The 121896-nt window shown below is 37.4% G+C and overlaps 2 protein-coding genes across 2 annotated transcripts; one reads left to right on the forward strand and one right to left on the reverse strand.

Annotated features, from left to right (window-relative positions):
• Window positions 1-55768: 55768 nt before the first annotated feature.
• LOC140160828 (COMM domain-containing protein 8-like) lies at window positions 55769-81660 on the reverse strand. Its single transcript, XM_072184139.1, has 5 exons — window positions 81532-81660; window positions 72223-72378; window positions 70629-70784; window positions 68712-68867; window positions 55769-56290 (listed from the first exon to the last, which is right to left on the reverse strand). The coding sequence occupies exons 1-5, from the start codon at window positions 81634-81636 to the stop codon at window positions 56267-56269; spliced, it is 597 nt and encodes a 198-aa protein (XP_072040240.1). The 5' UTR covers window positions 81637-81660; the 3' UTR covers window positions 55769-56266.
• Window positions 81661-96497: 14837 nt separating this feature from the next.
• LOC140160829 (lysosomal Pro-X carboxypeptidase-like) lies at window positions 96498-121383 on the forward strand. Its single transcript, XM_072184140.1, has 10 exons — window positions 96498-96629; window positions 104454-104616; window positions 105650-105790; window positions 107561-107662; window positions 109019-109200; window positions 111765-111922; window positions 113857-114029; window positions 115725-115889; window positions 116263-116450; window positions 118959-121383. The coding sequence occupies exons 2-10, from the start codon at window positions 104473-104475 to the stop codon at window positions 119197-119199; spliced, it is 1494 nt and encodes a 497-aa protein (XP_072040241.1). The 5' UTR covers window positions 96498-96629; window positions 104454-104472; the 3' UTR covers window positions 119200-121383.
• The last annotated feature ends 513 nt before the right edge of the window (window positions 121384-121896 follow it).

A 121896-nucleotide genomic window follows, 5' to 3' on the forward strand; every position in this document is an offset into this window, starting at 1 on the left:
AAAAGCATAAATGATAGCTTAACCATGATAGTCTCAAACGTGTTTCATAAGTTTGGCCTTGATTCTAAACTTTGCTCTGTGAAACAAATCTCAATTGAATGAATTTCTTTACACTAAAAAAAACATTTACATATGTTTGTGTGATTGTGTACCTGGTTGTACCAGTGCGATGTTATTTCACATCTATATGGCTTTACTTTAAACCTTTTTAGATGAACTTGGCCTGGTTATTTTAACTACTTTGTCATCCCCAATTTCTATATGGGCCGTGTATAAACCACGCTATATGTTTAGTTTTACATGTTACTATCTAAGTAAACCATTTAGGATTATAGGAAAATATTGACAGCTGCGTTAGTTCCGAAGTAAACATAATATACATATCACAAAAGTGTAATTCTGAATACTTGTCGGAAAGGATATAACCTAGCGGTATTTCCACACATACAAACTGGACACTAAGTATGGAATATTTCTCCATGAAATGCTAAGACTAGTCTGGAAGGGTCTGCATAAAGCACCCGGGCTAAATATGAACTGGGGTGTGACGGGAGATGGTGTAAAATAACTGTTTGATAGAAAATGTGATTTACATGAGTTGACATTATGGTGCACAATTTGTTGTGCATTTGCCTATAATGGCGGATGAAAAGGAGGCTGAATTTGAGCTTTGTAGGAGACTCATTGTTGGACTTTATGCAACATTGTTCTGTTCTTTCTTTCTGTTAGTATCAAATTTATGGCTTACTTATTTTAAAGTTTTAATGTCACCACTGGGGTCAGATGTTATAAACTTACGATACAAAAACAACTGCCCGGATTCCTGGTTGTCCAATGAACTCACGGTGTTAATTTGGGTACAGTACGTTTATAACACTTAGCCCCGTCCAAACACTCTGAGTACGTAGAACTTTTAAGAGCCATTTTTTTTTTAAAAGCTCCTCCAACTTCAAAACTGGTACATTAAAAGTGCATTTTATTTCTGATCAATGTCAATTTTTTGGAGCTAATTCACTACATTATGAGCACCGTAATGTAAACTCATGGAAAGCACATGTTCTATCAAAAATTATTTGACACCATCTACCGACACACCAACTTGGTTTATGCAGATCCCCTTAGTCTTAGCACTTTGTGAAGAAATATTCCATACTTAATGTCAAAGCAACACAAAAGGACACGGTTGTTTGATGTGATCATTTATTAATGTTTCTAACAAAACATTACATAATTTTCAATGTTAGACCTTTACAATACCAACATGTATCTTACAAATATACATTAATTATTAACGATTTTCTTTTCTTTATCAAATTTTTCATCTTTTTCTGCCCTTTTATGGTAATGTTTATTCCATAAACTGTATATTTATGTGCAAAATTATTCATTTCATTTCATTATAAAAAGTAGTTTCTATAAGATCAATGCATTAATATTATAAAGTACATTGCAGATTTTTCATTGTCGAAGTGACGTAATATTCGGATTAACTACCATAGCAATATGGTAAAACAAATTTTGAATGTATCGCGCTGCACTACAAGCAGGTTTTACTCGTCACCTGTGTATGCCTGCAATCATAGATTGAATGAAATACCGCTCATTTATACTAATCTTACAGGTGCGAGTGATCAGCTTGATATGATTCAATGCAGAGGTACCGCGTGAACGTACTAGTGAAGTGCGATGTATTCAAACATTGTTTTACCCTATTGCTATGGTAGTTAATCCGATTATTACATCACTTCGACGGCGAATATCCCACTTCTGTTTGAAATCGCAAGAAAACCTACCCATCTTAATCTCAGTCAGTACTGCCGATGCCTTATAAGCGGTGAAAGCGCAAAGGCGTGGCAACTCAGAATTCGACCTCCCAGTCTGCGCCAAATGTCCTCGGGTTTAAAAAAAAGTGGAGGAACGCCTCATTGATGTAACATCCAAACCCTATTGATGTACGTCGCTTCTTCAACAATTGCAAGCAATATCCAAAACTGGGATTTAAAGTTAAGTAGTCATGTAGTTTTGTGAAGTTGTGGCAAAAGAGCTACGTTATACGCTGAACTAGCAGAATTTGGCGCTTTAACCGCGGTGTTGGCAATAGTGTACCTTATTGTATAGCTTTTATTCTCAATCGATCAAGATCCCCGTTGCAAAAAATAATAATAACAAGCTAATCATTCAATATGTTTGTGTTACGCATAAAGGACAGAAAAACTAATAAAGATTGAATGCTGCTTCACCGGGATATGACAGATGAAATGATAATATCCCATAACATCATCTGCATTCAAGATTAAACTGCAGCTTAGTCTGAACTTGAATCATATTATTTGGAAAATGCATCGTCTTCTGGGCATATCTGTCTGGAAACTGTCGCCGTGATTGCAAGATTTGCACCTCTAAGATCATTTGTTAAAAGTGACTTATTCTCAGGAATGTTTTAAGCAAAACAATATGAAAGAAAGAAACAGTTTACCAACACAAAGTGTTACAAATACACAATACAACAAATAAACACAAACCACGACCAGCACACAACCTAACTTGAAAAAGGGCAAGGGAATGTGCCGCCATGTGAATCGAGCCCACGACCTTCCAATCTCAGTTCTTTCTTTTTTTCTTTCTTGTTAATTATTCGGTTTCCTCTTGTAGCGAGCAACTGTTCCACATTGTGTTTAGTTGTTCTTGAGCAGGATGCATAGCCCAATAATTACCTACTTTACAAATATATGTGATGCGATCAGGCAAAATCAGTCGGAACTCGGAAATATTGATTTTGAGATAATAGCCAAAGGATATATTTCCTTTTCTTTTCTTTTGTTTTGAAAACTCTTTATTTGCTCATATTTTTGGAACTGGTTGATCAATGTCATTGGTGTTTTCTGCAAAATGCAGCTTTGTAAATGCCTCGTGCTATCCTATAAGAAACTAAAATTTTAATATTTGCGAGTTCCGACTAATTTTGCTTGATCGCATTACATATAATTATATTCTTATTTGCCCACCAATAAAAAATAATATGATATTGTTTAATTGGGTCAATTTAACAATCCTATTATTTTGGCCTAAAATTAATCTGTGCTAAAATGATACATTGAACGACCGGTGTATTTTTATAATCATGAAATCCTATACACCTAAGGAGGTATAGTATACGCTGAAGATGTCCAAGATTATTGATTAGCCCTATTGCCTTTTCACTTCAGCAATTTGAAACATATTGTGCGTACATAGACTGTTGATTGCAAAATCAATCATTCTATATAACTGATATCAACAACATAGCTATTTCATACTGTATAAAATGATTGTTTGCACCTTGAAAGGAATCGCAGTGTGATGGTAAATAATCAAGTCATACTCATATGAATAAATTAGTGTTATTTCACGAGCAAATCCGGATAATAATAAATGTGTTTTATCGGAGTCGTTGAGCAACTTAATGATATGAAAATATGTAACGCATGAAATGATACTTGTTATTGTTATTGTAAGTTGTTGCCATATAATATGAAACACCTTCATTGCTATTAAACTGTAGCTCAAACTTGATACATTACTAATTTCAAAATATAATTACAAGTTCGTCAATAACATAACTCTGAATCACATACACAATACAGTGGCGTATCGTGGCCACGCCTCCTCGGGGTGGGGGGGTATAGAAAATGAAAATATTGCCGCCCTTTGCAGCAATAGCCCGAAAAGGTCACCCCACTTTTAAAGCCAGAATGGCTCACGAAAAACAAAACAGGGTGAGGTTGAGCAAAATAATTGTTTCAGCAATTTGCTTTATTAAAGAATTAGAGGTGTTACACCCCCCCACCCTAATTAGCAGTGTTGGAGGACTCGGGACTCGGACTCGGACTCGAGTCCGGACTCGAGTCCTTTTTTCAAGGACTCGGACTCGGACTTGAACTTGGACTCGGAAGCTAAGGACTTGGACTCGGACTCGGACTCGGACCCCAAGGACTCGGGGACTCGGCTTCGAGTCCACCTCGAGTCCGGCAAAATAGGGTCTTTTTAGGTCTTTTATTTTCGTTCATTGTAAACTTCTTCTTATGCTTGATCAATGATCACATCATGTGATTAATATAAGTAATTTTGCATGCAAATAAATTCAGTTTGTAAATAAAAGTACAACCAAAAAGCAAGACTGCTTTCAGTTAGCCTATATCTTTAATTGGTTAAATGGATTTAAATCATAATCGTTTGTTTTGACATGACTGCTTTGTTAGTCTAAAATGTACATGAATAATATATCCTGGGACACTCAAGTTAAATTTTGGTAGGGGTGTGCGGTGCCGAACTTAGGGAACTAAGAACTGATTTGGAGGCAAATTAGGGGCTGGGAATAGGGGCTTGATGAATTGAAATTGCAACATTTTTGTGGAGGTCTGTGAACTGAAATTGGGCCAAATTTTTGGTAAACCGAGAGGGGGAAAAATTTTGGCACATATGGGACACCTTTAAAATAAAACGCTCTAAAAGGCTTAGAAAATAATACTTACATTTATATGCAAATTTTCCTGCTCGCTGCGCTCACAACATAGACCTATATCTAAATCATTTAAGGTTTGTAAATTGGGATCCCCAAAAATGGCATGTGCAAAGGGGGGTGCAAAGATTTTTAGCAGGCCGAGGGGGGAAGCCATTTTTAGCAGGCTGAGAGGGGATAAGCATTTTGTGCAATTTCACCCTTCCTTGGGCTCCGCATAATTATTGCAAAGCCCCCAAAACAATACTAGACATGCTAGGTGGGACTAGCAAATTATGTATTTACAAGAAAATATTATAGAGCTAAAATTCTGGTTAAGTATAGGCCTACGTTGATAAAGTATTGGTGAAAACCCCGGGGCTTGAATTTGATACATAAGGACTCGGACTCGGACTCGGACTCGGACTCGAACATTGAGGACTCGGACTCGGACTCGGACATCAAAAATTGGCCAGGACTCGGACTCGGACTTGGACACCAAGGACTCGGACTCGGACTCGGACTCGGATGACGAGGACTCGACTACAACACTGCTAATTAATGCAGAACTTGGGTCATAAAGCAAACTTAAGTGAAAGAAGGCAGCTTTGAAACAATTAAGAATAGATACTTCTTGCAAACAGATGAACACTAACTTGCTATCAATTGCGTCTGCTCGCAAGAATTGTTTCTAGTAATGAGACAGTTTCACGCTCCGTAACTATTACACAGAATTTCAGAACTTGCTCTTTTGTATTTCCCTATTTTAAATGCAAAAGACAACATGCGGACAAAATATCGGACTCGGACAATGTAATGTGACACTGGACTGGAGGCACCAGACTTTATGATAGCAATGGAGAACAGACAACTGAGAGGTCAATATTTGGCGCCCTAGTGGGCCACATCTTGCTAACTGCTCCTACTGTTTGTGATGATTTTACCTGTTTGTAGACCTTGTATCTGTCTATAATTTTAACTGTGAGCTGATTTTACAGTGCTGCTAACACTGGATGTACTGTGAACTATGTATTTGTCTTCACTTTGGACAATTTTAAGGTAAAATTTCTTGGATTTGTTGTATTCTAAAACTGTATATACTGCTAGTGTGTGTGTGGACAGCTACTCTACCTGCTCAGTCAACCTAACCTAATCTCCTGTACCAACTATATAGGTGAACCAAGAACTTGTGGAGCAAAATCAATGAATTATTGATTATGTTATCATCTTTGCAATGGGAATTATAGTAACTGATTTCAAGTATCTCTGGTTGCTTGTTTTGTTTACATGTTTGCAAGCTGATCAGAGGTTTACAACAGAGACACAACTTCAGTATAGCTATAGACCTAATGTGACTGGAAAAACTTTTAATCACAAAAGTTCCTAACTTCCCGTGTTCAACTGTATCCAAACACCACAGCTTCATTCCAACTTGATCTGCTTATCTGTGGCGACATAGAACTGAACCCTGGTCCTTCATCATCATCTGATGAAAACAGTAAATATAGCAGATCTGAATTATTTCACATAGGCTCAAAATTTTCCAAATTGCCTGTGTCCTCTACCGTCTGGGCTACAATCAAAGGACTTGGTATTCAGGGTAAGCAGTCTACTCATCGGGGGTTCCGTGGTGGTATTAGACAAGATCAAAGTTTTTCAAATAGAACTATTAACCATCGGCGGAATGCCATTCCTGAATTGGGGACCACAGATCCAGAACAGCTTGCAAGCCCTGAAGTATCAAATGATGGAAGGCACTCGCCAAATTATGATGCAGATGAAGACAAGTTTGACTGTTTTAAATCAAGGGGTCTACATTTTATTCATATAAATACTCAATCACTGCTACCTAAACTTTCTGAATTGAAAATTATTGTAAACAAAACTAGAGCTTCAATAATTGCAATATCCGAAACATGGATTGATGATTCTGTTACAGACTCTGAAATTGAAATAGAAGGCTTTATTGTTCTTCGTAATGACAGAAATAGACATGGAGGGGGAGTGTGTTTGTACATTAAAGATAGCATTGCCTTTAATGCAAGATTAGATCTTTGCAATGATCAGATCGAATCGATTTGGGCTGAATTATTGTTCCCCAAAACAAAACCAATTGTTGTAGGGGCTTGCTACCGCCCTCAAACTAACTCTCACTTCTTTGACATATTTGAAGACACTTTGTCTAGAATTCAATCTGATTTGGAACTCATTATACTTGGTGATTTTAATGTCGATTATGCCTTAAAACAAGACTATCTTTTGTCAAAAATGAAACATGTGTTGCAAATGTTTGATTGTAAACAAGTTATTGATTCCCCAACTAGAGTGTGTAAAACAAGATCTTCTATTCTGGACCATGTCATCTGCAATAACCTTGACAACATCACCCAATCAGGTACAGTCGGTGTAGGCATTAGCGATCATCAGTTTCTTATTTATTGCACTAGAAAGACAAAGAAGGTGAAGTTCAATAAACACAACGTGGTCAACGTGCGTTCTCTTAAGAATTACAGCAAAGATGATCTGCTGGTTGCACTGACTGATACTGACTGGTCACATGTTTATTGCAGTGATGTGGATTCTGCTTGGAATGTATTTAAAATGAACTTGTTGAGTGTCATTGACAAAATAGCTCCTGTCAAAGAGGTTCGAATAAAAATAAAACCGAACCATGGATGAATAATGACATCTTGGATAACATCCGTACAAGAGATAAGCTTTTGCACAATTTTAAACATGATAACAATCCTGAGGTTTACACAAAGTTCTGTAAAATCAGAAATCAAATTCAACGGGATATCAAAAAGGCAAAAGCTTCATATTTTTCTAACAAAATTGAAGAAAACAAAAACAATCCTAAAGGTCTTTGGAAACAATTTAAATCTCTTGGCTACAGCTCCAAAGGTAAAGATCATTCTCAAATTGTTTTAACTGTGAATGGTGAGAAGTGTTTTAATTCTAAAAAAGTAGCCAATTGTTTTAATGATTTTTACACTACTGTTGCTGGCAACCTAGTGAAAGATCTCCCACCATCGAAAGGTCTTTTTCGACTGAGTCTGAAGTTTTAAAAATTTTATAAAGAAAAGGATGTGAAACCAAACAGTTTTAGACTCTCATCCATCACTTCTGATTTTGTTTTTAAAGAACTCTGTTCATTAAACACATCTAAAAGTACTGGGCTCGATGGTATCCCAGCAAGATTTCTTAGGGATGGAGCCTTGGTCATCAAAGATCATTTAACGCACATTATCAATTTATCTATCAGTTCAAGTTCAGTTCCAACCGAATTTAAAATGGCTCGTGTTAAACCACTTTTAAGAAAAATGTAAGAACAGAAGTTGGTAACTATCGTCCTGTGAGCATTCTTAGTGTTACTTCCAAGATCCTTGAGAGGGCCGTCTATGTCCAGCTTGAGAACTACTTAACAAAGAATAACATCCTTTACAGCTTCCAGTCTGGATTTAGGGGGCTTTTCTCAACGGACACATGTTTGACTCACCTTACTGACTATATTCATAGTCAGACCGCTTCTGGCAATTTTACTGGTATGGTTTTGATTGATCTGCAAAAGGCTTTCGACACTGTTGACCATGTCATTCTTTTGAAAAAATTAGAGGCCTTGGGAGTGTCCTCGGTTGAGTGGTTTAAATCTTATTTAACTGGTAGGAGGCAAATCGTCAATGTCAACCAGGTTGATTCTGCCCCACTTGATATTTCCTGTGGAGTTCCGCAAGGCAGTATCCTTGGTCCACTCCTCTTTCTCTGCTATGTGAATGACATGCCCACCAGTGTCGACTGCAAATCACTTTTATACGCTGATGACAGTGTCTTGCTTGTTTCTGATAAAGATCCCCAAAAGATTGCTGATAAACTGAGTCTCGAATTAGACTCTTGCAGGCAATGGATGATAGATAATAAGCTCTCCCTTCATCTTGGTAAAACTGAGGCCATCTTATTTGGTACCAAAAGGAAGCTAAATTCAGTTGATAGTTTTACTGTTGCTTGCAATGGGGAGCTAATTAATACCTCTCTGTCTGTGAAATATTTAGGGGTCACCCTCGATAACACTCTTTCCGGTGAATCAATTGCTTCTAATATTATCAAAAAAGCAAACGGGAGACTCAAATTCTTGTACAGACATGCAGACTTTTTATGCATGAAAACACGCAAGACACTGTGTTCAGCTTTAATTCTTTGTCATTTCGATTATGCATGTTCTTCATGGTATACAGGGTTATCTAAAAACTACAAAAACAAATTACAAATTATGCAAAACAAGATCGTTCGTTTTATTTTGGATGTGGGGCCACGTACTCATATTGGGCAGAAAGAATTGGATTTGGTGGGTATGCTATCAAGTCAAGACAGAGTAGTTCAATTAAAACTTAGTCATGTTTTTAAAATTTTCCATAACTGTTGTCCTGAATATATGAAAATGCATTTTACTAGAGTATCATCTCTTCATAATTACAGTACCAGGGTAGTCCATTCAACTTTAAGGTTCCTCACTCCAAGGGCCAAAATAGCCTCACTTTCTTTAATAGTGCAATTCATCATTGGAACTCACTGCCAAATGAAATCAAGAACATCAATGATTTTAAATTGTACAAACAATCTGTCAAACAGTTTTTAGCTGATCAAAGGCCCATTTGATTTTGAGGGTTTGAGCTGGTCTCACATTTCTGCTTTTTGCGTCCTTTGTGCACGTTGTCTCTGTTCTTGTTTTTGTATGGCAGGTTGTTCCTATCTTTCTCTTGCTTGTAAAGGACCCCAATGGAAATAAGCTTTTCCCAAGGCTTTTTGGGCTATCCTTGGTACTTGTGTTGATTTGTAATTTCGTTTTACAATTTTGATGTGCAATATATTTTATTTTGTTATAATAATACTGTATATGTAGTGTAATTTGTATATATGTTATTCTTATAGTACCAAATAAAATCAATCAATCAATCAGGGCCATTTCAGTTCGAGGATACCACTCGAAGTATGCACTAAAGTAAGCAAGATGGTTTCCTCCGGCAGTGGCAGTATGCTCTATATTATATATTAAGTCATTATTTCATTCCAAAACTGTTAATATTGCCCTTTTTGTATTAATCCAATATACGTGTATACCCTACATTATTTAAATGTACGGTGAAGCCAACTTTGTTGCATTTGGGAGCTATTGTCATTCTTCTTCTTCCTATATACGTGCAGGATGATATCTCAATATTGAGTATTGTCGCACGGACTTCACGTGCACAGTTTTACCTATGCACAGACCTATGCGGGACCAACGGCTTTACGTGACTTCCGAACCACGAGACGTGGCACATACACTACCTTTATCTGCACGTGCTAAGCATTGTATGGGGTGAGAAGAAATTCTACAATTTTATTCTGGAAAGTAACTGAACACAATTGTAGGATTTCCGACCTTATTTTTAGGAGATAAAGAAAATTCTCACCTAAAGGCAAGCCCAAGGATCGGACCCTCGCCGATCTCCCGGTAAATTATCCATGACGAGTTTCACTACAGTAATTCTATTAATGCCATGTTGCTATATAAAATTAACATGTTGTGGTTAAAAAAATGAAAGGGAATTAATGATGTCACCACTAAAAGCTGTCTACTTTGAAAGCTTTGTCAGCGAGCTATGTAATAACTGGGTAGTACCGACTTCCTTCCACTAGTCCCAATGGGGCATGGTACTTCCAAATTTATGACAGGAAGAATCCTTCTAGATTGATTATTCTGTACTCTCTGTAAGTCGATGGTACACAGAAGTGTTAGTTTACCTAGGTTAATTTATTGCTGCACGAGGTTTGAATGTGAATTGGTTACTTATACTTGTTATAGACGAATCCAACGAGCCAAGTCATGGTCAGGATTTGGTCGGTCATGACGGGTCTCCGCATGCACCAAACTAGTGTGACTGCCCAATTGGATGGATTAAAGCCGCTTAAAATTCGATGTTAGATTATTTTGTGTTGTACATTGTCATTATTCTTTTGTCTCCGTGTAACACAGGTGATAGAATGCAGTTTAAAATACCCTCCAAGGCCGCATCATTTCACATTTTAGGTGAGATGGAGCCGACGGGGACCCCACTTTGGCAGCCATTGACGTGTAGGAATGCGTGAAATAAAAAAAATTGCAACGAGTGTCAACTTGTAATGTAATAATTATTCTCTTCGAATGGAGTTCAACTTGTTTTTTGCAATAGATATGCCCTTTAATGAAAACCAAAGAAATGGATACACCAGAATAGTTTTAATAAAAGTCAAGAGATTTAGCAGTCAAATCTCTTTCGGATTAATTGGAAGAAAAGAGAAAAACAAAGATTTCTTGTTATTTACAATGACACTCATATTTTTCTCCCTCTTTGTCTTCTCTATCACTCCACCTCCCCCTCAATGGATATGAGAGTAATCTATGCTCGTATCCATATTGCTTCACTCATTATACCTAATGGAAAGCTTGCTGCTGTCCGAATAAACTTTTTAGCGGTACATAAAGCTGTGACTCCACATTATCTCATACAAATGTAACATTTTTTAAATTCCACTTCAGGTTACCATAAACATTATAGACACTATCTTCCAAAATTAAGTCAATCCGATATGGGGTTTAATCTACTTTATGTGTCGCCCCTATTCATGCATACCATTTAATGGGTTATATCTGCATATCAAAGTTTGATCAAATCCAGTAGATAAAAGTCATCCGCTATATCGAATAAGAAGTGAAAATTCAGTGTGACGAGAACACGGTGTTGCTAAATAAAATAAGTTCGTTTCCTAAACAAGGTAACAAAACGCATGCATATTAATATAACCAAACGTTGCTGAATAGAAGGCCGTTCTAGACGTACGGGATAGGGCAAGGATTTAGCGCAAAATCATAAAACTTACGGACTGAGGTATACCAATGTAAGAATTGAAGTACATACGAATTTAAAATTCAATCATAAAATGTGGAATGTTGACTTATCCGATGTTCATTTGAGGCTATAATTAAGAATCAAAGGATGCTGTCTTCATGGGAGATTCAACCAGGCAATGCTTGCTATACCAAAAATATTCTTTAGTATAATCATGATGGAAGCTCTAGGCGGATTTGGAGGCAATGTAGGAGGAAAATGCCACAAACCTATGATCTGCTAGAAGGGCGACCTGAAAAGTTTGAACTCCTTGTGAGATTACTTGAAAGTAACTTCACAAGGAGATTGGAAGATAGTGTCAAATAAAATTGGAATGCATGGAGATCAGCGCACAGAGGAGCAAAGCCATAAATATGGGGTCTTTTGAGGCAGTATATATACATGTTGGGGGTAAGAGCTAATGAGCGCTGAGCAGTTTAAGATCAACATTATACAACTTTTAAATACTTACTTGCGTTTGCTAGAAACACGTATAGTATCTTTTTAATTGATGGCAGCTATATAGAATAATTGATGGCAGCTATATAGAATAATTGATGGCAGCTATATAGAATGATAATATAGATTGCCCCTGAAAGGGAATCAAAGCATGGTATGAAACACAGATGTCATGTGCACTGAGTAATTTAATTGGATTATTTATCTTTGTTTACAATTAAAATCAATTTCATGAGTCATTTTAGTGATTCCCCTCTTATGCATCAAGTTGAGTAAAGTGAATCATTTCTAATTTTGGATAGTTGGGAATTCCCCTTTCTAAAATGTTCAGTGTATTACACCATCAGGGGAATCTCCTACATTGTAAAGTGAACATGGCATCATTTTGGGGAAAACCCACAGGAAGTGATGTAATGTGAAAGGTTAGTGTTTTTAATTATTTTTGTGGATTTCCCAGATTACATCACATGTTTTGAAGATGTGAATGAAGTAATTGGCTATTAATACCGGGTGTCCCAATACAGAACCCTCATTGTGCCCTCTTTTTCTCCTATTTCTGAAAAATGATCAACTTTGGTATGTAAAGAAACCTTAAATCGTTAGCTTTTATAAACCAAAACAAATATTTCAATCTGCTCACAATTTTTGAAGTTATGCCCTCTTTATAAAATATACCCGTTTTTCACACTGTCCACGGATGAGGTTTGGCTACATCAAAGATCAAAATGAAATACGCGGTTAATGACATGGATAGATAATAGCATTAGGCTTTGGAACGTATTAACTATGAGCGAGGATGACCAGCTAGCCTCCAACTTCTTCGCACCCGTATTACTGCTGCATTCACAAGTATACGATGCAATGTGGACCATGGCTGAAATCTGTATTCGTCAAGGAGGCAACCAGGTAGAGGGCAAAGCAGCACAGTAAAGTCACTTCAGACAGTGTTAGAAGAACCAAGGACATACCAAATAGCCCTCGCTACCTGTTATCCCAAAAAGAGAAAATGAGATGTTGTAAATAAAAAGAAAACAAGAAACAACAAAGTATTAAGTAAGAAACATAATAAAACAAAAAAGCATAAATGACCAAGAAAAAATAAGTTTAATTGCAAGTATAGGAAGAGAAGTCCCATCCCACATCCATTTTGCCGATAAGTTAATGACACTTAACACAATCCATAGCCCATAGGCCCACCGGTAAAGCCAATTTCCTAAATAAAGTTCATTATTTTATAAAGTTATCATTGAGAAATGCTTGATAGTCATGCATGGTTCGTGTCCTACTTTTCAATCTTTGAAGTAGCCAAGCCTCCTCCGTGGACAGAATGAAAAGCGGGTACATTTCTTTAAAAGAGCACATCTTCAAAAGTTTTGAGCTGATTGAAATATTCCTTTCGGTTTATTAAAGCTAACGAATAAAGGTTTCTTGATATACCCAAATATATTTGATTAACTTGTCAGAAATAGTAGAAAAAAAGGCGCAACGAGGGTTCTGTTTTTATTGACAGTTCTATATTTATGGTATCTGTATAAAATATAAAAAACCTACTTTTTCCAGCAACAATAATTATTTTCCTGAAGTAATCAAAAATATTTGGATACATTTCTACAGTCCATGTCTTTTAGGCTTACACTGTAGTGCTGCAGCTACCATTGGTTAGCTGAAGAACCAAAGTGCTTGCTCATGATGTATTTTATCCAAAAGAAACCCCGCCCAAAACTTAATCTTCATTCTGCTGATTCTGCATAACTAAGAATGCCATTAATATCATTCTTCCTGGCTCCCTCGTCTCACGAAACACTGTGAAGATTGGAGTCACCTGCAAGTATCTAATGTTTTTGATTGTTGTATATAAAACTGTCTGCATTAAGGCAAGTGGAATAGCAAGAGCCACATATGTTCAGTGTTTGTCATTTAACAAAAACACGACGACGTACTTCTTAATATTAATACGTTGATCTAAACAAAAATGAGTCAAGGGAATCAATAGTTGCATTTATATTTCCAGAGGTTCTTGAGTTAAGGCTACAAAATATGTCAAAACGATTGTTAGGGGTATTTTCGCCCTCTCGACAAAAATCATGCACCTGGCGAAGAAATGACACCCTTATATCAAGCCTTGCTATCTCCTTTAGAGAATCCATATGCCATTCCTCTTGTATGTCAGCTTTATTTGTCTCGATGCAAACACCGCTAGGTCATTGTCCCCTCCGACCAGCTTTACCTTAATGCAGGCAATAAGTAACATAAGGAAGCTTTATATACAACAATCAAAAACAGTAGATACTTGCAGGTCACTCCAATCTTCACAGTGTTTCTTGGAGACGAGCGAGTCAGGAAGACTGATGTTAATGTCATTCTTATTTGTGTTGTAACAGGTCAAAACATAAGGAACCTTAATATAACAATCAAAAACATTAGATGTTTGCAGGTGACTCCAATCTTCACAGTGTTTCTTGGAGACGAGCGAGTCAGGAAGACTGATGTTAATGTCATTCTTATTTGTGTTGTAACAGGTCAAAACATAAGGAACCTTAATATAACAATCAAAAACATTAGATGTTTGCAGGTGACTCCAATCTTTACGGTGTTTCTATCAGACAAGGGAGTCACGAAGGCTAACGTTAATGTCATTCTTATTTGTGTTGTAACAGGTCATTAACGAAATGAAATCAAATGAAAACAATAAAATAGGAGTATACAAACAAGGAAAGAGGCTTATGCATCATACACTGGAACTTAAACACATTTAAAGATTGCAAACTAGCGCACGCGATCCAAATTATTAATGCTTATAATCATTATTCTTAATAATACGGGACAAAGAAGAATTACGCATCGCACACTAGCACAATTAAAGATGAATTACAAATGAAAATATGACATGCCTAGGCAGATATACCAGAGTAAAAACTGCCTGTGCGGGGACTAGACTATGACTCCAGACGTCCATCAGTGCCCGCATCAGTGTTGTATATGAAAAAGATCATTTTGAAAATTAGTGAAGTTGGTCTCTTTTTTCACTTTTTTACTGCATCCAATTAACCTATAATTATTTTGATCAACATCATTGTTTAAAGTCTCCTCCTTCATCTGGTAACTAAATATATTACAGAACTCAAAATAATTAAAGTATCAGTGATATTCCCTGTATATCCTAAACAAAAGAAAAGGTGTCTTGCTCTTTTCATTTGAGCATTATACCTGGTGTAGATATGTTTGCTTCGCCACTTTGGTATTGTTTGTTGATATTTTGATATTATTGTATTATTAATTATTATGCCATTTTTGTTATCAATTATGTTTAAAAAAATGTGCAATATGTTTCGCATAATATTTTGTCTACACCTCGTATAAGTTATTTTTCTTGCTTGCTCTCGTGATGTGTCTTGCTCTTTTCATTTGAGCATTATACCTGGTGTAGATATGTTTGCTTCGCCACTTTGGTATTGTTTGTTGATATTTTGATATTATTGTATTATTAATAATTGTGCAATTTTGGTTATTAATTATGTTTAAAAAAGTGTGCAATATGTTTCGCATAATATTTTGCCTACACCTCGTATATATTTTCTTGGTTGTTCTCGTGATTGCTCTTTTCATTTGAGAATTATACCTGGTGTAAATATGTTTGCTTCGCCACTTTGGTATTATTTCCGTTAAAAGTATTTTTTTTGGAATTTTTCATATTCAATTTGATATTGTGTTTTGCCATTTTTGATATTGCATTGAATCATGTGTTTAATTGCTTCGCTGTATACTTCATTTTCAATTTTTGTTTTCTACTCACGTGTTATCAAAATCAAAAATGACACTAAGCGAGGATGTCAAAATTTTGGCAAACCTAAATGAGAATTTTAATCAAATAAAAACACCCTAAGCGAGGCATTGGTTTGAAATTTCCCCTCAACAAGGAGATACATTAAGAACACCTTAGCGAGGAATTGGCTTTAAATTTGCCCCTATACATATTGCGTGTGCCGGTATGAGTGTCATTCAGTGATGATGATCGGATATGCAAGGCACTGTTGAAGTCGAAGTCGGCTCCGATCTTTCTTTTAATGTGTAAAATCGCTCGGAAACCACTCTTTTGTGCTGAATAACTTGACAAACAGTTTGACTTGTTTTGCTTTTCAAAACCACCCTAAATCCGCGTTTTCTTTCGTGCGGATGATATAGGCCTAATCCCGGCACACACTTCCCCTCCTCTGCAAAAGCCACCAACGCCACTGCCTACACGGTTTCCATACATTGCTGCGAAAGTTGTACAAACGATTAATATTATGTAGCTGGAGCCTGCTTTTATTAATTAATTTCCACATGTTTTTGCGGGATTAAGAGTATGTTGATGTCTTATTCTATTTGAGTTCCAATGTAGTGTGCACTCCAATATCTTTACAATACTTTAACTACCTTACTACCTGTCTTGCTGAATTCCCATACGAGTAGAATGACTGAATCAATATAGACGCGGGTATAGAATGCTTCCGTGAACCCTACTGTTCCCGATTTTCTGTTCACAAAATGTATCGGGTGAACTTAATTTTAGTCAGTGCCTTTCAAACAGGCATAATGTATTAGATGATTCAATTATTTTATTGACATAGACTGGCAAATTAGTGCAGCCTTTGTATTGTGTTAATCAAGTATTATGGCATATTTTAAGTAGAATGAAATTAAAATGTAATGCTGAACAAAAGGTTAATCAAATTAGGGCCGTCACTGGGGAAATAAAGAAGAGTGAATAATCTATCAATACACTGGATCACAGAGTAATAACAAGGAGATCAGGTTATGTCACTGCGCTGGAAAGAAATTAAGTCATTTGGACGTTTCCTGAACATTTTATTAATTATTGCTAGACATGCGTGTCTTGCAGATGTTTGAAAATTGAAAGTATGTCACCTGTGACTAGTCTCTACATTTCTTATAGATGAAGTACACTGCTTACAAAAGTATCGGCATATTTGAAAAAGTCGCCATAATTTAAAAACGGAAAGTGTTTTGAGAACATTACTAATCTCGCTGAATACCGCATTTCATACTGAGAATTTTGACACCACATTTTGATGCTCTGGATCTTGTGGAAAAAAACAAGCTTTTCAATGGCAAAGGGTCGGATTTCAAAAGTATTCTGCATACATTACTTGATGAGTATCTATTGGGGTACATGCTTTATTCCATTCAAATTTAAACCATTATGTTAGTCGCATGATTGATTACCTCATAATTCTTAATCCAGTCGCATTTTCTAATTTGTTTACTTTATTTTGAACAGTGAAATCTGAAAGGGCGCTATAAAAGACACTTCAAGGCACATTATAAAGGATTCTATTACCTCCACGACCCATTATTCAAAATCGCGCACTGTGCTTTGTTGAAACGCATCACGTGAAAGACCATTAATTAACAATAAAGTGGCCAGGGCAACGAACTTTATGTTCTTCTCGCATCACAGCGCACAGCAAAGCGCGATGCAGTATATTAGCGCCGTTACGCATTCTACGCAAAGCATTAAGCTTGGTTACGCGTTCAATGTTTCTGCAATACTCGCCATCACTTGTAAACCCTTTGGCTACGCGTAGGCGCTCCACCTTGCGGTAAACAACTTGATATATTGGGGCAAAAAAAGTGATATTTTCTCTTTAAATCGCACTGTTTTGTGGTAATAGAATAGAAATAAAGGGTGCAGCATTATCCTTTACACGCAGATAACGTGTCCTCGGCAGTAAAAACGTTTAAATAATGGTTTCGGCTGCGCCTCACCCATTATTTATGTTTTTACTGCCTCGGACACATTATTGGGGTGTAAAGGATAATGCATTACCCTTTATTTCTTTTAAGAATAGAACACCATTTTGTAATCAAATTCGTATTTGTTCAAGTACGTCTTTCTCATGCGCGATGTGCAGCGTTGCGGCGACGAAGTACCAACAAATAATCAGGATAGTCGTGCTCCCCCATCGCCACTTTCCAAAACTGATATCTGGAAACTATGATAATAAACTCGTTCGATGCATGTTGTTTTCAAAGAATTGCTCCTTTAAACGTGAAAATAAAGCATGTTTAGAAGCACAAAAAGCACAAATGAACGCACAGAATTGAGTTATTTTGATGGTCTTATAGAATCCATTGGGTACAGTTTGCTGTTATGTCATGCCATGTCATGTGGGAAAAGTTGATCCTCGTCTTCCGCATAATTTGCATTTAAAGTGTAGAGAAGAAAAAGGAAATCAGGTCTATTCTGTGAAAAGCGTGTTGACAGTGATGTGTAAAAAGTATCTTCTTCGTTGTCACTGTGTTTTTATCAGCAAGTATGAATCTAAACACTTTTGAATTGTCCCTCACTCCAGCATTAGCGTGAATTGACTTCACTGCACCGTACGGTTGCCATGGTTTCGTGTTTGCAATGATAGAAAGAGTGTAAATAGTTTTCTGTTTAATTTCAGAGCTCGATTTTAAATTGTAATAATTTGGTTATATGTGATGCGATCAAGCAAAATCAGTCGGAACTCGGAAATATTACATTTTCAGTTTCTTATAGGATAATAAAAACCATTTGCAAAGCTGCATTGTGCAGAAAACCCCATTAAAATTGAACAACCAGAACCAAAGATATGAGCAATTAAAGAGTTTCCAAAACAACAGGAAACAAAAGGAAATGTTGCCTTTGTTTGGCTATATCTCAAAATCAATATTTCCGAGTTCCGACTGATTTTGCTTGATCGCATCACATATTACGATGTTATTGGAGAGTTGCATAATTGTATTGTATTGTTCTTCTTTTAAGGGAACGTCAACATTTTTTAGCTTGTATAGCGTGTCATATTCCATTTGATATATTCATGTTTTTAAGAACAAATGTTTTACTATGTGAGAGAAAACAATATGTATCACATTCATCAATTTCAATTGGCTCTTTGTGTTTCATTGCTACTATATTGTCTAATGCTAGTTTCATACTTTCCTGCCGCTTGACGCTTTGAAGATGATTTTGCTTCACTGCTAAGTCGCACCAGAAACGCTAGCGGTGACCAGCGGCAAGCCGATATATCAATCACTCCACCGCTTTGCCGCGGCGGCAGTACCGCTGGGAGTTGAATTCAAATCAACTCGAGCGGTGCCGCTCTGACGTATAATACGATTTTGGAGGGTTGCTGGGCGGCAAGAGTGGCTTTCAGACTCATGCCGCTCAGCGGTGTACTGCTCCGCTTGCAGAAAAGTACAAGCGGCATGATGAAGCGTCACGCCGCTCAGCGGCAAGCGGCAGAAAGTATGAAACCAGCATGAAGTACACATTTTGTAAAGCGTTACAAGCCGGAGGTACACAATCTATTTGGAATGGCTTTATTTCTGGACAAAAATAGATGTGAAATCTCAAGCTTCATGAAAAACAATCGATCAATCACTATGTCAGGTCATGACAAAATAGGACAATCCTGCTCTCCTACTAAGTTTAATGAAGAGTCAAGAATCCATGCAAACAAACAAGTGCCTTATGATAGTGCTGCTAGTGCGGGATATGTTGATTTAAAGCATTGAATTTAAAACGCCATAAAGCCGTGATTTTAAAACGAGACGTTTTAATATGATTATACAAGGCTTATAGAACTGTGTGCTTAATATGGATATGGGGGTTTGTGGTAGAGTGTAATATGTATGTAAAAAGATCAAGCATGTGTAAAACGAAGTTTAAACCTTTTGCAAGACGTGTGTCTGACGTTGCGCGGGTAGCTGTGCAGAATAACAAATCAATCGATTACAAGGTGATACAAGCAACATAAGAGAGAGTTTGCGATTTTCAAACGTAGGTATCAAACGCCCATGATCTATTCAAAATCCCGTCATATGAGAGTGGTTTTGAATACATGAACGGGTGTATGATCACGGCGTTTGGAAATCACAAGTTCTCTAATACATTCCTTGTCCGTCATTTATGAACAAAGTTGCCCATAATGTTAAGGTCATGCAAGAGTCAAAATCCAAAATTACTCTCAATAAAAAAAATCAAAACCCAACCCCCGTCATGAGGATCCATAAATATTCTTGTCAAACTCAAGTGTCACAGTTTATTACTTATTTCTATGTCCAATTTATTTATCAAACTTTCATGAGCAATGCATCAAATGGAATGCATGAATAGCGCTGACAAATACATTATTGAAACCCTAAGTTAGATTGGCTTTTTATTGAGGATATTTCTTTAAACGTCACTGTCGCTAAGATTGTATCATATTTAGGGAGTGTGTGATACAAGTGGGTCATGGATATTTTTAATTAAAAAAATTGTTGATAGCATGCTACCTCAAATTACTACAGATGAATTTGTAGCATGCTGACCATTTCGGTTTGTCAGAAAAATATCTTGAAATTTTGGACCAAAACACCTCACCTCATTGGTCACAAATCGTTTCATTATCAAAAAAGGGATTTAGAGACCAATTTTGGTGATCAAACAATGTATATTATACAACCTAAATTTATAGATTCACGAATTTCAACTACTTGAAATGGTCTCCCAAAGCGTCTGGGTGGTTAATTGCACCTAAAATGTAACGTTTCATCCGAGTCTTAAGTAAAGGTACGCGTATACTGTATTTACTATTTAAAAGGGCATTTCGTGATCCACAGCCTCATCCCCCCACTTTTCTCAAAAGAAGTTGAGATTTTTATATCACTGGAAACCTCTGGCTACATAATGTTTATATACAAAATATTTCTTGCAGATTAATTCGTTTAGCAAAGATATCGTGAAATTTGAATTTCGTTCTGATGCACCAGAACGAAATTACAACGCATTGTCTATGGAGCAGTGTAATACACATAATCATGTATAACTCGCGAACGCAAAATCGGAATCAACCGAAATTTTGGGAATAGGTTTTTTTTTTTGTTTTCTAATGAAAAATGACATAAATAGAGGATGCTAGGATCACGAAATACTCCTTTAATAAGTAGTTAACGCACATTATTGGAAAGTACATCCTTCCATTGCCTCCCCTCAAGTGAACATAGCATAATGGTGTGCAATATAAAAGGAAGGCTCTCTCTTCAATCCCATACGACTTAAATTAAGCCTTAAAATTCTGAGTGCTCGTACTAAGGTAACCAGGAGATTTGGTGACTTGTTTTGCCCTTTATGCTAACTGTTATAGAGAGCGTAAAACTGAATAGACTCATCACGCGTCAAGTGGAATAAAGACCATCAACGTACAAGTATAAAGACTGTCTTCATCCTTTTACTAGTCTCCCCCATGAGGATGACTGATGGTACAGCCGCTTCATCACAAGTATTGTACATCGATGACAAGGTGTAAGTACGAGTTCATGGAGTAAAGCGCTCGTACTTTCTAAAGACCTGTAATTTCTTCAAAATAATATATTTGCTCGATAGCGCTATCCCTTCTAGCATCAGCTTTCGTTTTCAATTATTTTGGCATCAATTTAGGTTGTTTTACAGAACACACGTGGGACTATCCGGAAAAAAAAAAGCTCTATAGCACGGCACTCATATGTTTAAAAGTTTGAAAGACTTCCTTTCTCTCCTTTTTTGTCTATTTTGAAATTCCTCTTAAATCCACGTGTAATTGGGAAACACGATCACCTATTATTTCTCATTATATAATACGTTTTGAACATGTTATAAAGAAGAAAACAAAATAAAGCAAGTTGAGAACGAAAGTTTTAGTATGAAAGAAAGAAATGTGATATCATATTCCATCTATATCTTACCATCCTGATATATCACCAAATAAGCTCGTACACTCCTTTAACATTTTGTCTCTGCAATGCTATGTATTCAAGAAAAACAATGATCCAAAAACCCAAGGAAGATGCAAATTCAAAAGTCGCAGTTTGCTCCATTGCATGCCCTATTGATTTGTACACAAAACGTTTGCCAACAAGAGAACTAGTGCCATGCCTTCCATTGATTAGCACATTAAAAAAAGGCGCCGTGCTTTCCATTGAGTGCAACTTGATTTTGTTCCTTCGTTCGATTTTAGATCACCGTTTCTCTCAACCAATTTCAACAACTGAGGTCTTAAATCAGAGCTAAAGGGAACAGGTACTGGTTGCTTGTTTTAATTTTGACATATTTATCTTTGTTTAGGATGTACAGCGGTGAACATAATATAATTCTTTTGCGGTCCGTATAAGCTTACTACCTATTATTCTAAGCTCATAGCTTGCTTTCAATATTTGAAATGTAAGCCAACAATGGTGAAATTGTAATAATGTATTTTGTCGAGGTTTATAGCGAGGGCTTAGAGCCAGAACCAGCTATGTCCAAAATGGAATTTTGAGAAAAACTAGTTTGAAAGTTTGATCACAGCTAAAAAATCAGAAATTCTAGCATACACCATAATCGTCCAGATATTTGTTACCAGTACTGTTCCAAAGTTGATGCTGGGGTCTCATACTTATTGATCCCCTGGGTGGGTCACAAAATGACCGAAATTGGACATAGCCAGTTCTGGCATAAAATTATAGTAAGACTACTAATGACATAACATAACATAACATAACATAACATAACATAACATAACATAACATAACATAACATAACATAACATAACATAACATAACATAACATAACATAACATAACATTATTATTATCACCTATCACAGGCCATTGTAGTACAAACAATGTAACATATCACGCTGGACATAGCCACTTTTGGCACAAAATATAAAAACCGCTAATGGACATAAACATTGACATTGCTATGGCGCCCTCATTTCTTCACTATTGGACTTAGTCACTCATACCAAAGAAAGAGTATCCATAAACATACCTATGGACTTAACTCGTTTTGGCCAAAAGTGGACGTAGGTGGTTCTGGCTCTGGCTATAATTACATTACAATTTTTAATTAAATTGCAGTGTTGGCTTTCCTTTCCGTGGATCAGAAACAGTTAACTTGTTTTCTATTGGTTCACTTCCTAAATACAAATTAGACGTAAAGAAAAACACAAACTTTTGCGTTGTTGACATTCTGCTCCGAACGAATATTTAAGAATACCGAGACCATCAACTTTTAACATTTAGTATCAATACCTTACCTAATCAACACAATATCAAGAAGATATCGATAGACGTTTACTTCTTATTTTCTATAATTATTCTAAACCATTTATGTCGAGATAAATCTGTAAGAAAAGAGTACACAGGACGTCCACACAAGTGATTATGATACCTTATATTTGGGTTGCTGCAAATATGCATCTATCTATCAATCTACAGGTTAAAAGTTATCATCAATCGGTGGATTCTTAAATATTCGTTCGGAGCAGAATGTCAACAACGCAACTGTTTGAAGGCATGTAAAACTATAGTGAATTTTTAGGTAAATGTGAACACTAATGGCGCTATTTCTCTTAAATCGTGTTTGCATCATTTGACTGAATTATAAGAGGGATGAACTACCTGCTGTGTCCTAGCGGGTTATCAGTCAATGTAAGGCATTAAATATTAAATTACGAAGATCGCAGAGGATACACGCCTGAGAAAATATATGATAAATAAAGAAGTGAAGCTCAGGGAAACTGGCACAATAATAAAGGAGAGAACAAATCAGAACCGTATGAATTCGAGAGATATATTCGAGAGAATAAAATCATTACATGCTAAATTCGCCAGCAGATTATTTGACCGAATTAAATTAAAAATCTATAATAAATTACTGAGTTTTTCGAGTTGGTAAGGCTAAAAACTTCTACGTTTTACATTATTTCGGAAAACTGATTTTTGCGTTGCGTAGAGTAAAGTTGTCCGCACCCCAATAAAACGTCCAATTTTGTTTTTGTTTCCGTTAAGGGTGTCAAATTATGTTAATTAGTTTCAAAGGCACTAGCAAGGCACTTGCATGCTAAATTTCATACACTAATGCACAAATCAATTGTAGTCCCGGCCCCCGGGGCCACTAATGCACTAATCAATTGTAGTCCCGGCCCATCAATTGTAGTCCGGGCCCCGGGGGGCACTAATGCACAAATCAATTGTAGTCCCGGGGATAGCGGGGACCTATCCGGGGATGTAATTTTGGAAACTGTTCTAATGTTCTAAGTTTCCATGTTCTAAGTCCCCGCGAGTGTTTCACCCGGATACGACCCGGCACAGTTGTGAGTACTTTTCTATTATGTCTCGGGTACACTCCCGGGGTAGATTCCGGCCTGTTTGAGAGGCATTACATCCCCATACACTCCCCATTACATCCTGGCCAAGTCACCGCTCGGACCCCGCTATTGCCAGGCCCCTTACGTCCCGGGTACACTCCCGGGGTAGATCCCGGCCTGTTTGAGAGGTATTACATCCCCGTACAGAAATTGAGCTGTTACATCCCCGGCCAAGTCCCCGCTCGGACCCCGCTATTGCCAGGCCCCTGGGGGCCGAGACTACAATTGATTTGTGCATAATGTTGACATAGCCTGAAATAGGCCTTCTCTCGTGCCATTGGTGTGAGGATATCATGCCTGTAGTCTGAATTAACCATATTAACTTGGCCCTATTATTATTATACCTCAGGCATTCAATATCATTTTTGCAGATCCAGACTCAGGGTTGCCATAATCATCATTTTTGCGGATCCAGACTCAGGGTTGCCAAAATTTTCAGTCAGAATCAAAGGTAAAATCACCCAATTTTTTCAGATCCAGACTCACGGGCAGACTCAGGTTTGAAAAATCACCCAATTTTTATTTTCATAAACTATTGGCTTCTGGCAATATACAAATTGTGGAAAACATTTCAAAATTCACCTCATTGGGCTACCAAATTCAGTGGTTTCAAATGTACACATTGTGGATAACATTTTAAAAGTCACCTAATTGGGCTACCAAATTGTGGCTTTGGCAACCCTGTCAAGACTATGAACATTTCATTTACACCTATTTTGACACATCTTGGAGACTCACCATAATCAATAATGACTGTCAACAAGGGTCAATGTCCTTTTTGGATGTTGGAGTCTCACCAAATGGTCAATGTCCTTCTTGGATGTCAAGACTCATGTGTCATCTCATAATACCTAAACCAAACAACACCTTGAACATGTACATGTAACCTAATTGTTCTGCCATATATACACACATTTAACATGTACATGTATGTGACCCAATGACTTTGTATCTCCCATTTGCATAATGCATGTAATGATATTGGTCTCAGCTGGATGATATTGACTTATTCTTGAGGGGCTCTTGAGGATTTTTCTGTATGTTCAACTTTTCATGAGTTTGAATGCAAAGTTTTGAGCTTTTTTCTCAACTTTTCATGAGTAATTTCATCTTCTCATGATAAGTGTCATCTACACCTATGAAGACTTTGATTGCACCTTTTCGAGCTATTTCTCAGCAAAGATGCTTGGGCAGCGTCTCTAAAGATGGTATGATGGCATGATAATAGGCCTAGGCCTGTCTGCTTTATAGAAATTCTATGTGATCAAGATAAATTGTACATGCATTGTAACTCTGCAACTTTATGTAGGCCTATATCATTGATAGTTGTGTCAGAAATGTAAATAAAGGCTGTGTTCATAATTTACTTTAAAAACAATCCCCTCGCTATTGTGATTTCTAAAGGATAATCTCACTTACGAAACTAATCACAATCAAAAACATTTACACACCCAACATATCACTACAATTCACCAACCGCCGAAAGGCTGTGACCGCCAAAGATTGTGACCGCGAAGCACGGGTGACCGCTAGTATATCTAGCTTCCTCAATTTGCGCACACATTATACAGTTTATAGAACAAAAAGGTGCAACAAAAAATATAGTGTATACGGCAGTGAATATTAGAGTGATAGCTGGCATTGTCCGAGTCTAAGTCAAACCTTTTAGCTTTTCAAAGTAAGATAGTTCGCTAATGAAGGATTTTTCCCAACTTTCTAACGCACATCACCGTGAGCGATATATCATAGTTTTGTCAGAATTTGCGTTTTCATTTCACTATTTTAACTGCCGGCTGACCATTTTTCAAAATCAACGAGTGAAATCTAAGGCTAATACTAGCATTGTGGATCGATATCCCTGGGTTTAATAGGAATACCGGCATGGCTACAGTGTTGCTAGAACTTCAATATAGCAAAGAAATTCCCCTACTGATCATGTTTAACCAGAACACTCAATTGGGGATTTGGGCTACCAAATCGCTGGTCGGGCAATTTGCTTTCAATGGAAAATTGACCTGGATAAACAACAAAGGAAATATCGACTATTTCTGTTGGTTGCTCTCGAGATAAAAGTACTTAGTTAGACATTTTCGGAGTATGAAGGGAAAAAGGGTAAAATAAAAACGGAAATTCTAACAAAACTATAATATATAGACCCACACGATGTGCTTTACAGAGGTGGGAAATATCTTTCTTTAGCAAACTATATTAGTTTGAGACGCTAAAAATGAATTCCGTAAAAAGCTCGCGTGCGAACTGAAGGCCTATAAAAATCAAAAATATCACACTAAAAGACACAATTTGATGCTTAATTTTAAAACCAGGATAAAAAAAAAATGTATATCCAAGCACCAAGTTTTTAACTGACATTACAGAAAAAAAAAAAATATTGCTTTATATTTGACCGAGAAAATTAATTTCATAGCAAAAAGGTGTATCTCTGAATTGTGCTGATTTTAACATGTATCGATCGACTTTCAGCGCGACTAAGCATTTCTAAAGAATCGGTTGTCCAGGCTGCTAACTGAAAGCGTCTTGCTTTGTCATGCTGACATAGTATGGGTGCTTGATACTGGTGCTTGATCCTCTATTTTGGTTAGCTGGCCTGTGCCGGTTTCATTTTCTGAGAAGCAGATTGTTTATTTAGCATCAAATGCTAGAAGCATAGTTTTAGTTTTATTAGTAGCTCACCAGCGGGAGGGGGTGTTTCTTTCACTGCCGGCCGGCCCCCCACCTCGAGGCAGTCTTGATTATAAGAGGGCCGAAACTCCCCAAGACAGGTGGCAATCAACTGATGATCCCGCTGGTGAAAGCACAAGACAAATTCCCATCTGTGGTCTTTGTGTATATTTAACTTGTGAATCGAGCGTCTTTTCGCGACCGAATGATTTTATGGTATAAATGCGCGCGAAGCGCCCGAAAAATTTTGAAACTAAATTGATTAAATATGCCGGAAAAGTGGAATAATTGCGCGCTAAGCTCGCATAAAGTTGCAGTTTTGGGGCTAAAATGGGCAAATATGAGGTTAATTTGATCAGAAACCCATATTCAGGCGTCAACATTGGGGGGATAATTGTATGGACCATCCCCGGCTGGGCGGGCGCTCTAATCCCCCAATATCAAAAACCCACTCACACTGATCAATACCTTCATTTCACCTTTTGTTTATCATATGTCTGCCAGAACAGTGTTGTCAATACGCTGGTTTACAGAGCATTGACTCTGTGTGATAAAGAACATCGCAAATATGAACTCAAATTGAGAAAGCGTTGTTGTAAAGTGATCATCTGCCTATTTATTTAATAATCACACAAAGAGGTACGGGGCAACTCACGTTGTTGTTACTTCTTCATTTTTCTCTATTGACAAGGGGCGGTCTTCAGTGAACGGTTCACAGTGTCGACAACCTGTATTATAGATATTTTCCCTGCAATGAATCACGTCTTAATACTCCGTTGGTGAGCGACGGGCGATTGGTATTTCACCGAACGCAAGAAAAGGAGTCCTATCTGATTGGCTAGAAATCGATCGCTAGATCAATCAGTGATGAAGTATAAACTAAACTAAATGTAGAGATGTATTCAATTCTATTTAAATCAATATTCTATTATTGACGCAGATAAAGAAAGTTGCATAGTGTCTCGTTATGCTGCATTGTATTATAGACTTGTGATTTAATATTTTATACAGCTCGTGGATCTCAGCTGAATGGGCTATGCTTGTTCCTTACATATGATTATAATTCTCAAACAGTTGAATATATCACATTTTTAACGTACGATTTAAAAACAAAATGGTGGAAATGCAGTAATATATATATGTGTATTGAAAACAAAACCTGGGTTTTACCTGACAACAAATCGAATTTTCTTGTAATGGCAACATCATATGGGGTACTGAGCGTACGCAGATAGCAAAAACGTGTAGAATGGAAACTCTGCGGTATCTCATATCGTTTAAATGATATGCTTAGCCTGAGTCGCTCGGCCTGTCTCGAACAAAATGGTCATGCGTAGCTGTTGAAAAACGAGTGGATTTGCCGTACTATCACGGCAATTTTTGACACGAAGATATAGGGATGATGACGCTGTGCGGTTCGTTTCAGAGCCACCGAACAATTTTATCAGCAGATAGCCAAGATATGTTTGTTCTATGTTGACAAGGGTCAGCCTTCAGTGAACAGGTATTTTTTCCAGAACCACCATTTATTTGCTTTTCTCTGTTGACAAGGGTGGTCTTCAGTGAATAGCTTATTCCAGAGCCACCAAAGATTTTTACATTAGCAGGTACCTGAGGTCTGCTTGTTCCATATTGACGAGAGAGAGAGAGTCTTCAGTGAACGGCTCTTTTCAGAGCCATCAGAAGGCAAGTGGCGGCCTACATGTCAAATTCTTTGTCCTCAAGTAAGGGCTATTTTTGATGAAAGCCTGACAGTTCCAAACTTGTACTTAACGGCAAACCCGCTAAAAAACTTACTAAAATTTTCAGCGCAAAACCAGCACAGGTGAAATATAATCTTGAGAAAAGGGAAGGAAAGAATTGTGCTATAATGATTACGCTTGTGTGCCTGTTTCCTTTAGCTCCTCTTTTTGCCGATAAAAATATTGGATATTCGATCAAAATCCAAGTTATTTAGGATAGGATAATTCAATTTTAATGCTATATGGCTTGGTGACTGGGGAAATTCAATCTGTTCACAAATCGCTTTATTATTTTTAACAAGCTTGCGCATTGTTATACTCCTATTACCCACCGAAATGAACTTAAATTGAATTTTAAAAATTCAATCACAATGTCTGATGCCCGGTGTCTTATTCTGAGCAATCTAGATCAAATCACTCAATGTACATGATTCTTTTGGGTGATGTTCTTCTCGTTACTTGCGGTTTTAAAATGTCGAATTTCTGTATCATGCATTCCTTAATATCAGTTGAACTTGGGATCTCAATCAAAAGCATCAATTGTTGTTTACCTCCGAAACACGTTACAGATCATAAACCTAGTCAGATAAACAGCAAAGATGATTTGTTTAACGGTGTAGTTACAACCCCATTACAATAAAATGCTTCAAAAAGCATATAGCACCATAAAATGTTGCAGTTAAACGACAGGAGATTTAGCAGTCAAGGATTAATTGGAGGCAAGGAGAAGGAATAAAGATACCCCTCTCTGTATTCTGTATCGCTCCTCTCTCTCACGGTATGAAATAAATCCATGCTTGTATCCAGATTGTCTTATTCATGATACCTATAATGGGAATTTTGATACTAGCAGTATTAACGAAGTTGGATCCCCATTCAAGTACATGTAGCTAATTTATCTACTTAAGGGAACTGGAATGAGCGTTTTGAGCGTTTCGACAACATTTTTGTGGGACATGAGAGCACATCAGACCTATCGAATTGCATTCTGAATACGAAGAATGTCTTTCTGATATCAAATAATTTTCATTTTATGAAATTCACGATATAATACAAATTTTATGACAATTTATTAAAATTTGATTTTTTTCACATTTTGGAGATACAGGGTGTCCCAGAATGATTTGTACCGTGTTTGCAAAAATAACTAAAAATAGATGACGGGCAGTGTATCTATTTTTGATACCTGCATTATAATGTTGGACATGTCTCCTACTTATTCTGTTAATTTCAGCACGCTACCTTTATTTGTTTTGGCGTGGCATGCAATAATGTAAAATCGAAGAAAAACGACTCGCATACCTTTGAAAAATGGCACAATACGATTAAATGAAGAACGTGGGTTGTTTGGCACAGCATTTCGATGACAACTACTGTTGGGGTTGCGCCTTAAAGCTTGCCGGACAGCTGCAAGGTTCGCTCTAGTTCTTACAGTCTTACGAGCACCTGAAGCTTCACTCTGCCGATTCCTGACAGTTCCATGCTCGTCAAACTTCTTTATGTTATACACTATCGTCTAATGAATCTTCTTTGCGTCTCAACATAGCTGCCGGTTTGCAGCAAGTTTTTGAAAGAAATCCACGCTGCTGTACAGCAAATTGAGGAGCCGTCTTTTCTGTACCACAACCAGTTCGATCTCTGCAAGCATTTCAAATGACATGGACCTCACACCACAATAACTATATTTAAAACAACCGCCAAAGAGAGAATGGGATTAGGCCACAAATCCTTAATTCCATATAATGATTGCTTCGTAACGTCATAAATAATAGATAGATATCGGCTATTTAGTGGAAATATGAACAGGGCACAACTAAAATACCTGCATAACTTTTTCCAAATAACTTTGTGCTGAACGGTTAGTAATGTTACAGATTTTCAAAATAGGTTGCGTTGTCAAAACTTAGAATTCACCATTTTTACGCAATCTTCTATAACTTCTACTAGAAACGTCCAATTTTTAAAATCTAAAAAATCTGAGAAAGCTAAATATATGTAGAACTTTAAATGCAAAACAATATGACCATTCAACATGACCTTCATACCTAAAAAATTCCATCTTTCCCGGTATAGATCATTCTGGGACACCCTGTATAACAGTCCTCGAAGTAAATTTTATAAATTTAATGATATAGTCTTAAAGTGTATATGTAGCTGGGAGGAAAAGCCGACGATCAATTGAACATTTTGACCTTTCATATTGAAGATATGTATTTTTTTCCCCCAAAAGACCTACACTTTAAATATAAATCATCAGATTCATAAAGTTTACTTCGAGTACTGTTAAATACCAAAAATATCAATTTTTAATGATTTGCCATAAAATGTGTATTACATTGCGAAAATCAAAATTATTTGATATCAGAAGGCCATTCTTCGTATTCAGAATGCAATTCGATATGTATGATGTGCTCTAATGTCCCACGATAAATACTGTCCAAACGTTCATACCCCTTCCCTTAAGTAGAGAAATTACAGATTCGTGTAAAATGTCTTCTTTTGTCTTTCATACACGATTTTCAGCATATATCCACTAGCAGACAATGTTAGCATATGATATATAGGGGCCTAGTAACAAAATCTGAATTTTATTTATTTTTACGATTCTCCCGATAAGTAAATCCCTGAATGGGCCTTTAAGGTATGTTTAATGGGCCGGAACCCGGTTTGGATTCCAGAGGGAGTGTGCCTGTAACAGACACATCCAACAGAAAAGGACCAGCTCATATCGCGCGCCAAATAAGTTTCATTCAGAAATTTCATTTTTTTCTCAGCCTTGAAAAAAAATAGGCAGAGCTGGGAATCGAACCCGGGAACTCACTGTTGGAAAACTCAGTGCGTTATCACTGAGCCAACTGACAATTAGCTATGAGAAGTTTGATAGTAATCCTTGATATTGCTAAGTAGAATAAATCAATACGGATAGGCCTGTTTATCTTGATGTACTGTTTATCTAAATCTTGCTTCCCCTCTCCAGATACATGTACTTCAAGTTCGCCCATACCCTACGGCTTAATGTTAATATAGCATATATTTAATATATCCCAATCCAACTTGGGGTTTCAATAATGTATTTGTCAGCGCTATCCACGCATTCAATTTGATGCGTTCTATCTGTTGCTCATGGAACTTTGATAAATCAGACAGAGAAAAAGTCATCAGGTATGACGTATACTATCGAACGCGGGATCGAACGTGGCACTTGAGTTTGAAGAGACTATTTCTGAATCTTCGTGTCAGGGGGATGTAATTTTTCATTATAAGTGACGGACAAGGATTGTATTATGTTGCTTGTATCATCTTGTAGTCGACTGATTTATTATTATGCACAGCGACCCGCGCAACGTCAGACACAAGGACATTTAATGATCCTGTAAAAGGGTAAAACTTCATTATTATTATTATTATTATTACTATTCCAATAACAAAAGTGCGTTTCATAATCTGTGCAAATATGGTAGCGCGTAATCCAATTACGGCGGCCAACGAGCGCGAAATTTGTTCGACGCACAACACGGTGCACGCGGAGCTAGGTTACTTATATTTACGCTAGAACGATTACGCATTTTTGCGGTCAATTATGAGATATTAATGAACTCCATTTGCGTTCGTGTTTTTACAACTAATAACCTACGATTGGATCGCACGCATCGCGTATATTCATGAGGTTATGAATAAATCACCATGTCATGCACTAGCATCACTATTATATATAATGCATGTGTATGTTTGCCTGGATTCTTGACTCTTAATAAACTTAGTAGGAGAGTAAGATTTGTCTCATTCTCTCAGCTGACATAATGATTGATCGATTGTTTTGCAGGAAGCTCCAGCTTTCACATCTATTTTTGTCAAGTACCAAGAATTAAAGCCATTCCAAGTAAAGTGTACACCTCCGGCTTTTAACGCTCTACGACATGGTCCGTTTTCATAATAAGGCTTCATAATGTGTATTTTAAACAATAGAGTAACACTGAAAAATATAGATCCAATTGAAATTGATGAATGTGACACATAACGTTTTCTCTCACCTATAAAAACATTTGTTCTCAAAAAGATAAAAACATCAAATAAAATATGACACGCTGTGCAACTATGAAAACGTTGACGTTGTTCCCTTAAAAGCCAAGTTCTTCTGCAAGCCAAGATTTAATGAACGGTAAAGTAATAACATCGTGATATAATCAAATTTGAATTTCGAATGCCATGTCATTTTGAAACATTTTATTACAATTTAAACCAAGCTCTGAAATTAAACAGATAATTATTTACACTCTTTCTATCATTACGAACACGAAACCATGACAACCGTACGGTGCAGTGAAGTCAATTCACGCTAATGCTGGAGTGATTAGGGAGAATTCAAAAGTGTATAGATTCGCACGTGCTGATAAAAACACCGTGACAAATACAGTACTTTTTACACATCAATGTCAACACGCTTTTCACAAAATAGAACTGATTTCCTTCCTCTTACACTTTAAATCCAAATTATGTGAAAGAAGAGTATCAACTTTTCCCATGTGACATTGTACTTGGTAATAGCAAACTGTACCCAGTGGATTCTATAAGATCAAGAAATAAAGATATCGAAAATAACTAAACCACTTCCTGTGCATTCATTTGTACTTTTCAACATGCTTTATTTTCACTTTAACAGAGTAATTCTTTAAAAACAATATACATCAAATGTTTGAAAAGAAAGAAAGGTGCTTTTAAGCAAATAACAAATCTCTGACTAGGTTTTATATATAAGGAGTTATGTAAAACTAGCATGTAAGTACTTTACAGCGCCGGATAGCTGATGTGAGTTGGGGCTGTTTGGTCTGGGATCGTATACAGCTATTATGTTGTGACCATATTTTGCGTTGACAGCGCATGTCAAAGGCATCCAGTCTAGCCTCGTCCCTCTCTTTGAGTGTCCAGCACTCAGCAGCATAAAGGAGTGTAGAGAGTACACAAGCATTGTAGAACTTCAGCTTGGTCTCTAGATTGATGTTACGATCTTTCCACACCTTGTCCAGCCCTCTGAAGGCTCTTGTGGCTCTACCAATTCTGTTGTTCAGTTCAGGCACCAGGGTACTTGAAATGGCGAACTACTTTAATGAGACCTTCATTGCCTAGAGGGACAGTTTTGTCACATTGGATCGGCAGATGGACATGATCTCTGTCTTCTTATAGCTCATCTGGAGTCCTAGTTTACCGGCAGTAACACGGATAGATCCGGTTGTCTCTGCCATCTTGACATCAGTCTCTTCAAAGAGAGCTATATCATCAGCATAATACAGATCAGCTAACTCTTCTTCTGGATATCTTGAACTCCTCCTTGGCAGAAGTGGCAATCCTCTGTTGTTTTCATCAACAGCCCTCTTCATGATGAAGTCAATGGCTAAGCCAAAGAGTAATGGAGACCAGATATCACCCTGTCTGACTCCAGTGATGATCTTGAACTAGGTAAAAAGGGTCCCTTCTGCTTTCACTGCACATGTTGTGTCCAGGTATGACCATTAATGGACTCAATGGCTATTTTTGTGAGCCGTGTAAAAATTCAATAACATGAAAATTACAGTTTCGCCACACTCTTTAAAGTAATTGACAGATCGCCTTGCAGAATTGTTTGCCAATCATGTGAAGCACCATGTGGATTGGCCTCTAAGATCTCCTGATCTTACACTTCTGTGGAGCTATCTGAAATCAAAGATTTCTACAAGTCCTCCTGCAGACCTTGATAGACTCCAGAGACACATAATTGCACAAGTTGTCTCATAAGACGTGGTGTGAATGCCATGTTGAGGAGTGCTGAAATCTGCATACAGAGGTATGATGACCATGTCCTGGTGGCCATGTGGAAGACTAAGACTGTCAATTACTGTAAAGAAAAGCTAAGAAAGTGGTTAAACATGTTATTTTTACGTTGCTTTGATTTTAATTGACTTTGCGCAACTGCATTTTTACTCGATTCCCAAAAATAGCCACCGAGTCCTTATTAATGGTCACAAGCCAGTGATTTTACAGCTGTTGGAGGGCAATATATTGAATCAGCTATCAACTATAACATTTTGACAAAATACTTAAAGCCATAATGTGTGATTTGCTTCACAGCGACGCCCTCAATTTTACTCAGATTTTTACTTTTTGCATAATTATAATGCCCAGTGGTGTACTAAAATACCACGTAAAAGACTAAGCCTGAAGTGCTTTAATAACAGTAAAATTTAACTTTTTATATTAAAACCGGGTCGACCCGGTTTTATTCAGAGTTCATCGATCGAATGCTTGCTAACATCTCCCGTGGAAGTCAGCTTATGTGTACACACGTCGAGCGCGATGCTCCGTGCAGTATTACATGTTACGATCGGCGATCATAGTACACGCATTGTAGGCGCTGGAATGAAATCACAATTTTCTTCGATATAACTCAATTGTTTGGCTCAGAATTAAAAGGGGATAATGTGGTCAGTGAAAGCAAACATTTAAATAGGAATCTATTCTTAATGCAAATTACACATTATTGCTTACACATAATCTAGTTGCTTTTTTCAAACTGTATACTTTATTCTGATACACACTGTATTCCTATACAGTGCGGATGAAAATAAAGTAAATACGGTAGTTTAAAAAATGCCACTGGACTAAAAAGTATGAAGTAATCAATCATGCGACTAACTTATAATGGTTTAAATTTTGCATAAAAATAATGTGCACAGTAGAGCAGTATCCTTTGTAGAAGGACTTAGAACTGCAAGTTTTGAAATCCGACCTTTTACCATTGAAATACTTGTAACTTTTGTATTCAACAAGATCGCAGAGCAACAAATGAGGTGTCAAAATTCGCAGTATGTAATGCTTTATTCAACGCATTCATTAATTTGGTCAAACTCTTTTCGTTTTTAAATCATGTCGAATTTTTTAAGTGTACCGATACTTTTTGAGCAGTGAACTTCATCACAGTGACTTCATCTATCAGAAAAGGCTAGTCCCTGGTGACATACTTTCAATTTTTAAACATCTCAAGACACGCATGTCGAGCATTATTTAATCAAATGTTCAGGAAACGTCCAAGTGACTTAATTTCTTTCCAGCGCAGTGACATAACCTGATCTCCTTGTTATTACTCTGTGATCCAGTGTATTGATATACTATTCACTCTCCTTTATTGGTTCTACAGTGACATCCTTAAATTGATTAACATTTTCTTCAACATTATATTATAATTCCATACTACTTTAAATATGCCATAAAGGTTCGTGATTAACACAAAAGCTGCACTAATTTTCCAGCTGTGTCAATAAACTAATTAAATCATCATCTCTTTTACAGACAGTGACTAGAATTGAGTTCACCCGATACGTTTTGTAAACAGAACATGAGAACAGTAGGGTTCATGTAAGCACTCTTTATTGATTCAGTCATTCTACTCTTATAAAAAATAATAAGCCTATATCAGATATAGCAAGGCATATTGGAGTGCACACAATAGAATAATTCTTTAAAAACAATATACATCAAACGAGTTCATTCTCCATGTTTGAAAAAAAAGAAAGGTGCTTTTAAGCAAATAACAAATCTCTGACTATGTTTTATATATAAGGAGTTATGTAAAACTAGCATGTAAGTACTTTCAGCGCCGGATAGCTGATGTGAGTTGGGGCTGTTTGGTCTTGGATCGTATACAGCTATTATGTTGTGACCATATTTTGCGTTGACAGCGCATGTCAAAGGCATCCAGTCTAGCCTCGTCCCTCTCTTTGAGTGTCCAGCACTTAGCAGCATAAAGGAGTGTGGAGAGTACACAAGCATTGTAGAACTTCAGCTTGGTCTCTAGATTGATGTTACGACCTTGTCCAGCCCTCTGAAGGCTCTTGTGGCTCTACCAATTCTGTTGTTCAGTTCAGGCACCAGGTTACTTGAAATGGCGAACTACTTTAATGAGACCTTCATTGCCTAGAGGGACAGTTTTGTCACATTGGATCGGCAGATGGACATGATCTCTGTCTTCTTATAGCTCATCTGGAGTCCTAGTTTACCGGCAGTAACACGGTTAGATTCGGTTGTCTCTGCCATCTTGACATCAGTCTCTTCAAAGAGAGTTATATCACCAGCATAATACAGATCAGCTAACTCTTCTTCTGGATATCTTGAACTCCTCCTTGGCAGAAGTGGCAATCCTCTGTTGTTTTCATCGACAGCCCTCTTCATGATGAAGTCAATGGCTAAGCCAAAGAGTAATGGAGACCAGATATCACCCTGTTTGACTCCAGTGATGATCTTGAACTAGGTAGAAAGGGTCCCTTCTGCTTTCACTGCACAGGTTGTGTCCAGGTATGACCATTAATGGACTCAATGGCTATTTTGTGAGCCGTGTAAAATTCAATAACATGAAAATTACAGTTTCGCCACACTCTTTAATGTAATTGACAGATCGCCTTGCAGAATTGTTTGCCAATCATGTGAAGCACCATGTGGATTGGCCTCTAAGATCTCCTGATCTTACACTTCTGGATTTCCTCCTGTGGAGCTATCTGAAATCAAAGATTTCTACAAGTCCTCCTGCAGACCTTGATAGACTCCAGAGACACATAATTGCACAAGTTGTCTCATAAGACGTGGTGTGAATGCCATGTTGAGGAGTGCTGAAATCTGCATACAGAGGTATGATGACCATGTCAATTACTGTAAAGAAAAGCTAAGAAAGTGGTTAAACATGTTATTTTTACGTTGCTTTGATTTTAATTGACTTTGCGCAACTGCATTTTTACTCGATTCCCAAAAATAGCCACCGAGTCCTTATTAATGGTCACAAGTCAGTGATTTTACAGCTGTTGGAGGGCAAGATATTGAATCAGCTATCAACTATAACATTTTGACAAAATACTTAAAGCCATAATGTGTGATTTCTTCACAGCGACGCCCTCAATTTTACTCAGATTTTTACTTTTTGCATAATTATAATGCCCAGTGGGGTACTAAAATACCACGTAAAAGACTAAGCCTGAAGTGCTTTAATAACAGTAAAATTTATCTTTTTATATTAAAACCGGGTCGACCCGGTTTTATTCAGAGTTCATCGATCGAATGCTTGCTAACATCTCCCGTGGATGTCAGCTTATGTGTACACACGTCGAGCGCGATGCTCCGTGCAGTATGACATGTTACGATCGGCGATCATAGTACACGCATTGTAGGCGCTGGAATGAAATCACAATTTTCTTCGATATACCTCAATTGTTTGGCTCAAAATTAAAAGGGGATAATGTGGTCAGTGAAAGTAAACATTTAAATAGGAATATATTCTTAATGCAAATCACACATTATTGCTTTAATACCGTTTAATCTAGTTGCATTTTTCAAACTGTATACTTTATTCTGATACACACTGTATTCCTATACAGTGCGGATGAAAATAAAGTAAATACGGTAGTTTGAAAAAATGCCACTGGACTAAAAAGTATGAAGTAATCAATCATGCGACTAACATAATGGTTTAAATTTTGCATAAAAATAATGTGCACAGTAGAGCAGTATCCTTTGTAGAAGGACTTAGAACTGCAAGTTTTGAAATCCGACCTTTTACCATTGAAACAAGATCGCAGAGCAACAAATGAGGTGTCAAAATTCGCAGTATGAAATGCTTTATTCAACGCATTCATTAATTTGGTCAAACTCTTTTCGTTTTTAAATCATGTCGAATTTTTTTAATGTACCGATACTTTTTGAGCAGTGAACTTCATCACAGTGACTTCATCTATCAGAAAAGGCTAGTCCCTGGTGACATACTTTCAATTTTTAAACATCTCAAGACACGCATGTCGAGCATTATTTAATCAAATGTTCAGGAAACGTCCAAGTGACTTAATTTCTTTCCACCGCAGTGACATAACCTGATCTCCTTGTTATTACTCTGTGATCCAGTACAGGGTGTCCCAGAAAAAATTACCGAGTGAATATAATTGAACGTAAGTCGAGAAATAGACATCAGAATTTAAAAAAAGCCTATTTTATTGTGCATCACATACGAAAATTTTATTTGATCCGGTTGACTGGTTGCGAAGAAATTAACGATTACATAAAGCGCGCATCAATGCAGTTCATTCCAAGTTTTTTCATACTCGCTCACCGCTTCCTTAAGTTTGTGTATATAGATAAACTATTCACTCTCCTTTATTGGTTCTACAGTGACATCCTTAATTTAGTTAACATTTTCTTCTACATTATATCTTAATTTCATACTACTTTAAATATGCCATAAGGGTACTTGATTAAGACAAAAGCTGCACTAATTTTCCAGCTGTGTCAATAAAATAATTAAATCATGATCTCTTTTACAGACAGTGACTAGAATTGAGTTCACCCGATACGTTTTGTAAACAGAACATTGAGAACAGTAGGGTTCATGAAAGCACTCTTTATTGATTCAGTCATTCTACTCTTATAAAAAAAAATAATAATAGGCCTATAATATAGCAAGGCATATTGGAGTGCACACAATAGAATTAAGACATCAAAACATGCTCAATCCTGCAAAATAAAATATGGACACAAATTAATAAAAGGAAGCTTCAGCTATTTTAATTGTTTGTGCAACTTTCACATACTGTCGGAGATATAATTACACGTTTTCTACCGTATAGGTAGTGTCATCCTATTAATGAAAGACAGAGATAAAACAAAAGACAAGTTCGCGTTTGCCATGAGGGCAAAGTCGCGCTGCGATTGGTTGCCGACCTGCCTGAGGGTGAGTGCGGGGGTTGGGTTAAAGGCATTTGCAAATTTACTGCTAAACATTCATTCATTCATTCATTCATATTTATTCAGTACTCACATAAAAAATATTACAGCACATATGATAAAAAAACAAACATTATAAATACATACAAGATGTGGTCAATTGCATGAAAAAACAGATATAGCAACAAAATTTATGGATTATGGAGTAAACACCAGACGGTGTTGAGGCTTATTTCCATTGGGGTCCTTAAAGAAAAAAGAAAAGGGGAAACAAGCAGATCAGGCAACAGAACCAAATAAATAAATAAATAACTCCCAAACCCAAAATATTGCACATGAAATAAACAAAATAACACCCAAATCCCATATATTGCACATAACGACCTGAGCTAATTGTGGGCTCATCCTTTGCACACATATTAGCCAGAAACATGGCTTCAACAAAGTCTTTTTATATGTTTTTAGATTTGTGTGCACAACTTAGAGACTTATAAGATGATTTGATGTACCCTGCATGAGGTATCAGTTGCCAGAAATCGTGTGCCTGTTCTCATTTGCTGATCTTTTGCCGATGAAAATATATATCAAGACAAAAATGATCTTAGCGGCTAGGAGAATTCAATTTAAATGCACTAGATATTAGGGCTCGGTAAATTCAATTTAAATGCACAATGTGTTTACAAAGTTCTTTCATTTACCTTTTTATTAATCATTGGATATTTTTCCACCGATAGCTTTTTTTTTTGCCCAAGCATACCCAATATTATACTTTTATTTACTATAAAATGAATTTAGATTGAATTTAATGAATTTAAACACAATGTCCCGTGGTCTTATCCTGCGCAAACAAGAACGAATCATTGCTTAAATATAAATTATTATCAAAAGCGGATGTTCTTCTCATTGCAGATTTAAAATGAAAATTAACGGTGTAGGTACGCCACCTATACAATACAATGTTCCAACAAGCATATAACGAAAAACAAGAGAAATTGATACACCAAAAACGTTTTAATGAAATGAAGGTAAATAAACTCACACTCTTTCAGATTAACTGAAGACAAAGAGAAGAGTGCAACTCACATTTCTCTCCCGGTGTCATTGTAATTATGTCTCGCTACCCATTCTCCCCTTAAGGGATATGAGAGGAATCTTATCTTGTATCCAGAATGCCCAACCCGGTAGTTAGAAAACCCGCTATTCAGAAAATCCATTATTCAGAAGGCCCGCTAGTCATAATTTTCTAACCATAACCATAACCATAACCATAACCATAACCCTACTCAGAAAATACCCGCTACTCAGAAAATATTTTCTGCGTAGCGGGCCTTCTGATTAACGGGTTTTCTGATTAGTTGGTCTTCTGGTTAGCGGGTCATTTTAAATGAAAACAAGCCCGCTATTCATAATTGTGCGGGTTTTTTGAATAGTGAGCCTTCTGAGTAACAGGTCTTCTGAGTGACGGTTGCCCCCTCACTCTGTAGACCTAATCGATAAACGCTTGCTCCTGCCCGCATCTACATTCACTAGTACAGACTAAAGATGTGCCATCAAATATGTCACACACAAACGTTTTAATCCTTGAATTTCACTTAAAGGCCCATATAAAAATAACAGTATAAACTGACTAGTAGATGCCAATTGTAGTCCTACTAATTCATAGCATATCTGATGGCCTTGGGGAAAGTTAGCCCATATTTGCAAGACTATCCATGCCTTCAAGGTAAAATAAACCTACTCATGTTTCGGTCTTGATCTTACCCAGGGAAAGATGACATTCCAATATTCCGCTTTAAGGTTCACATAGAGACGTTTAATGATAATTTATTTGAAATTATTGTATTGATTATCCCAGAGGATGATTTAAGGAAGCCCCATCATGCACTGTAAAAGTGTTATCACTAGAGTTTCAACTGCCACTTTACTTTTCAAATCCCATTGAACTCTGTGCAAAAGACGTTGTTTTAGAATTGCCCGTGTGTCGTTATTTCTTGGTCGATTTCAGATCTAAAGTGATGTATGCATGAAGGAAAATTCACACCTGCTGTAGATAACATAAAATGTGAAATCGACCAACCTTTAGAAGGTGTTTTTACTGTAAATATATCTGTCCAAATTCAAATTTAACCATGCACGTGTGTATGCAGTGGGCGGGCAGTGGTGTCATGTTCACTCACACAGCTGTGCTAACCGCAAGACTTGCTGGGAAGTGCTTAAATCATCCTCTGTGATTATCCCAATCCAAACGTAACCATACAACACACAGCAGCCTGGATGCCTCCTTTTCAGTTGGGCAGGGACAGGTAACATAAAGGATACCTCAATCCAAACCTGTGGACGTTAGTGTTCTTGTTAATTGTCGCTCTTTTTATGTTTTCAAATTTCTCATTGTTTTTATGAAGTGTTAGGCTGGTACTTGTATGTGTTATAAACATTTTTATTCTAGTCTGCTAAGTTTTAGGGAGGTCCAACTATATAGTTTCTGAATTCAATTTGAGCGGAGAATAGTTCGGCATTAGTTTTTCAATATTTGACGAGACTACGGTTTATCAAATATAGTAAAATGGATACCGTAGGTAAATAAGGTAACACGTGAATTTTATGTAGCCAAACGTGACTTGATTAAAATCGTTCTGAATTATATAGTACTACTTCATTTCGAGCTCAGTTAGTGACAACCCAATCTCCTTTACGAACCGGTGTGAGGATACATCCTTCGTTCGTTCTTATTTCCCGAGTGACAGCCTTAATTGTGTTAACATTTCCTTCCAAGTACTTTATTAACACAAAAGCAGCACTAATTTGTCAGTGTATTACAATAAAATAATTGATTCATCTAATACATTATGTCTCTTTGAAAGGCAGTGACTAGAAATGAATTCACATGAAACGCTTTCTAAACAGAAAATCTAGGGCAGTGTCTTATGCAAGCATTATGTATTGACTTATCATTATACACTTGTAGAAATAATCTATTATATAGTAAGACAAAATTAAGGCGGTAAAAAGTGTCGTAAATTGATTGGACACTCAAACGAAGACTAAGATATCAAAATACTTCAACGCGATTATTTATATTTGAAAACGATTATTTGCCCTTTTTCAAAAATATCTTGAGATGATAACATATTGTAGATTTTTCATATCTGAAAGGTAGCCAATTGGCTACCTTTTGTTTTACATCTGAAAGGTAGCCATTGGCTACCTTTTTGATGTTTAAAAGTAACCAACTGACTGTCCAATTTGCCATTTTTCGGACATCAAAATACATTGAAATCCCATATTGTCAAAACATGTTTATAAAGTTTTCTATAAACTGATAATATTATCAAGACATTTTTGAATAAGGATAAATAATCGTTTTCAAATATATAATCACACACAGTTTAATCCAGCAAAATAACATGAGTAAGCGCAATTAAGAGCAAGCATTTAATAAGCGGTGGCGCCGTATTTAGCGTTAGCTTTGGATATTTAATTATTTTCTTTATTTTTCACCCTGGCTTCATGTGTAAATACCTTTTAAACGTTAAATGTGAACCCTTTCATAACTAGTTTTCATTATATTGTTACAGGTATAGACCATTTTGTATGTATTTTAGTGTTCTTCCTCTCTACAAAAAGCACAAATAAACTGATGATTGAAACAGAGAAAAGGGTGACATTTACAAACCAATCAAGAATGACCTGTTACCATAAGTTGAAAGTGTCCTACAAGACGGGAATGAATTCTGCAAGAGTCCAAGAGAGATTGAACACAAGGTAAAAGTCGATCGATACATGTTGAAATTTTGCTATGCAACAAATATAAAGCAATATTTTTTTCTCTTCGATGTCAGTTAAAAATCCTGGTGTTAAAACTAGGAATGAAATTATGTCTTTTAGTGTAAGATTTTTGATTTTTAAAGGCCTTAACTTCGGCCACGAGCTTTTTTTCGGAATTTATTTCTTAGCGTTTTTAAAACTAATATAGTTGGCTAAAGAAATATATTTCCTACCGAGTCTGTAATGTACATCGTGTGGGTCTATATATTATACAATGTAGTTTTGTCAGAATATCTGTTTTGATTTCACCATTTTTCACAAGTGACTGCCAAAATGTCCAACCAGTACTTCATTTCTAATATAACCAGCAGAAATAATCGATATTCCTATTGTGGCTCGCAAAATCATCCATTCATGGGTACATTCGTGAGTTGAGTGGTAGTCGGAATCAGTGTTTACTCTCTCTGGAAATTGGGTGCGCCAAATGAAACATTTTCTTCCCAAATTGGCCCAATTTTGGCCTAGTAATTCCCCAAATTCACTAATTGTAATACAGCATTACAAATTTTTGTGAGACAAAAATAATTTTCACTGGGCCAAAATTGAGACATACGGCCTCTGAGTAAACACTGGTCGGAATTGAAAAAAAATGGTGCAATCAAAACAGAAATTCTGACACTAATCTATATAGGTGATGTGCGTTAGAAAGTTGGGGAAAATCCTTCATTATCGAACTAGGCCTATATTACTTTGAAAAGCTAAAAGCGGGCCAACTTGAAGCCTATCAAAATCAAAAATCTTACCTAAATGACTGAATTTCACGCCTAAGTTTAACACCAGGATTTGAAAAAAAAAATCAGTATCAAGCATTGTAGTGTTTTTCTGACATTTACTGAAAAAATGAAAATTATTGCTTTTCATTTGGCCGAGAAAATTAAATTAAATATTGCAATGGTGTAACTCAAAATTTTGCTCATTTCAACACCAAGTTCGATCGTTTGTATTGCCTCATTAAATGACATATTGAGCCTTGTACAAAAATAGATTTTGGTTGACCGTTGTGAGTGTCAGTGCCTTAGACTAGCAAGATACACAGGGTTGCCACACCCGTGATTTGGTAGCCCAATTGTGCTACTTTTAAAGATTTTTCCCGACTATTGACAACATTTGGTGAATTTTCAATTCTTTGACTCATGGTTTGGGCTGAATTTTTGGCAACCCTGAGAATACACCTCTGTTTGGAGACAAAGAAAAATGCATATACTGTCCGACTTCTGAATACCAACAAGACATGCAACAGCATTCTGCGTGACTTGAAGCTTGCTATCGTCACTCTCAGGCAAACCATACAGTAAAGTGTTGCAGCTATCAAGGCGAGAGAAGATGAATGCTTTGAGTGAAATCATCCACAATGATAAAGCACCTTTATTTCTTATAATAAACAAGAAAGCCACAAAAAGCTCTTTCCGTTACATTAAATATTTTCTGCAACATCTACGTAATAACTAACAATACAGACTTTGAACCACTTATCATCAAAATACAAGTAGTATCAATCTACTGACTACTGACTCATATTCTATAACAACATCAAATGTACACAACTACTGCACTTAGTTTAACTCAGCATAGATAATCTAGCACAATAGCAGCAAAATATATCAAATATTACCCTAGCCTACATTTAAATGTAGGGTATATCGTGTCATTAGCACAGGGGAAAATAGAGTTATCTGCAGATGACACATTTTCGAAATCAAATAGAGACTGTACCATGTACACATGGTACAGTAGTATAATACTCTTACTGAAAGAGGATACATCTTGTTCTCTTTAGACAGTCACCATAGGCCATTTAATAAAAGGCACTAAATTTAATGCCCACGTGATGCCCATGGGCGCCGCCATACCAAGACCACCAAGTGATCAGTAGATGTGCTACAATGCTAAGATGCAGACATCATCTGGTCACATGGATATTAAAATAAGTGCCTTTATTTAAATACTCTAAGACGACTGTTAGACAACGATGTTTACCAAAATATAGGTTAATTGGATAGAAGAAAAGAAGAAAAAAGACAACCTTCACATAGTTTCAGATGAGCATATGCAGCACTAATGGAGCATGGAGATGGAGTGCTTATATAATTGTTTTCATTGGTCACATGGATATTAAAATAAGTGCCTTTATTTAAATACTCTAAGACGACTGTTAGACAACGACGTTTACCAAAATATAGGTTAATTGGATAGAAGAAAAGAAGAAAAAAGACAACCTTCACATAGTTTCAGATGAGCATATGCAGCACTAATGGAGCATGGAGATGGAGTGCTTATATAATTGTTTTCATGTTGCATTCCATTAACATCAGCCTCCCTGGATTCCTCGTCTGCAAGAAACACCATAACGATTGGAGTCACCTGTACACATAAATGTTGTTAATGTTGTACAGTTACCGGTGTCAAGATCATCATCCAGGCGGTGATGGATACGATATCGTCATTTTTGACATCGCCGTTGAATTAACACGTAATCGTGAAATCTTCACAAACAATTCTAAATTTGTAATGTGGTGTCAAAGCAAAATTATTTTACTCTAAAACCGTTGGGGTACGACAATGTACCCCACTGCAAGTATGTTATTTTTCAATTTATAAATGCTGACCGTGTATTTTGAATGGGGCTATCAGCCTTGTATTTTCGCCAGCCTCGAACGTCGCATGTCCTATGCCGCCTGTCATCATCTGTCTTTGTTTAGGATAAATAGGGGGGGGGTGAGCATTACTGGCAACTTAATTATTTGGCTTACTGTTTATCTAATCTGGGTCAAAAAGGTTAAAGACCACTGATGATTGATCACAGTCATTTTCTGTATGGGATCCACGTATTGACACACTTTATTCCCGGACTTTATTTGGAAATTAAAAATATATCAGGTCTGAGCCAACGTTTAATGATAGAGCAGGTGTTTTCAAGAATATGGCAGTAACAATGAAGTATAATCTTGTACCATATTGATAGATCATACCTATAACTAGTTGAACTTATCCAATAAAATATCAGTTACTAGTATAGAAACAAAAATCATATCCGGATCAATTATTACATACATCAACAAGTGTGACCTAAATGTGTACCATCCCACAGCGATTCCCTTCAAGATGCAATATATAATTCTACAGAGCTGTCGATAGTTAAAATGATACTTAATCATTCCTTATAAATACAAGCAAAGAAAATCCAGATTTATAAAACAGCAACTGCATTTTTTATGGATTTTATTTCATTATTTAACTCGTTTTCACAATTTAAAAGGAAAGAAAATCTTTTTTTTTCGGGTATGGTGTCTTAAGATTAAAATTAAAAAACTTATGTTTTTGAAAAGAGTTGTGTGTCTGTGTGCCCCCCCCCCCTCCACCACTGGGAAGGGGGCAGGGAACATAAAGGGTACCTCCAGCCAAACCAACGTTCGATCTTTTTATCTCTTCAGTTTTGGTTTCTATTTTTCTTTGGCTAATTGGTATATTTTAGGCAGAACAAACTTTATAGTTTCTGAATTCCGTGTGACCATAGAATCGTTTGGAATTAGTTTTGAAAAATTCGACGACAATAGGTCCTGTGTAGTAAGATAAAATGGGCATGATTTCTAAATATAGGTAACACATCATTAATTCTCTCTTATTTCCCAAGTGACATCCCTAATTTGATTAACTTTTTCTTCAAGATTGCATTTTAATTTCATTAGAGTCAAGCGGTAGCATGACCAGCAAGTTTTAAAAAAAACGACTGATAAAGAAGAATAAACAGATGCACCGCGGACTATATTTACACGAAACAAAACGCTATTGTTCTGTGATATTTTTCGCTGGGTACAAAATATATCTAAAACCATGCTAAATCTTATTTACTGTCCAAAGTGTAATATTTTAATAACTCATTAATTCAAAAAGTTACACCAATCTTACAGTCAATCCGATTGTTTGATAATAAACAAACATTCTTGTATTATTTCACGCGGTATTTCATAGCCAAAATTAGTGTAAAATCATAGCTAATCATACTGATATCCAGAATCTTTCGTCACTGCTACAGCCATACATGGCTGTCACTGTCGCACTACTTTTTGAGATTCACTTTCAAAATATACCCTAGCATTTTCCTGGATACCCTACATACAAATTCTGGATCCCATTCGCCAAAAAATCAAGTTTTTTACAATTCTTTTATTCTTTCCGGACCACAGCATACATTCATATTAATAAATACTCCACTTTCACACTTCGTTATATCGGGACGTCCCCGTGGCGAAGTGGTTAAGGCCATGGACTTCTAATCCACTTATTAAGTTTTGCCCAAGTTCGAAACTTATCACCACCTTTTTTAAATGTTTTATTAACCAATTTATTGTCATAAATCAAGAATAACACCATTTCGAACATCCATTGCTATTGTGATATTATTTTTTTTTCATCAAACAAACATGTTTGATTTTTTATTCACATTTAGGCCTAGGCCTAGGGCCTACTTTCACCATCCAGATGCTTTCACCATGCCTGACTATCATGATATCTTCGTCATTTAAAACACATTTATCAGTGGCTCTGTTCACAGCTCAGACTGAAATTATATTTGGAATAAATATTATAAATTGTCACAAATTAAAATCACAAACAGCGAAAGATCGCCAACAACTGCCGCTGAATATTGTTATCCAACTAGATTTCCCCACAGGGCTATAAAGAACCACAAACCGCGAAATTTGGATATATACTAGATTGCCCTGCAGGGCTATAAAGAATCACACACCACGAAATATGGATATCCAACAAGCTTAAACAATAAATTAGCTCCCGATAGAGGGCAGGGCTTGATAAGGGAAATTAAAATCACAAACCGCGAAAGATCGCCGACAACCGCCGATTAATAGGGATATCCAACTAGATTGCCCCGCAGGGCTACAAAGAACCACAAACCGCGCAATTTGGATATCCAACCAGATTTCCCACAGGCCTATCGATTATAAAGAACCACAAACCGCGAAATATGGATATCCAACAAATTAAGACCACAAACCGCGAAAGATCAACAACAACTGCCGCTCAATATTGATATCCAACTAGATTGCCCGCAGGCTATAAAGAACCACAAACCGCGGAATTTCGATATGCAACTAGATTTCCCCACAGGGCTTCAAAGAACCACAAGCCACGAAATATGGATATCCAACAAGCCAGATTATAAAGAACCACAAACCGCGAAATATGGATATCCAACAAATTAAGACCACAAACCGCGAAAGATCAACAACAACTGCAGCTCAATATTGATATCCAACTAGATTGCCCCGCAGGGCTATAAAGAACCACAAACAGCGAAATTTGGATATGCAACTAGATTGCCCCACATGGCTACAAAGAACCAGAAACCACGAAATATGGATATCCAACAAGCTTAAACTATAAATTAGCTCCCGATAGAGGGCAGGGCTTGATGAAAACCACAAACCACGAAAGATCGCCGACAACCGCCGCTTAATAGGAATATCGAACTAGGTTGCCCCGCAGGGCTACAAAGAACCACAAACATTAAAACACGATTATATTGCCTACTCGGGGCATTTAGACGCTTCCGTAGTATAGGCTTAAATATAATGCGCATTTACCAGTTCCGACTTGAAGTAGGCCTAAATCGGACTTACTCTCTGTGTCTCTCTGGCATTGTCAACATTGGGTGTGTGTTGTTCATATTTACATTTTCTTTACATATTTATGTTGCCTTGAATAATTAAAATATATTAAAATGTATATTGATCATTTTGTACGCCTCTTAACATTACAGTCACGTGTGACAAGCAAGTTTTAAAAATAAACGACAGATAAAGTTTGGTTTAATTATTTATTGTCATGAATCCAGAATTGCAACTTCAAACATCTATTTTTCGTTTTATTTGTTTTATGGAGCACATCCTAACCTGATGACTTTCCAAGCTTGGAGCTGCTTGGCTACATTCATAAAAAGAAAAGAAATCTACCAAAAAACGTTGACAACGTAAAGAAATCAGCAAGTTTAAAAAACCCACCTCGGCTCACTTTTTGAAACTTGGTCCCATTTTAAACACCAACAGCAACTCAGTGTTTTTATTTTATTTCAACAGAACACAGCGTTTCCAACAAGATTACAAGCCTACGTGTTATTTGTTTAATTCAATCATTAGGGCCTAATCATGATTATTATAAAACAAAACACAATAGGATATTGGCTTACCGTGCAAGAACAAGATAATAACCTTTCAGGTCGTTCCAGAAAGCTTACAAATTAATATCGCATCTGCACATTAAAGATACATAACACTTTGGAAATGTTTTAAATTTATATAAATATGATAAAGTTTAAATCAGTACCTTTTACAAATGGGACCAAGTTTCAAAAAGTGAGCCGAGGTGGGTTTTTTAAACTTGCTGATTTCTTTACGTTGTCAACGTTTTTTGGTAGATTCTACTTTAATGCGATGAAAATACTTGATTAACACAAAAGTAGCACTAATTTGTCAGTCTATGCCAATAAAATAATGATCCATCTGATATATTATGCATCTTTGACTAATCTTTGACAGGCACTAACTACAAATGAGTTCACATGAAACGCTTTGTAAACAGAAAATCTAGGACAGTATGGTTTATGCAAGCATTATGTACTTAACCCAGTCATTCTACGCTTGTCGGAAATAATCTATTATACAGCAAGACAAAATTAAGGCAGTAAAAAGTGTTGTAAAGTGATTGGAGTGCATAAACTTAGAACAACATCGACAATCAAACAGAGACTGATATATCAACCTAGTTCACTTTGATTCTTACTTTCGTTCATCTTTTTCTATAAAACTGTATATTTGTGTCAAAATTGAGGGCGATATTATCAACTTGTAAATTTGCTGATGTTTCAGCCTCTTGTCACACTTTCACGATATCCGACGGGTACCTTTTAAAGCGCTACGAAACGTGCCTCTTCACACCTTTCGAAATGCTTACTACCGTTGCCTTTGTGTTGCGCTCCGTTGTCGAGTTACTTAGGCTACTATTTCCTCTTAAGCTCTCTTACTTAATAAAAAGAAACGAAACAACAGGGCAACAAGTTAGATTTAAAATTCTACCAAGGATCCACCGGGGTTCGAACCAGCAACCTTTCGATCCATAGTCGAGGCAATACACACTATGCTACAAGTGGTTGTGCTAGAAAGCAGTCTATTTATTATACTTATTGCTTACGGAATAAAGCTCGCGCACACGGTATACTATTACTAGTATATTACCAATGAATAACCCTAACCCTAATCATAACCCTAACCCTAACTCTAATCCTATCCCTAATCCTAACCATAATCCTAACCCCAGGCCCGTACGCAGGGGGTGCGGGGTGCGTCCCCCCCAATTTGCCAAAGTATACAAAAAGTCCAAAAATATCACAAATTGCGAGCGTACTCTCTAAATGTAAAAGAGTGAAAATTTCACTCGGAACTTGGAGTGATTTCATTCTCACTCTATTCGAGCGGTTAGTCGTTCTTTTAGAGTGAAAAAAAGCTTCTACTCGGTCAATCTAGATTCACTCCTTACAGAGTGACCCAAAATTACCGCTCAATTTCAGAGTGAAATCAGAAGCACTCTTTGCGGAGTGAATCCACAGTTCGTACAGCCAATCAGAAAGCCGGATTTCCATGCTGAGAGCCACGAAATTTTTTTGATTATTCATTCGCGAATAGTCGTTGCAGCAATGGCGGTGGAGTTGTCAGTAGCAGTTTGGCGAAGAAATAGCCAATATTTTCGTCGGTAAGTATACTTTGAACTATTTTATTTATAATGTTGAATCATTGCAGATTGTAATCGACAACTAAAAATCTGATGTTACTGTCTCAAAGGTGATAATTGTACCCATGAAGCTTCTTCATTTTGTTGAACACATTGATTCACATTGTCGGTCCAGCATTACGGTGGCACACTCATGCACTGCTATGCATACCTGGTGTATTACTTCATAAACCTGTAAATGGTTGAGTGTACTTGTGTAATAATTGTAATGTTTGTTATACTGCGTCAGCCTTTTTATTGTTAGTATGTACCCGATCACATCTCCGAGTCCGATGCGGTATAGTCATGCTATACATACCTGTAGCTAGTAGCCACAGGATCACATGCAGCAAGGCCATACCTAGCTAGGCATAGGCCATAGGATCAGGCCAAAGCATAGGCCTGTTATCTCTGACCAGTCTCTAATTTATCATTATACTGCAGCACGTTATATCTGCATGTGTGATGCCAAAAGTCACAGAGGACTATAGGCCTTTATGTCTGACCAGTCTCCAAAAGGCTGTACTATTACAGCACGTCTATCTGCATGTGTGATACTAGGCCTATGGTCCTACGTCACTAAGCTTTTAATCATGCCAAAATTACCATTTTAATCTTAATTAACATGTAATAACACTTATTGTGTTGTAATTCCTCTGCTCACAAAAATACACGAATGAATGAACATTTTGTGCCTATTTCTGTGATTATTTTTTGTCAGTCTCATTCACTTCTTTATTTCAGAGCTATTAACTCCAAAAGAGTGGTTTTTCCACTCCTCTTTGGAGCTGTATGAGTGACCACTCCTTTTGGAGTGAAATTCACTCTCCCTAAAGAGTGATTTTATTCACTCTTTTTTTCGAGTGAATATCCTCACTCTTTTGGAGAGTGAATTTCACTCTAAAAGGAGTGGTCACTCATACGGCTCCAAGGAGGAGTGGAAAACCACTCTTTTGAGCTGTTTTTCACTCTTTCACATTTAGAGAGTAGCGAGCCAAAAAAATGAGGTTTTTTACGCTTTTTTTTTCTAATATGGTCAAAATTTTGGGGAAAAAGTCCACTTTTCACAAAATTGCCCCCCCTTGTGAAAAAAGTCCACTTTTTCAAAATCAGCACCCCCTCCCCAAACAAAATCCTGCGTACGGGCCTGCCTAACCCTAATCCAAACCCTAGTGCTGGTCCTAGTGAGCTGCGCCGGGCTGAACAGGTACGACGGGCAAAACAGGCACCTGCTATAATAAACGCTTGCAAGCAGGTTAGCCAGTGCATATTATAGTGCTAAGTTATAAGCGATAAAAAGTGTGACAACGGGGTGTGTTTTATTGCCAGCATACAACTGTTTACCACTTGTAAATATGACATAGTTAAATAGCGCCATCATTGTTCACAATTCGTTAAAAATGACTATTATAGTTCTCATGCCGTCAAAACAATTAAATGAGCATTTATGAATGGGTAAAACTATATTATATTCATAATCGATGGTACATACCCAGCAAACACACAACAATGTTCTTAACAATGTTTTAGTTTTATTCACGTGTTGATACCATTTAAATATCGGGTAGTACAAAGGTCATAAAAACCCTTTTTAAGCGTTTTATATGAACAAACTTTATAGTTTCTGAATTCAATGTGACCAGAGAATCGTTTGGAATTAGTTTTGAATAATTCGACGACAATAGGTCATGTGTAGTAGATAAAATGGGCATGATTTCTAAATATAGGTAACACATCATTAATTCTCTCGTATTTCCAAAGTGACATCCCTAATTTGATTAACTTTTTCTTAAAGATTGCATTTTAATTTCATTCTAGGGCCTACTTTAATGCGATGGAAATACTTGATTAACACAAAAGTAGCACTAATTTGTCAGTCTATGCCAATAAAATAATGATCCATCTGATATATGCATCTTTGACTAATCTTTGACATAAAAACCTTTTTTAAGCTTTTTATATGAACAAAATACTACAACAATATGTTTAAAATGTTGTCAAAATCTAATCGTAAAATATTTTTGGCCAACATTTTTTGCAAAAACAATTTGTCAACTCATAATTAACATGTTAGAATGTTTTGCATCAAGTTTTCAAAAATATTGTTGGTAGGCCTAAGTCATTTAAACGTTTTTATACTCTTAATATAACCCGACAATAGAATACACACATAAAAATCTTCCATAAAACGTCTCGTTTGGAGGTCAAAGCTTTTTCTAATAAATCACCACGACTGGTTTCACATCATCCATCTCGATCATCCTCGGCAATTTTAATGCCCGAATAGGAAGAGATAGTCATCTTTCCCAATGACAATGGTGAGCGTCTGGACTTGGACCCATCGAGCTGGATCAACCCATGCACATTAGATCACATTCTATATATTAAACAGCAAGTGGGTAAATTCTCTCCGCAACTGTCGAGCTTACATCGCAGTGGAAGTGGACTCCGATCATCGTATTGTGAGCGTCCGTCTAGCTTTCAGTCTGCGAACTAGCAAAGGAAAACCTTGCAATAGACCACAATTCAACTGGAAGAAGTTGCAAGATCATGATACAAAGGAGGAATTTCTTGCTGCTTAGATGGATTATAGAAGACATGTGGATCAGGAAACGGAGGGGGGGGGGGGGGCAACGTTATCAACCACGATGAAGGGACATACTCTCTTAATCATGTTTACGACCAACTACTGCAAAGAACTGTACACTCTGGAGATGAGAGGAGGGTTACGCGCATTACTGATGAAGTATTCCGATCGGAAGATGAAACGTCTAAAAACGCGATTAAATTATTGGACTTAAACACAATTTACCAATAGTATCATCTGAAAGGGGTCTGCATAAACTACACGGGTTAAATATTTATTATGTGTCGATGTCGGGAGATGGTGTCAAATAATTTTGGATAGAAACTGTGCTCATAATGTAGTGAATTAGCCGTAAATGGCGGAAATAAGGTGATTAAATTTGAGTTTTGTTGGGGGTAAAATTTCTTAATCACTGTTTATAAAATGATATTATCAAATTTATTGAAGTTTGAGGTGATTTGTACTGAACTTAAGGTGGCACTACACCCCATGATAAATTTTGTTACTAATTTTCTCAAATTTTTCTCAAAAAATAACTATACACTGGTAAAAAAAAAATTATGTATATTATAGGGGCAAAGAATCCAATTACCTCACTGAAATTTCAGTGATTCAAGGCAAGTGGTTAATTATGTTAAGAAATGAGGTACATTCTAGTGGTACCTCTTTTCTTATCATAAATAACCTACCGCTTGTCTTGAGTCACTGAAATTCCAGTGTAGTAACTGGATTCCTTGCCCCTATAATATATACATAACTTTTGTTACCAGTGTGTTATTATTTTCTGAGAAAAATGCAAAAATAATCACAAATTTATCAAGAGGTTATAGTATCACCTTAAATACCAATAAATGCACTTGTAATGTGCTAGTTTTTAATGTGGGTGGAGCTTTTGAAAAAATGGCTCCTGACTGGTAGACTGGGGCCAAGTGTTATAAACTTACTGTACACAAATAAACAGCGTGAGTTTATTGGACAATCAGGAATCCGAAGTTTTTATATTGTAAGTTTATGACATTTGACCACAGTGCGTGGGAGACATTCAAACTTCGTACCACTTGCAAGAGCCATATTTTTTGGAAATTCAACTCAAACCCTAATAAGTTTAATAATAATAGAACAATGTTGCATACAGTCCGAAATTGTGTCCCCCACAAACCTCAGAGCCTCCTTAAATCTGCCATTTTAGGCAAACACACTGTACAAATGCACTACATATATGAACACCAAAATGTAAACTCATACATTTTCCATCAACAAATTTATAATTGACACCATCTCCCCCAACACCCCAATTTATATTTATAGCCCGTGCGGTTTATACAGTCCCCTTCCAGACTAAGTCTTGGCACTTCGTGAATAAATATTCCGTACTTAATGTAAAGTCTGTAAAAGCAAATTCCAAGTTTTAAATATATTCCAAGTTTAAAATATATTTTGATATTTCACTCATGAACAGTAAAGTAATAAATTCTTGATATAATAATATATTATTTATAACAATTTAAAACCGAGCTCTGAAATGCAAAAGAAAATTGTTTTTATTCTTTCTATCATTGCGAACAAGAAACCATGGTAACTTTGCGGTGAATTGAAGTCAATATAAATGAAATTTGAAATGCAGATGCCGTGTCATTTTGAAACATTTGATTGAAATTTAAAACCAAGCTCTGAAATTATCAAATTTTTCAATCTTTCTATCATTAAAAACACAAAACTATGCGTAACCTTGCGGAGCAGAGAAGTCAAATTACGCTTAAAGCTGCAGTCATTGGAGACATTTTGAAACTGTATAGATTCACATGTGCTGATAAAAACACAGTGACAAAGAAAGTATTTTTACACATCACTGTCAACACGCTCTCACAGAATAGACCTGATTTTCTTTTTCTTCTCTACACTTTAAATGCAAATTATGCGGAAGACGAGGATCGACTTTTCCCACATGACAGTACTTGATATCAGCAAACTGTACCCAATGGATTCTAAAAAAAAAAAAAAAAATATAGAGACATCCAAAATAACTAGACCACTTCCTGTGCATTCATTTGTACTTTTCAACATGCTTTATTTTCACTTTTAACAGAGTAATTCTTTGAAAACTATATATATATCAAATGAGTTAATTTTTCCATCTTGAAAAATAAAGGTGCTTCAAGCAATTGATTAATCTACATGCAGTACGTGTGAGATTGAAAGAGTGAACTGATTTAATCGGAAAAGTACCTCTGACTAGGTTTTATAGGAGTTCGTAAATGTAGCACGAAAGTACTTTATAGTGATACAAAACACACGCATCTGTCACTTCATATTCTTTAACCACTGACATCCTCATATTGTTATTAATTGTCTCATATTAAAGGCCTGAATATAGTTACACAGTTTGGTACAGTATTCTAAAAACTCAATGTTCAACCTGAAACACAGGTCCATCATTCTGTTTAATTTCACCCTCTGAAAAACTTATATTCAAAAAATAATCTGAAAACTCAAATAACCTGATCACCATGATCACTATTTATTTTATATTGTATTTGCTATTGGCACCCCTACCACTACTATAACCTGTGAAGCTCATTGTTAAGTTTTGTTAACTTGTCGAGGGTAATCATGGATTGGGTAATGTTACTGAAAACTACTGCATATCGTGTACATTTATTTTTTAAGCATTGTCTTTCAACAGGTATTAAAGTTCAACACAATGTAATGACTTTTCCGAAGCCATATCACGTTACATAATACGGTACATATGACTGATGATTTACTAAACTTTTATAACATTTACACATTTACATTGATTATATAAAAATAGCAATACTCTTTGGATATAATATCAGAGTTAAAATGTAGGTAATCCTGATGTCTTCGTCCTCGAGGTCACATACTGCCAAACCAGCTTCATCAAGATTTGAGTTGCAGTAACGCCTAGTAAAATGTAAAACAGATACAAACAGTTACAAATAAGATTTCATGCAAACATTTTTGTAGTAAGAAGTCTGCTATGGTTGATTGCTAGATCGTATATTTTTGTTAAAGTATGTCTCATTTTTAAAGTTGGGTTCACGTGGTAGATATTCTCATAAAATCAGAGGAAATGTCCTTTTCAGTCATTTGATTCCACACGTAGAGAAGGAATGTGTCCTGCAGGAATTATTGACTGTGGTCTAAAATATTTGATTTACATTGTGCATCAACCCTGCATTACAACAAGGAATAACACAACAAATTTGGTTTGCACACGTTTTAGAGGTAGCTAACAATTTATGCTAAACAAAAATGCTAAATATTTCTATCTAATACTCCATATGTGACTACATAGTTGGCAGTGGTGATACAAACCCACCCTTTTTATTTCAAAACCACCCTTTTTATTTTATACCCTTTATACCAAAACTCCGAAACCCACCCTTTCTAAGTGTGGTTACTAAAGTGGTTATGATGGTCCAGGAGGTGCAGATTTGCATCCAAAGAGAATAACATATTGAAGTTTTAGATGACCAAACACTACAGAATGGGATTTCATTGTTTTTTTGTGTTTCATTTAGTGTCATTCAATCGGAAATTTAAGTAAGCTTTGAAATTGCAATTGTTGACTTCTAAACCCACCCTTTTTATCAGTGACCACCCTTTATATTTAGACACACATTTTAACAAGAATTTTTCAAACCCACCCTTTTAAGCATTTTGTGGACCTCTCAAACCCACCCTTTCTAAAGCGTGGGTTACCAACAGTTTGACATATCTTTCACAAGGCAGTACTCCACCTAAACACTTGGTTAATATCTAAAAAAAAACCCAACTTGGAATGGAGCGTCAAGATTAAGAAAAAACAAATTTTTGGAAAGATGTTTTTTGTTATGATGTACCCCAGTGATGATGTACAAAAAAAAGAAAGTTGCCAAAAATTCACTTTTTGTGATTTTCTACATAATTGTTGTTTTTACACCAATTCTACATCTTAATTTTACACCTTGATGTCTTGCCTTCAAAAAAATGAATATTTTTATATGTTGCGAAACAAAATTAAGAAGTTATATAGCACTTTTTATTCAAGCATGTCTGAGAGCGCACAGCTGCCTTAACCTTACCCAGAATAAGAATAGGTTTAATATTCTGTAGGACATCCAAGCACCAACAAGATGTGAAGCAGTATTCAATGAAAAAATAGAGAAAGCCCCCCCACCAATTTTTTTTTAAACAAGCAAGTAACACCAGTGGATCTTCAAACTGTATAGGTAATATAATACAGGCTTTGAAACACTTATCATCCACTAATCAAGTAGCATCAGAAAGTGACTGACTACTGAATCATCTGTAGCAACATGACATTTATAGAACTAATGTACACAGTTTAACTCAGCATGGATAATTTAGCACAATAGCAGTGTAATATGTAAAATATTACCCTAGCCTACATTTAAATTGGGTTAACACAAAAGGGGAATAAAGACTGTTTCAGATGACTCATTTCTGAGACAAACAATCTATGTAGAATGATACTCCGACTGAAGGAGGAGACATCTTGTTCCCATGATTTATCAAAATATAGGTTAATTTGATTTAAAAAAATAAAAGACAAACTTTATATATAATTTGCAGATCTATGACCTTTTTAAAAAAATATTATATGTAGCACTAATGGAGTATGGAGACTGGAGTTCTTACATTTTGTTTTATGTAGTTAATGACCTATTACAACACAAATAAATATCCCATTAATATCAGTCTTCCTGGCTCCCTTGTCTGCAAGAAGCACCGTAAAGATTGGAGTTACCTTCAAGTTAATGCTCTTAATTGACAATTGTTGTAATGCTGCAGATTCAGTAAAATGAATGGTTAAGTTGTAACCACTTTGGTTTCTTTAACCATGCATTGCCAGGCTGCAGCTCAACATGTCCTGAATTATCTATAGGGGAATAAACTACACTCAATCCACACCTTTCATTTTAATGCTCATAATATAAAGAGTTATACGAGGGTCATTCAAAAAGTTCTACCGCCATCATGACATCTCTGTTATCTTATGTGCCAGGATATTGAAATTACCCATGGTTATATACTCTTAAATCTTGGCTACAAAATAAAAGTTATTTGATAATAATGGTTGTTAAGATGTGTTGGTTTAAGTGAATACAGATTTGGTACATCAGAAACGGTCTGAAAAGAAAGGCTAATTTTGATTAAAAAGGTCGCCAACATCTATGTGAATTGTGAAAATCATTACAGATTTATTTCTGGAAATGATTGAATTGCTTTATTTTTGTTAAAATAATTTAATCAATATCTAATGCTTGCAGATACTACAGTTTTACTGTGTATCGTGATCTCTGCACAACAAAACCGACACATGTTCAGAATAGCCCACAAATTGACCCTTTTCCATAGGTTGTTGACTTTGATCGGGTCAGCACTTGTTGGTTCAAGTCATATTAATTGGTTCATAAGTTAAAAACAAATATGTCTTATGCACAGTTTTTGTATTTTGTAATCATATATACAAGGTTATTAACAAACTGTTCATTTCATTTCCATGTTAAGATGCATCCGTTGCTTAAAATAGGACATAATTACAAATTACTCTGGTCAAAATCTGACAAATTTCACTAGCATTTGTGTATCTGCTGAACCCTTTGATGTTTTCTTCTCATATAAAACATGTTTCATTTTGTTTTGAAGTCTCAAAGTATGTCAAGGAGCTCAAATACGACCAAACTTTTTATCCTGAGTAAGCAGTTGGACAACTACATCTTGAAAACATTTTTATTTTTATCCAAAGCTACAATATGATGCTTACTGAACTTTTGGCTTCCTGTTTTTAACCATTTCCGATGTACCAAATCTGTATTCGCTTTAACCGACATATCTTAACAACCAAAAATCACATTTTCATCAATTTCAAATAACTTTAATATTGTAGCCTATAGATTAAAGAGTATAAGTATGGGTAATTTCAATTGGCACCCAAGATAACAGAGATATGATGATGGAGGTAGAACTTTTTGAATGACCCTCGTATATGCCTTATTGATAAAACTATTTGGATAAAATAAATCTGGATATATAATCTGGGTAATAAAGGCTAAAACCACTGATCACAGCCATTTTATGTGTGGGATCCAGATAATATAGGATGCAATGTGCAAATTTATACACTCAGAATGCTAGTAAGTTGATGGCTATTGTTAAACAGGACCCACTCAGTCACTTAATTAGGCACTGGAAACGATCAAATTCGGTGTTGAAATTAGCAAATTTTTTAGTTACATCTTTTCACTTCATGATCAATTTTCTCGGTCAAATGAAAAGCAATAATTTTCATTTCTTGTAAATTAAAAAAAAATACAATGCTTGGTACTGTATATTTTTTCACACACTTATGTTAAACTTAGGTGTGAAATTTAGACTTCTAGTGTAAGATTTTTCGATTTTCACAGGCTTCAACTTGCCCCATGAACTTTTTTGGGATCAACGACACAAATAAGAATCCCATTAACGGCAGCCTCCCTGGTTCCCCTGTCTGCAAGAAACATCGTAAAGATTGGAGTCACCTGCACATATCTAATGTTGTTTATGTTGTAAAGCTTACTTGTGTTAATTTCATGTTTACATGTATGTCAAGATTCAAAATCCAAAAAGCAAGTTCTGCCGATCCAGCAGACTGAATGGTTAATTTTTGGTTAAAATGTAATGAGCAGCCTTTTTTGGTTTCTTTAACCATTGCCAGGCTGCAGCTCTACATGTCCTGAATTATCTATAGGGAAATAAACTACACTCAATCCAACCTGAACCTTTCATCTTGCTTGTAATATAAAGAGGCTTATGGATAAAACTAAACAGATAAAATATAAATCTGGATCATAAAGGCTAAAGACTTCTGATCACAGTCATTTCCTGTGTGGGATCCACATATTGACACACTTTATTTGCCAAATAAAAATGTATCAGGTCTGAGCCAAAGTTTAATAGCAGAGCAGGTGTTTTCTGGCATATGGCAATAACAATAAAGTATCATCCTGTTCCATTATTCAGATCACACCTATAAGTAGTTGAATTTCTCCAATATAACTCCAGTTATATCCACATCAGTTATGAAATAGGGGAGGATGGGGGAGAGGTTGACTAAAGCCTTTGAATGTCTATACAAGGCGGTTATCAAACCACAAGTCTTGGCTGTTTTCGCGACTGCCTGCTGTTGTAATTACTTTTGGTAGCAGAAATACCTGCAACAATCTATTGGACCAATTGTGAAATTTGACCTATATTGACCCCCAATCTTTGACCTTTGGGGTCATAAATGTTTTAACATGTGTAAAATGTCGTAAGGATAATTCCTTGAATTTGAGCTTGACATTTGACCTTCGACCCTTTGACCTTTGGGGTCATTAATATTTTAAACAGGTTTAGAATGTTGTAAGAATCATTATTGTTGAATTTGTGCATAATTGGCCCATAAGTTTGACCTTTAAAAAGTTTGACCCTAAACATCCAAAGCTCATGCTTTCAATATGTTTGAAATGCCGTAAGGAAAATTCCTCTTGAATTTGAGTCTGAGCTCTATTGACCAATTTTAAAATTTGACCTTTGACCCCTAACTTTGACCTTTGGGGTCATAAATATTTTCAACACGTGAAGAATGTTGTAAGAATAATTCATGTTGAATTTGAGCCCAATTTTGAAATTTGACCTTTGACCCTAAACTTGAGACACAGTATAGTATGTGTTCAAATTTAAAGTAATAGTTCTAGATATGATGACTACTTTCATGTTGCTGGGAAAAAATCAAAACTGTACACTTTGTATAGGCAATTACTCAACTCAAGTGACAAACAGCTCATGTTGCTTGATTGTGTCACATTGGCGATCCACCTGTCAGACTCTTCAACACTGAAGAGGATATTGACATCACTTACAGGTATAAGACATACCACAATAAACAAAATTGATGTTGTCCCCAATTTCATCTGCAATCAGCATCAACATATTATGTGGTGAAAAATTAATGATTAATCAAAATGCAATTTGAATGGTTTCAAATATTGCTTTACAACTGACGCCAAGCGCCACTTGTGGCGCTTGGCGTCAGTCGAAGTGGCGCTTGGTAATTTTAATATTTTTTTTACATAAATCTTGAACAAACAATGGGTGAACATACCCAATCTGGGCCTTTAAAAACCTTAAAATCCATGAGCTTCCGGGGGCACTGCCCCTGGACCCCCGATAAAGCACCACTGCACCTTAACCGCTATGCATACGCGCTACATCGCAGAGTCCTCCCTTGACATGTTGGCACTTCATGATCATTAAAGTTTCCCAGTTGGCACTTCAAATAAACTAGTTGAGAAGGCCTGCTTTACAACTATTAACGTGAATGCACTTTTAAAGTTTTTTTTACAATGTGTCATTCAAATTTGATTAAAGAGTGCAATAAACTGCTGTTATGCTGTTAAGAGTTTCCTCTAAAATGTGTTCACTAAAAAAAAAAAAAACCACAGATAGTCCTAATGTATTTCTTTTTCAAATTGGGAATATATTTTGTTTTATTATAATGAAACATTGTTCACTGTTTCATACAATTTTAAACACTTATCAGTTGATTAAAAAGGTGTACCCTTTTAATGCACCATTATTTTTTCAGATTTGATAGCAAGTGGCCTATATAATATATATTGACTGCCACATCCCACTCGTTAATAATTTGCTTTTATTGCATGTAGAGACTATCATAACTACAGACTTGACATTTAATATGGAATATTTGTTCGCAAAATTCCAAGACTGGTCTGGAAGGGGTCTGCATAAACCACACAGGTTAATAATTTGCTTTTATTGCATGTAGAGACACAGGTTAATAATTTGCTTTTATTGCATGTAGAGACTATCATAACTACAGACTTGACATTTAATATGGAATATTTGTTCGCAAAATTCCAAGACTGGTCTGGAAGGGGTCTGCATAAACCACACGGGCTACATGTAAATATTAATTAGGGTGTGTCAGGAGATGGTGTTAAAATAATTGTTTGATAGAAAACAAGTTTAGATTATGGTGCTCAATATACTGCTCATAATGTAGTGAATTTGCCTAAAATGGTGGATTTAGGGAGGCTGAATTAGAGCTTTGTTGGGGACACAATTTCGGACTTTATGCAACATTGTTCCGTTATTGTCAAGATTATAAGGGTTTGAGGTGATATTTCCTAAACTTCGTCAGCAATTGGCATTAATCACAGCTGAAATACACTCGCAACGTACCAACTTTTTTGAACATATGGAGCTTAAAATATGGCTCTTAAAAATGGTACGTACTCAGAAAATTTGAATGGCCCCCTGGGGTCAAATGGTATAAACTTATAGTACAAAAGCAACTGCTCGGATTCCTGGTTCTCCAATGAACTCATGATGTTTCTTTGTGTACAATAAGTTGATAACATTTGTCCCAGAAGGACATTCACAATTTTTGAGTGTGTACCACTTTTAAGAGCAATATTTTTAAAGCTCCTCCCACTTTCAAAAATTGTAGATTACAAGTACCTGTCTGTTCTGATGAACGCTTATTGGTATTTAGGTTCTGCAAATATCACCTCAAACCTCAATAAATTTGATAATATCAGAATAAAGTTGCTCAAATTCAGAAATTTTACCCGCACAAAAATCAAATTATCATTATCATTATGAGCGCCATAATTAAACTAATGGAAAGCACATTTTCTGTCAAACAATTATTTTACACCATCTCCCGACACACCCCAATTAATATTTAGCCTGTGCGGTTTATACAGACCCCTTCCAACCCAGTCTTGGGATTTTGCGAACAAATATTCCATATTAAATGTCAAGTCTGTATATAAAAGGTAGCATTCATATCCTTAACATAGTGCTAGGGCTAGGCCTAAGCTCGTAATTATTCTTCCCGGCCCACTTATAAATACTTTTCACCTCCTACATGACAGGTACAAGACCTATGAAGTATATATGATAATTAATTCTCATTGAAATGATATATAACAAACAACTCCAATGTTAATATCCATTAATCTGGCAGGCTTTCCATTTTTCTTTAAAGGTGCATTTAGTGATTTGCCAAGTCTGAATATTCTTACATTCATAATATTATTCATAATAAAAATAATGTACAAGAGGCAGGTATTGGTTGATTCAATGTAGATAGCAAAATCAGGGTGTCATGCCCCCCGCCTCCGATTTTTTCCATTGGGGAAGGTCCCCTCTAAAATTGTTAAACCTAAAGCAATAATCGTCATTTGCATATTCCTTCTTAGCCCAACAGACACTGTGTTTGGGGACAAAATACATGAAGGTTAAAGTGCACGATTCTGCACACTTTGCACACAATAATGGCCCATCAAAATTCACCTTCATTTGGGGCTAAAATAGTCTGAAATTTAAACTTTTACACAAATCTGTTATCGAGTAGAATTTTCATTGCTGACAATCGTCAAAGCAATACACTAATAAAGTTAAAATATTTAGTTCAGAGACCATGTTATGCGTTGTTAATTTACATCAAAATATTCCTGTCAACAACACATAATCAAACCAGTAACGAACGTTACAAAATGAAGTCTATTAATTCACCGTACCATTGTCATCTTGTGTTCAATTATTCTTTTTTTTTTAAACCCTAAAAGGTTTTTTTTATGGTAAATAACGGTGATAAGCTTATATTTCTAATATTTTTAATGACAAGTCTTTGTATTTGTAGACAATTAGTCCATGCTTGTCCGCAATCAGGAAAATCACAATATTGTCGACAAGAGCCCCCAGTAAAACTGGCACAAAATGCTCATCCCCCTAAAATTGTCAAGCTTACGCCACCAATGGTCTTAATAAATTGTGCTTTTAGAATACTCACCTCAAGTGTAGGAAGACCTGAATTCAATCCCTCATACAAATTAGGTCAAAAGGAAGGCACTTCAGATTTAACAGCTAGCTTCCTCACTTGAAGTAAAAATGAAATACTGACAGGCACTCACGAATTGAACAAAGTTACAGTAACCACCCATTACCGGAAATGCCTTCCACTACAAGTTAATATGTTTATTTGCCCCTAAAGTAACCAATTATGTAAATTGTTCATGCACTCCAGAGAGGTTGCTGATTGAATTACGTATGGAACTACTTCCTAGACATGAAGAAGTGGATCGCATGGTTACATTTTCTAGGCAGGAAATCTCAGAAATATTGATTGCTATGAGGTATAAAATCTAGCTTAGAGCATATTTAAGCATGCAGTGCAATATCTTTGCATATAAATAGGGTAATTCAAGATGCATTTCATAGCGATGAATAATTCCCATTTTAAGGACGATATCTAGACTTTTATTCAAATGCAACCACAAACATGCAATTCTGCACGTACTCGCGTAACAAACCAATTGTTGATCACCAGAGCATTTCCATTGCCTACTTTTCAGTCTCTTTATTCCACTAAAGCCAGTAGACATTAATGTCATCTGGGTAATCCCATAATATATCAGGCCCTCTTAGGCAATAAAAAGTCAGCATATTCCCGCTGTTTAGCCACCATTTTCATGAATGTTCTTTATTTCTGAAGTATATAATGTACCATACTTGAAATGTCACACTTTTCCTTCCTTCCTTCAATAGAGCTTCACATCACTCAGTACATAAAGGTAGGGGAATAACACAGTGTTAATAATGCAAATTCCCTCACCATGGTTCTAGCACTCTTGAAGCTGCCTCATATCTTAAAAACAAACTTTTAAAGTTGCAAATGATGAAGTATGTTACTGTCAAACACTTCCCCCATAAAAACATACTTTAGCCACAAATCTAGGTTCTAGTACCGACTTCCATTATTGATATTTATGCAATTAATAAAATTAAGGAAAATAACCAACAATAAAACCTAGCCACCTCCTCCCAGATCACAAAAAAAATGAAGCAGGAACCAAGGAAACTTTCCCAGCTGGCCTTAAACCAGGGCAGTTTACAAACAAACCAAAAAACAAATACCTCATATAAATAAACAAATGTCTAAAATTGCTTCAAAGTAGACCTATAAAAAAACAAAATGCCTTCCCTTCTCAACACACACAGATGAACAGTTGAAACATACATCAATAGCTCAATCCATTTGTTTCACATCCAACATTACTCTGAGCTGCACATCCTCCATGATTGGCTAACAAATATTACAAATGCCCCACCTATACAGAGCTGCAAACATTCCTGTATTCAGGGAGATGTACATGTACAATAATCAGGCAAATATTTAAAAATTACATTACAATATTTTAGGTAAGGACCTTAATCAGGCAGATTTTCAAATTTGTTCATCAGCACCAGTATGTGTTTGAAAAGAACTTTTTTTTCAGTGAACCGTCTGAAGAATCGGAGAGAGTTGGCAGCCTATAAATGCATATTTTATAGAATCACTCCATGATTTTGTTAAAGTATGTGTGTGTGAAGCTTATATACTGCCCTCTTTAGACGATTTTCTCCATAACATGAAATGTAGAAATATTCTCCATAAAATGAACTGTAGCAATTTTTCTTGTTAGAAACATATTTTTGTGGGACCTGAGAGCACATTTGACATATCAAATTGCATTCTGAATACAAAATATCCTTTTGATATCAAATAATTTTGATTTGTTTTTGTAACTTGTGATATAATTCAAATTTTATGGCAAATAATCAAAATTTAACAGTCCTCAAAGTAAACTAAATCTAATAACATGTACATGTACTAAAGTGTACTCTCCCGACGAAATGTCTTTCCGCAACCCCTATAACTGCAGAAAATGTAAAATTGTAATGATACTACAAATGGAAAACGTATCAAACCTAACTGTCACTAAAATATGAACCCTTTAATCAATAATATAGTCATAATTGCAGGAACCTAGAACCCTCATTTATTACAAAAATAAAAAAAGAAATAATATCCTTATTTTGCGGTAAATTACACAGTAAAATTCCATTGAAAAAAGTGGCGGCGCTGTTTTATGAGGCTCATTATGACGTCAATACCCTCTTGCTATCAAAAAGTTATCATGATCGACATGCAGTTATCCCGACTGCACTGCTGGTCATCATCAACAAAGTTTGATACAAACGCTACTTGGGTTCGGTTGTTATTATTATCTTGGTGTTTTCGGGCGATTGTCCATTGAGCCATTAATCTCCCTTTTTCTCAAATTATATCGAACAGATGCCATGTCAATATTCAATAATCTTACAATTTCACGATTAGATTTTCCTTTACTATGATATGTTTCTATCATTCCCTTCTGGTGATCGGTAATTTTTGGCATTTTGAGCCTGATCTGATGTTAGAACTGAACAATTTTGGAAGTCGAAATTCAACTATAATGCGCTGCTAGATAGGAAATCCCTGTAGTGAGGCTGCATGATATTAACTGAATGGAAGTTAACTCTTTTGGATTGTGGCAAATAACATAATCGCATTACAATTACTAATCCGTTGTAATCGGGGGGTACCTTTATTCCTCTAGTATCACAATTCATAACCTTGATCATTTGTTATGCATCACATGTTTTAAAAAGAGTTCTAATACCCCAGGCGTCACTGTTGTCATGGTGGTCGTCCCAAGGACTGACGTCATAATTAGCTAATTAAGCACAGCGCTGCCACTTTTCCTATGGGGATTTTGTACAAGTTTTTCATGAGATCATAAGAAAGTTTGTTTCGTTATTTTCCAGCAATGTTTTGATGTTGAAAAGTTGATTAAAACTGATTAAAGGTACAGATGATATTGAAGTAAATAAATAGCTTTAAAGTTAGTATTATTTACTAAAAATTCAACAATTGTTAACTGCAGAAAGACATTTCGTCAGGAGAGTATGTAGCTGGGATGAAAAAGGCCTACATTTTTTTGTTGTTTGGGGAAAAAAATTGATATCTTTAATACGAAAGGTCAAAATTTAAATATGAGATTTATACAATTTATTTTGAGGACTGTTAAATTTCAAAAATAACAATTTTTAATCATTTGCCTTAAAAATTTATTATAGCACAAATTAAAGAAAATCAATATCAGTGATAGATGAGGCTCGTTGCTGTTTAGATGGAAACTTATGGGTCTATTTCTTTGGAAGACAGATCTAAAATATGGGGTCTTTGGGTGACAGAGCATGTGCTGGTAATGGGGTCTTTGGTTGACAGCGATGGTGAAAAATGGGGTTTTAACAGCCCCCCAAACCCCCCACCCCCCCCCCCCCCCCGGATTTCAGCACATCACATCAAAGCTCCCATTGGGCACCCCATTCCTTTTTTAAAGAAATCTTTATTAAAATATGTGGATGCATATTATTTAAATCAGCCAGCAGTCTTTTAATGAAACTAGATTAATTTTGACTGAAACAACTTGAGCAAGTGACTGAAAATGTTCTTTTAGAATATACAGACCACGGTTTAGAGTGAAGTGTCCAAGTGACTAAAATTGTGACAAAATATTGACAAATGGGGATGAAAATTTGGCTTTCCCCCTTCACACCGAAATCCTAACTACACTACTGGTCACCTTATTTCTATCACTGCCTAACACAACCATTTCCCCCACTAAAGTAAATTTGTTAATACTTCTGTGGTCTGTGCTGTATGTTGAGTGTCCACAAGCCTATAACCATGCATAGACAGGGGCGTCGCTAGACCAATATGATTCGGGGGGTGTACAGTATGGTTTGCCGACGGAATTTTTTTGTAATTTGTTGACCCCAAATTTTTTTAGCCAGGACGGCGCTCAGAAATCTACAAAGTGGGGGTTCAAAACAATTTTTTTAACTAGTAACTACTATACCATTCACAGTAGGTCTATTACGTTACAGCAACACAATTACGTAACACATGATTAATCTGTTATATGGCTCTCACAATTTGCCTACAATAACACATACCTTTGACTACATTTGCCGACAGTCACATGGTTCTGCCGACAGCAGTCAAATTTTGCCGACAAAATTGTGTATTAGGGGTGTCACCCCCATACCCCCCCCTCTGGCGACGGCCCTGTGCATAGAAGCGATAACCAATCATGCTGGATGGCTGATCAACAGCCATGACAACAAGACTGTTGACCCATTGGCGTGATCAATCATCACTATCTCAAACCCAAACCACAGAAGTATTAAAAAATTCATTTTACAGGGACTGTCTTTTGGAATTTGCAGGAGAGCATTAAATAGCTCTTCTGGGGCTTTCAAAGAGAGCTGTTTAGAGCATTTACAATAGAATGTAAGAAGAGAATGGTCATCAACTCTCCTAAATCAGATTTTGAAGGAGAGCACTAGACAGCGATTGCTCTTGCTCTCCTAAAAAGGCAGTCCCTGACTTTATACATACTTTATTAGCTGCATCTAGTGACTGGATGAATTGTTGTAATTCCCCTCTGTCCATTTCCACTGACAAAGCCTTGCTTTCCTCCCCTTGCATAAGGTCCAATTCAACAGCAACCAAGGGTTCTTGAACAGATGAGATCTTATCACTGGAAACAGCTAGCTGCAAGGCAACAAAATATTTAAATATCTATTTTAATTACTTCAAAATGCAACACTACATACAAGAGGGCTTAAACAAGTCACTGTAAACCCACATGAATACTGTAACTTATATTTCTCATAGTTTGGAACTTGCATGTATACTGTGAGGCCCTAGACATGGTGACTTAATTAGTGCTTCACAATCAGCATGATTGCCAGGGTGCTGAAAGTCTACCATCACCTTTTTGTCATGTTTCCTGGTCTAGTACATTACTGTGAAGAGCAACTTAATTAGGGACCTTTTCATGCACATATGATGAGCCTCAGACAATGGACTATATGCTAGCTCAGCATGGATTGATGCCATGCCCGCCTCACTGTCACTACTCAATGCAATCCATATATAGGAGGGCAATTTCACATCATAGAATATCATGGAGGATGACCTCAACTGAGTCAACTCAGCTCCCACCATATTCAACCTCTTAGCCTATAGTTTGATCAGCCCTTTATTTGGCGCACCTTGTAACATTATGAATTAATATCAATATATTTTATTTTGAGAACTGTCTTGTGACATCTCTCACCAGAAGCATCACAAGTTATTAATTGAAGTCCTATACTTTGTCTACTTTCTTTAACTCGCAAAATATGGACCATATACAGATCAACTATATCACTCTTAACTTCGGTCTACTTTTCGGCGTAGTGGTAACGCCTAAACAATTCCCACCGATCACGAGCTGATCAAAGTATACCCTATTCCATCGGATGTTGTATGGAGAGGTATACTCAGATCTGTTATGTGAGCTACTCCCCCTCACATCACTTGCTGTAGGCTCCCTGATCCAATGTCTGCAACAGGAGATCATTTTTCACATATGGAATGCCATTCCTGAACATTCAGTAGTGAACCAGGATCATGGTTGCTTGATGTATATAGAATTGGCTTCATTATTAACTGAATGCAAACTATAGATGGCGCTATTTATCCTAAATCATATTTCTTTATTTGCAAGGGGTAGGTAATTAATACTGCCATTAAAACAGCTGGAATAGGTGAAACAAGCAACAAGGAAATTTTATAAACATATTTTATCAAACAATATAATTAAAGGAACTATTTACAATATTAAAAGTTTGAAACAGTAATTTCCATTAACTAGATAGTGCCACCAATTTTGTCATTAATAGATACATATTTTATATAAAAAAAAGCTATAAAAATGCTATAAAAGTGAATAATTTTGTAAAACAGGGAAAATTAAAGTTGAGAATGACTCAAAAGCATCTGTATACATTAGCATGATATCATATTTAGCTGTTTTAAGCCTAAAATATAGTTGTACATGATGTTTTGTTTGAAAAACTAATAAATGATCCCATCAAACAACCGTGGGATATGCAGAGTTTCAAGCAGGAGGTAAAGCGTTATCATTGGCACCACATCCAATTTGGTCCTATAGAACTATCGGTGCCCGGTTAGGTACCAATGACTCTTTACATCACTCCCTGGAGATGTAATAAATTGTATCAAGCATAATAATTAACAGTTACATACTGCAATTGTTTTTCAATTAAATAAAAAACGAATGCACTGTACAAATGTTGAGGGTACGATAAAAAGTGCCATTGGTACATCTTCGGGCACCAATAGTGGACCAAGAAAGGATGTTGTGCCTGATCCGTCAGCAACTGATGTTTTAATGCTGTTAATGCTCTTATACTAGCTTTGACATAAAATAAATATAGGCCCATTATCAACTTGTTGATATCCTACCTTGACTTTCCAATCAAAGTCTTTCACATAACACTGTGATATTGTAGCGGTTTCAGCAAGCAACATATTTCTTATCTCTGTTTGTCTTACAACAGCGCACTCAGCTACATTGCGCTGAAGATTATCTGGAAGAGCATCTTGCAACTCTGACTTCACCTGCCAAAACAAAATATCAGCCATGACATGGTAAGTTATCAGAGGGCATCAGTTTTGAAAATTTTACATTACTTGTATGAATGGCACACCTAAGGAAACCGAGACTTCTGGAGAGCTATAAACAGCTCCTTAATAAAAGCCCTGTTTTTTTATGCAATGGTGGATCTGGAGTGAAATGCAAAATTTCACCTACATTTCACCTCATCCTTGAATTTTAATTACAAACTTACATTCCTGCCAATATCCTTTAGTTGGATTATGAGCGTCAGTCAAAATGCTGCTATTAGACCCTTTGATTTTTAGTTTCTCATCAGATATTTTCAGAAAACAAATGGTAAATTTTTCATTATCCATTATAATTAAGTTTCAGTATCAGTCAAAATGCACAATTACACACAGTCCGCATGCACCAGAGGATGTTCTTTGTGAAGTGAATTCAGATCGCTTTAATTTACGAGTTAAAAAATATGCACAAATCAAAAGGTTTTGACCAAGAAATACAGCATGTAGGTTTGATTTTTGAAAAAGTACAATAAAATTATAATTCAAAACACGAGCATGGATTTCAACACAGGCGACCAATAGGACTCTCAAAATCAAGTGCAAATGGCTTTCAAAGTGTACCGTATTCATTCCAATAAGCGCCCATGCCCCAATAAGCGCCCACCTAGGGTATTTTCAATTTGCTAAAGGATACCATTAATGTTGAAGTGACAGAGAGACATCGATACAGTGAAATAGCTGGAGGGCTACAATCCTGTGTAAACTTGCATTTTCTGCATCAGAAAAGCTATTAAAACATCTCAGAGCCCTTTATAACATATGTAAAATTGTCTTTAATAAACGCCCCTTACGAAAAAATTACGGAAACCAGGTATAAAATAAGCGCCCACCCAAAATGACTTTGTTAAGCGCCCTGGGCGCTTATTGGAATGAATACGGTAACTGTAAACCTAAACCTTTTGACTGAACATTATTTTAGAGAATAAAAGATACTTGTAGGAATTCTTGTTTTGAATATACATTGTATTCTTAATAGTATTTGTCTATCGTGTCCACAGAATTAGAGAAGGAGAACCGGGACTCCCTATATGGGGAGAAAAATTGGGGGTATTCGGGTCCTTGCCGACGGTGCACGGAGACGACTCGGGGAGACGAACGAAAACAATTCTGCGTCTCATCTGAAGCGTCTTGGTACTCGCGTGCAGGTCGCATCAAGTGCGACTCTAAAATGCGCTCTTCATCCATGTCGCGCTTGCATGACAACGAATGCCTCAAGTGCATTCCGAGGGAAACCGAATACCCCCAATTTTTGCTCCATGCCTATATCAAGATGGCGGCCGAGTCCCGATTCTCTGTTTTTAATTCTGTGATCGTGTCATACATGTAGAGGTTAGTCAGGTCAAAAGATAAACAATAAATCTAAATTAGTACTTGCCTCTTCTGATGACAAACTTCGTTTGGCAGAAGATTTGATAAAGTTTTCGTAAGTAGAGACTACATCGTACCATTGGTCAATACTCCAAACCTTGCCGTAATCTTGATATCTTGGTCTGCAATGTCCACACATACCGTCAACTACTTGGTGTAGAAACTATCAGGAAAACAATTAAAGAAACTTTTCATAAAGATTGGTGAAAATTCATTTCTGTACAGTCAAATTTGAATACAGTCCAACCTCTCTTATCTGGCCATGTTTAGTTCCGTTTTGTTTTGGAAATTCCTTTTTGTCCAGGCGCACCTCTTAAAGTTCATGGGAGTTCACAAAACACTCTCCCAACAACGTCAACGTGTAAACACAAAGTTTAACCTCGCACATAATAGTCACATAAAGTTACACGACAGAGCATCAATTTGGGAAACTGGCAGAATATCAATTTCCCATGCATAAGGTATCTATTCTAATCTATTTTACTAGCGCTATGCATGTTGCCATAAGGTTCAAACATTCTATTCTTGACACTTTGTGGATGCGAAAAGATTTTTTTAATTTGGGCTAATACTATACATGTACAACTAGACATTTCAATTGAATGAATACAGCCTGACAATGACATAGCGTGACGATACTTTGCCTATACATGTACACTGTGCAATGTACACCAGCGTGTGAAACTGTGCAACTACATGTATATCAACATGAACCATGCCAACTAGGGATCTGATTTTCGGGTAATTTTGTGCCCGGGTACCCGGCGCATTTTTCGGGCGGGTAACCGGGTACCCGAAATTGCAATTTTAATTTTTTTTTTTAATTTGGTACCGGGCAGGGAATTTCCTGCCGGATAATAGGATTATCGGGCGGGACTCGAATTCCCGGGACTCACTCACACCCTTAATGCCAACGCACTGATAGGTTTGCATTGTATTTTGTATCCAAGGTTGTGTGTTCGCGTTGTAGTTTGAAATAAGCATTACGATTGCGGTTGGATTGTTGATAGCAGTGTTCAGTTCTAGTAACTATATATAGTCCCAAGTTGCTGACCCAAGTATAGTCATATAGATCATATAGATCCCTGTACTAAATTTATTGGATGGGCAGTGATAATTAATTATTTTTCACCACAAAATATGATATGAAAACACGGGTGAGCAATGTATGAATATATGGATAGGTCAAACAGGTTGTTAAATGTTAATTATTGTCAATAATAATATTTTGCGACATAATGAAAACATTTAACAGGGTCATAATTTCGTTTAGCTGTGCGAGAATCAATCTTGATTCTTGCAGAATAAATCTGGGAATCATTTGATTCTCGCAAATCAACTTCTGTGTAAACTACAAACTTTTGCAGGAATCAACTTTGATTCCCGCAACTCTGTTTACGAGAATTGATTCCCCGATTCACGCCGAAATTCTGACCCGATTTAATACTGGAAACACCCCCGGGAAACATGGCACTTCCTACATACAACGATCAATTGAGAAAAAATTTAAGTTTGTTTGTTTGTCTGTTTACCCAGGTTGGTCCGTGAAGGACACATGTCCATAGACCGTTCCAAGCTCATACTACCGGTACATAAAAAAGCACAAGCCTGGATAGCCAGTAAGCCAGTGTAGGCTAATACAATGCATGCTGGCCTTGATAGCTTTGATAAACAAAGCAAGAAATGGAAGGAAACAGAAAAGGAGAAAGGAGAGAAGGCTACTCCCAAACACAATGTACAATTTTACTTACTATAGGCCTTCCTTCCTTCCAATACTGTGCAGCTCTCAGATGGCTGAGAATAAACGCACAGTGTGTGTGTGCATGCGACGCATGATATGAGACTATAGTGGAAATTCCAATTGAATGAACGCAGCTTTCAATAGCATGACGATTTTTGCGTACACTGCGCGATGTACATCAGCGTGTTCGACTGTGCGTGAGTAACGTAGAAATGAATCCAACCATGTCATGATTTTGCCATCGTACTCGTGATTGGTTAGCATTGTATCCAAGGTCGTGCGTTTGTGATGTAATTTGAAATGTGATATATATGAGCGCGGTTGGATCGAGTAAGTGCTGAAATTTGCGTCATTCAATTGGAATTCTAAAGGTGAATTCAAATTTGCCACCAAAAAAAATCATATATTTGGGTCAAGTGAAGTATAGACAACTACATTTATATGTAGGTTTCCTTGACAACCCTTTTCTTTTAAATTTCTATGTATCTGCGTTCTGCTCGTGAGAAAAATTACCTTTTGTTGACGTTTTTACAAACAAAATTTTCGATAACGGGTCATACTAGGATTTCAATTATTTATTTAGAAGTTATAGTACATGTTGTTTTGAGGAATAACAAAGGAAGTTTTGAGTTTTATTTCAACTGGTGGTGTAGCCTACTGTAGGAAGGTGAGTGAATTGAATTCGTAATGAGGTTTTCTTGTTTCAACGATCCGATAGTCATGATATTAGGATACGAGACGTAAGGTCTTTATTAATACGCATGCACGGCAGGGTCTTAGCTAGAAATTGAGAGTTGACCGTCATTTGAATAAAATTGGTTGTCCTAATTTGACCTTAAAAACATTTACCAGATGTATACATGTAGCCCATTGGGGGTTCAAAGAGTTCAAATACCGGTATGTGTTGATATGGCCTTGTTCTACAAATCTGGTCTACTAAAAGGTCAATTAGCTTCTCAACACATACAATTTATAATATAGCATGTGTCAAAGGCATTAATTTTGCCCGTCCTAGGAGCAAAGTCCCGTCTAAAATGACGGCCATTCGGGTGGCTAGCTAAGACACTAGCTGATGCACGGTGGTGTTCTTGAAATCATCTAGAAACGCTTAATTTGCTGGTATCGTTTAATGCTGGTTTCATACTTTCTGCCGCTTGCCGCTGAGCGCCATGATGCTTCATCATGCCGCTCAGCAAGACTCCGAAATCGCATGTCACGCATGTGTAAAGTCACATGTGTAAGGACATCAGTATCAAGCTGCTCATTAAATATTCATGAACCCGACCCCCAAATAATTCCCATTCAAACGCATGGGAAACTGAAAGTGCATAACACCAACATTCGACTTACGACTATGCCTACGGCAGTTCCAATAATTGAAACTCCCGGCTCCGACCGGGAGTTCCAACAGGTGCTGTGTATGTGTTTGTATACATGTGTTTAATGTGCATTCACATACACACTTAGCCGTCGGTATGAAGAAATCATTGCTTCAAAAATGATTGTAAATTACACATTGTGTAATCATTTTTCACCCGAATATTGATATGAAAACACAGTCTCAGAGCAATGTATGAATATATGGAGCTCTAGGTGAAATAGGTTGTTAATTATTGTCAATATTAATATTTTGCGACATTTATAATGAAAAGAATTAAAACTGAAGACACCCTATGGCACATTCTACAACTTGAGAACAAGTCCTCAAACGTCATGAACGTTCGAAATTTGTAGTTACTACAACAACTACGTCTACGCCTTAGTATACGCATACATGTACGGGTACACCCATCGAATGTGTGTCATCAGCCCTCAGATCGGCCCTCAGACACACACATACAGGCATAGAGTTCTGCAGTAGCATGTTTTGTTGTCATTTTGTGTAATGTTTACATCCATGACAGTTCTAATACCATCATCAGACAACTCAAATACAAAGGATATCAGTTGGCAATCTTAATGTTATGCAATCAAGTTTACAACACTATCACTCTTACAATGAGCAGAAAGTCAATGAGGTACGCAATTCAAGGACCAATATTGATTACCTGAAGTGGCCTACTGCAAATGACCAGATATAACCTTTCTCATTTTCATGTTATTTTGCAATAACAAAACCATGTTTTCCTTGATTTTGGTATGAAATTGAGCAAATAGAATTAATTGTCATGTCAATTTGGAGTTATAAGGGGCAACTAAAACTGATATGAGGTAAGTTTTATATGTTTGGAATCTGTATTGCCTATTCTGAAGGAATTATTGCCATGTAAACAAACCATCCCTTGGCCAATATGGACATGGTGTACAGCTATTCAGTACCTTGTTTTCCATGGGTGACTGTAGGAACCTAGTCTAGATTATTGGTTTTCCCTATAGCCGTGTACTCGCTGCGTAGTCCCTAGCGTCCTAGTGAGTAGATTTTCTTGCAATATTTGGCCTATTTACCTTCAAATTTGATCCTTACATGTACTTTGATTCCAGAACAATATCCAGCGTAGCAAAAAAAACATTTTTGGCGTTTCTGATCGTCACGATGAAGCATTTTTCTGGACAAAAATGGTTGTTCAGTTCTTCGTCTCATTTGTTTTTGTCGTAGGCAGGTGGTAGGTTAGTCTCGGCACCGGGCTCGGCACACACTGTATGTGTCTATAGGAACGACGGCGTTAGGACCGGCGCAAATTGGCTGTGCAGAGATTGATGCTGATCAATGACGTATTTTCACGTAATTTAATCAACCAGTCCTTCAACTGCTTACGCACGGTCATCGGGTTGTGCTTGTTCCGCCATGTTTATTGTTTCGAGATCAGGGCCTTGGGATTTAGGCTATTTTATTGGAACCAAAACAACAGCGGGAATCGTGTGTTAAATCGACATAGAAAAGAAGAAGAGGGATCAGCGAAATTTACTGTCAGCCCTCTGGTCAAACCTTTGTGCGCACGCAGCGCAGTGAAATTTGTCCTTTTTCATTCGTGATCATTTTTGTTGGACGTGGGGAGAGAGGCGGCTTCTTAAATCATCTTTATTCGCCGAAATTCCAAATGATATTGCGTTTCAAGAATTTGGTAAGAATCCTAGTTAAGTTTCTGATTCTTATATGAGTACAGTTTTATATGCATCGTCCAAATTTCAAAGAAATTTGTTAAAATGAAAGAGCGGCGCAAAGTCTTAAGCGTGTAAATCACATTCACACACAAAATGGGAAAAACGAGTCTCAGTGGACAAACGGCGTCCATGAGACTCAGCGAGTCTATAGGAACCCATGGATTCGATCTAGTACAAGGAACTTATACGATGTCCTCATTCACAAACTGATACTATCTATCCATCGTATAAGGCTATTACCTTACGATAATGTGCTGAAGGAATATTACACAGTCAAGAATAGGCTCCATCATTTTTTTTTTTTGATCCCTCCCAGTCTCCCAAAACATCAAAACATCAAAAGCGTTGCACATTTACTTACTTTAAAGATTGTCCTTTTTCACATAACGCAGACAAAGTAGGGCCAACTTACCTAGAAATGGTCAAATTTTGGCAAGAAATATCTCTGTGTAATCCTATGCAAGTCCCATATCACATCGTTATTGGCGATCATGATTTTTTTTTTTTCTGAAGTTTGGCTGGTACCCACTAGCGTCATGCATGTGACGTGACACAGCTAAAATAATCGACCGGAAATCGGGGATCGAAAAACGTCAACAAATTTCAAAACACACAAAGCAGTAAACTTAATGGCGAGCGGTCCGAATTTTGAGCCATACAAGTTTACGTGGTGAACTAGATTCGATCCATGCTTTAAAAGATCGCGTGAGCGTAGTTATCCCCGACGCTAGTTTTCATCAGCCTAAATCTCTTATGCTGCTGTGAAAACTCCCCGCTCGCATCATGAGACTTGACATTGTTCTCGTCTCTTTATTATTCGTTGTTGGATCTGGCTTACAGATCCACCAAACCTGGATGGAACATATGCCTGATACTCTTCAGTATCAACCCTCAATGTCAAATGAGATCAGTTTAGTTAGTCAGAATTATTTTGACCACTTCCGGCCCTATTGGGAGTCCTAAGCAACACAGGACCCCAATCTTTGAGGATTACGAGTTGTAATCGGCCGTGGCCGTATTTCCATACTGATGCTCGCACGTGCAGGTGACTTACATCCCAATCCAGGTCCCTACACACCAAAATTCCCATGTATGATCTGCAGCAAAGCGGTTAAATGGAAGCAGCGTGCGCTAGGGTGCGACGGGTGCATGGAATGGTGCCATTCGGATTGCCTGAACATGGACCTGTCAGTTTATGAAGCACTTGCCAATTGCAGCGTCTCCTGGATTTGTATTAAGTGTGGACTGCCAAACTTTACTGACTCATTCTTTAGTACATCTAATGTCACCGTGTCCAACTCATATTCAATTTTGTCAACTGATTCTGATTTAGAAACCAACACTAGCCACGCTAGTTGTAATAGCTCTGGGCCAAAAAGCCCTCCTCTGGCGGCATCCTCGCCTAGAGCGACCAGTGGTGTTCATATTAATCGTACTACTCCTGGCAATAATAACAGGCCAGCCAAGCGTAGTAACCTGAAAGTGTTAGTCATCAACTTTCAAGGTATACGGGGCAAGATTTCTGAATTGGCTTGTTGCATAGACACCAATAACCCTGATGTCATCATAGGGACAGAAACCCATGTGGATTGCTCCATTAATAGTAGTGAATTGTTCCCACCACAGTACCAAATAGTCAGAAAAGACCGTGACTTTGGTTCTGCTGTTAGAGGGGGAGTTCTGATTGCAGTTAAGAACAACCTCATCGCCACTCACAGAATTGATCTCGATTCAAACTGTGAAGTTGTCTGGATTTCTATCTCAGTCCAAGGGATGAAACAGATCATTGTTGGTGCTTTTTATCGATCGCACCAATTTGGTAACACCACTGAGTACTTGGACCAACTTAGGGATTCGCTCAGCAAGATCAAAAGATCTAATCGTAGCCATATCTGGCTTGCTGGCGATTTTCATCTTCCCGGAGTCGACTGGGATTCTCAGAGTGTCACCCCTAATTCCCAGTATGTTGGACTTTCCAAACACATGCTTGAGATTGCTGCAGACTTTGGCCTTGAGCAAATGGTCACTAAACCTACTCGAGGCAAAAACATCCTTGACCTATTTTTCACCAACAATCCAACCCTGGTTGAAAGGTTTTCACTTATCCCAGTTGAGTGATCATGACGGTATCCCCATGATCATAGTCAGCTCTAAGCCCAAGGTGATCAAAACCAAGCCTAGAAAGGTCTTTTTATATCAGAAAGCTGACGTCAGTGCCATCAGAAATGATCTCAAGCAGTTTAGTGATACTCTGACTTCTAGTGATCCATCATCGTGCTCTGTGAGTGACCTATGGGCTGATTTTGAGAAAGCGGTCAAGAATTCCATGGATTCCCACATTCCGACTCGCATGGTCAGCAAGCGCAATCTGACCCCTTGGATAGGGAGGAATATTAAGAGACAGCTGAAAAAGAAGCAGCGTGCGTTTCACCATAAACAGAAAGTTGGGGACCAGGAATCTCTTGATCGCTTCCATGATTTGCGCAAGGCCACTCAGAAAGCTACGAGGAAGGCTCACAGAGAGTTTATCAACTCTGTTTGTCTAGATTCCAGCAAAAAGTTCTGGTCCTTCATGAAGAATTTGAAGACCGACTCTGTTGGCATATCTACCCTGAGATCAAACTCAGGTGTTCTGGAATCTGACAACCATGACAAGGCTAACATTCTCAATGACCAATTCAAATCTGTTTTTACCAATGAAGATGACACATTACCAACATTAGGACCTAGTAATTATCCCACAATACCAGACATTCAAATTTCACAAGAGGGCATCATTAAACTCTTACAGAACATCAAGATTCACAAAGCCCCAGGGCCTGATGGTATTCCTGCCTATATACTCAAGGTTGCAGCTGAGGAGATAGCCCCGGCATTATGTATGATTTTGAAAGATCCCTAGAGTCTGGCGAACTACCACCTGATTGGCTTAGTGCCAATATTAGCCCGATTTTTAAGAAAGGAGACCGAACAGCTGCCTCGAACTATAGGCCCGTCTCTCTCACAGCCATATGTTGCAAGGTCTTAGAACATGTCATCCATTCACACATCATGCATCATTTTGATAAACATTCTGTTCTCACCACAAAACAACATGGCTTCAGACGCAACCACTCATGCGAATCACAACTTTTATTAACAACTCATGACCTGGCCCTTTCACTAAATAACAGACAACAAACTGATCTTGTAATTATGGATTTTAGCAAGGCATTTGATACGGTACCACACAAATCGCCTTCTCCTTAAATTACAACACTATGGCATTCGCAATAACATTCATACATGGATAGCAAACTTCCTTAAGCACCGTAAGCAGAGGGTCGTTGTCGAGGGTGAACACTCGGCTTGGACAGATGTGTTATCTGGCGTTCCCCAGGGCACGGTGCTAGGACCTTTGCTATTCCTCGTATATATCAATGACTTTCCACAAAACATACAGTCTGAAGTCCGGCTCTTTGCCGATGATTGTGTTATCTATAGGCAAATAGTTCACAATCATGACCATGTTCAACTCCAGGATGACTTAAACACACTTGTCAAATGGCAGAATGATTGGCAACTACATTTCAACATCCAAAAATGTTTCAGTCATGAGGATCACCCATGCACGTTCCACTAAAATGTTTGATTACAAACTAGGAGACAGCATTTTAGAAGAGACAAAATGCCATCCCTACCTAGGAGTTGAGATTTCCAACAATCTTTCATGGTCAAATCACATCAACGCAACACATCATCTGCAAACAGACAATTAGGATTTGTTAGAAGGAACTTATACTCTTGCACCAAACAAATCAAACAAAATGCCTACATGTCACTTGTACGTCCCCACATTGAATATGCCAGTTCAGTGTGGGACCCCATCAAAAGGACCTAAGTAACAAAATTGAGATGGTGCAGCGTCGCGCAGCGCGCTTTGTTATGAATGACCACAAAAGAACTAGTAGTGTCACTAACAAGGCTAGAGAGGGTCTCCTGCCCCTACCGGTCGACGACCTCCTTCTGCCGGTCCAACGTCCTTCTAGGCACTCCCATCAGAACTCATATCAAATTATAACAGCAAATAAGGACTGCTACAAGTACTCGTTCTGGCCAAGGACAGTACAAGACTGGAACAAACTACCCTACCACATCACCACGATACAAGACTCAAAAGAATTCAAGAATCAAGCAACCAACCACCTAAAGCAACTACAATAAATAGCATTCCGCATGTGCACAACCATTTCCTGTTCGTCTGGCTTCACCTGAAGCGTTGAGCAGTATTGCTACAGATACAGATACAGATACAGATGCATGTCATGCATGTGCATGTAATGTACGGGTACATTAATTTTACTACTAAGAACATTCATTACATTTTAAATTAAGGGCTATCGCATAGCCATAGTTATAATTATAATACACTCAGAAAGTAAAATAATATTATATTCTCGTCAAATCTGATGGCAAGACTCTATATTAACTTACAGAATCTACAATATCACTGGGACATTTTTCCAGCATCCGCAAATTTTCTACACTGTAGGTCGCCATCGTTATTAGTGTGTTGACAATCTGATTATTCCTTTTCATGCGGCAGCACCACTATTGAGCAATTCCGGCTCATCCCCCCTCAGTATACACATCGCTAATAGGCCTAGGCCCTACTAGTAATTACTTTGTCAGCAGAGATAGGCCTACTAACCCTCGTTTCATCTTTTCTGTTTCGGGAGCATGATGCAGTCATGTCTACAGTAGAATTCATCTCGACCTTTGCAGGACTTAACCCCATTTAATAAAAGCTATTAAACCAAGATAACACTCATTGACAGCTCAAAAATCGGATCTTCTCTGGCTGTGCACATGTGACTGTTTTCGTGCGATATCGCAATAAAGTTTGTATTGAGCTTCAGTTGGGTAACCGATTATAAAGGAAACGAAAGGAAACAATGGTATATGTGTACTTTTGTTCACGAAATGAGACAATGGCGTGCTTTTTGTAATAATGATTGTTGACTTAACACGGTTTGAAAATAATTTCTTCATATTTTTGGTGTTATCTGTCGTTTACATATCCTTCCTAAAATACAAAATTACGACCCTCTCCAAACACCTAAATTAGCTAAAAATTTAGGACATGTTACAAAACTATATTGTCTAGAATTTTAGAAGAGTACTTTTAATATTGGCCGGTTATTTTTCACACACCAGCGACGTTAACTAGGCAATGTAGGCCTACTATTACCTATAACATTAACTAAAACACCAAAGTACGAATATTTCCAAATCTAAATTAGCTAAAAATTTAGGACATGTTAAAAACTGTATTTTCTAGAACTTTAGAAGAGTAGGCCCTACTTTTAATATTGGCCGGTTATTTTTCACACAGCGACGTTAACTAGTCATATCCCCATAGTTTTAACGTGGGGCTATTTTGTAGAGGTCACGCGTCAATGGGAAAGAGCACTGTGTAGGCCTATTGTGTATAGGAAAACGGACAGTAACTGCAGTATGGGTCTATTGTTCAGAAACGAAAACGCAAGGGATTAAGTAGGATGGTGTTAGTTGACTTCAGCTTCATTGTTACGTTTGGGGCATCATGCTTCTCATTTGAAGAGGTAATATAGGCGAATCACACTTAGGCCTATGTCTGTCAATAAAAAGGTTGGATAAGTCAATAATATGCAACACTGGCGTCTCAAGTGGGCAATCTTACTCATGTCAGTCATTTAAAGGCGTGTTTCGTGATCCTAGCATCCTCTTTTTATGACATTTTTCAGTACATATCCACGAAATAAGCCTATTCCCAAAATGTCAGTTGATTCCGATTTTGCGTTTGCGAGTTATGCATGATTATGTGTATTTTTACAATGCTCCATAGACAATGCGTTGTAATTTCGTTCTGGTGCACCAGAACGAAATTCAAATTTCACGATATCTTTGCAAAACGAATTAATTTGCAAGAAATATTTTGTACATAAACATTATGTAGCAAGAGGTTTCCAGTGATATAAAAATCTCAACTTTTTTTGAGAAAAGTGGGGGGATGAGGCTGTGGATCACGAAATGCCCCTTTAACTAGGATAGGCCCAGGTCCGAACGCAAATTTGGTGTCATTATGGTCCATATTACTATGACATTTAAAAAAGGACCCCTCTCGCTTTCATCTCTTTCTAGGCTGTCTGTCTATCCCCCTCTCACCTGTGCCATCTTTTGAATTATGTGGATATCTGAATTATATTGGATGTTGTATTTCCTTTACCCTTCCCCCCTCTCACTGCTTGAACTCAGAACCCATAGTGTGTCATTCGCAGACATATCTTTTTCATGCTTCGGACCAAAAGAGTGGAACAAACTTCCCATCCATATTAAGAATGCTCAGACTGTAGGCATTTTCAAAAAGCTGCTAAAATGCCATCTGTTCCAACAAGCCTATCAGACTTGAATTTTTGTGTCTACCTTTGTTTTTTTGTATATTGGCGCTTTATAAATTTTTGTTGTTGTTCTTGTTGTTGTTGTAGCTGTAGGCCTATGATCAACGAATAAACTCATCTCTCCTCTCCTCTCCTCTCCTCTCCTCTCCTCTCCTCTCCTCTCCTCTCCTCTCCTCTCCTCTCGACTCAAAACTATTAAACAGGTCGATACAAAATGGCCATGCGTGGCGGTGGATTCAAATTACCATGGCGATTTCTGCCATGAAGATATCGGGGCGATGACACTATGCCCTGTCCAGATAGTGATATCAATGGCTTAGCGTCATAGGGGCACGGGGGGGGGGGGACATACCCCCCAATCGATTGCAAACTTTAGAAAATCCCATTGGAAAATTGCCAAAAAAACGGGGAGGGTAATTGGGGGGGGCAAGAAATTTTGGCGAGCCGAAAGGAGGGGGGCAAGCAATTTTGGCAAGCCGAGAGGGGAGGGAAAGCGATTTTGGCACACATTCATGCATCGCCTAAGTTAATAAAACGCTCTAAAAAGGCTCAGGAGTACGGAAATGCTTAAATTGCAAATTTTCATGATCGCTGCGCTCGCAACATACACCCGCATTACTCGTTGATGGTCGATAAACGTCCCAATAAATCGGACCATGGAAGAAAGAGATAAGAAGGAACCACAACGAACGCATTCACTTTGTCCACTCCCTTTACCGACATTTAGTTGACATTGTTATTCATGAGGATTTACTTTGATCAATACCCCGCGTTAAATAGGTGATTGGTATTGTATTCCATGTATTTGCATGTCTTCTGGAGCGTGTGTGAAGGATGATTTGAACTAATGACCTTCCGTGCAAGCACCCTATAGGATTTTCTTTGGTGACGTGATCATGGGTCATTGATGGCCTACATCTTTTTCTTCCATTTTGCCCAATTTTTCCGAACTTTGATGACTTTTTTCTCAGAGTTGGCAGTCTTTGGCACTGAAACGAGTTAGCTAGTTACGATTATACACATATAAACTATTAAATTTAACAGGTTTTATGTACCGGACTCAACCGGAACATTGTGCATTATTTAAGAACATTTTACATCTATTTTTCATCGAAAAAGTCACCAAAATCTTACCTTATTTGCTAAAGATGAAACTCAGCAAAAAACGGCCGATTTTGATTACCTTTTCGATGTTTTATAGGACATTTTCTACACAACACGATCAAGAAAACAGTTTGACTGTAGATCCCAAAACAAAGCTACTATACATGTTCAGAGCATCAGTGAAATTCCATAATCTTACTTCTGGGTAGCGTTTGTTTGTTCGTGGATGGGTTTGTTATAATTTTTTTCCAGTAATGATTTTGCCAAGCATCGATCGCGGTAAATGGATCATACATGAAAGTAAGTACCATTGATAGCTTTTCTTTTCATGCGTCAATAGATAAGCGGATTAAAACTTGGCCGATCGAAGTCGTTGTGGTTCCTTCTCATCTCTTTCTTCCATGATTATATACACTTGTAGGCCTATGTTGTTGTTGGTGTATAAGTAATGGGCATTGAAATGCCTCAAGCTTTTAATCCGATATGCAGATTATCTACTTGTTTTCATGAATTGGAAGACATTCTTTGATGTATTACTGAGCTCAATGATCTGAAATTACTGGAGTGTGAGGTCAGCATAGTATTTTATTAACAGAAAGTATAGAGGCCCTGCATGAAATTATCGATTGGCTCCAAACAAAGGATTTGAGCCGGTGTCCTTCACCGTAGTTATGGCGGAGTGCAGTCCATTCAATCAAATGTTGTCATCAACCTATTTGATTGCAATCATGCTTTTGTTGAATGCATTTCTTTTCATGCGTCAATAGATAAGCGGATTAAAACTTGGCCGATCGAAGTCGTTGTGGTTCCTTCTCATCTCTTTCTTCCATGATCGGACTTAGTCACCGGTCAGTTCTACAGCATAGATATCCATGGCTAACGATGGTTAACTGTGGAAACATGTTAAAGGACATCAAGAAAATTTTCTAAGTTATTTATTTTGAGCTCTTTCGAGACGAGTAATGGATATATTCTGTAGATTTTAGGTTTTGTCTGTGACTGCTAATGTGAGGCCGTCGTAGGTCGTACGGGGCTCAAACTCGGTGGGTGGGTGTAGTTCTGTCCTGGCAAGAAGAAGTTTATGTTCGTTAAGTCATCCGACCCAGGGCCCCCTCCAAGGGGTCATTTGAGGTCAAATGACTAAAACTGCCATATGGGCATGAAACTAGGTCCTACGGGACTCAAACTCGGTGGGTGGGTGTAGTTCTGTCCTGGCAAGAAGATGTTCATGTTCGTTAAGTCATCCGACCCCGGGGCCCCCTCCCAGGGGTCATCTGAGGTCAAATTACTAAAAAGTGTCGTATGGGCATGAAACTTGGTAGGTACAGTCAACATTTAAAACAACATTTTTGAAGGTCATTTTGGGGTCATCCAAGGTCACCACGGGTCTTCTGAGGTCAAATTAGTAAAAACTCATATATGGGCATGAAACTTGGTGGGTACAGTCAACATTTAGAGTTATAAGTTTAGATCATTTTGGGGTCATCCAAGGTCACCCAGGGGTCATCTGAGGTCAAATTACTAAAAACTGTCGTATGGGCATGAAACTTGGTGTGTACAGTCAACATTTAGAGCCAAATTTTTGGAAGGTCATTTTGGGGTCGCCAGGGGTCATCTGAGGTCAAATTTGTAAAAACTGTCATATGGACATGTCACCATCAGCCTGGTAATCGCGCCCAGCCGAGAACCGCCAAATATGGTAACCGCCTAGTCTATTTTAAAACTGATGCATCAATGACTATGTTCATCATGTCATTATTGTATCATTCTCACATACATTAGGAAATGAATTTGGAGAATAGAGGCCTTGCATGTGACATATCATCCCGTAAATATGGCGGACTACTCAAATGCATTCAACAAAAGCATGATTGCAATCAAATAGGTTGATGACAACATTTGATTGAATGGACTGCACTCCGCCATAACTACGGTGAAGGACACCGGCTCAAATCCTTTGTTTGGAGCCAATCGATAATTTCATGCAGGGCCTCTATACTTTCTGTTAATAAAATACTATGCTGACCTCACACTCCAGTAATTTCAGATCATTGAGCTCAGTAATACATCAAAGAATGTCTTCCAATTCATGAAAACAAGTAGATAATCTGCATATCGGATTAAAAGCTTGAGGCATTTCAATGCCCATTACTTATACACCAACAACAACATAGGCCTACAAGTGTATATAATCATGGAAGAAAGAGATGAGAAGGAACCACAACGACTTCGATCGGCCAAGTTTTAATCCGCTTATCTATTGACGCATGAAAAGAAACGCTATCAATGGTACTTACTTTCATGTATGATCCATTTACCGCGATCGATGCTTGGCAAAATCATTACTGGAAAAAATTTATAACAAACCCATCCACGAACAAACAACGCTACCCAGAAGTAAGATTATGGAATTTCACTGATGCTCTGAACATGTATAGTAGCTTTGTTTTGGGATCTACAGTCAAACTGTTTTCTTGATCGTGTTGTGTAGAAAATGTCCTATAAAACATCGAAAAGGTAATCAAAATCGGCCGTTTTTTTTTGAGTTTCATCTTTAGCAAATAAGGTAAGATTTTGGTGACTTTTTCGATGAAAAATAGATGTAAAATGTTCTTAAATAATGCACAATGTTCCGGTTGAGTCCGGTACATAAAACCTGTTTAATTTAATAGTTTATATGTGTATAATCGTAACTAGCTAACTCGTTTCAGTGCCAAAGACTGCCAACTCTGAGAAAAAAGTCATCAAAGTTCGGAAAAATTGGGCAAAATGGAAGAAAAGATGTAGGCCATCAATGACCGATGATCACGTCACCAAAGAAAATCCTATAGGGTGCTTGCACGGAAGGTCATTAGTTCAAATCATCCTTCACACACGCTCCAGAAGACATGCAAATACATGGAATACAATACCAATCACCTATTTAACGCGGGGTATTGATCAAAGTAAATCCTCATGAATAACAATGTCAACTAAATGTCGGTAAAGGGAGTGGACAAAGTGAATGCGTTCGTTGTGGTTCCTTCTTATCTCTTTCTTCCATGATATAATGTAGCATGTGCACACATTATCATGTTGTGGATGGTGAATCAAGCCATAGATGAACTCCTGGATGGGGCAGCTTAAATTAGCATGAGGCCGCATTGATATGTAAATAGCGTATTGTTATTTAAATTTGCGCCCAGACGTATTGAGGGCGACAGTCATGTTATCCAGACGGAGAATGGCTGCATATGCCGGGCATGTCAATTTGCTGAGTGAAGGCTGATAATCACCTTTCTGTATAGGTAATAAGCTAGTATATTTCGTGTACCAGTTGGTTATAACAAAAAATTAGTATCATATTAAATATATTAAATGTATAAACTTTGAAATTTACATGAATTTGAAGAGCAGAGCTTCGAAATGTAGCTAAGTCAGGTGATGTGAAATTCTGCTGCGTGACCCCCTCTGCGTGGTAGAATTATATTCATAAAACATTGAATTTAACAGATATCATGGGTAGCCAACCACGATTTATCAGCATTTAAAATATATGTTAATTAACAAAGATAAATAATAAAGAGTACAAATGGCAATTAACTAGTAAACAAGCCTGAAATCTTAAAATGTTGCCACGTGATTTCCCGAGCACATGATATGTTAACATGTGACCACTATTCAGATTTACCGTAAATATTTGGAGTATGCTTGCACATCATGCACATACACTGTGCATTTCTTTACTTCCGTATAAAATCAATAATTCATGCTGGGAGCCAAGTAACATTGTCTGCTCAGAGCAGAGTGGTATTTTATTTTACTTGAGAGCATAATAGAAATACATAAAGACGAATAAGGCGCCATGATGGAAGGTCAGGTCGGGTATCAAAGGTTATTATAACTTAAATACTACTTGTATTTTCCACCTTGCCTCTGTCACATATTTCCTTCATATTATTGACAGCAAGTCCTAATTTTGACTTTGCTATTGCAAAATGTCATTTCATATCAAATTAGTAGACTTTCTTTGAAAAAACATATCACTGGTGCCTGATGGGAATACCCGTCCGCCATTTCATTAAACTGGATCGTTTTCGCCTGTTTTGTGCCCAGATGTATTGGGGCGCGCTATACTCTCATTGAACAGGCAAAGTTCGCAAAACTAACAACGTTGTTATTTGCCAAACTCAATTAACATGATCCAAGGGGTCGAACATGAATTATTCATAACGAGCTATAACGGATCGATAACTGGCCTCACTTTCTAGCTAGTAAACCAGCTGAATTTTTCATAGATTTTGCGTTGCTAATAGAACAACCGTGAATTTAGTGTCACCCCCTTGATCAAGCTGCAGTGCCTACCCATTCCCAAATAAATGCAGTGACCAACCGGTGTTCACTCATGATTGACGTACTGATCATTATGTATGATTTAAACTCATAGGTTTTGGCAATTTGGGAGGGTGGGTTCAAAATGACCCCATAGGATTATACGGGGTAAAAATTTCAAATTGCTCAAATACCCCTTTCAAATATATCAAATTATTTAAATAAATGAATGAATGAATGAATGAATGAATGAATGAATGAATGAATGAATAAATAAATAAATAAATGAAAAAAAATTGAACAAATTGTAGCGTAGCATTAAAATCATAATAACCATTGCTGGCAGGCGGATTCGAACCAACGATATTGACATTACAAGTCTGATGCTCTAACACTGAGCTATGCCATCATCTAGTAATGAGGGTCAAGTTTTTAGCGTATACAGTGTTTGTCTGTGAAAATGCCGCCTTGTGAAATAAATAAATATAAAGTCTCAATTTTTAATTTAAATTTATTTGATAATTTTCTAACCTATATTTTCTTTAGAGCAGGGACAAATATTTCCCCTTTTATCCAATTTGGCCGCTAAATAAGAATCTACTTCTTTTATTACTGATTTAATTTCGCGATTTGTTCCATTCAGCAATATCAAAGATTAATGTCAAGCATCTCACGACATATATTTAGTTGGCTTAGTGGTTTTGCACAGTGCTTTTTAACCGGGAGGTACCGAGATCGATTCCCACCTCTGCCTGGAATTTTTTTTCAAGACTGGGAAATAATAACCTGACATTCGCCGCTGACATTCGTACTGCAGAAGCGGAGTTGTAACTTGTTAAACTTTGCTCCTTCCGTAAAAGGGTACATTATTTTGGCACTACATTATTTTTTTCCACATTGCTGGTAGGCCCCTATTAAATATCAAATGGTCATAATTGGCGGTCACTTCAAATCATCGCCAACTGAACGAGGTTCAGGAATGTACTCTCATTGTTAATTGTTGGTTAATCCACCCAACGCTCTGCAGGGTCTATTGTTCTATTGTTTCCGATTAGAGCGCTGACATATTGGAAAATGTTGCCAATCAATATTCATGAGAGTGTACATTCAACGGCCAGTTTTCGAAATTGGGTGAGTTGTGTTTGGTAGGTGTGAAATGCATCTGACTGGGCGTTTTAATTACGTAACGAATAAAGGCATTGATATCATCGAATGGCTGCCCAGTGCTGTTATGTGTTTAGTTATTACCATAGGCCTAATAATTATTATTAAATGTATTCATCATTCCTTTCTTTTCCCTTCTCTGTACTTATTCTTTCCTAGGCCTACATTTTAACACTCCCTCGCTCTCATTGTCCCCTCTCTCATTCCCATCATTTTCCTTATATTTCTATTTATCTACTTGTCTTTATTATATCTTTTTATTTCTCCCTTCCTCCAGCCCTCTCTCATTCTCCATATCCCCTCCTCCCCTCTTCCTCCCTCCTCCCTCTTCCTCCCTCCTCCCCTCCCAAGACTTCTCACAGAGGTGAATCTGCCCCTCCCCAACCCCTCCCCTCTTTGGGTACGCCACTATTTCTATACCAATCTCCTTCCTAAAATAAAATTAAATGGACATTTCTTAAAAACAACCTTTATAGCCCTACACTTATATATACTTACATGTATACGTATAGCGAATATAGATATGTGGAAATGGCAGCCTTTATCTGTTTATACATTCCAATGTGTAATCGATCAACAAGAGCATTCAATTTATTTAAATGAAACGCCTAACGTCAGGTGGGTGGTAAAGATGATTGCATCGACAGCTAAAGCCTCCTTATAGACTTCAGGCCCACACAAGCACACATTTGGAATACGTGAGTACAATGGTACCACTTTACACATGACTGCCCTTACACATGACTGTAGTGTGGTCACTTATTGATACTCGCCTGTTGTGTAGAGCGTTAATATGATGCTGGATCAGTGACCAATTTAATGGCGGAACCCTTTATTCGAAACAATGGTACCACTTTTATGAATAGCCTGTCGCAACTTCTAATCGGCATCAAACGAACAAAAGATTATATAATCTATTGCGACTCTATTTCTATTTAAAACCTCTTTGAATCCACCACTTGAACAGGACTTAACCAAAGCAAACAAAGACTTAAGCTTTTTTACGAATGCTATACATAAGTATAAGCTTATTATCCTCTTCAACAATAGGATTAAAGATTGGTGCTTGACTGGAATTACGTGCTAGTGTCATTGGTTATTGTTAAAAGGCAATAAGGTGTGTAATTGCAATATTTCCTCTGAATAGGAAAGACTCTCTACATCGAACCATGGATGATGGTGGTTCGAATTAAGCCCGATCCTGACTCCACTTCGCAGCGGTATGCGATGCTGCGATGCTTTTCAAACATCTCAGCATCCCGCGATGAAATTAAAATGTACAGGTGGAGTCAGTATCGGGCTTTAAAATAAAAACTCAATTCGAAATGATGCGCTTGAGAATTCAACAATATAAATAATGGTAGCTCTATTATAATACACATTAATGATAAAATTCCAAAATATAATACGTTTTCTGTCTTTGCTTGTCACGTGGTAGCGATTATATTTTTAAATAAGTTTCAAATTAAATAACAACAAGACAAGTGGTCGAGTGGTCTAAGGCGCTAGGCTCATAGAGTACTAAGCGTTGCGCCGTGAGTTCGAACCCCGCCTCTGCCAAACTTTAAAAGAAGTAAATTAAAATTTGACTTTTTTTAACTTCACATTTGGGAAATGTGACTGGGAGAATTTATGTATGGTGTGGAGTGGTGTGATAGGGCATGTACTTTAACTGGCCGGCGCGGTCCGGTGACTAAGTCTTTATTGGGCGTTTTATCGGCAGTCAACGAGTAATGGTATACCATTTAAGGTTTGCAAATTGGGATCCCAAAAATTTGGCATGTTCAAAGGGAAGGTGACAAAGTTTTTTTGGCGGACCGAGGGCAAGCGATTTTGGCGAGCCGTTTGAAATTTCCTCCCCGAAGAAATGAGGGGGCTCATAATTATTGCACAGCCCTAAGTTGTGCCCCCCCCAATATTGGTTTGTAGTAGGCCCTATTACATGTAGATGAGTGGGTGGGTGTGGAGGTACCGGTAAGTAGGTGGTTCTAATCACAAAAAGCTGTTTTGCTTGCGGCTGGTTCCAATAATATTATAGACTATGCCATAGTCTATATTTTGATAAATAAAAGCATGTTATTAATGTTAATCATGATGAAAGCATTCAGTTGAACTCGAAATTATACTGATATTTATTACATCAAAATATAAACTAGTATAAAATTGTTATGAAAAAGTTTATATAATTACATTAGTGACAGTAAAAGTAAAGTGTACGTAGGCCTATTAGGCTTATATTATTTAATGCAACATATCATAATGTCATAATTGTATTGGCACTTCACTGAACAATTCTGATTTTAAAATCTGCCAGTTTATTAATCGCGAAATTCCAGGTTAAAAATAGACTATGGACTTTTAATTTTAATGGGGTTTTTGAGCGGGCAAAGTCCCTAACACTCACACTGTCAATCATACTTGTTTATCAATCAAATTTAACCGCAAGCAAATACAATACGCGCTCATGCACTTATTGATGAGTTCATGCAATTACATAACACAATGGCGGCATACTTGTGTACCATGTAGTTATTAATGGTAGGCCTAATGATAGGTACCCGGAGGATTTAAACCATAACGAGATCTGGGCGACCAATCACAAGCCAGATCCATTTAAAGATGCATTACATCATGGCCAATTTTAGTAGGCCAGATTTCCGACAATCTCATCCATAGAAGCTCATAGACAGCCGTGTTAAGCATCTCTGACCGCAATCCAAAGTCAGTAGTCCACTTGGGGAGCTAACAAACAGAGGGTGTAGGGTGACTGAAAAGATCAGTTGTGAAAATCTATCAATTGTGCACATATTAATTAAATCATAGTTTTAAGCTTAAATACGATATCCAGAGTATATGCAGAATGGGCAAGTGGACTACGGGGTAGTCTAATAATATTACGGGAAATTTCGCAATAAGGGCGAGATCATTTTTTACAGTGGGCACTATTCATTCTGCAGTCCATAGGCTTCCCATTAATTTATTTGCACACTAATAATTATAAAGTGATGTACGCTTCTCATTTCATCCATTTTGTCAAAATCTCTTTTGATGTAGGCCTACTCCACAATCTTTCTTTCTTTCTTTCTTTTTGTCTTCAATTTTTCCTTTTTGGGCATTAGCATCGGGGCCTGAGATTGGAATTCCAGTTTCCTTTCTCACGAAGTAAAGGCTAAGAGTAAAATTGTACAATTGTGTTTGGGAGTGGCCTTCTCTCTTTTCTCTTTTTCCTAGCTATTTTCTTCCATTTCTTGCTTTGTTTATTAAAGCTATCTAGGCCAGCATGCATTATTAGCCTACACTGGCTATCCAGGCTTGTGCATTTGTATGAGCTTGGAACGGTCCATGGTTTTCCATGGATTAGCATGTGTTCCTCACGGACCAACCTGGGTAAACAAACAAACAAACAAATATAATGTTGAGCTATGTTGTGCAGGGGCGTAAATCCATTTTTGAAAGTGGGGGGACACAATGAAAATTATTAGTCATTGATACTTCGGCGCGACAGCGCTGCACGTCGCGCCCCCGCGACGTAGGGGGTATCTGAGGGGGGATGTGGCCCCTTGAGAATTAAGAAACTTTTGCAAAATGAAGACCTAATTGAAGCCATTTGGTGGACCATTTTGGCACTATTGTGTAAAATTTTAGCTTAAAACAGCTGAAAAATTGTGAAATGACGGCCTAATAAGCGATTCGTGGACAAGTCTTCACTAAAACAGAAGCGAAAGCGACCACTTGTTTATGCCCAGATAACACACGGACGTCGGTCCGACGTCGGATATAAGGAGCTAGCAAAGTCGACCGGACGTCGGGATTCGTGTCGGGTGCTCATCGGGGGTGCATCCTGCCGTCGACACGTAAAAGACGTTGTTCCAACGCTGGGCCGTCGTTTTGCCTACTGTCATGCCGATTTTATTCCGCTGTTTAAAAAGGGTTGTCCCGACGTGGGACCAACTTTTTTGCCGATTTCATGTCGACTTGAAAAGGATGTCGTTCCGACTTAGGGCCAATGTTTTGCCGGCTACGGACATGCCTTACTTATGCCGACGAGAAAAGTACGTTGGATTGTTTTACGGCCAACTCTTTTCCTACGCTAGTGCCGATGGTATAAAAACATAAAAAGTACGTTGGTTTTAGGCCTACTTACACTTTTTGCCAACGGTCCTGCTGATGGTATACCAAAATGGTCCGACTTCGTAAAGTACGGCAACGGAAGTTGAGAAGGCATCGTAGAGGAGAATCCTAGTTGTAAACACATAAAACCATGACGTAGTCATACACCGACCATGATAAAAGTAAACTACATCATGTAGTAAATGTATGACACCGTGGTTAAACATGTTTCTGTTGACCGTTTTCTTTCTCAAACATCAGTAAACATCTGTGCCTATACCTGTTTCGAGATTTAAAAAAGATCTAATATAGCAATACATTAGGGCCTAACTGATTAAACATGAGTAAATTTGATGTATTTTAATAGGTTTACACGTTACAAATTCAAATTGGAAGAAAAATATTTAGAAAATACTTACTTGAACCTGCATAGGCCTCAGCTCCTTCTACGCAAGTGCTTGTCAAAGCCCGCTCGGCAACTAGACAACACTCATCACTCTTCAATGAATACGAGCAGCTATCATATAAACAGTAAATTATGTGCAGCTCAAAAGATATAATATTATCCATAACTTCCAAAAAATATTAACGATAGGCCTATATAGCGCTTGTCTCTTAGTGCCATTTGAATTTCAACTGCCACGCACTGATGTACATAATTCTACGGAGCGTGCTGTACATGTGGACGGCAACGGAGGCCAAAAGTTCACTTCCAACAGGGGTTAAGATCAGTTCATAATAACGGCTTTGTATAGTCTCATCACCCGTGAGCTGCCTACTCATTTCAAAACAAACATCGTCATGATAATAGCTAGCCTATGCCTGGGTCATCATTTCAACTCTAACATCGAGAATATAATATTGCTAGTAGCCATGTGCCTATTTATTTTTGGGTAAATCTTTTAGTTTTGCGTTCATGTTTATTATTAAGAGTGACGTGAGTTTTAACATTTTTCAACACATTATTAGTATAGCACTTTTGACCAGGTAATATACAGAACAGGTATAAGATGAGCCATTGCCGGGGGAGGGGGAGGGGGCTATGAATTAATTAATAGGCCTAGGCCTACCCCCATTCCAGGTAAAGACAATTTAAACCGCCAATTTTGCAGCTTAAGTTATGCAAATAGGCCTAAAGATCGTCCTATAATACGTATACGGTTCACGGTCGTTTGACCAACGTTTTACCGACTACCCATAAAAGACGTCGTTACATGGTCGTAGGCCCGACTTTTTTTCGACTATGCATGAAAGACGCCGGCTGACTGTTGTTGGCCCGACGTCTTTCCAACTATCTGAAGAAGACGTCGTTACACTTCCGTAGGCCCGACGCCGTTCCGATGAAGCAAGGGCGACTCCGACGTGTTCCCGCCATGTCCAACCCATTGCCAACGTAGGCCCGACGTATCGGTGTTTACTGGGTGTATAGGCCTACGCAGGGGATGTCTGAGGGGGGATGTTCCCCCCTCAGAAGTAAGAAACTTTTGCAAAATGAAGACCTAATTGAAGCCATTTGGTGGACTATTTTGGCACTATTGTTGTGTAAAATTTGAGCTTGATACAGCTGAAAAACTGTGAAATGAGGGCCTAACTTGTGGACAAGTCTTAACTAAAACAGAAGCGAAAGCGACCACTTGTTTATGTATACGCAGGGGGGTGTCTGAGGGGGGATGTTCCGCCCTCCGACGTCGGGAAAATTTTGCAAAATAAAGGTCCAATTGAAGTCATTTGGTGCATAATTTTTACACTATTATAAAACAAACAAAAAAAGGGACCGAACTCAATTTGCAAAATTTTACTTGAGATTTGAGATTCGGAATTATTACGAAAGCATGCATGGATTGATGTTGAAGTCAGCATTGAGTCCGTCTTAAAACTGACTTTGGTGATAAAATGTGACGGCTGCATTATATCGACGGGCCCGCAGTACAGGCTTTTGGGCCGAGGACCAGCCTTCAAGCAATTTGCCCAAAATAATCACAGGCCTATAATATATTATACTTACGATCGACCCGGCTGTGCGGATTTTTAGGTATGGGCAGTGCATGATGGGCCTACTCAATTACGTGCAATTTAACATTTTTTCTTCTCTTTTTCTCCCTTCTCTCTTCTCTTTTTCTCCCTTTCTCTTCTCTTTTTCTCCTTTTCTCCCTTTCTCTTCTCTCCTTTCCTTTTTTTTGGGGAGGTGGGGACCAAAATGTGGGGGGGACATTTGATATTGTGTCCCCCCCACTTTGAAAAGTGAGGGGGACGTGTTCCCCCTGTCCCCCACCCGATTTACGCCCTTGATGTTGTGCTATGTTGGGTGTGGCCAAACTTTATCAAAGTGAATGGTGACGAGCGGTCGAAGTGACACGAAACATGCTGCGCCTGCGCAGTTTCACTAATCCGTAAAGACAGCCAAAATCCACCCGGAAGATTGGATGAAAGAAGACTGCCCAACAAAAATTTGGCAATTTGCAGGTAAAATATCACTCCACGAAATATGCTAGTATAAATCGACGAAGACTGGGTAGTAATTTAAAACATTGGGTAAACGATTAAATGAAGTACATATTGATTAAATTATTCCTTTTCCAATTTCAGGTATATTGTAAGCTTACTCGAAAATGAATCAGTGCAGTGCATGCAGTGGTCAATGGCAATGCACATGTATGGGCGACCTGTCGCATTATCACATGATCTGTCACATTCACCGTGATCACATGACATTAGTGATTACATGGCATTGAGTCATTACAGCAGAGAAAAACTCACTCACAATCAGTGCAGTGCATGCAGTGGTCAATGACAATGCACATGTATGGGCGACCAGTCGCATTATCACATGATCTGTCACATCATTGCACATTCACCGTGATCACATGACATTAGTGATTACATGGCATTGAGTCATTACAGCAGAGAAAAACTCAAATGTGTACGCAGCATAGCTATTCTAATGAAGTTAAGTTCTGCAAAATGTAGCTTTGCAAATTAATTAGTTACAATTAAGTAAGAAACTGAAAATTGTATATGACTGACTGACTTCAGACTGATTTTCAGGGCTGTCAACTTTTTGGAATTGCTTGGCGTGAGACAGAGGCGTACCGGGATTTGCCGACTCCAATGCTCATCTTTTACCTTGATTATTTGAGCCACGGCGCTCGAGAATGTGAAAAGCAGGGGGGGTAGGAGCAACAAATTATTCATGACGATGCGTGAGATTTTACTCATTTTCCAGCTTTTTGTGTGAGATTTACTACCTAGGCGTGAGATTATACTACCTTGGAGTGAGACCGTGAGAAAGTGACCCAATGCGTGAGACTAACGGCCAATGCGTGAGAGTTGACAGTAGGCCTGGCATTTTCGGGTAATTTTGTACCCGGGTACCCGCCGCAATTTTCGGGCGGGTAACGGGTACCGAAATTGCAAAAAAAAAAAAAAAAAAAAAATTTTTATTTATTTTTTTAAGTTTTTATTTTTCGGTTTTGTAGTGTCTCTGGACCTAGACCTAAATGCCAGGATCATTCATGGTTGACCTAAAAAAAAAAAAAAAAAAAAATTTCAAGATATTTTGTTATTTTTTATATGAAAATTGATAATTTGTATTCATGTCATAGTCTATTAATGATTTCAAAATGTATTGAATTTTTTTTTTTTTTTTTTTTTTTGAATTCAGTACCAGGAGGTATTTCCTACCGGGTAATGTAATCTCGGCGGGTACCCGTTTACCCGACCGAAAATGCCAGCCTTAGTTGACAGCCCTGCTGATTTTGCTTGATCATACCACAATTAGCGAGTCCAGCGAAAACGGGATTTTCCCATTTGTATCTGATCGTGTGTAATCATACCTTCAAAGATCATTTTGTTTTGAAAGCTTTCCAAGTCTCTAAATTCAAAATAAGAAAATATCTTGAAAGAAAAAACTTGTACCTTTACATCTATATTCCTATTTTGTTTGAAAAATGATGTTTATAGGTAGTCTAATAGAGCATGCATCATAGCGTACTTTGAGACTTATCGAAATCTTTATGAGATGGTCGCCATTTTGAAAATTCGGGAAGGGCGAAATACTATGCACTAGGGAGCACACCACTAAATCAATGCGCCATTTGTGTACGGTAACCCTAATGAGTTCCGGTAAAATACAGAAACTTTTTGAGGTATTTTGGGCTGGTCGTTAGACTTATTAATCAGAAAGAGTGGCGAATTATAGCTTAAATAAAAGTGTAAAGCCTATACATAAATTTGAGTCGCCAAAAAAGTCGCATTTTTGGCTCTTAGCGGAGCTAATGGGCCTAAGGAGTCCAACTCGATGGTAGCCATATTTTACCTCATTTTTCGGCAACTTCCGGCGCTGCTTTTTTTATACTAAGGCTTTTTTTTTTTGTGTTATCTAGATATCAAATTGGGTTCTAAGCTTTGCTGAGTTATTTTTCAATCGATTGCACTCCTTTAGAGGTGAATTTGGGGTGGGGAAAGTACTTATTTTGAAGTGAGAAAAGTCAAAAGTCGTCACGAGAAACAAGTCATTTCTATCTTTTGCTTGGTTCCCTGTATGCGCTAGAGATTATTTTGGTCTGAGTAATTTAAGTTGCGAGATCATGGCGGGAATTGACGGATTGCACTATTTTTCTTTGGGAAAGTGACCTTTTATCATGAATTTTGCGGTGATCTCACGTGGCTAGAAACGTGATTGGATGATTCCTTTGTCCAGATTGTTTATTGAGTTCTCAGGAGTTTCGTCACCATGGGACAACACTTCAAAATATTTAGAGACCAGTGGCGTAGTAATTTAGTTAAATTAACGCTAAATAACCAGGGTTGCCAAAAAAAATTCAGCCCGAATCAAATAATCGAAAAGTCGCCCAATTCTTTTCTTTACCTTTTGTATTCTATGGGGCAGGAAATTGTCCCGGTTAAAATCTTCAAAAGTCGCCCAATTGGGTTACCAAATCGCGGGTTTGACAACCCTGATAACAACGTCTCACCAGCGAAGGTCACAGCTGGCATTGTTTGTGCGGCACGCTTTCTACCAGCGTGGGGTTGGGAATTCTGAAAATCTGTAAAAAGGGTGGGGGTTAAAATTTTGTGGAATAAATGGTGGGTTTCTAAAAAGCGTGGGAGCAATACATAAAGCGTGTGGGTAACGCTACCAATTGAAAAAATATATATAATAAAGTAATTTGATGATCTGATGAAAAACATTCATATTTTCTTCATAAATCTCGAAAGAAAATGTCGGAAATTAATTTGCTGCTGTTTTCAATTCGTACGACGTCACCCATATAGTAGAATCGACGCGCCATGAATTTTATGAATGAATCAGGAATGAATATAATTTTCAGTCTCTACACCAGCCGCTTTGGTCCGCTAGCTCCACACTAGAAGTGAAGGGACCGGAACCACAGTGGTTGTGTAGAGACTAGAGAGTGATGAGCATGACGTAATGCAATTAATTCAGGATGTCAGCCCTCTACCATTCGCACATGTGTTCACAATAAACAATTCTAATGGCGAAAGTCGTAGTTTTGGAAAGATTAAATTGCAGTGATTCAGTTGTGCAAATAATGTCGCAAATGTTTCAGATGAAGAAGAAAATCATGAGTATTTGTTAGATGAGGATAAATTCTGCATCAATTCGGATTCTGAAATGGATCAATGGTGCAGATAGTGATAAAATGGACCCGGAAGTGACTGTTCAGTCTTCCGAATTTGATTAAAGTAATGTTGTAAATGTAATCATAAGCTTTGGATACAAACACTGCAAAAGAGTGAGGGTTTGATTTTTGTCTCGTCTGAACGATGTTTATATCTGATCTCATGTACCGATACCTCGTTCAGGATGGGCCTTAGTAATCACTATTTCTGTCTGTCCGTGTGGGGGGGGGGGGGCGTGTGTCCGTCCGGAGCTGTATCTGGGGAATCGTAAGGCCTGCGGGGACGTTATTTGGTGGGAGGAAGCATATCCAAGTTTGCTCCGTAACCGTATGTTTTCGGTGAATGCGAAAATCAGCATAAATTGATAGCAAGATCTGAAGATCCGTTGGGCGCATGGTAACGAAACCTGGTGGCAGCAACGATCAGGGGTATAGCGCTAGGTTGCTTTTTGGGGTCCCGGACCCACCAAAATAGAGTTCGGACCACTTATTTTTAAATTTTCTGCAAGTTCAGGGGTCCCTGCAGATCCCCAGTTTTTCTAGCGCTATTGCAGGCATATTTATGCTGCATTTGTGCAAATCGGACTCGCCAAACTCTACTCCGGACCCCCTTCTTTTTAATTTTCTGCAAGTTCGGGGGGGTCCGGGTGCGTACACTGGAGTGTTTAGTTCTAGCGCTACCCCTGGGAACGATACACACCTGCTGATCACCTGGTTAGTTTTTTGGCAAAGATAATGCGCATTTAGTTGTTAATTTGCATTATAATTTATGCGGAACACTTCTACAAATATGGTTGGAAACCTGAAGAAATCCGCCTTGTGGAGCTGTATATGGGGATCCATAAGAACCCTTAGCGCTATGATGATGTAACTTGATAGGGGGTAGCATGACTAGAGGGTCTCGACCTGATTCGATTTTGAGCACAAAGTATGGTTATGAAATACTTAATCTGCATAATTTGTGCATTACAGGTAAAACCCATTTTCTCAGAGACTGGGGTCACACATTCTTGGTGGGTGGGTGCATCTTGACCCCAGACAAAACAAGTGTGTATTGTTTCGTGGGTCAAGGTCACCCGAGGTCATCCAGGGGTCATCTGAGGTCAAATGACTAAAAACTGTCGTATGGGCATGAAACTTGGTGGGGATACAGTCAATATTTAGAGTCAAATTTTTTAAAAGTCATTTCGGGGTCAACCAAGGTCATCCAGGGGTCATCTGAGGTCAAATTACTAAAAACTGTCGTATGGGCATGAAACTTGGTGGGTACAGTCAACATTAAGAGGCAAATTTTCGGAAGGTCATTTCAGGGTCATCCGAGGTCACCAAAGGGTCATCTGAGGTCAAATCACTAAAAACTTGTATATGGGCATGAAACTTCGTGGGTACAGTCAACATTTAGAGTCAAATTTTCAGGTCATTTCAGGGTCATTCAAGGTCACCCATGGGTCATCTGAAGTCAAATCTGAAGCTAAAAACTGTCGTATTGCCATGAAACTTGTTGGGTACAGTCAACATTTAGAGTCAAATTTATGGAAGGTCAATTCAAGGTCATCCAAGGTCACTCAGGGGTTATCTGAGGTCAAATTACTAAAAACTGTCATATGGGCATGAAACTTGGTAGGTACAGTCAACATTTAGAGTTAAATTTTCGGATGCTCATTTCGGGGTCATTCGAGGTCACCATGGGGTCATCTGAGGTCAAATTACTAAAAACTGTCGTATGGGCATGAAACTTGGTGGGTACAGTCAACATTTGGAGCCAAATTTTGTGGGGTAGCATGTTCCTCAAACTTGGTGGGTACATCTTGACTCCAGGCAGAACAATTAGTTTGTATTGGTTAGTGGGTCAAGGTCAACTGAGGTCATGCAGGGGTCATCTGAGGTCAAATGAGCAAAAACTGTCGTATGGGCATGAAACTTGGTGGGTACAGTCAACATTTGGGGTCAAATTTTTGGAAGGTCATTTGGTCATCTGGTGTCACCTAGGGGTCAGCTACCAACCTGTTGCGCATTCGACTTCAAGAACAATCGCTTTCCCACCAAAGAAGCGTAGAGCCACAGTACCATTGGTGCTCTTGTTATAATTATTGAGAAAAAATAGGTCCGCGAATTAAAAAATGGCAGAATCAGGTTTGCAGTCTTGAGAGCATGTCAAAAACAGTGACAAAAAAAGAGTAGGCCTAACCCCTTTCCATAAGAAAGAAAGAAAAAGAAAGAGTAACCCCTTTCCATAAGAAAGAAAGAAAAAGAAAGAGTAACCCCTTTCCATATTAAGAAAGAAAGAAAAAGAACTTGAGTAACCCCTTTCCATTAGAAAGAAAGAAAAAAAAGAGTACGGTAACCCCTTTCCATAAGAAAGAAAGAAAAAGAACGAGATCTGATGCACAGCCAGCAGTGACAAATGAGTTATGACCCCGAATCTGTGAGAACCGGAAGTGATCCCTTAATTACCTTTGACCCCGCAAAAATATTACATAGTGCTTAGGATGTCATAAGGAATATTCCTGGTGAATTTCAGCTTAATCGGAACTTATACATGGATTTTGATTTTTTTAAAAATTTATGATTGACCTTTTGACCCCTTGACCTTTGACCTCAATGAAAAAAAAAAACCACATGTATGTACCGACAAAATGCATTGTTCCAATTTTAATTAAAAATTCTACTTTGTTTAGTTGTCGAGATAAAAATTCTTAAAGTTATTTAGCTAAAAACAGGAAGTGACCCCTTAATGACCTTTGACCCCCAAAATAAAAATACCACGCATACATCAGGTAACACTGATTCATGTATGATGATTATATTACTCTGGTCTGTTTACATTTTGAGATAAAAATTTTTTAAACTTTTTTGATAATTTTGGTTTTTGACCGGAAGTAACCCCTTAATGACCTTTGACCCCAAAACTGTAGGCATCCTAAAGACCCTAGCTAGTAGCGATGCATGTGTGCTAATGGCGACTCTCTGCTATGTAATTTGTAAAGACAGTGATTTTTTGAATATTTTTTACAAATTTTTCAGACTTTTACGGAAGTGACCCCTTAATGACCTTTGATTCCAATATTTTGGTATAACTTTTAGACACTGGCTATAGGTGATGCATGTGTGCAAGTGCCGTCACGGTGCTATGTAATATGTGGAAGGAGTACGGTAGCATTTTTAGTGAAAATCACGGTTTTGGCCACTGACCGGAAGTGGATGACATTTGATTGGAAGTTGATCATGTGACATCTGTGGCACCACCCAATAGTCCTAGTGACCAACTATGATCAACATGGCTGAAAGCATGTGGCTACGATGGCTGATTTAATGATGTTGACATGAAGTTGACAGAAAGAAAGAAAGAAAGAAAGAAGAACGCGGAAAAAAGAATGCACAGCGCCGATGGCGGCTGTGCAAAGAGTAACCCCTTTCCATAAGAAAGAAAGGAAGAAAGAAAGAGTAACCCCTCTCCATACTTAGTCTAGTACACTGGTTAAATACATTACACAACCCATGGTGCTTCAGCACACCTAACAATTCAATTCTACAAAAATGGAGCATTATAATGTTCTGAACTGCAATGCATCATGGGAAGGCATTTGATACAATGACAGTAACCCCTACATACTATACTGAGCAATGGTTATATACATTCCGCATCCCATGGTGCCTCAGTACACGAAACATCGTAGTGACGGAACAGGCGGCCATATGCATCGCCAGCAATAAGCCAGTGGCATGTACTATTACAATATGTAGGTGAGGAATTTTGCGGAATCTCCAATCGTAACAAAACTTTGCAAGAATACGTAAAAAAGCCCATATTTTATTTGAATACCAGTTTCATATAGGTTTCATTAATCCCTTCTATCTCATTTTTACACATTTTTACCGTGAAAATCATCAAAACTACCTTGATTTTTTGGTCCAACTTTCTTTCTCTTTCCTTTCTTTCTTCCTCCTTTTGTCCTCCTTTCTTTCCCTCCTTTTCTGTTTCCTTCCTTCCTATCTTCCTTCCTCCTTTCTTTCTCCCTTTCCTTTCTTTCTTCTTCCTTTGCTTCTTTTCTTTCTTTCTTCCTCCTTTCTTTCTTCCTCCTTTCTTTCTTCCTCCTTTCTTTCTTCCTGCTTTCCTTCTCTTTCCTATCTTTCTTCCTCCTTTTCTTCTTTCTTCCTCCTTTCTTTCTTCCTCCTTTCCTTCTCTTTCCTTCCTTCCTTAAATTCTTCCTCCTTTCTTTTTTTCTTTCTTTTTCCCAAGTTCCTTCCTTTCTTTCTTCCTCCTTTGCTCCCTTTCTTTCTTTCTTTCCTTCTTTCTTCAACCAAATATGTTACAAAAATTATGTATGGCCAGAAAGTTGACAGACAAAAAACCGCCATCTTGAAACCTTAAAATAGACATAACTCCTCCATACTTTCATGTATTGAGCTGATTTTTGCACCATTGTTTTCTATTTTAATTATCTTTACAATGATACCAAATTTGGGGGTGTTCAATATTGAATTCCATTTTCCACCGGACTCGCTACCACAATATGTAAATATCTGAATGTTTTGGTATTAATGCACCTATGCTTTACCAATGCACGATACTATAATAACCAAGGATTGATTTTTCATAATCAGAGAAATTTAAGTAATTTAGGCATATTTATTTTATTTTCAGACAGAAGTAATACTACATCATGGAAATTCCATTTAGAATCTTCCTTGTCTTTACATTATGTGGTGGAGCATCTGCCGTATTATTTGGTCACCGTGCACATAATCCTGGAGTAGAAGAGCAGAGCAAGAGCTATGAATATAACACATCATACTATAATGTTCTGGTAAGTCTGGATTGTTGATCTGCCAGACTCCACTGGGCTATTCCAGTTGCAATCCATACACCCCTATTAAAGACATGATCTTAATCTCACACAAAGGAAGTGTGAATTTCAAATGGCGTTTCCTGAATGGGTGACTCCATTTGAAATATACACCCCTGATTAAGGTCATGTCTTCCATAGGGGGTGTATGGATTTCGAACTGGAATAGTCCAATACTTTTGTTATAAATTCATTGTGTGCGAGGGTCATTCAAAAAGTTCTACCTCCATCATCACATCTCTGTATATTAGTTAGTATTGGGTTTATCCAGTTGAAATCCACACACATAAGAGACACAGAGGGAGTGTGAATTTAATGGCTTGGGGTTACCTGAATGGGAACCCCATTTCATATACACAACCTGTGTGGCAGATTAAGGTCATGTCTTACATTTGGGATGTATGGATTTCAACTGGAATAGCACATTTTTTGACGTGGTAGTTTTGTCCATAATCACATATATTTTTAAAAAACTGTTATGTAGCAATCATATTTTTAACATTATGTAAATTATGTTATATGTTACTTTTGTGAAACTGTGTTAATTCATATGATGTGTTGGAATAATTATACTAATCTGTGCATATTATCCAGAGGATGTTTAAAGGCTTTCCCATAACCCAATGGGGTTTCTGACGTTGGTATGTCTGGCTTTTTGTACACATGTGGTACAGTTGACCATACCTTGCATTGGGATTGTGTGCAAATATCTGGCGTTTTCATCCTTTTATTTAACATTCAAAACATTGAGACTTATGAATAAAATTAATGCAGTGGGACAATATGAATGTTTCCTGTAAGAAAGTCAAATAACTTTATAAGTCCTAACTATTACCTCGTTGGCTGCAGTTTTAAAATTACCATGTTGTGTGTGTGTCAATGGGGACTTTGCCTTTAAAATTAGGTTATATTGCTCAAATTTCCCAATCATAGTGCATTGTAGGAATGTCTTTAAGCCTCCTCTGCATATTATCGTTATTGATACACTTTTCAGGTGGATCACTTTGGTTTTGCCAATTCAGACACTTACGCCATGAGATACCTGACATCTGTTACACACTGGGACCACAATGGTGGACCAATATTTTTCTACACTGGCAATGAAGGAGATATTGCATGGTTCTGTAACAATACTGTAAGTTAGCTACATTAATTTTAACATTGACATGTCCATAAGGTTTGTAACATTGTTTACACTGATTTCAAATGATGGGCTATACCAATGGGCTATAGTACCAACCAAAATTTTAGTCATTTCATAAAATAGTTTTTCCACTCTCCATTTTGGGTTTGTGTGTTTGGACTTTATATGCAGCAATTGAGTTTTCAAAATCAATTTCAGACATGGAATTTAAAAGTACTACCATTATATAGGGGAATCACTCAAAAATGCTTATGTACTTTCTATCCTTAATATTGATATAAAATTGGATCGGTTGAGCCCATATTTATTGGTCGAGCTATGAGTTTTAAAATATTGGACAAGACGTAGTCGAGTCCAATATTTTACAACTCATAGCGAGACCAATAAATATTGGGCGTAAAGCATCCAATTTTATCATTATTATGTTTCGGATCCAATATTATCACAGCTTGGATAAATCAAAACATAATAATGATTGATAAGGGATATATCGATGAGGCCTAAATGTCCATGTGTTTATACATGTACATGTATTTTTTAACCTATAATGCCCTAAATACAAGATGTCCTAAAGTCTCTTTTCCATTTTAAGTCACTACATCTCTTCTAGTTCTACATAATACAGAAAAATTGATATAACTTAACAGGGAAACATTCTTGACAAAAATTATGTTTTTACATTCCTGCAAATTACTGCATTAATTTACTTCCTAAACACCAGACATAAAAGGCCGTTGTCTGCCTAAACATCAAAATGATATGACACCAGACACAATGGGGAGACCATATGCTGCCATATCCTCCTTTATTGTTTCATAGCAGTTACACTTTTACAGTATGACTTCACATCACAGACCAGACAAAATGGGACTGACTGCTAGTCCCAAGTGTTGCTAGTCCTAAGGTTTACTAATATGAAAATAAAGGTTCACTAATGCAACAAAAAATGTTAGTTGTCTGAAAAATTAATTTAAAAGGGTTGCCAAAAGTTATGGTAATGGTGAGGTTTAGGATTAGATGAAATTTGGAATTAAATCAATTCATCAATTTGTTTAGGAGTAGAGTAAGGGTACTATAGTGAACTTCCAGACTAGCAACCTCTAGGACTAGCAAATTAGGACTGTGCAGTAAACAGACAAAGTAAAAAGTACACAATTGGTAATTAGAAAAATATGAGCTTTTTTTTCTGATATCAAAATCACACAATTGATGATGTAATGTGGAGCTGGGAGTTAAGGCAATCGATCAGGTCACCCATCTTAAGTATTAAGGGGAAAATTACACAAAACATTAAAGAGGGCTATCATTTTCATTGGAAGGGGGGTCCCAAATATACCGGTGGGGGGTCATAAATGTTTGGAAAGAAAAATAGGGGGGGTCATACAATTTTTGATGACCAAAATGTAGGGAATCACAAGATGACCACAGATAGTATGTTTATTTAATTTAGAAAGACTGATTTCAATACAATTTTAGCCTGTTTAGGGGGTAAGGTGTATCTGAGGTGGGGGAGTTATAAAATATTTGTTGCCGAAATAGGGGGGGTCAAAATTTTATTGATGCCGACTTTTTGTAAATTTGGGACCCATCCTTCTGAAGAAAATGATAGCCTTCTATGAAAGAAAACATGAACTGTTTAGTTGTAAATAAACATAATTAACCCAAATTAATAGATTGAGATTATTTGTTGGTTTTCATTTATATACATGCTCATTAGTACTAGCTAATAATAAGCTCATCATTTGTTCTTTATATTTTCAGGGATTTATGTGGGATATAGCACCAGAATTTCAAGCTATGCTTGTGTTTGCAGAGCACCGTTACTATGGTGAATCACTGCCATATGGCACTGATTCATATAAGGTTTGTATTGAATTAATAACATCAAGTAGAATAAACTGTTAATAACCATTCAGCACAATAAAATTGAACAGATTAATGCAAGTGGTGACAGAAGCCATATATTTTTTGTCCATTTTTAGCATTTAACTACAAAACTGCAGTACATTTCTTAGACAATAATAACTGTGCACCATCTATTTTGAGGTCATTGTGGGAAATTGAAGGGTTTTGTTTTGGGCCGAGGTATTTTTCTGAGGGCGCAAATATACGGAGGTCCAAAACAAAACCCTGACAATTTCACACAATGAACTCCAAATAGATGATGCAAAGTTATTATTGTCATTCATTACCATCATATCTGATATTTTGAACAAACCTCAACATGCATTTTGCAAAATGTTATTTTATGCCATAAAACGCTGTTAAATATAAACAGTTTTAATTATTGGTATAACCTACCCTACAACAAAATCGACCAGGCAAACTTGACATTAGCGCTGACAACAAGAGCTACCAATCACAGAAGCGCAACGGCATTGCGTAGGCGTGTGCGTTGCCATAACGCTTAGCGATACGCGCACGCGCACACAGAAGTCGTTGTAACGCATATCACTGTATTCCAGGAGTCATTGTGAGTTATTATTGACCGCGCAAAAGTGTGCAGTTAGGCAATCAATTTCTTTTGATTGGATTGCACTTGTGTATATTAATGAGGTTATGAATTAATATTAATACGAAATGAGTCATGGAAGCTAATAATCACATTTTATATTTCTATAGGTTTTGCGCTTTTTGAGATTAGGCCAATAATATATCAAAACATTATTTTGGGGAATTTTCTCCCTCCTGAGAAAAGTCATGCAATATGGGGTGGAAATGATATATATCAAGCCTTTGTATCTCATTTATAGAACCCATACCTCTTGTGTGTCGGCTTTATTTGTCTCACTATTTGAATGCAAACCTTGCTACATGTATAAGTCATGTTCCCCTCAGGTAATATAAAGGTAAAAGAGGCCACTGAACTTTAACATTGAAGCTATGATACAATCCGCTAAGAGTAAGATGAACACAATTGAACTTAGATCTAACAATGTTCAACCAGTGCTCGTGGTGTATGTTGTGACATAGGAAACATTACAAAATATGTCCTCATCAATAGAGTTACACAGGGTGCATTTATGGGCACTGGCAGTTGAACTTTTTGGCTGTATTACCCCAGTAACAATGCATTTTAAACAATGCAAACTATTTTATATCTGACTAAGTTTCAAATGACAAAGAATATATTTCCGCCCCTTTGGCTAATACATTTAAAATTAAATTGATTTAAAATTTGATTTGTAGCTAATAATATTATTATTTTATTTGATTCAGGATAAACAGCATTTAGACTTTTTCACAGCAGAGCAAGCACTAGCAGATTTTGCTGATCTTATCCGTTATATTAAAAGCACAGTACCTGGTGCTAGCAATAGTGCTGTTATTGCATTTGGAGGGTCATATGGTGGGATGCTGGCAGCTTGGCTTCGTATGAAGTATCCCAGCTCTGTCATTGGGTAAGTATATCATTGATATAAATTATTGTTGTTTCTTTTGATTTCACATTTAGTATTAAACCAGTATATGTTCGTATACATGTAGAGTTTGTCTTTGCACTCATGTTATGTTAACATCATCATCATCATCATCAGTCGGCTGCGGAGCAGGCGACTACAAGCTTTCTCCAACTAATGCGATCTTGGGCAAGCGAAACAATTTTGTTTGGCTTCAGCATCCTTCAGTATCTCCCAGGAGGTGCTGGACATACTGTAAGTACAGTGTGCTTGCGGCCGTCCGGTTTCCTCTTCCCATGTGGTGGAATATAAAGCGCATATTCTTTCACAGGCTCACCATCTTCAAGGCGCGCAGTATATGGCGAGAAATTTGAGTTGATGAATCTTGACTCTGGCAACCAGTGGAGTGGTGTTGGTCAGGTTGTAGATGGTTTCGTTTGGAATCCGATCCACACGCTTGATGTTTAACATGACTCTGTAGCAAGATGTTGCAAATGCATTGATCTTGTTTTCCATGTCCTTGGTAATTACCCATGACTCGCACCCGTACAGAAAGACAGTAACACACGTTGTCTGAAACAGCTTGATTTTTGTTTCGATTGGCAGGGACGGGCTTCTCCAAAGGCGTTCCAGTTTCCAGAAAGCTGCCCAGGCTAGTGCTTTTCTTCTTTTAGGTCTCCAACACTAGAGCCCATCTTGGAACCCAAATACCTGAAGTCTGTGACATGGTTGATGGTACTACCATAGACTTCAAGTGCTGGTTAGGCGTTACAGTTTGCAGTCATATATTCTGTCTTAGGTGCGCTGATTACAAGGCCTAAATCTGCTGCTGCAGTTGCAGTCCTAGTAAGCTGTGACTGGGCCCGGTCTATGGAAGATTCCAGCAGGGCAATATCATCAGCAAAATCCAGGTCATTCAGCATCTTGGCAGGATACCATTGAGAAGTAAATCTTCCTCTTCCGCTCTTTGGCCCATGATGAAGATTTAGAGCCATTGGGATAGGCTACTCCAATATGGGCAAATTTTTTGGAGACTCTGAGCTGCCCAGTAATCAGAGTCCCCCTCTTGGCCTCGTTGATGTAGTCCAAAGGAGAGCGAAGCAATACGTTTGGCATCAACTTGGATGCAGGAGCTGCCGGAAGGTGTTGAAGTTCATTCACCAGACCGCCTTAGGGGCTCCACTCCGGCTTTGTGTAAGGTTTACTCCCTAGCCTTTGCCTCTCCCGAGGTGCTCACAAGGCAGTGAGGTTCATCCACATTTCTACACAAAACTCTATGATTGGGACAGGAAGAAAGAAAAGATGAAGAGGAAGAGGTAAGAATAGACACAACACAAGCTGGCACCCACACTAGCTTTTACCCGACAAAAGGAAATGGGCGATGATGTCCGTCTGTGGACAACCTTTTAGTCCACAGTCCGGATTTAATTGACGGCATCGCCCATTTCCTGATGCCCGTGTGGGGTTATGCTGTCACCTTCACACTGGGGATCTGTGTCCTGTACCGCCAGTGTGAAATGATTTATGTACCCATCAGTACTGGAATTCAGCGCCTTTACCCTAGTATGTGGAATAAGAACTCCCATCCTCTCTGAAACTTAGGACGGAAGCTCCAATCCAAAAACAACACCAGACAATAAAACAAGCTACCAAGCCAACTAATTTGGCTCACCTTTCCTAACCAGCTGTGTTGCGAAAGGAAGTTTCAAGGTAGAGAAGGTAGACAGATAGAAGGATGAAAAGTAGAAAAGGATGAAATATAGAGTAGTGTAGGTAGGAGCATCCAAAAGGAACAAATATAGTACCCATTTGGAGAAAAAACAGCATAGATGGAAAGAATTGGCAAAAAGTGCCAAAATGCTGGTACAAGGTAATTTTCAGCTCCTCGACACTGGGATAAGGTGTCTTCCTTATGTTAACAGTTTTGGTAAATGAGAGATATTTAATATGTAAATATTGACTGCTATGAGAGGCATGGTTAGAATATAGTCTCAAGGTGATCTCAAAACAATGCTATGACCTGGAGCACAGCCGAGGGTTATAGCAGGGTTTTGAGATCACTGCGGGCCTATAATTTTAACCATGTCCTGAATATAAAGCAGTCAATATTTGTTTAATATACCGAATGGATGTACGTGGTTGCAATTGCGCAGTTTTATTCACATTCGCAAAATTGTAAGCTTTAAAATGAAATGATATATAAGTGTGATAAAGATGCCTGTGAAAAGAGTCTGTTTTAGGGATGAAATCAAAACTCGACCAGCGGTTGACCACCGGTTCCGTTTATTGTTCTAAACAATTGAAAACGGACAGAACCAACAAGTTTTGATTTCATCCCTCACCACATTTGATACAATGGTTGAAATATGATCAACACTATAAAAAATGCCTTCCCAATTATAATGCGCAGGTGTTGCACCTTTTGACAAATACATGTGAATTAAATGGCAAATTTATTAAAGTTGGAATTATAAAGTAGGAAATTTTGATTTAAAGTAGAAGGGTTTGCGAAAACTGCAAATTATTAATTCACATATTTTACTTTTATTTGTCCACATGCATTTCAGATCCTTAGCAGCCTCAGCTCCAATATGGCAGTTTACTGGACTGACAGGATGTGAAACTCAGGTACAAATTGTGACCAAAGACTTTAGGAAAGCTAGTCCTGCATGTGCAAAGAACATCAGAAGAAGCTGGGATGTCATGACCAAATTTGGCAAAACTGGTAAGCACTACCAAAGTTTCTTCCCTAGCTAGTAGTGGTAGAAACAGTTTGAAAATAATAAGGGATTTACTACAGGGACCCTTCTTAAAGTTAAGTCTAGTTTAGGGTATTCGTAACTTTATGAATGGTTACTTGAGTTACTTGAGTTACAAGTTAAGTGAAAAGCACCCCTGCAGAGCTTAACTTTGCAGAGCTTATAATTGGTGAAATTAATTGTTTTTTCTTACTTCTCACGTCAATAAAGTCCCAAGTTCTGCCCACATCAATTTACATAAGCGTGTGCAAGTCCTGCATTAAGCAAAGATTAACTAAAGTTTGTTCAGCTTATATAAGGCGGAAAAAATAAGACTCATCGATATAGAATGAATTTACATAAGCGTGTGCAAGTCCCGCATTAAGCAAAGATCAACTAAAGTTTGTTCGGCTTATATATAAGGCGGAAAAAATAAGACTCATCGATATAGAATGAATTCTCGCTATTCACAATAAGGGCGCCGCCAGCGGTTTGCGATGTAATCGTGATGTATCATGGGAAAAGGTTGACATCCAAGTCCGCGCAATACGAATATTACCATGCTATTACATAGGAACATGTGACAATATTTTATAGTTTGTCAATATAACGGTATTACACGCAAATCGATAGAGAAAAAATGAATTGTGCACATTTCAAATCACATTATTTAGTATTATTGCATATCAATTCGTGTGTAACACCTTTATTTTGACAAACTAAAAAATATTGTCACGTGTTCCTATGTAATAGCATGGTAATATTCAGATTACAGCGGACTTGGATGTCGACCTTTTCCCATGATACATCACGATTACATCGCAAACCGCTGGCGGCTCTTATTGTGAATAGCGAGAATTTACATAAGTGTGTGCAAGTCCCGCATTAAGCAAATATCAACTAAAGTTTGTTCGGCTTATATAAGGCGGAAAAAATAAGACTCATCGATATAGAATGAATTTACATAAGTGTGTGCAAGTCCCGCATTAAGCAAAGATCAACTAAAGTTTGTTCGGCTTATATAAGGCGGAAAAAATAAGACTCATAGATATAGAATGAATTTACATAAGCGTGTGCAAGTCCCGCATTAAGCAAAGATCAACTAAAGTTTGTTCAGCTTATATAAGGCGGAAAAAATAAGACTCATCGATATAGAATGAATTTACACAAGTGTGTGCAAGTCCTGCATTAAGCAAAGATCAACTAAAGTTTGTTCGGCTTATATAAGGCGGAAAAAATAAGACTCATTGATATAGAATTATGTGCACGCTGTTGGGTGTAATGCTTATGCTAGGTGTGCATTGCGTAATGCGTGACTAGCTCATGCTTATGTGAATTTACACGAGCGTGAGTAGGGACTTTATTGACTAGCGCAGTAACAAAAGCCGAATAGTTTCCACCTTATATAAACCGAACAAACTTTAGCATAGTTGCTTTGCCCAACTCACCATTCTAACAATTAGCAATGAGTCTTAGCCAATAAATAGCCGAACATATAGGACTAAAACAGGGGTTCTCCCTTCACAATCCTTTAGGATGTAAGCTTGGCTGGCTAACATATATACTGGGAATTCCAATTGAATGAACGCAGCTTTCAATAGCATGACGAATATTTGCGTACACTCCGCGATATACGCCAGCGTGTGCAACTGTGCGTGAGCAACGAGGAAGTGAATCTAACCATGCCAACGCACTCGTGATTGGTTAGCATTGTATCCAAGGTCGTGCGTTCGCGTTGTAGTTTGAAATACGCGATATATGATCGCGGTTGGATCGAGTACAGCTATTGAAAGTTGCGTTCATTCAATTGGAATTTCCACTATAGTTATAAGCTTCATGTAGTTAACTTCTCTTAACCATTTGCATCAGTAATGATGTTTTGTATTTACTTTTGTGCATATAAATTTTTACCTAAAATCAGCATCCGGAAGACAGACACTGTTCACCAATCTCCGCCTTTGTGACCCATTGAAGACCTCATCTGATGTTGAAGGCATCAAATCATGGCTGAGTGAAGTGTATGATAACCTTGCAATGGTAGACTATCCATATGCAGCTAGTTTCCTTGAACCACTGCCTGCATATCCCATTAAAGTAAGTTGTAGCAGTTCTCATTGTGCTATTCTATTTAAAATCCACACTACCCCTGTGGATGATATATCTATATGGAGATATCTTCCACATGGGGAGTAAGAATTTCAAATGGAATTAGGGCATAAACAGATTCTATTTGAATCAGGTTGAATCTTTCTCAGAAGGTGAATGAAATTCAAATGGAACTGCTGAATGTGTTCATTCCATTTGAAATTCATACTCCCCCTGTGGAGGATATTTCCAAAATCTTCCACATGGGTAGAGTGAATTTTAAATGGAATAGCCCATTAATTTGTACTCATTCTATTTTGGCCCATTTCATACTATCATCTTGTGCTAATTAATGTTATGATAAATCATGGGTTATTTGAGTGTACAATAATCTTGCAGTGCACCGTCAATAACATGCTAGTTTTCTAGGCAGAGAGGCCAAGATTCCACTTGAAAAATGAAACAAATTGGCAAAACAATGTAACTTTACAAAATCACTCGTATCTATTGCAGAATTTATTTATTTTACTCATAAATTGACTGAGAAAGAAAATAAAAAATGATGCTCATTTCTATAACTTCTTTATATCAACAACTTCAAACGTCAAAGAGTCAAACGTTAAGTATGTTTCTCTCAAAACAGCAAATCTCACATTATTGTTTTGTCATATCAGTGTCACACTATTCAATGGTTGGCAGAGAGAAACCAAGGAAAGTACTCTGCCAAGGTACAATTAAATGAGATTGAAGAGTAATTACCCAATTTCAACTTGCTTGCTGAATTGTGTATCCACAATGCAATGGTGTAACTGTAATAAACACACACAATGGGTTATCCTAGTTGAAATCCATACACCCCATATGAAAAACATGTACCGGTACTTAATATTCCACACAGGGAGTGTGAATTTCAAATTGTGTTATGTGAACAGGTGACTCCATGTGAAATCTACAACCCCTGTGAGAGCGATTATGGTAATCTTAGAATTCAAGGACCACTCTGTTTGGTCATTCAAATTTCGATTTGCAAAATCTGCCCCCACATTGTCGACACCTGGTATGTGATGCTGAAAGCCACATATTTCTCTCTATGGCCCATGTCCAGATAGAGTTTGCCAGGTCACTGAGATCAGGCCCCCCCCCCCCGCCCCCATATTATTGATGTATGTCAGCGCTGCTGTGTTTTCAATTAGCAGATGTGTATGTTTGCCTGCTAATTGGTCTACAAAAGGCTTCATTGCCATATGTACTGCTAGCAGCTCTTGGAAATTTAAAATGACTTTGTTTCTCTATCTCATTCCACCTTCACCCAATTTGCTCGTCATCCAATGTGGCCTCACCCTTCTGAACTAGCATCCATGGTATAATGTTACCTGGGGTTTTTCTTCACAATATCTCTATCTTGAAATGCCAGATTGTTTACCCACCATGTGCAACTCTATTTTCATAGTATCAGTAATTACCATCAGAGCTTCGAAATTTCCTTAACTGGATTGGGGGGGGTTGCATGGTTTTCAACTGGAATACCCCATTTAAGTCTTCTTTCTGGGCTTTGACTTGGGTATGAATCATTTGGGGTCTGTGACAACATGTTTTGCCAAATTGGCACAAAATCAAAAAAATTGGCACAAAATCAAATCCAGTTTAGAGCAGATAATATTTCAAACTTAAAGTTTAGAATATGTACATCTCATTCTTCTTCAGGTTGTATGTTCATATATCAACAAGACTGAGCCAAGTGATGACCAGCTGTTACTAGATCTAGCCAATGGCCTCAATGTGTACTTCAATTATACCGGTAGTGCAAAATGTTTTAATGCATCACAAGCTGCAACAGGTGATTTGAGTGATGAAGGATGGGGTTACCAGGTAATTATGCACTGTATGTAATGATTAAAGTCATAGTCATGATTATTAGCTGTAGTTGAGACTGCTTTTGCCACAGCACATTGCATTCTCATTTATACTATGATCAGCACGAAATAGGCAAGAATTTGTTTGTTACTGCACACATCAATAACAATAATTATTAAGTCCCAACTTACACCAACGTAAATTCACGACAAAAGCATACATAAGTCAAGCAATACACAAAATGCAGTTTGCGTAGTGCTGTGCTCAGATGTGTGTACATCATTCTCAATTAATACACAACGTTATAGAGTCCTGCCCATTATGAGATGTTAGTATAGGCGTATTAACTTTCACAAAACCATATATTTTCTTTATTCTCATTCTGCAGTCTTGTACTGAAATGGTAATGCCTTATTGTTCAGATGGTGTGCAAGACATGTTTCCTGTTGTCAAATGGGATGAGGCTAAAGAAGCTGCACAATGTCAGAAAACGTGGCAAGTGACACCCAGACCCCAATGGATTAATCTTCAGTTTGGTGGGAAAGACATCCAAGCTGCTAGTAATATTATATTCAGGTATGTAGGTATTTATATTGTTGTATGGAAGACATGACCTTAAGTCTCCCACACTGGTGGTATACATGTAGATTTCGAAATGGGGTTACTTGAATGGGTAACACAATTTGAAAATCTACACCCCTGGTTTGTGAGTAACCCATCGGAATCCCATTTGAATTTTGAGCTCCCTGTGTAGACAAAGATTATGTATTTCATACTGGTGTATATGGATTTTATTTTGTTATGCTTCAAATACACACATTTTATATGATAGCTGGTAATGCTTTTGTCGATCTGCATCGTCTGGTAGATACTTATGGTGCATGATGTATTTCCCAAAGAGGTTTTAAATAGAAATAGAGTCGCAATAGATTATATAATCTTTTGTTCGTTTGATGCCGATTAGAAGTTGCGACAGGCTATTCATAAAAGTGGTACCATTGTTTCGAATAAAGGGGTTCCGCCATTAAATTGGTCACTGAGCCGGCATCATATTAACGCTCTACACAACAGGCGAGTATCAATAAGGGACCACACTACAGTCATGTGTAAGGGCAGTCATGTGTAAAGTGGTACCATTGTACTGACGTATCCCAAATGTGTGCTTGTGTGGGTCTGAAGTATATAAGGAGGCTTTAGCTGTCGATGCAATCATGTTTACCACCCACCTGGCGTTAGGCGTTTCATTTAAATAAATTGAATGCTCTCGCTGATCGATTACACATTAGAATGTATGAAGGCTGCCATGTCCAGTCCATATATCTATATTACACTATAATGGTAATAGCTATACGTATGTACATGCAAGTATAAGTATAGGCCTATAAAGGTTGTTTTTAAGAAATTTCCATTTAATTTTATTTTAAGAAGGAGATTGGTATAGAAATAGTGGCGTACACAAAGAGGGAAGGGGGTTGGGGAGGGGCAGATTCACCTCTGTGAGAAGTCTTGGGAGGGGTGGAGGGAGGAAGAGGGGAGGAGGGGATATGGAGAATGAGAGAGGGCTGGAGGAAGGAGAAATAAAAAAGATATAATAAAGACAAGTAGATAAATAGAAATATAAGGAAAATGATGGGAATGAGAGAGGGAGGGTGAGAGGGACAATGAGAGCGAGGGAGTGATAAAGTGTAGGCCTAGGAAAGAATAAGTACAGAGAAGGGAAAAGAAAGGAATGATGAATACATTTAATAACAATTATTAGGCCTATATAATAACTAAACACATAACAGCACTGGGCAGCCATTCGATGATGTCAATGCCTTTATTAGTTACGTAAATAAAACGCCCAGTCAGATGTATTTCACACCTACCAAACACAACTCACCCAATTTCGCAAACTGGACGTTGAATGTACACTCTCATGAATATTGATTGGCAACATTTTCCAATATGTCAGCGCTCTAATCGGAAACAATAGAACAATAGACCCTGCAGAGCGTTGGTATTTCCCATATTATGGAAAATATTATAAACCCCCTATTGATGAGAAGACCTTAGTCTTCCACACAGGGAGTGTGAATTTCAGATGTGGTTGCCTAAATGGATGACACCATTTGAAATCCACACCCCTGTGGAGATCAAGGTCATGTCTGCCATACAGATTAAATGGACTATATATGGAATAGTCCATTCTTGCAAAATGAATGCCACACACATTAATCATGGACTAACATGGGAACACACATACTTTGTAAAAACGTGAGGAAATGGCCATTTGCAGTAGCGAAATCTATATAAAATGATTACTCACTAATGCTGGTTTCATAATGTCATGCTGATTTCCCACGGTTGTTTGATGGGATCATTTATAAGTTTTTAAAACAAAACATGTATAACCAAATTTTAGGCTTAAACAGCTAATGTGATATCATGCTAATGTATACAGATGCTTTTGAGTCATTCTCAACTTTAATTTCCCCTCTTTTACAAAATTATTCACTTTTATAGCATTTTTATCGCCTTTTCGGATATAAAATGTATCTATTAATGACAAAATTGGTGGCGCTATTTATTTACTGGAAATTACTCTTTCAAGCTTTTAATACAAATAATTCCTTTTATTGTTTGATAAAATGTTTATAAAATTTCCTTGTTGCTTGTTTCACCTATTCCAGCTGTTTTAATGACAGTATTAATCACCTACCCCTTACAAATAAAGAAATATGATTTAGGATAAATAGCGCCATTGCATTTAGTTAATAATGAAGCCAATTCTATATATTTCAAACAACCGTGTTCCCGCTCTGATGATGATTTTTACGTCATACGCAATCAGCCTAGCAATGCTAGCGGTGACCAGCGGCAAGCTGATATGTTTGGTCAAAGCGGCAAATCGCTAGTAGTTGAATTCAAGTCGACTCAGGAGCGTTGCTGCTCATACATATGACTACAGGATACAGGCTTCCAGAGTGGTACAATGAAGCGTCACGCTGCTATAAAGCAGCAAGCCGCTTGCAGTATGAAACCAGCCATATACTTATTTTAAGTTAACTTATAGTTATTTGTATGTTGATTTATTCACTCCAGCAATGGTCAACTTGACCCCTGGTCAGCCGGAGGTGTCCTTGAATCACTATCCGATACTCTGATAGCAATAATCATTCCAGAGGGTGCCCATCACCTTGATTTGCGAGCCAAAAATTATGACGATCCACCATCAGTTACTAAAGCAAGGGAAACGGAGAAGACAATAATGAGGCAATGGATTAAATCATACTACATTGACAACAAGACAAACTTTATGAATAATAAAAATGTAAAGTTGTAAAAAGCCGGGGTAAAAAGTTGGTACATTTCCCCTAACAAAGGTCAGTACTGGAATTGCTCATGTGTGAACATATTTTTACAACCGTGATTTAAAATCACGAAAGTTACATATTAATAAAAATTTCATTACCCCACAAAAAAGAAAAAAAAAGATAATACGCAAAAAAGGGTGTTGTTTATGCTGGAATGGTGATGAGATCTTAGGAGCTGCCGCCAACAAATGGTTTGTAAGGGGTCATATTTTAATATGAAGGATTTAAAAATCCTTCTAAATAAATGAAGTTTAATCTCAGAATATCTCACTACATGGGTTAGCTAGGCTATGTAGCTCTATGTATATAACTCAATACTTATAAGTGTACTTGTGATTTTTTGCTCTCTGTAATGAACAGATACATTTTGAAATCAGATTTAAGTTTTTCTAATAAAACAACTGTAAAAAAGTTTTTAAAAAGTTAATATTCCCATTTAAAAACCTAGTATTTTCATTTTGGATTTTTCCCTTTCAAGAGTATACAGTATTTTGAAAACTTAATCCAAATGCAACCTGCAACTTATTTGCTACATCAATATTGCAGTTTCTGCAGTAAAATATGTATATTCATATTTTAATGCAAGTTTCTTGTTGTCACAAGAATTTCCCTTGATGGGATATAAGCCAACTTGTATGGAATATGTAATGTGTATGGGGCATACTGATTTCATGGAGGAATCATATCTGTGTTGGGTCTGCAATAGCCTTGTAAGGCCAACAAAAAAGGGATCTCTAAAACGTTTTCCCCCCTCTTTTTAGTGTTTATTTCCTGATGCAAACTCATTCAAGTCTAGCTTGAGATGATCGAAACTCTCAAACTTACATTTTGATAGACATGAAAAATTAAAATGTATATTATTAATCACACAAGAAAGGGCTTAGTGTATAACTGTCACCAATCACTAAACGCTAAAAAGGGAGTTATAAAGGACCCTACTGGCCCCAATGATGACACAACAATTTTGTTGTGCAGTTCATTGGCTGAAGAAAGAAGTATCAGGTATTATATGAGCTGGACCCATGAAGAAATAGGAGTAACCATGTTGAATTGCTCATTTTACTATACAATGTATAAGCATTACTCTTTTGATGATGGATTTATATTTCTGTGGTATCCCACTTGATTGGAGAGTTTAATGATATGCATGACCAATGAAAACCTTCTTACAACACTGCAAAATTGTAGACAGTGGAAATAAGGCTGACCCAGCAATGCCATAGATTATGGCATTTATATTGGTATCTTGAATTACTTTGTCAACTTTATATTTTCTTGATTACCAATTCACCAAAACACTGGTTCACCTCACTTAAAGGGGCATTTCGTGATTCACAGCCTTTCACCCCACAACAGCTGAAAGGAGTATCCCATCATGCATTGCAGTGTATCTGCATGCTCCATAGCAAATGTATACAAAATATAAACAAGAGCCGCTTAGATATTGAGAGCTATTGATAGATTCACAATACTCTAGGGGTGTTATTTTTTCAAACAAAAGTCTAAGCTCCCCTGATTTAAGCAAGTAAGTGAAAGTTGAAGTGTGTGTTTTGTGTATATTTTCTATGGCACATTCAATTCTATTATGGTGCAGCAAAGCATCATGGGATACTCCCTTCAGCTGCTGTGCTTTCACCCTAACTTTTCTCAACAAAAGTTGAGATTTTCATAGCACTGAAAAACTCTGGATACATAACGTTATGTTTATGTGCTAAAATTTGTTGCAGATCATTCGCTTGGCAAAAATATTGTCAAGTTTGTAATTGTGTTCTGGTTAACAGAACAATATCACAACACACTGGCCTATGCAGCTATGTAATACACATACACTTGACTCGTAAACGCAAAGTCAGAATCATCTGAAGTTTTGGGAATATGTTTTTTGTGTGGATATCTACTGAAAAATGTCATAAAAAGAGGTTGTGAGGATCACAATATACTCCTTTAAAGCTAAATAATGGGAATCCTGCATATTCCTTTTCCGATGAAATACTACTATGTGTAATATTTTTGTAAAATTATTGTGTCATTTCTTTGTCTAACAGGGTATTTTACTGAAAGTAAAAGCATACTTAAATATAGTCAATTTAAGCAATGTTTAGGCACAAAACCAAATGTATGTTACTGTTTATGAAACAAAATAAAAATTTATTTTTATCCAAAACGCTCTTCTCTGATATGTTTTGTAATTGCTGCTAAAGATGTGTTGTAGTATTACGAATATAATATTTTTCTAGAACATTTCATGACGTGGGACCCCCCCAAAAAAAAAAAAACCTTAAATCGTGTGCTTTAATAAACCAAATTAATTATTTCAATCGGCTCACCAATTTTGAAGATATGCCCTCTTTAAGAAATGTACCCGTTTTCACTCTGTCCACGGATGAGGTTTGGCTACATCAAAGATTTTATACGAAACACACGGTTAATGACATGGATAGATAAGTCTCAAATCGCATTAATGCAACTAAAATCGACTTAGGCTTTGGAACGCATTCACTATTTATTGAGCGAGGAACACCAGCTAGCTTCCAGCATCTTCAAGAATCAGATTACTGCTGCATTCGCAGAAGTATACGGTGCGCCGCAAGCACAAGGAGGTACGCAATGCAATGAGGACCAAGGCTGAAACCTGTATTCGTCAAGGAGGCAACCAGATAGAGGGC

This window comes from Amphiura filiformis, chromosome 9 (assembly GCF_039555335.1).
Source record: "Amphiura filiformis chromosome 9, Afil_fr2py, whole genome shotgun sequence".
Taxonomy (NCBI): domain Eukaryota; kingdom Metazoa; phylum Echinodermata; class Ophiuroidea; order Amphilepidida; family Amphiuridae; genus Amphiura; species Amphiura filiformis.

Bases quoted from the DNA above. Each gene is read 5' to 3' on its own strand.
- LOC140160829 (XM_072184140.1), top strand. From the start codon at position 104,473: ATGGAAATTCCATTTAGAATCTTCCTTGTCTTTACATTATGTGGTGGA. The intron at 105,791-107,560 runs GTAAGTTAGCTA...TTATATTTTCAG, and splicing joins CATGGTTCTGTAACAATACT to GGATTTATGTGGGATATAGC. The intron at 109,201-111,764 runs GTAAGTATATCA...CATGCATTTCAG, and splicing joins TATCCCAGCTCTGTCATTGG to ATCCTTAGCAGCCTCAGCTC.
- LOC140160828 (XM_072184139.1), bottom strand. From the start codon at position 81,636: ATGAAAAGGAATAATCAGATTGTCAACACACTAATAACGATGGCGACC. The intron at 70,785-72,222 runs GCAAGTACTAAT...TTGTTTTGGCAG, and splicing joins GAAGTTTGTCATCAGAAGAG to GTGAAGTCAGAGTTGCAAGA. The intron at 68,868-70,628 runs GTAGGATATCAA...GTTGCCTTGCAG, and splicing joins ACTTTGATTGGAAAGTCAAG to CTAGCTGTTTCCAGTGATAA.